Below are 144,179 nucleotides of genomic sequence, written 5' to 3'. Positions count from 1 at the left end.
ATACTGTATATACTTGGCCTAGCCTAGATCAACACCTATATTACCTGTGAGTAAGCAGGGTTTGTGGTATACCTAGTGTGGCTCGATCAGCTTACAGCTTGCCTATGGTTGTAAGGAGTTGTGAACTCAGATATTAAATTACCTGTAAGTACCGTTAATAAAATATTGCTGCCTGAGTATCAATGTTCTTAAGAATAAGTATTGTGCTATCCACGTTAATATAGAGAGTGGGATATCTCACACATAACTGATTTTTACCTGTTAATACCGTAAATATCTGACACACTCCTAATTTTTACCTGTTAATACCGTAAAGATAAGTACTGGTTTTTCTAAAGGGCCCTTTGATACAGCCACCACGGCGAAACGCGTCAGTGGCGTCCCCCTGTTCTCCCCTAATTGTTGTTTTTAAATCAATTTGTTGATCCTCCATTCTTTCTCAAATGACAATATAAAATGGTATTAAAATAGTTTTGGCCGCAATAGCGGTATCTAGTCTAAGCTGATCGAGCTACACTAGGTATAACAAAAAAACCTTGTTTACTCATAGGTAATATAGGTATTGATCCAGGCCAGGCCTAGTATACATAGTACTCAAGTTATTTATAAAATATAGCTGGTAACAGAGTCAGATTTACCTTAAATTTACAATATTCTAACGATATCTATTAGGTAACGGACTTTTTACCAAATACTTTAGAAAAACCAGTACTTATCTTTACGGTATTAACAGGTAAAAATTAGGAGTGTGTCAGATATTTAGGGTATTAACAGGTAAAAATCAGTTATGTGTGAGATATCCCACTCTCTATATTAACGTGGATAGCACAATACTTATTCTTAAGAACATTGATACTCAGGCAGCAATATTTTATTAACGGTACTTACAGGTAATTTAATATCTGAGTTCACAACTCCTTACAACCATAGGCAAGCTGTAAGCTGATCGAGCCACACTAGGTATACCACAAACCCTGCTTACTCACAGGTAATATAGGTGTTGATCTAGGCTAGGCCAAGTATATACAGTATCCTAGTTATTCATAAAACCGAGTGGGTAATAGAGTCAGACTTACCTTAATTCACAATATTTTAATGACACTTATAAGGTAACAGACTTTCTACCAAATACTTTAGATAAATCTAGTACCCATCTTCACGGTATTAACAGGTAAAAATTAGGAGTGTGTCAGAAATTAACGGTATTAATAGATATAAATCAGTAATGTGTGAGGTATCCCACTCTCTATATTAGTGTGGGCAGCACAATACTTATCCTTATGAACATAGATATTTAGGAGTAACATTTCATTAAACGGTATTAACAGGTAATTTATTATCCAAGTTCACAACTCCTTACAACCATAGGTAAAGATATTTCAGTGCAAACCACCTAGATGTTTATTAATAACCACCAACAGCCTATCTGACATTCTACTTGTGATAGCGTAATTCACTGCAATTTATTAGTGGCCTCCAAACCTACCAAGAATCAGGAGTATTGTCACCTTATATGAGTAACATGCCAAGAGATAATCTTGTCATTTGATTTACAAGAGACTCACATATACCTAACAAGGTGTTTGTCTCTATTAACCAGCAGTGACAGTATCTGGTTAAAAAGTGGTGGATCCAAATTTACACTTTTAATGATGTTTGTCAATCCCCTGTTTTTAACTTGATCTAGTAAAAGTTATATTTTAATTTCCTAATTTTTTGCATTAATAATAACGTTCATAGAGTGCTATATTTGTACCCTTTTGTCAGTCCCTCACTGATTTTTTGTATAGGTCATCCAAGATGGTGTCTCTTGAGTTCCTTTGGCTTTACTGTTTAGCTGTCTTGTCCGCTGCTTTCAGCCGGCACCACATAGCCTCAGTACTTTTGGATTGGCTGTCCTGCTTCTGTCCGCTTGGATGAGGACTTCTGCCTGCTTGGATGAAGACTTTGCTGCCTGGATAAGGAAGGATGTCCGGTCTTCAAAAACTGTAAGTGGATCGTCGGGGGTTAGTGTTAAGATTTTAAGGGTTTATTGAGTGGGTTTTATTTTTAGCTTAGGGGTTTGGGCAATGTAAAAGAGCTAAATGCCCTTTTAAGGGCAATGCCCATCCTAATGCCCTTTTCAGGGCAATGGGGAGCTTAGGTTTATTTAGATAGGATTTTATTTAAGGGGTTTGGTTGTGTGGGTGGTGGGTTTAACTGTTGGGGGGTGTTTGTATTTTTTTTTACAGGTAAAAGAGCTGATTTCTTTGGGGCAATGCCCCGCAAAAGGCCCTTTTAAGGGCTATTGGCAGCTTAGTTTAGGCTAGGGTTTTTTTTTTATTTTGGGGGGGCTTTTTTATTTTGATAGGGCTATTAGATTAGGTGTAATTAGTTTATATATCTGATAATTTATTTTTTATTTTGTGTAATTTAGTGTTTTTTTAAATGTATTTAATTGTATTTTATTAATGTAATTTATTTACTAACTAGTCTATCTAGTTAAAATAAATACAAACTTAGCTGTGAAAAATATTAGTTATATTGTAGCTAGCTTAGGGTTTATTTTACAGGTAAGTATTTAGTTTTAAATAGGAATTATTTAGTTAATGATAGGAATTTTTTATTAGATTTATTTTAATTAAATTAAAGTAGGGGGTGTTAGGGTTAGACGTAGGGTTAGGTTTAGGGGTTTATAACTTTAGTATAGTGGCGGCGACATTGGGGGCGGCAGATTAGGGGTTAATAACAGTAATGTAGGTTGCGGCGATGTTAGGGACAGCAGATTAGGGGTTAATAATATTTAACTAGTGTTTGCGATGCGGGAGTACGGCGGTTTAGGGGTTAATATGTTTATTATAGTGGCAGCGATGTCCGGAGCGGCAGATTAGGGGTTAATAATTTAATTTTAGTGTTTGCGATGCGGGAGGGCCTCAGTTTAGGGGTTAATAGGTAGTTTATGGGTGTTAGTGTACTTTTTAGCACTTTAGTTATGAGTTTTATGTTACGGCGTTGTAGCATAAAACCCATAACTACTGACTTTCAGTTTACGGTATGGCTCTTGACGGTATAGGCTGTACCGCTTACTTTTTGGCCGGACTGGCAAACTCGTAATACCGGCGCTGCGGAAGTCCCATTGAAAAAGGACTTTTTGAAAGCTGCGGTATTTACGTTGCGTTCCGGCCAAAATAAAAATGTGGTGCAGCTAAACCTGTAAGACTCGTAATACCAGCGGTAGTGAAAAAGAGCCTTAACGCTGCTTTTTCACTCATACCGCAAAACTCGTAATCTAGCCAAATATTATGTTGCAATAACCTACTAAAGTAATGTAGGGAAAATTTGTAGCTAGTAGCATTTTATGTTTATATTTTCTTATTTCAAACTGAGACAGTTTACATATGTTGCATGATACCATGTTTATTTACCTTTAAAGAGACAGTAAACCTTCAGAATAAAATTGCATCTTTCAAAAAAACTGATCTAAACTTTATATTTTATAATTGCATGTTATGATTATATTTTTAATTGCATGTTCAAAAAACACTTACAAATTTTCTTCAATTGCACTCCCTCCATTTTGCTAAATATGCAAAGCCATTCACAGCTGTCTCTACATAAAGCCCTTGGAGCGCGCACCTCCATTTTTGATTCTCTTCTATGACTAAGCTTTCAGTAGGAGTATTTTTTAGCTCTATTTTTATACTTCAGAATGGTAGTCATGTGATAAAGAATGGTAGCGCGTGAGACTTCAGTTTAGCGCAGTAGCGTTACGTACATCCTGCAGACCTGTATAACTTAAGTAAATTAAATCCCCGTAGGCATATGAGCATATAATGCAGATTTATACTCTTACACAACGCTTTACATTTATGCTCTCCATTTACTGCAATATGAAATGAAAAGTTCTACACAAACTTTCAGCAATGCCATATACTATGACATGTCTGATAACTACTATAGTATGCAATATGAGCTGACTGGAGTGCTGCAATGTCAGTTTACTAATGGGCGATGCAGGCGCTAACTGTATTACACAAGCCTCCTAACAAATAGACATGTGTGTACGTTTGAACCCTATTGAGCATAAGAACGGGATCGCGCTTTACCGATATAAATTTTCATAGAGCTAATTAATTAAAAACACTCATTCGTCAATACCTTTAAGGAATTTCTGTTACTGTGTGCAGAGGCTGTCTGCTTCTGAGAGAGGGCGACATATTTGCGGTTTGTAAAAAAAGGGGAAAAAAATATAAGAATATTTGAAAATATGTATTACTCTAAAGTTGTTAATTATACATTTAGTAAACTGAAGATGTAATATAATTACTCAAAGTTTTCAGACCCTTTAAGGATGGCACAACACATGTGGTAATACGTATTGATCGAAATAGCGATAACAAAAGAACGAATAGTATTAAGCAAGGGAATATTTTTTTATTTTATTTTTTTCAAATGTTTTTATTAGAGGTTTTGCAAATATATAACATAACAATCGGGGACTCGCAGGACCCCTTTTTCAGTAATTATTGGGTCATAAAACCCATCACAGAAAGTTCCGCATATGTGTAGAACAAAAAAAAAAAATAAGAATACAGCAGGGCACTTTAGCCAGTATGTTTTGAGTGTAGAAAAACAAAGGTAAGGGGAGGAGGGTTCATTTGTGGGGAGGTGGGGGGGAAATATACTATCGTCAGTGTTTCTAGGCACTTGTTCACTAGGCTTATTAACTAGAGTAGTCAGGTTATTAGCTGTCAGGTTAGGCGTCAGTCGTCAGAGCCTGTGGGTGCCACAAAGTATCATGGTCATTCTTCCAGTCGGCCCAAGCCATCTCAAACAGGTCAGACTTATTAAGGTCAAAGTATATTGGCTTTTCCATGGTGTATAGATAGGCCATTGTATGGATAATATCCTGCCAGCTAGGGGGGACATCCCTTTTCCAAGCCTTAGCTATGTTGGTCTTGATTGAGGCCAGGAGATAGACACAGAAAAGACTCTGGTGTCTAGGTAAATTGTGTAAATCTAAGTGAAGGAGGGCAAGCGCCGGATCAGCAGAAACTCTAATGCCATAATTTAGAAGGATACGTATCCCTCTTTCCCATAGTGGTTTAATGACGGGGCATTCCCACCAGATGTGTAGCAAGCTACCGCGCAAACCGCAGCCTCTCCAGCACAGAGGAGACGATCCAGGAAACATCCTAGACAGTCGTGTTGGGACAAAGTACCAGTGAGAGAGCACCTTGTAATACGTTTCAAATATTGTTACACAATGAAGAGTCTTCTTGGTTAATTGGATGGCTCGTTGCCACGTTTCAATGGTGGTGTCAGTGCCCAGGAGAGTATCCCATCTCAAGAGATGAGGAGCCACAGTCGGTGGTGAGGTGCCGTCCAAGAGGACATAGTGCCTTGACAAGGGTCGGATAAGCTTGCGCCCGCCTTGCCAGACAGACTCCCATGGAGTAAGGGGGCGGGAAGCAGATGGAAGAAAGTTCCAGCTTCTTAGGAAACTCTGAATCCTGCAAAGTTCAAAACTGAGGAACGTTTATCTGCTGGTTTAGTTGTGATAATGTTATGAACTCGTCTGGTTTTGTGGTGGACCAGAAATCTGAAACTTTAATAACCCCTAAACGAGCCCATGTGTTCGGGTGGGTATCAGGTAAGTTCGTGAGTAGGCTGGCTACCGAAGTTATGGGAGAGGGATGAGGAGCAATGAGCTGACGGTGTCGAAGCCTATCCCAGACTGAGAGACACTCCAGAATAACCAGATTATTTATGCTCAACATTCTACGACTATGGTGTGGGATCCAAATAACATCCCGGAGGAGAACGTTGGGCGGCAATGATGCCTGCTCGAGTTCTCTCCACCTGTCCTGGTCCTGGAGTACTCCCCATTGGGAGATATGTGTCAGCATGGCTCCCTCATAATATTTCACCACCGACGGAGATGCAAGTCCACCTAAGGGAACGGGGAGTTGCAGGGTCTTGTGAGCGATTCGTTTTCAGACCCTTTAAGGATGGCACTACACATGTGGTAATACGTATTGATCGAAATAGCGATAACAAAAGAACGAATAGTATTAAGCAAGGGAATATTTTTAGTTAGTAAATATAAATAAATTGTAGTGAAACATAGCTGAAGGCAACCGTATAGTTAAAGATCTATTTTAATATAAACAATATGCTAATTAAACAGCATACTGATCCACTGGGACATCTCCCACAATTAAATATATTTAAAGATAAAAGTTCATGTTCATGAATTAAAGTCACAATAAAAACAATGTCCAAGTTCCAAAGAGATGGATGTACAAGAGTGTATATGCTACACTGTGCAAATATGATCCTTCAAATCTTAAGGTGAATGTGGTGGTAAGTATACAGTTAATTTACCTTAGAACCACAGTCCCGATTGTACTTAGGGATGGCGGTTAGTTATCTTAGTGAACCGTTCCCACTTGTATGTTAAATCCCCTCAGTGGGTATAACCGCGTCTTGGCGGGTAGCATACACTCACCACTGTCTCATTCGTGTCCTTGTAACCCTATTTAGCATTTACTTTGGCTGGGTTGCAATTGGTCTGGTGGTTTACACAACTCAGATTAAGCTGGCCGGAGCGTTGTGCACGTGACTCGTGCAGACGTCACGTAAGGTCACAGTTCAATCTTCTGATACAAAGTATTAAACTGTATACAATGTTATTGGCAACACTGAAATTGTTGATAGATTTATGCAACTTCTGTACACTTGCAGACTTGTAGGTCTCCCAAACTATTATAATGAATACAATTGTTTGCGTCTACTTCTTTAAAGTGCGTAGACGTAACCAATTCATCCCCAGAGGTTTCAATTTCCAAGTCAAGAAATGTTATATCCACTTCAAAAAACTATGTTCTAAAGATACAGGATACTATTAGGTGTCAGGATTAGGGCGTCATTTATGCCATCAAACGTTCCTGTAATAAATTATACATAGGTGAGATTACAAGAATCAGGGAACACCTCTCATGTATATAATCTAGATACACATCAATATAAACACTTGCGAGAAAAGCACAATAATAATCTCAAAGAGTTTAGATATTGGGGGATAATGAAAATTAAACCTATTTGGAGAGGTGGGAATATGGATCTTAAATTACTGCATCTAGAGGCAGAGATAATTTATAACATGGACACACTGTTTCCATCAGGACTTAAAGGGCCACTAAACCCAAAATCTTTCTTTCATGATTCAGATAGAGAATAGAAATTTAAACAACACTACAATTTACTTCCATTCTTTATTTTGCTCCATTTTTTAGATATCCTTAGTTGAAGAAAAAGCAATGCACATGGTGAGCCAATCACACGAGACTTCTATGTGCCGCAACCAATCAGCAGCTACTGAGCATATCTAGATATGCTTTTCAGCAAATAATATCAAGAGAATAAAACAAATTAGATAATATAAATAAATTAGAAAGATGTTTAAAATTGTATTCTCTTTCTAAATCATAAAAGAAAAAATGTGGGTGTCATGTCCCTTTAATTCTGAAATAGCTATTTCCCCATTTATATAACATAAACTAGAAGCTTCTTCCACCAAATTGATAATAGGCTACTGTTACTATCTTAATTATTATATTATTCTTATTGTTTTCTAGTTTAAGTAACCATAATTAGAAATTATAACTAGACTCTGTATTTCTATCTATATCTTAGGTTAGCTCACTTTTATAACCTGATTTTTTTCCCCCAACAGCTTATACCTTCAATACCAGGTCTATGTTTTAATCAGTCCTTGGAGAATAACTCTTTATTCAACATGACTGATTAAACATTATCAAAGTCATTTAGCCTTAGTTATACTCCCTTATGGTTGATCAATATATGCCCCTTAATGTAGTTGATTATTTGACCAGCTATAGATATGGTATATCTGTCTAAATAAGGTTTTAATGATAATATTAACTTATCAATATGTATGGAAGTATTGTTGTTTGAATGTATTTCAGTGTCGTGCTTATATCCACTTAATCTACAGGAAAAAAAAAACAACTTAATGCTCTTGTACCTTCCACACTTAACAAGCACTTTTTATAAAATACCATCTTAAATGTATAAAACTTCCAATTGGAGATTGAGCTAACAAATCAAATGACGAGGCCTATTTAAAAGCAGCAAAGTGACCAGTCACTATAAGTCTTGATAAAGCCCAAGGAAGGGCGAAATGCGTAGACCAGGACTATTGTCACTTATGCTGCATATGCCAATCTGCCTTCTACTTTAACCTACCCTAAAGAAGTTCAACCCATGAATAGAGGGCGGTATCGCTTTTCACAAAAGCCAATTGAGGATTGGCGCTGAGAAGTTTGGGAGACCTACGAGTCTGCAAGTGTACAGAAGTTGCATAAAACTACCAGCAATTTCAGTTTTGCCAATAACATTGTATATAGTTTAATACTTTTTATCAGAAGGTTGAACTATGACCTTACGTGACGTATGCACGAGTCACTTGCACAACGCTCCAGTCAGCTTAATCAGAGTTGTGTAAACCGCAAGACCAACTGCAACCCGGCCAAAGTAACTGCTAAATAAGGTTACTCGGACACGAAGGAGACAGCGGTAAGTGTATACTACTCCCCAAGACACGGTTATATCCGCCGAGGGGATTTAACATACAAATGGAAACAGACCACTAAGGTTACTAACCACCATCCCTAAGTACAAGTGGGACTGTGGATCTAAGGTAAATTAACCATATACTAACCACCACATTCACCTAATGATTTGAAGGATCATATTTGCACAGTGTAACATATACACTCTTGTACATCCATCTCTTTGGAACTTCGACATTGTTTTTATTGTAACTTTTAATTCATGCACATGAACTTTTACCTTTAAATATATTTCATTTTGAGAGACGTCCCAGTGAATCAGTATGCTTGAAGTATGTTTGCTGTTTAATTAGCATATCTTTTTTATTAAAATAGATCTATAACTATACTGTTGCCTTCAGCTTTGTTTAGCTACAAATTATTATTTACTAACTAAAAATATTCTCTTGTTTGTTAGGGCAGTTTCTATTTTGTTTATGATATTCACTTAGTTGATCAAGAGGGGTCACTGAGAAGCAGCAGGATTTGATCTCTTTGGGCGCTCTTATTTATTTCTATGTGATACGTGTTGAAACATGATTGGAAGAAACTGTCTTTAAATTTGGAATTTAAAACCTAGTTTTATCTATGGCTAAGCGCCCGGTTGTGGCGCAAAACGCGTAAGCTATGCTCCCTCTATGGTGCTTATTTTAACTATTTTTAATAAAGTGGATTGATTTTTAACCTTGTTGTCCCGTTGCGGCTTGTTCCTTTGGCTTTACTGTTTAGTTGTCTTATACAAATATGAACACAATGTGGGTCCAAGCACCAAAAGACTATGTAAATCACTTTTTGTATCATATGTCAGTCTGTGATCCAGGATATTTCCTATGGCTTAGTATAGCTCTAATGTGACGATATTGTGTTGCTGTATTCAAAAACAACACTTGGTGATAATGTCAATCTGCTGTGGTGAAACAAAAAACATTCGTGTGTTTAGTCGTGCAGATTCTTACCCGCTCCTTGCGGAAATGGTGAGTACCTCTCACTGCTGCTTGTGCCGTGTCTTGCGTCTCGTCTATGTGTGCCGTTCCACAGGAGTTGCCCCAAATCCGTCAGGCATCAGCTGCAAAGGGGCTTGCGCTCCCTCCTCGGTCACACCTGTGACGGTCAAATGCCGCTTCGGCTCTTAGACTTTGTTCTTTGAATGGTTGTTTAGACCACAGCATACAAAGGAAATCCTTTCTTTCTTTGTCACAGGGTTTGTCGATAATATCTTTGTTTTCTTTGTTTTCTTTACTTTCTTTGGTGCCTGTGCTCACTCCAAATCCCTTCGTAGTACTTTGTCAGATATCTCGATCTTGCGATCAAAGAAGAGAGGAGCACCAGGCGAAATAGGTATAAATAAAACTTAGCTTTTATTTAGCTTACAGCTCATCTTTAAAACTCATAATTAACAACATTAACAGATAGCGTAGCACCCTCTATTGCTTACGCGTTTCGGCGATAGCCGTAGTCATACCTATTTCGCCTGGTGCTCCTCTCTTCTTTGATCGCAAGATCGAGATATCTGACAAAGTGTTTAGTTGTCTTGTCCGCTGCTTTCAGCCATACCACATAGCCTCAGTACTTTTGGATTTGCTGTCCTGCTTCTGCCCGCTTGGATGAGGACTTCTGCCCACTTGGATGAGGACTTTGCTGCCTGGATAAGGAAGGATGTCCGGTCTTCAAAAACTGTAAGTGGATCGTCGGGGGTTAGTGTTAGTTTTTTTTTTAAGGGTTTATTGGGTGGGTTTTATTTTAGCTTAGGGGTTTGGGCACTGTAAAAGAGCTAAATGCCCTTTTAAGGGCAATGCCCATCCAAATGCCCTTTTCAGGGCAATGGGGAGCTTAGGTTTATTTAGATAGGATTTTATTTGGGGGGTTGGTTGTGTGGATGGTGGGTTTTACTGTTGGGGGGGGGTGTTGGTATTTTTTTTTTTTAAAGGTAAAAGAGCTGATTTCATTGGGGCAATGCCCCGCAAAAGGGCCATTGGCAGTTTAGTGTAGGCAAGGGTATTTTTATTTTGGGGGGAGGCTTTTTTATTTTGATAGGGCTATTAAATTAGGAGTAATTAGTTTTATTTTTGATAATTTCTTTTTTAATTTTGTGTAATTTAGTGTTTATTTTTTTTGTAATTTAGAAAAATGTATTTTGTTAATTTAATTTTATTTTATTGTGTTAGGTTGTTAGTGTAACTCAGGTTAGGTTTTATTTTACAGGTAAATTAGTATTTATTTTAACTAGGTAGCTAGTAAATAGTTAATAACTATTTACTAACTATTCTACCTAGTTACAATAAATACAAACCTAGCTGTGAAATAAAAATAAAACCTAAGATAGCTACAATGTAACTATTAGTTATATTGTAGCTAGCTTAGGGTTTATTTTACAGGTAAGTATGTATTTAGTTTTAAATAGGAATTAGTTCGTTATTAATAGTAAGTTTTATTTAGAATTATTTTAATTATATTTAAGTTAGGGGGTGTTAGGGTTACATTAGGGTTAGACTTAGGGTTACGTTAGGGGTTAATATATTTCTTTAGTGTTAGTGATGTGGGAGGCCAGAGGTTTATGGGTTAATAACTTTAGTATAGTGGCTGCGGCGACATTGGGGGTGGCAGATAGGGTTAATAAATTTATGTTGGTGGCGGCGATGATGTTGGGGGCGGCAGATTAGGGGTTAATAAGTGTAGGTAGGTGGCGGCGACATTTGGGGCTGCAGATTAGGGGTTAATAAGTGTAATGTAGGTGTCGGCAATGTCGAGGGCGGCAGATTAGGGGTGTTTAGACTCTGGGTTTATGTTAGGGTGTTAGGTTTAAACATACATTTTCTTTCCCCATAGACATCATCAATGGGGCTGCGTTATGGAGCTTTACGCTCCGCGATTGCAGGTGTTAGGTTTTTATAGCCGGCTCTCCCTATCAATGTCTATGGGGAAATCGCGCACGAGCACGTCAAAACACAGCTTGTATTTTGGTGCGGTATGGAGCTCAACGAAACCAATTCGCCCGCACAAGCCAGGTTTTTGCAAACCTGTAATAGCAGCGCTATTAAAGGTGAGTGGTGAAAATAACTTGCAAGTTATTAGCGAGCCAGACATAATGCAAAACTCGCAATCTGGCTGTGTGCTAAACACAAAGGTTATCATTTTATAAAGGTTGTCATTTTTTTTTTTATATTCTTTTTTTATTAACCAACAGAGGGTGACATTATGAGGTAATACAAATTCAGTTCATGGCAATATTTAAGGAGATGAAAAACAAAAAACACTTGTCCTCATCTTGAAGTTCAAATAATTTCAGCAGAAGAAAACAGAAGCAAGCTATGTAAAATAATATTTAACCCACAGTTTCTCCTACCTGTAAAAAAGCAAGTATTATCTTCTTTCAAGTCTAAAACTGAAAACAAAATCTTATTCCCTTAAGTCGCCCTGCGTTGGGATTTTCTATTTTTGATCGAAAAAAAAGTAAAAATAAAAATAAAATAATCAACCAAAATCTTAAAAAAGAAGAAGAAAAAAAAAAAAAAAAAAAAGGGATAAAATCCCCTTCCCTGCTGCTCCCTCTACCAAATACCTAACAGGATCATTTCTGAATTTTGGAAAGGAAAGATTATATAATCTCTATCATTTTCGGGTAGTGATTTAATATATATTGCCCATTTATTAAAGAATTTCCTAATGTCCTCTTCGTTGTTAATGTCTGTGTCTTTTTGTTCTAATAAGCATTGTTTCTTGAGGCAGTTTTGAATTTCCTGCACACTTGGTACCGAGCGCATTTTCCATTTTTTGCATATTAAATATCTAGTGGCTAAAATAGAGATAGATAACAATTTATCATTAGGATGATGTTTAATTAAATTGTCAATACATAGTATGATCTGAAATAAAGTAAAAGATATAGGTGGAATCTTCAATACCTTATTCAGCCAATATTCAAGTTTGTGCCAGGTATTTCTCACTTTTGGGCAAGACCAGAACATATGCACTATATTAGCAGCTGGGAGAGAACATTTCGGGCATTTGTTAAAACCCAGGTTGTGCACCTTAAAGCCCATCTCCGGAGTGAAGTATGCCCTGTGGAGCAGTTTAATATGTGCTTCGCGCCATGTGGCAGACAAGGTTATTTTAGCCACTTTTCCTATAGAATGTTGCAGGATTTTTGAGTCGACCCTATTCTGTGGTAGAAATAGAGTCCATGTTTCAGCAATCCTTGACAGGTTACAGTTGCCCCTACTGCCAACCAATAATTGATAGGCCACAGAGATAGACATGTAATCAGCCTTCATAAGTGTAAGCCAGTTTTCCACCTTGCCTAGTTTCCAACCCCAGCCCTCTTCTCTGACTATTTCAGCCAGGAAATGCCTTACCTGTAAGTAGACAAAAGTCTTTGTTAGGCAGAGTAAATTCTTTTTCTTTCATGTAATTAGCAAGAGTCCATGAGCTAGTGACGTATGGGATATACATTCCTACCAGGAGGGGCAAAGTTTCCCAAACCTTAAAATGCCTATAAATACACCCCTCACCACACCCACAATTCAGTTTTACAAACTTTGCCTCCGATGGAGGTGGTGAAGTAAGTTTGTGCTAGATTCTACGTTGATATGCGCTCCGCAGCAAGTTGGAGCCCGGTTTTCCTCTCAGCGTGCAGTGAATGTCAGAGGGATGTGAGGAGAGTATTGCCTATTTGAATGCAGTGATCTCCTTCTAAGGGGTCTATTTCATAGGTTCTCTGTTATCGGTCGTAGAGATTCATCTCTTACCTCCCTTTTCAGATCGACGATATACTCTTATATATACCATTACCTCTACTGATTCTCGTTTCAGTACTGGTTTGGCTATCTGCTATATGTAGATGAGTGTCCTGGGGTAAGTAAGTCTTATTTTCTGTGACACTCCTAGCTATGGTTGGGCACTTTGTTTATAAAGTTCTAAATATATGTATTCAAACATTTATTTGCCTTGACTCAGAATGTTCAACTTTCCTTATTTTTCAGACAGTCAGTTTCATATTTGGGATAATGCATTTTAATTTAACATTTTTTACCTTAAAATTTGACTTTTTCCCTGTAGGCTGTTAGGCTCGCGGGGGCTGAAAATGCTTCATTTTATTGCGTCATTCTTGGCGCTGACTTTTTTGGCGCAAAAATTCTATTTCCGTTTCCGGCGTCATACGTGTCGCCGGAAGTTGCGTCATTCTTTGACGTTATTTTGCGCCAAAAATGTCGGCGTTCCGGATGTGGCGTCATTTTTGGCGCCAAAAAGCATTTAGGAGCCAAATAATGTGGGCGTCTTATTTGGCGCGAAAAAATATGGGCGTCACTTTTGTCTCCACATTATTTAAGTCTCATTTTTTATTGCTTCTGGTTGCTAGAAGCTTGTTCTTTGGCATTTTTTTCCCATTCCTGAAACTGTCATTTAAGGAATTTGATCAATTTTGCTTTATATGTTGTTTTTTTCTTTTACATATTGCAAGATGTTCCACGTTGCAACTGAGTCAGAAGATACTTCAGGAAAATCACTGCACAGTGCTGGAGCTACCAAGCTAAGTGTATCTGCTATAAACTTTTGGTATCTGTTTCTCCAGCTGTTATTTGTATTGCATGTCATGTCAAACTTATTAATGCAGATAAAATTTCCTTTAGTACTGTTACATTACCTGTTGCTGTTCCGTCAACATCTAATTTTCAGAGTGTTCCTGATAACATAAGAGATTTTATTTTTTAATCCATTAAGAAGGCTATGTCTGTTATTTCTCCTTCTAGTATACATAAAAGTCTTTTAAAACTTCTCTTTTTTTCAGATGAATTTTTAAATGAACATCATCATTCTGATACTGATAATGGTTCTTCTGGTTCAGAGGTTTCTGTCTCAGAGGTTGATGCTGATAAATCTTTGTATTTGTTCAAGATGGAATTTATTCGTTCTTTACTTAAAGAAGTGTTATTTGCATTAGAAATAGAGGATTCTGGTCCTCTTGATACTAAATGTAAACGTTTAAATAAGGTTTTTAAATCTCCTGTAGTTATTCCAGAAGTGTTTTATCTCCCTGATGCTATTTCTGAAGTAATTTCCAGGGAATGGAATAATTTGGGTAATTTATTTACTCCTTCTAGACGTTTAAGCAATTATATCCTGTGCCATCTGACAGATTAGAGTTTTTTGGGACAAAAATCCCTAAGGTTATGGGGCTGTCTCTACTCCTGCTAATGTACTACTATTCCTACGGCAGATAGTACTTCATTTAAGGATCCTTTAGATAGGAAAATTGAATCCTTTCTAAGAAAAGCTTACTTATGTTCAGGTAATCTTCTTAGACCTGCTATATTTTTAGCGGATGTTGCTGCAGCTTCAACTTTTTGGTTAGAAGCCTTAGCGCAACAAGTAACAGATCATAATTTTATAGCATTATTATTATTCTATAACATGCTAATAATTTTGTTGGTGATACCATCTTTTGATATCATTAGAGTTGATGTCAGGTATATGTCTCTAGCTATTTTAGCTAGAATAGCTTTATGGATTAAACTTGGAATGCTGACATGTCTTCTAAGTCAACTTTGCTTTCCCTTTCTTTCCAGGGTAAATAATCATTTTCGTTCCTTTCCTCACAAGGAACAAAAGCCTGATCCTTCATCCTCAGGAGCGGTATCAGTTTGGAAACTATTTCCAGTTTGGAATATATCCAAGCCTTATAGAAACCTATAGCCAGCTCCTAAGTACCTATGAAGGTGCGGCCCTTATTCCAGCTCAGCTGGTATGGGGCAGATTACGTTTTCTTCAAAGAAATTTGGATCAATTCCGTTCTTAATCTCTGGTTTCAGAAACATTGTTTCAGAAAGGTACAGAATTGGCTTCGAGTTAAGGCCTCCTGCTAAGAGATTCTTTTCTTTCCCGTGTCCCAGTTAACACAGCAAAGGCTCAGCATTTCTGAAATGTGTTTCAGATCTAGAGTTGGCTGGAGTATTTATGCCAGTTCCAGTTCTGGAACAGGGGCTGGGGTTTTATTTTATCTCTTCATTGTACCAAAGAAGGTCAATTCCTTCAGACCATTTCCGGATCTATCATTATTGAATCGTTATGTTAGGATACCAACATTCAAGATGGTTACTGTAGGACTATCCTGCCTTTTGTTTAGCAAGGGCATTATATGTCTACAATAGATTTACAGGATGTGTATCTACATATTCCGATTCATCCAGATCACTTTTAGTGTCTGAGATTCTCTTTTTAGACAAGCATTACCAGTTTTTGTGGCTCTACCGTTTGGCCTAGCCTCAGTTCCAAGAATTTTTTTCAAAGGTTCTCGGTGCCCTTCTTTCTGTAATCAGAGAATAGGGTTTTGGTATTTCCTTATTTGGACTGTATCTTGGTACTTGCTCAGTCTTCTCATTTTCGAAGAATCTCATACAAATCGACTTGTGTTGTTTCTTCAAGTTCATGGTTGGAGGATCAATTTACCAATCAGTTCATTGATTCCTCAGACAAGGGTAACCTTTTTAGGTTTCTAGATAAATTCAGTGTCTATGACTCTGTCCTTGTCAGACAAGAGAAGTTTAACATTGATATCAGCTTGTCAAAACCTTCAGTCACAATCATTCCCTTTGGTAGCCTTATGCATGGAAATGTTGGGTCTTAGGACTGCCGCATCAGATGCGATCTCCTTTGCTCGTTTTCACATGCGACCTCTTCAGCTCTGTATGCTGAACCTATGGTGCAGGGATTGCGCAAAGATATCTCAATTAATATCTTTAAACCGATTTTACAACACTCTCTGACATGGTGGACAGATCACCATCGTTTAGTTCAGGGGGCTTCTTTGTTCTCCGACCTGGACTATAATCTCAACAGATGCAAGTCTTACAGGTTGGGGAGCTGTGTGGGGGTATCTGACGGCACAAGGGGTTTGGGAATCTCAGGAGGTGAGATTTCCGATCAATATTTTGGAACTCCGTGCAATTTTCAGAGCTCTTCAGTCTTGGCCTCTTCTGAAGAGAGAGTTGTTCATTTGTTTTCAGATAGACAATGTCACAACTGTGGCATACATCAATCATCAAGGAGGGACTCACAGTCCTCTGGCTATGGAAGAAGTATCTCGAATTTTGGTTTGGGCGGAATCCAGCTCCTGTCTAATCTCTGCGGTTCATATCCCAGGTATGGACAATTGGAAAGCGGATTATCTCAGTCGCCAAACGTTGCATCCGGGCGAATGGTCTCTTCACCCAGAGGTATTTCTTCAGATTGTTCAAATGTGGGAACTTCCAGAAATAGATCTGATGGCTTCTCATCTAAACAAGAAACTTCCCAGGTATCTGTCCAGATCCCGGGATCCTCAGGCGGAGGCAGTGGATGCATTATCACTTCTTTGGAAGTATCATCCTGCCTATATCTTTCCGCCTCTAGTTCTTCTTCCAAGAGTAATCTCCAAGATTCTGAAGGAATGCTCGTTTGTTCTGCTGGTAGCTCCGGCATGGCCTCACAGGTTTTGGTATGCGGATCTTGTCCGGATGGCCTCTTGCCAACCGTGGACTCTTCCGTTAAGACCAGACCTTCTGTCTCAAGGTCCTTTTTTCCATCAGGATCTGAAATCCTTAAATTTAAAGGTATGGAGATTGAACGCTTGATTCTTAGTCAAAGAGGTTTCTCTGACTCTGTGATTAATACTATGTTACAGGCTCGTAAATCTGTATCCAGAGAGATATATTATAGAGTCTGGAAGACTTATATTTCTTGGTGTCTTTCTCATCATTTTTCTTGGCATTCTTTTAGAATACCGAGAATATTACAGTTTCTTCAGGATGGTTTAGATAAGGGTTTGTCCGCAAGTTCCTTGAAAGGTCAAATCTCTGCTCTTTCTGTTCTTTTTTACAGAAAGATTGCTATTCTTCCTGATATTCATTGTTTTGTACAAGCTTTGGTTCGTATAAAGCCTGTCATTAAGTCAATTTCTCCTCCTTGGAGTTTGAATTTGTTTCTGGGGGCTCTTCAAGCTCCTCCATTTGAACCTATGCATTCATTGGATAATAAATTACTTTCTTGGAAAGTTTTGTTCCTTTTGGCCATCTCTTCTGCCAGAAGAGTTTCTGAATTATCTGCTCTTTCTTGTGAGTCTCCTTTTCTGATTTTTCATCAGGATAAGGCGGTGTTGCGAACTTCTTTTGAATTTTTACCTAAGTTGTGAATTCCAACAACATTAGTAGAGACATTGTGGTTCCTTCATTATGTCTTAATCCTAAGAATTCTAAGGAGAAATCGTTGCATTCTTTGGATGTTATTAGAGCTTTGAAGTATTATGTTGAAGCTACTAAGTCTTTCCGAAAGACTTCTAGTTTATTTGTTATCTTTTCCGGTTTTAGAAAGGCCAGAAAACTTCTGCCATTTCTTTGGCATCTTGGTTGAAATCTTTAATTCATCTTGCCTATGTTGAGTCGGGTAAGACTCCGCCTCATAGGATTACAGCTCATTCTACTAGGTCAGTTTCTACTTCCTGGGCGTTTAGGAATGAAGCTTCGGTTGATCAGATTTGCAAAGCGGCAACTTGGTCCTCTTTGCATACTTTTACCAAATTCTACCATTTTGTTGTATTTTCTTCTTCTGAAGCAGTTTTTGGTAGAAAAGTACTTCAGGCAGCGGTTTCAGTTTGAATCTTCTGCTTATGTTTTTCATTAAACTTTATTTTGGGTGTGGATTATTTTCAGCAGGAATTGGCTGTCTTTATTTTATCCCTCCCTCTCTAGTGACTCTTGTGTGGAAAGATCCACATCTTGGGTAGTCATTATCCCATACGTCACTAGCTCATGGACTCTTGCTAATTACATGAAAGAAAACATAATTTATGTAAGAACTTACCTGATAAATTCATTTCTTTCATATTAGCAAGAGTCCATGAGGCCCGCCCTTTTTTTGTGGTGGTTATGATTTTTTTGTATAAAGCACAATTATTCCAATTCCTTATTTTATATGCTTTCGCGCTTTTTTCTTATCACCCCACTTCTTGGCTATTCGTTAAACTGAATTGTGGGTGTGGTGAGGGGTGTATTTATAGGCATTTTAAGGTTTGGGAAACTTTGCCCCTCCTGGTAGGAATGTATATCCCATACGTCACTAGCTCATGGACTCTTGCTAATATGAAAGAAATGAATTTATCAGGTAAGTTCTTACATAAATTATGTTTTTCAGTGCTTCAAATGTTTTAATAATTTTCCTATCAGCATCTATCAGGAAGATCATTCTATTTAGCCCTTTCGTATGCCATCTATTAAAAACCTCAGAATGTAATCCAGGTTGGAATTTTGGATTCCCTATCAGGGGAAGGTAGTGCGAAGCCTTAAAGTTAATTGAAAGAATTTTTTGCAATTTTCCACCATGCCCTGATAGGATTATAGATAACTTTTAATTTTTTAATTTCTAGGGGCAGCTCCTTAGGGGGTGAATGTATAAGGGATAAAGGATGGTATGGATCACATATATTAGCTTCCAGTTGGTTATTTAGAATGTAATCTTTAGACAGAATCCAACCTGCCACTATTCGTGCTAAAAAACTAAGATTGTATGCTCTAATGTCTGGGAGTGCTAAGCCCCCATAATCACGTGGAAGGGTAAGTTTATTAAGAGATATTCGTGCTCTTTTCCCTTGCCAGAGAAATTGTCTGATTAGGTCATTGATCATGCGTATATCTCTTTCAAAAAGGATTACTGGAATATTCTGCAGTATATATAGTAATTTCGGGAGGAGGATCATTTTGACCAATGCTATCCTTCCTGAGATTGAAAGTGGCAGACTTTGCCAAGTTCTAAGTTTTTCCTTAAATTGGTTAATAATTGGGGGAATGTTAAGCTCATATACCAAATCTGAGTTCGCAGGAATAATTATTCCTAGGTATTTAAATGATTCTATTACTCTTTTAAATGGATTCTCCAAACATGAATCCTTACTCCTGCGGATCCAGAGGATTTCTGATTTAGATGCATTTATTTTATACCCTGAGAAGGTACCGAATTAGTCAATTATCTGCATCAGTTTTGGAATATTAACCTTGGTATTTGATAAATACAACAAGACATCATCTGCATACAAACCTATTTTCATCTCATGATTTAGGATCTTTATTCCCTCTAAACTTTGCCTTATCATAATGGCCAAGGGTTCAATGGCAATGTTAAACAAAAGCGGGGAGAGAGGGCAGCCCTGGCGCGTTCCTCTTTCAAGAGTTATTGATGGAGATATCATACCGTTAGTTATCAAGCTTGTAGCTGATCTTTTGTAAAGACTCTCTACGAATTGGGGGAATTTGCCCTTAATTCCAAATTTCAACAAAGATGTGTTAAGATGTTTAAATGTAACAGAGTCAAATGCTTTTTCTGCGTCAATGGACAGAATAGCGGTATCTGATGCCCCAGGGTCTTCCTCTCTCCCCGCCAAGATCTTTTCGTAGTATTCCAAAGTAACCAATACCTCCCTAATTTTGGCCGAGGAGTTTCGTCCATTCATAAAGCCGGCTTGATCCGGATGAATCACTTTGGGCAGAATTAACTGTAGTCTAGATGCTAAGATAGACATTAAGATCTTGTAGTCTGAATTAAGTAGGGCTATTGGTCTATATGATTCTTTAAGCCTAGAATCTTTTCCTGCTTTAAGGATTAAGGTTGTGTGGGAGAAGGAAAATGAGGCTGAGACTGGTTTGCCTTTAATATAATATTCGTTATATAAGTTTGTTAAATATGGGGCACTTTCTTCAACTAGTATTTTGTAGAATTCGCTAGGTAGTCCATCCGGACCAGCCGCCTTATTAATCAGTGATTTAGAGATTGCCAACTTTACTTCTTGGACCGATATAGGAGCATTAAGGCCGATGATGCATTCATCAGTTAATGATGGGCTAACAATCTTATTCCAAAACTCTGCAGATTTATCTTGGTCATAACCCTTATCAGAATATACATTTTGATAATATTTCACTAATATAGTTGCAATCCTATCAGGATCTAAAATTCGCTTTCCCTTATCTAAGAGTTCTTCAATATACGGATATTTTTTTTCATTATTAACCAATCTAGACAACATCTTTCCAGATTTGTTCCCAAATCTGTAGAATTTAGCCTGAGTTTTTAGTTCTTTCTGCACTTGTTGAGTTAAGATAAATGTGTCCCTAGTTTCTTTGGCTCGCACATACTTAGCCCAGTTTGAGGCATTTTTATGCAGTAAGAATTTATTATATGAGTTAGATAGTGCCTTATTTATTTCTTTTTCTCTTGTCTTTAATTTTTTAGTTAGAGCGATATTATAGGTTAATATTTCTCCTCTGAGAACCGCCTTGGCGGTATCCCAGAGTAGTTCTGGGCGTTCAATATATTCATGGTTGAACTGTATAAATTCCTCAAATTTTGACCTGAGATGAGTTTTAAATTTCATATCCGTTACTAAGTAATGTGGAAAAAAAAATCGCAAAGATTTAATTTGCGGCTGTTTCATCTGAATATGCAAAGAAATGGGGGCATGATCTGATATTGTCATGGGAAGGATTCTTGCTTGCACGGTAGGCCCTATACGCTCATCTATAAGGAATAAGTCTATTTGTGAGAGGGTTTTATGTGCTTTTGAAAGACAAGTAAATTCCTGTACATCAGGGTTTTGAATACGCCATATATCCCGTAGTGCTAAATTTTGTTTTATTTTCTTGATCATTTTAAATTCTAAATTATCCTTTTTCTGTTTTTTCTGTTTCGTGGTTTCTCGAAGCCTGTCTAATGGACATTGCGGCGCCATATTAAAATCCCCACCAATAATGAGGTGTCCCTGACTATACAGTAATAATTTAGATTGTATTTTATTCCAAAATTCTATGTCAAGAGTATTAGGGCCATATATATTACATAGTGTAAAGGTATCATGGGCGAGTTTTATTTTTAACAGAACGAATCTTCCCTCCGGATCGGGCTCGCAGTGCACAACCTCGATTTGGGCTTTTTTCCCTATTAAGATAGCTACTCCCCTTTTTTACCAATACTTGGTGAAAAGAACACTTCTTTAACCCATGAGGTTTTGAGTTTAGAGGATTCCTCTAAGTTAAGGTGTGTTTCTTGGATTAACCCTATGTCCGTCTGGGACTTCATTAATTGTGTCAGTATAGCTTTTCGCTTAATAGGGGGAGAAATCCCTCCCACGTTCCATGATACAATCCTAAATTTTTCTATTTTCTTGTAGTTTTAAACCTACTCTGCGGTGAAGCAGCAAGGAGGGAGAAGAAGAGAAAGAGGAAAGAAAAAAAAAAAAAAAGGGGGAAGAAGAGAAAAAAAAAAAAGGAAGGGGGGACCACAGTGAGACCCCCAAAAGGGGGAGGGGGGGGAGCTCAGGCAATTTCCCTAAGTGCCCCATCTATCTCTAAATAAATGAATTGTACCCATGATTAGGCCTACTCTGCCAGAGCTAACCCCTTTGGTACTGATAAGTCCAAAGTTGTAAAAAATGTCTCTGCTGCGGCAGCCTCCGCAAAAAAATATGTAACATCCTTCACTGTTACTTTAAGTTTAGCAGGAAAAATGATGGTGGCATCCAGGCCATGTTTAATAAATTTAGTGCACATTGGTGCCAGATCTTTCCTTTTTAAGGCTGTCTCAGCCGAGAAATCCTGAAAAATTAAAATTTTAGCACCATCAATAATAAGTGGCTGAGTTTTACGGAATTGTTGTAAAAATTTAAGTTTGTCTTGATAGTTAAGTAGTTTGGCAATTATAGGTCTAGGTCTGATAGAATTATTATTAGATGTACGGGTTGGACCAAGCCTGTGTGCCCTCTCTACCAGGACTTGACGGTGTGTCGCCGGAAATTTGAGAGCTTTAGTGAGAGTGTCCGAGATAAAGAGGACCAAGTCCCCATACTGGCTTTCTTCTGGGAGACCTATTATTCTAATGTTGTTCCTTCTACTACGATTTTCTAGGTCTTCCAGCCTAGATAAGGTTTTTTGAATACTTGTACTCATGTTTTCGAATTTAGAGCCATATGAGGTAGTGAGGTCCTCCAAATCAGACACTCTCTGCTCAGCCTCCTGTAACCTTACTGAAAATTGTCTAATTTCTTGTGTTAAAGCCGTTATATCTTGTTTAATTTCTGCTTTTAAAGCATCAAACTTGGGGGAGAGGGCCTCTGAGATACTGACAACCAAAGTCTGAATGTTCAATGCTTCAGGTGTAGCTATGTTTATCATGGTAGATTGGGCATCGACAACTGGATCTTGCGTGCCCTTAGGCTTTCTGTCCCTATGTCTTACTGCCATAGTTGGGGAAGGTGTTTTGGCCGAGATGCCAAGAAACGTATCCATGTACCAGGTGTGGTAGAGTGGTGAGAAAAGATAAAGGTTGTCATTTTAAACAACTTTCCAATTTACTTTTAACATCAAATTTGCTTTGTTCTCTTGGTATTCTTAGTTGAAAGCTAAATCTAGGAGGTTCATTTGCTAATTTCTTAGACCTTAAAGACTGCCTCTAATCTGAAAGCATTTTGACAGTTTTTCACCACTAGATGGCGTTAGTTCATGTGTTTCATATAGATAACATTGAGATCACGCACGTAAAGCTCCTAGGAGTGAGCAATGATTGGCTAAAATGCAAGTCTGTAAAAAAAAACTGAAATTAGGGGGCAGTTTGCAGAGGCATAGATACAAGGTAATTACAGTGGTAAAACGTGTATTATTATAATTGTGTTGGTTATGCAAAACTGGGGAATGGGTAATAAAGGGACTATCTACATTTTTAAACAACAAACATTCTGGTGTTAACTATCCCTTGAAATAAACACATATAATAAGCTATTTTTCAGAAAACATTTATTAAAATATTGTACTAAAAACATATGTATTATCACTGTCATTTCAAGTTACTAAATACAAAAAAGGTAGAGCTATCCAATTTAGCCTTTACAGACATTATACAACTGAATCTGGCAATAAATATGATGATCTTCTACTGATTAATAAACACTGTTTAAATGTATAAGTGCAGGGATAAAAAGTGACACATAACTTTTGTGAAGTCTGAATTATACAGTATATATAAAAATCTGAACAATTCATTTTATTTATTACACTATCTTGATGAGTATAAAAATATATTATAAACAATTAATTATCTTTACCAATCTGTCTGTTATTTATCTTACATAATAACATCTTAATATCACAAAGTAAAATACTACATACATACTGAAGTTGTTAGGAATTAACAACAATTTTTTGTCAAAAAAAAAATAAAAAAAAAAATAGATTACATAAAGCAAGGAAGCGGTCTGAGATAGGAGTATTTTACTTACTGTGAGGTATTGTGCCAAATGATTACATTATTCTCCTCAAAGTCATTTTCTTAAAGGGACACTGAACCCAAAATTGTTCTTTCGTGATTCAGATAGAGCATGAAATTTTAAGCAACTTTCTAATTAACTCCTATTATCAAACTGTCTTCATTCTCTTGGTATTTGAAATGCAAGAATGTAAGTCTAGATGCCGGCCCATTTTTGGTGAACAACCTAGGTTGTCCTTGCTGATTTGTGGATAAATTCATCCACCAATAAAAAAGTGCTGTCCATAGTCTGAACCAAAAAAACAAAGCTTAGATGCATTCTTTTTCAAATAAAGATAGTGAGAGAACAAAGAAAAACTGACAATTGGAGTAAATTAGAAAGTTGCTTAAAATTGCATGCTCTATCTGAATAACGAAAGAAAAAAATTGGGTTCAGTGTCCCTTTAAGGTTGTGCTAATTACTATGGTGTCTATAGGAACCTCAAATGTGCATTCTAATCTTATATATTTTAGAAAGGAGTTGTTAAGGGGTTATTTGTATCTATGTATTACCATTCATACGGGTAGATTACGAGTCTTGCGTTATGAGCTGTGCGGTGCTACCGTGCAGTTTGTTCTCACCGCTCACTTACCTACAGTGCTAGTATTACAGGTTTTTATAAACCCGGCGTTAAAAGGCAAGAAGTGAGCGTAGAGCAAAATTGTGCTCCATACTGCACACCAATACCAGCGCTGCTTAAGTCAGCGGTGAGCTGCTTGTACGTGCTCGTGCACGATTTCCCCATAGATGTCAATGGGGAGATCCAGCTGAGAAAAAGTCTAACACCTGCCAAAAAGCAGCGTAAAACTACAAAATACAAATTTACCTGTAAAATAAAACCTAACCTAAGTTACACTAACACCTAACCTTACACTACAATTAAATAAATTCCCTACATTAAATACAATTAAATAAAATTAGCTAAATTACAAAAAAAAACCACTAAATTGCAGAATATAAACTAATTACAGATCTTTAAACTAATTACACCTAATCTAATAGCCCTATCAAAATAAAAAAAGCCCCCCCAAAATAATAAAAACCCTAGCTTAAACTAAACTACCAATAGCCCTTAAAAGGTCCATTTGCTGGGCATTGCACCAAAGAAATCAGCTCTTTTACCTGTAAATAAAAAATACAAACACCCCCAACAGTAAAACCCACCACCCACACAACCAACCCCCCAAATAAAAGCCTAACTAAAAAAAACTAAACTCCCCATTGCCCTGACATGGGCATTTGTATGGGCATTGCCCTTAAAAGGGCATTTAGCTCTATTGCTGCCCTAACCTAAAAAATAAACCCACCCAATACACCCTTAAAAATCCTAACACTAACCCCCGAAGATTCACTTACCGGGAGAAGTCTTCATCCAAGCAGAAAGATGTCCTCAACGAAGCCGGCAGAAGTGGTCCTCCAGATGGGCAGAAGTGGTCCTCCAGACGGGCAGAAGTCTTCATCCAGACAGCATCTTCTATCTTCATCCTTCTGACGCGGAGCGGCTCCATCTTCAAGACATCCGGCACAGAGCATCCTCTTCAATCAACGTCTTCTTTAGAATGAATATCTCTTTAAGTGACGTCATCCAAGATGCCGTCCCTTAGATTCCGATTGGCTGATAGAATTCTATCAGCCAATCGGAATTAAGGTAGAAAAAATCCTATTGGCTGATGCAAACAGCCAATAGGTTTAAGCTGGCATTCTATTGGCTGTTCCAATCAGCCAATAGAATGCAAGCTCAATCCTATTGGCTGATTGGATCAGCCAATAGGATTGAAGTTCAATCCTATTGGCTGATTGCATCAGCCAATAGGATTTTTTCTACCTTAATTCCAATTGAATTCTATCAGCCAATCGGAATCTAAGGGACGTCATCTTGGATGACGTCACTTAAAGAGATATTCATTCCGAAGAAGACATCGATTGAAAAGGATGCTCCGCGCCAGATGTCTTGAAGATGGAGTCGCTCCGCGTCGGAAGGATGAAGATAGAAGATGCCGTCTGGATGAAGACTTCTGCCCGGCTGGAGGACCACTTCTGCCGGCTTCGTTGAGGACATCTTGCCACTTGGATGAAGACTTCTCCTGGTAAGTGAATCTTCGAGGGTTAGAGTTAGGATTTTTTAAGGGTGTATTGGATGGGGTTTTTTTTAGGTTAGGGCTTTGGGCAGCAATAGAGCTAAATGCCCTTTTAAGGGCAATGCCCATCCAAATGCCCTTTTCAGGGCAATGGGGAGCTTAGGTTTTTTTAGTTAGGCTTTTATTTGGGGGGTTGGTTGTGTGGGTGGTGGGTTTTACTGTTGGGGGATGTTTGTATTTTTTTTTACAGATAAAAGAGCTGATTTCTTTGGGGCAATGCCCCACAAAAGGCCCTTTTAAGGGCTATTGGTAGTTTAGGCTAGGGTTTTTTTTTTTATTTTGGGGGGGCTTTTTTATTTTGATAGGGCTATTAGATTAGGTGTAATTAGTTTAAAGATCTGTAATTTGTTTTTTATTTTCTGTAATTTAGTGTTTGTTTTTTGTGATTTAGCTAATTTAATTTATTTTATTGTATTTAATGTAGGGAATTGATTTAATTGTAGTGTAGTGTTAGGTGTTATTGTAACTTAGGTTAGGTTTTATTTTACAGGTAAATGTGTATTTATTTTAGCTAGGTAATTATTAAATATTTAATAACTATTTAATAACCATTCTACCTAGTTAAAATAAATACAAACTTGCCTGTAGAATAAAAATAAACCCTAAGCTAGCTACATTGTAACTATTAGTTATATTGTAGCTAGTTTAGGGTTTATTTTATAGGTAAGTATTTAGTTTTAAATAGGAATAATTTAGGGAATGATATTAATTTTATTTAGATTTATTTAAATTATATTTAAGTTAGGGGGTGTTAGGTTTAGGGTTAGACTTAGGTTTAAAGGGTTAATAAATTTAGAATAGTGGCAGCGACGTTGGGGACGGCAGATTAGGAGTTAATAAATGTAGGTAGGTGACGGCGATGTTGGGGCAGCAGATTCGGGGTTAATAAGTAGAATGTAGGTGGCGGCGATGTTAGGGGTGGCAGATTAGGGGTTAATAATATTTAACTAGTGTTTGCGAGGCGGGAGTGCGGCGGTTTAGGGGTTAATATGTTTATTATAGTGGTGGCGATGTCCGGAGCGGCAGATTAGGGGTTAAAAATTTTATTATAGTGTTTGCGATGCGGGAGGGGCTCGGGTTAGGGGTTAATAGGTAGTTTATGGGTGTTAGTGTACTTTTTAGCACTTTAGTTATGAGTTTTATGCTACGGCGTTGTAACATAAAACTTATAACTACTGACTTTAAAATGCGTTACGAATGTTGTCGGTAGAGGCTGTACCGCTCACTTTTTGGCCTCCCAGGACAAACTCGTAATACCAGCGCTATGGAAGTCCCATAGAAAAAAGGCTTTACGAACTTTACGTAAGTTGGTTTGCGGTAAGGCCAACAAAGTGTGCGGTACACCTATACCTGCAAGACTCGTAATAGCAGCGTTAGGACCTGTTAACGCTGCATTTTTACCTTAACGCAAAACTCATAATCTAGCCAATAGTTTTTACTCAATGTCACAAATGCCCAACAATAACACAAAATCAGTATCATGCTTATATATTTATGTACAATCAATTATGGTATCTTTGATATCCTAATACAAATTCTAACAGAATATTAATGTTTATGCTTATCCGAAACAATGTGGATAGCTAGTGGAGAAAGCAAATCTATTCTAATGACTAATGGTTCTGTAAAAAAACTATTCCTGTCAATCATGAATCACAAAAAAACAATGTAAGCATGAAACTAGGTTATAAATAATGTGTTATTGCCATGGTGAGAAAGCACTATGAGCGAGCCTGGTTTTCACAGCAGTAATATTTAAAATCAGTATAAAGGCTATCTAGAGTACATTGTTTAATGCCTCTGTAATATTTTTCTATAATTTTTCTCCCCAAAAGGACTATAAGCAATTCATTTCCACACAGGACTCAGATCTAATCAAATAGTGACAGATACATATTAGCTTATAATATGGCACAACTTAAATCTCAATTTATCAACCTTGGAAAGATGGAAGGTTGTATTGGGCCTGTTATAATTAGAAGCTACAGTCTGAACAAGCAATGCACCTGGCCAATAAGTAACTGTGCCAGCTGGCCAACATAGGCCTCAATTATGATCAGCTTTTCAGCTCTTTTTATTGCTGAAAGGGCAATTTTTTGATTCAACATGATCACAATAGTGTGTTTTTGTCTATTTTCTGCACTCACAAACATGTTTTCGGATCCTCGCTAAAAGTTCTATTTCTCCTATGGAGTAAAAAATTAGACAGCGATCATAATCCATTTTTGAGTGACTTTTCAACAACTCTTGATAAGTCCTTGAAAAGTAATTTTTGTCATTGTTGCAACTATTTTACAGCTTTTTGGAAATAGTCTATTATCTTAAACATATTCAAAATGCTCTGTGTTTGGACGTTGCGTGCATGGAGGCGCGTCCCCTATAAAACCTACTTTACAGTTTAAGTAATGTTAAAATTCATTAAATTATAAATTATACGATATTGTAAGTCCTTTCAATATTAAACCATGGTTGCCATCTTGTTTTCAAATCACGTTAAAGTGGAAATGGTTCTTTAACAAAAAAATACTTGTCTAAGTATAAAAGCAACAATATAGAGATAGAAAAATGGTACACATCCTGCCCATCTTTACAAAATAAAATATGATTTAGCATTGGTGTGGAAGGAAACAGTTTACAATAGTTTCCTATAAAACTCATGATTGTACAATCCCCTATCACTATTGCCAGTACTGTTAGTGACAATCATGATAATGCAAGTGTGATTTACAATAAAAGATTAAAATAAAAACACAATATTTCTAGATGTTGGGTCCTGATGAGACTATTGAAGTATGTTCATCATACCAAGATACATATGGCATTCAGATGCTAAATAAGTGTTGAGGAAAGATTCAGATTACCATTTAAATGAGTATTTCCCGTGCACAGTGAACAAAGGCGTTAAATGAACATACCCTTACTGTAACCTTAAGGGGTGTGAATGGTCTATTGTATCAGTAAGATTTGGGTGACCTCCCAGTTTCTATTTTGAGAACAGGTGCACATACAGGCCTTTTCAGGAACTTTTCTATTGAAAAGGAATTCATGGCTGATGGCTTTTAACAGAAAAGTCAGAAAAACAAAAGCCATTTTCAGGAGCAAAACGCCAATAGATTGACCCCATAATTAAATATATCTATATAAATATAAAAGTTTCCCAAATGCTATTCATTCAAAAATCAGATGTTTTCATACTAAAGTTCCCTTTCTGCAGTTAATTTCTTATTTTATCAAATATTTTGCTTCACTACATATCTTTATGAAACCAAAAATTGGGTATTAAACATAGGGGTCAATTTATCAAAGAACTGAGCAGGCTTTGCACCCCTACGACTGCAGGTTCTCACAAGAGAACCTGCAGTCCGTATTTAACAAGCAGCGGTCATCAGACCGCTTAGGTGCCAAATCTGTAATCTCCTCTGTCTCATCCACCCGTGGAGATTGACAGTTACTGCCAGCGCGTGATTGGCTGTGTGCGGGCAGGGGCGGCGTTGCAAAAGAGCGCAAAGTTCTTGTGCAATGCTGAATTCCGGTAGCGGAATTCAGCCCGCAAGAGGCGAGCTGCGGCAGACAGGGGTGCGCATATATGAACCCTGTCCGCCACAACTTGATAAATCGACCCCATAGTACACAGAATTATATTAGAAGAGTAAATGACTGTGCCTTATTTTTCTAAGAGGAATGTAAATTGATTTAGTAGGATTACAGTGCAATCTGTAATAGTGTTGGGCACAAAAATTGTGCTCCTAGTAGAACTGCAGAACATTATACTGCATATTCCAACATTTCTGATTAGCTTTTTTTTCATTTTAATTTCCTATGTTTTCTTTCTATTTCACACAAATATATTTACACATTTACACTATAAGTGCAGGTAAGCACCCAGAGCTGGGAGTTTTGCCGGTGGATGTAGTCTCACTCCGGTTTGAGAGTGCAGTCCACTTCTGGGTTTCTAAGTGATATTATTTTCATTCAAATTGAATTTAAATTCAAGAGTTACATTTGATATTCTAACATAACATTTCATATTTCAAATATACATATATATTATTTAGTTCATAGTCCATTTACAGTAGATATAAGCTACTCATTTATACCCAAAACAGCAGGCTATCTTAAGCATATCTGTATTCCCTTAATTTGAGATTGCTACAAATAGCTACAAACTTTGCAAGATTTAATTTCCTAAAGTGCATAGCAGATGTGAATTTGTGTCTCATGATTCCTCTTCAGTCCTTTCATCATCGTTAACAAGGAGAACATGGTCTCTTTCTTGATAACCAATGCATAGCACAAGCCTAAAAAGAAATAAAAAGCATGAGTAAGAGAAAGGGGACATTCCAGCCTTGCATCAAATATATATAATTATAAGGACGATTAAGTCATTATCTGCATATGCACAATAATAATTAAACTGAGATGTCAAAATGAAACTTTCATGATGTCAAAAGACAAGGAACTTTTATGAGACTTAGCAATTTACTTCTGCTATCAAAAAGCATACCTAGGTAGGCTCAGGAGCTGTAATGCACTACTAGTAGCTCGCATTGCCTCTTGTCAATAGCTCACTACATGTGTTCAGCTAGGCTCCAGTAGTGCATTTGCTGTTCTAAAAATGACTTTAAAGCCCAGTAAAGTCAAAAGTAAACATTTATGATTTAGATAGAACAACCTTCCAATTTACTTCTATTATCAAATACTTTGTTCTGTTGGTATCCTTTGTTAAGTAAACTCAAGAGCAACAATGTACTAATGGGAGCTAGCTGCTGATATGCGCCTCTTGTCATTGGTTGACCCTATGTGTTATCTAGGGTAAAATCTGCTCTAATGAACTAGAACCCATACTTTTTCCTTTACATCCCTCTTTAAATGCACATACAATATTTATCTTGTTTTATGATATTTTGCTGTTCAGTTGTTAAAGAGACATAAAAGCTTAAATGAAAATATTCTAGTGTGTTACAGCATTTTATTATTGCACTATTGCTTGCTTATAACTATCCGCTAGATTTAGAGTTCTGCGTTAGCCGTCAAAACCAGTTAGGGGCTCCTAACGCTGGTTTTGGCCGCCCGCTGGTATTTAGAGTCAGTCAGGAAAGGGTCTAACGCTCACTTTGCAGCCACAACTTTTCCATACAGCAGATCCCCTTACGCCAATTGCGTATCCTATCTTTTCAATGGGATCTTTCTAACGCCGGTATTTAGAGTCTTGGCTGAAGTGAGCGTTAGAAATCTAAGGACAAGACTCTAGCCGCAGCAAAAAGCCAGGAGTTAAGAGCTTTCTGGGCTAACGCCGGTTCATAAAGCTCTTAACTACTGTGCTCTAAAGTACACTAACACCCATAAACTACCTATGTACCCCTAAACCGAGGCCCCCCCACATCGCCGCCACTCTATTAAATTTTTTTAACCCCTAATCTGTCGACCGCACACCGCCGCAACCAACGTTATCCCTATGTACCCCTAATCTGCTGCCCCTAACACCGCCGACCCCTATATTATATTTATTAACCCCTAATCTGCCGCCCCCAACGTCGCCGCCACCTACCTACACTTATTAACCCCTAATCTGCCGACCGGACCTCACCGCTACTCTATTAAATTTATTAACCCCTAAAGCTAAGTATAACTCTAACACGAACACCCCCCTAAGTTAAATATAATTTTTATCTAACGAAATAAATTAACTCTTATTAAATAAATTATTCCTATTTAAAGCTAAATACTTACCTGTAAAATAAACCCTAATATAGCTACAATATAAATTATAATTATATTGTACCTATTTTAGGATTAATATTTATTTTAAACAGGTACAATAGCTATTAAATAGTTAATAACTATTTAATAGCTACCTAGTTAAAATAATTACAAAATTACCTGTAAAATAAATCCTAACCTAAGTTACAATTAAACCTAACACTACACTATCAATAAATTAATTAAATAAAATACCTACAATTATCTACAATTAAACCTAACACTACACTATCAATAAATAAATTAAATACAGATACCTACAATTAAATACAATTAAATAAACTAACTAAAGTACAAAAAATAAAAAAAGAACTAAGTTACAAAAAATAAAAAAATAATTTACAAACATTAAAAAAATATTACAACAATTTTAAGCTAATTACACCTACTCTAAGCGCCCTAATAAAATAACAAAGCCCCCCAAAATAAAAAAATGCCCTACCCTATTCTAAAATACAAATAGAAAATCTCTTTTACCTTACCAGCCCTTAAAAGGGCCTTTTGCGGGACATGCCCCAAAGAATTCTGCTCTTTTGCCTGTAAAAAAAAACATACAATACCCCCCCAACATTACAACCCACCACCCACATACCACTAATCTAACCCAAACCCCCCTTAAATAAACCTAACACTAAGCCCCTGAAGATCTCCCTACCTTATCTTCACCACGCCGGGTATCACCGATCCGCCCAGAGGAGGCTCCGAAGTCTTCATCCAAGCCCAAGCGGGGGCTGAAGAGATCCATCATCGGGCTGAAGAGATCCATCATCGGGCTGAAGAGATCCATCATCGGGCTGAAGAGATCCATCATCGGGCTGAAGAGATCCGTCATCGGGCTGAAGAGGTCCGTCATCGGGCTGAAGAGGTCCGTCATCGGGCTGAAGAGGTCCGTCATCGGGCTGAAGAGGTCCGTCATCGGGCTGAAGAGGTCCGTCATCGGGCTGAAGAGATCCATCATCGGGCTGAAGAGATCCATCATCGGGCTGAAGAGATCCATCATCCGGCTGAAGAGGTCCATCATCGGGCTGAAGTCTTCTATCAAGCGGCATCTTCAATCTTCTTTCTTCCGGAAAATTCTATTGGAACAGCCAATAGAATGCGAGCTCAATCTGATTGGCTGATTCCATCAGCCAATCAAAATTTTCCTACCTTAATTCCGATTGGCTGATAGAATCCTATCAGCCAATCGGAATTCGAGGGACGCCATATTGGATGACGTCATTTAAAGGAACCGTCATTCGTCGGGAAGTCGTCGGCCAGGATGGATGTTCCGCGTCGGCGGGATGAAGATGGATCCGGAAGAAAGAAGATTGAAGATGCTGCTTGATAGAAGACTTCAGCCGGATGATGGACCTCTTCAGCCCGATGATGGACCTCTTCAGCCCGATGATGGACCTCTTCAGCCCGATGATGCACCTCTTCAGCCCCCGCTTGGGCTTGGATGAAGACTTCGGAGCCTCCTCTGGACGCAAAAGGCCCTTTTAAGGGCTGGTAAGATAAAAGCTTTTCTATTTGTATTTTAGAATAGGGTAGGGCATTTTTTTATTTTGGGGGGCTTTGTTATTTTATTAGGGGGCTTAGAGTAGGTGTAATTAGCTTAAAATTGTTGTAATATTTTTCTAATGTTTGTAAATTATTTTTTTATTTTTTGTAACAGTTCTTTTTTTATTTTTTGTACTTTAGTTAGTTTATTTAATTGTATTTAATTGTAGGTATTTGTATTTAATTTATTTATTGATAGTGTAGTGTTAGGTTTAATTGTAACTTAGGTTAGGATTTATTTTACAGGTAATTTTGTAATTATTTTAACTAGGTAGCTATTAAATAGTTATTAACTATTTAATAGCTATTGCACCTGGTTAAAATAAATACAAAGTTACCTGTAAAATAAATATAAATCCTAAAATAGCTACAATATAATTATTATTTATAGCTATATTATGGTTTATTTTACAGGTAAGTATTTAGCTTTAAATAGGAATAATTTATTTAATAAGAGTTAATTTATTTCGTTAGATAAAAATTATATTTAACTTAGGGGGGTGTTAGTGTTAGACTTAGCTTTAGGGGTTAATAAATTTAATAGAGTAGTGGTGAGGTCCGGTCGGCAGATTAGGGGTTAATACTTGAAGTTAGGTGTCGGTGATGTTAGGGAGGGCAGATTATGGGTTAATACTATTTATTATAGGGTTATTGAGGCGGATTAGGGGTTAATAACTTTATTATAGTAGCAATGAGGTCCGGTCGGCAGATTAGGGTTTAATAAGTGTAGGTAGGTGGCGGCGACGTTGGGGGCGGCAGATTAGGGGTTAATAAATATAATGTAGGGGTCGGCGGTGTTAGGGGCAGCAGATTAGGGGTACATAGGGATAACGTAGGTGGCGGCGGTGTATGGAGCGGCAGATTAGGGGTTAAAAAAAAAATATGCAGGGGTCAGCGATAGCGGGGGTGGCAGATTAGGGGTTAATAAGTGTAAGGTTAGGGGTGTTTAGACTCAGGGTACATATTAGGGTGTTAGGTGCAGACTTAGGAAGTGTTTTCCCATAGGAAACAATGGGGCTGCGTTAGGAGCTGAACGCTGCTTTTTTGCAGGTGTTAGGTTTTTTTTCAGCTCAAACTGCCCCATTGTTTCCTATGGGGGAATCGTGCACGAGCACGTTTTTGAAGCTGGCCGCGTCCGTAAGCACCAGTTGCAGTGGTGGTAAATTATGCTCTACGCTCCCTTTTTGGAGCCTAACGCAGCCCTTCTGTGAACTCTAAATACCAGCGGTATTTAAAAGGTGCGGGGGGAAAAAAGCATGCGTAGCTAACGCACCCCTTTGGCCGCAGAACTCTAAATCTAGCGGTATGTGTTTAACCCTTACAAAGTAGTAAAACACATAGTTAAACTCAGCTCTTGCGCAACAATGCATTAATGGGACCTAGCTGGTGAGCCAATGACAAGAGGCATTTGTGTGTAGCCACCAATCACCAGATGGCTCCCAGCAGTGCATTGCTACTTCTGAGCCTTAGATTGCTATTCAACAAAGAATACCAAGAGAACAAAATACATTTGTTCTTTAGATCAACTTGCCTGTTAAGAGAGATACAAATGTTTAAGGCTTTTGCAATGTACCAGCTGTTGCATCCAATGATGAGAGATGTACAGAACCAATGAGTGTTTAGTGATTTAGAGGGAAGAGGTGGAATGTGCATAGAAAGCAAACTCTAGTGAGTACTTGTGTTATTCTGCTAAACACTGGCTAATAAAAGCTCTCATGATGAAAACGTGTAATTACATCTTATGCGATTTCCATTGGTCATAATAATATGGGAATATTATAGTTAACTGCTTTAAAAATGTTGTTTAACCCATGTGTCTCTGTAACTAATTACAATTAATATCACTATTTTAGCTGCTAAAATGGATTGGATAGAAACATCATTTCAATGGTATTACAGTAGTAGATTGTTTCTATTATATCTTACTATTAATAAAATGCTCTGTTTTATTAAATCATCTACAAAGGGGTTAAACAAATTAAGCATCGCCGTATGTAGTTATGCGCCAATCACCCACCCATCTGCTTAGGATAGATAAGATATATAAGTTAAGCAGATGGGTGTGTGATTGATCTAAGATAAGGGTCAGTGTCTGGCACACTACTTTAACCACATGTTTAACCCATTGCAGGAGATGACTGCATAAGAACAAACAGGAGTTTGTTTAATATTAAAATGCTGTAACAAACTAAACAGTATACTGTAAAATGTTCCTCATTAATGATTCATTTAACCGACTGGTGTATATTAAATTGTGTACATATAGCTCATTCACCTATATGTTGTCCTTTAAACTAGCTGTTTTTGCCTGTTGAAACTGACATCTATCACACACTCCCAGTGGGAGTGGGAGAGATACAGTAGGTACTAAAATGTAAATTTTCCAAGTATTTGGCTTTGTGTATACAGACGGATATAAGGAAGCTTTTGTGTGTATAGAAAGTGATACGAAAAAGAGAGAGCAAACCCTGTCTATTTTAAATACAAAAACAAACATAAAGGATTGATGTCCCCTTACAGTTTGTGCTCTGTAGCTGGTATGTGGAAACACATTGAGGGTAAAACAATTTTATAGTACACTATGGGGCTGATTTATCAATGTCTGGCAGACATGATACGCTGTAGCGTATCATGTCCGCCAGACATCGCTAAATGCTGACAGCATACGCTAGCAGGGGGTGTCAATCAACCCAATCGTATACAATTGGGCGGATTGATGACCGCAGTCTCAGAGGCGGCGGACAAGTTAAGGAGCAGCGGTCTTATCACAGCTGCTTCTTAACTCCTGTTTCCGGCGTGCCTAAAGGCTCGCTCGTAAACAGGGGTATTTGGCCCCATTTGGACCATGATACATCGACCCCTATCCCTTTAATTACAGCATGAGAGGGGCACTGTGAAGGCTAGAGTCACTATGTGAAACATACTGAGAACGTTAAAGAATTCTCCGAGAAATTTGTTATAAAGAGAAAAAGAGGCCGAATTATCAAGCCGTCAACTATGCTGCATTCGCCGGCACCAATACGCTCGCTTAACATCGCCTAACATTATGGCCGCGGACCTGAATACGATCTCTATATTTATAAAAAAAAGCAGGCAAAAAGCTGCGCACCAAGTACGGGGCGATGAGCAGCGGACTGTTAACTAACAGTCATCGATCTCGCTGCTATTCGGCTTTCCCCAACTTTATTTATACGCTGTTACTAAACACCGCCACTATACTAAAATGTTTAACCCCTATCCCTCAGCTCCCGGAGCCCACCACAACACTAATAAAGTTATTAACCCCTATCCATCCGCTCCTGGAGTCCACCACATCTCTAATAAAGTTATTAACCCCTATCCCTCCGCTCCCGGACCCCACCGAAACTAAATAAATGTATTAACCCCTAAACCCCTGGCCTCCCACATCACTACCACTTACTAAACCTATTAACCCCTAAACCGCCAGCCCCCCACATCGCCATAAACTAAATTAAGCTATTAACCCCTAAAACTAACAACCCGCTAACTTTACATTAAATATTAACTCATCCCTATCTTATAATATATTAAAACTTACCTTTAGAATTAAAATAAATTATATTAAACTATTAATTAACCTACCCTAACTATTATACTACAATTACATTAAACTATATTAAACTATTAATTAACCTACCCTAACTATTAAACTAAAATTACATTAAACTATATTAAACTATTAATTAACCTACCCTAACTATTATACTAAAATTACATTAAACTATATATTAATTAACCTACCCTAACTATTATACTAAAACTACATTAAGTTAACAATTAAATTAACTATATTTCATATTTAAAAATCTAACCCTATTAAAGTTATTTAAATCTACTATTAAAAATTACTAAGTAAAATAACAACTAAGTTACACAAAATAAAAAAGAAATTATCAAATATTTAAACGAATTACACCTAATCTAATAGCCCTATCAAAATAAAAAAGCCGCCCCCAAAATAAAAAAACCCTAGCCTACAATAAACTACCAATAGCCCTTAAAAGGGCCTTTTGCGGGGCATTGTCCCAAAGAAATCAGCTCTTTTACCTGTTAAAAAAAATACAAATACTCCCCAACAGTAAAACCCACCATCCACACAACCAACACCCCCAAATAAAAACCTATAAAAAAAAACTACGCCCCCCATTGCCCTGAAAAGGGCATTTGTATGGGCATTTCCCTTAAAAGGGCATTCAGCTCTTTTACTGCCCAAAGTCCCTAACCTAAAATTAAAACCCACCCAATAAACCCTTAAAAAAACCTAACACTAACCACCGACGATCCACTTTCAGTTTTCGAAGACCGGACATCCATCCTCATCCAAGCGGCAGAAGTCTTCATCGAGACGACATCTTCTATCTTCATCCATCCGGCGTGGAGTGGCTCCATCTTCAAGACATCCGGAGCGGAGCATCCTCTTGTTACGACATCTCTTGAAGAATGAAGTTTCCTTTAAATGACGTCATCCAAGATGGCGTCCCTTGAATTCCGATTGGCTGATAAAATTCTATCAGCCAATCGGAATTAATTGGGAAAAAATACTATTGGCTGTTGCAATCAGCCAATAGGATTGAGCTTTCATCCTATTGGCTGATCCAATCAGCCAATAGGATTGAGCTTGCATTCTAATGGCTGATTGGAATAGCAAATAGAAGGCAAGCTCAATCCTATTGGCTGATTGGATCAGCCAATAGAATGCAAGCTCAATCCTATTGGCTGATTGGATTAGCAAATAGAATGCAAGCTCAATCCTATTGGCTGATTGGATTAGCAAATAGAATGCAAGCTCAATCCTATTGGCTGATTGGATTAGCAAATAGAATGCAAGCTCAATCCTATTGGCTGATTGCAACAGCCAATAGGATTTTTTCCCCTTTAATTCCGATTGGCTGATAGAATTCTATCAGCCAATTGGAATTCAAGGGACGCCATCTTGGATGACGTTATTTAAAGGAAACTTCATTCTTCAAGAGACGTCGTAAGAAGAGGATGCTCCGTGCCAGATGTCTTGAAGATGGAGCCGCTCTGCGCCGGATGGATGAAGATAGAAGATGCCGTCTGGATGAAGACTTCTGCCCGCTTGGATGAAGACTTCTGCCGGCTTTGCTGAGGACTTCTGCCGCTTGGATGAGGATGGATGTCCGGTCTTCGAAAACTGTAAGTGGATCGTCGGTGGTTAGTGTTAGGTTTTTTTGAAGGGTTTATTGGGTGGGTTTTAATTTTAGGTTAGGGACTTTGGGAAGTAAAAGAGCTGAATGCCCTTTTAAGCGCAATGCCCATACAAATGCCCTTTTCAGGGCAATGGGGAGCGTAGGTTTTTTAAATAGGTTTTTATTTGGGGGTGTTGGTTGTGTGGGTTTTACTGTTGGGGGGTATTTGTATTTTTTTTTTTAACAGGTAAAAGAGCTGATTTCTTTGGGGCAATGCCCGACAAAAGGCCCTTTTAAGGGCCATTGGTAGTTTATTGTAGGCTAGGGTTTTTTTTTTATTTTAGGGGGGGGGGCTTTTTTATTTTGATAGGGCTATTAGATTAGGTGTAATTAGTTTAAATATTTGATAATTTCTTTTTTTATTTTGTGCAACTTAGTGTATTTTTAGTTTAATGTAATTTTAGTATAATAGTTAGGGTAGGTTAATTAATAATTTAATATAGTTTAATGGAATTATAGGATAATAGTTAGGGTAGGTTAGTAGTTTAATATAGTTTATTTTCATTCTAAAGCTAAGTTTTAATTTATTATAAGATAGGGATGAGTTAATATGTAATGTAAAGTTAGCGGCTTGTTAGGTTTAGGGGTTAATAGCTTAATTTAGTTTATGGTGATTTGGGGGCTGGCGGTTTAGGGGTTAATAATTTTATTACAGTTGCGGTGGGCTCCGGGAGTGGCGGGATAGGGGTTATTATATTTATTTAGTTACGGCGGGGTCCAGGAGTGGCGGGATAGGGGTTAATATATTTATTTAGTTGCAGCGAGGTCTGGGTGCGGCGGAATAGGGGTTAATACTTTTAGTTAGTTGCGTGGGGCTCCGGGAGCGGGGGAATAGGGGTTAATAACATTATGTAGGTGGCGGTGATGTCGGGGGCGGCAGATTAGGGGTGTTTAGACTCGGGGGTTATGTTAGGTGTAAACATAATTTGTTTTCTAACATAGAAATCAATGGGATATCGGGCAGCATCGAACATAAGCTTTCGCTGCTTTCAGACTCCCATTGATTTCTATGGCATCCGCTGAAAACCAGGTACGCTGGGCCGGAATAGTGGTGAGTGTACCGGTTAGAAGTTTGATAAATGGCAAAAGTTGTCAGATAGTGCCGAATTTGTATTCGGAACATCTGTAATGACGTAAGCATCGATCGTATGTTACGTCACAAATTTCAACTTTTGCCGGTCTGTAGGCTTTGATAAATGGGTCAAATCAAGCTTGCCACAATTACGCTGCGGAATTCCAGTGTATTTGCGGTTGACGGCTTGATAAATATCCCTCAAAGGCTTTAGTGAATGCTATTACTGGGCTTGTCAACTCTTAGTGAATGCAACACACCAAGAAGCACTGTTAAATATTTGATTAAACATAATACCCCAACCTTATGTCTCTGCACCCTAAACCTATAGACTGTGAACTCTCCGGAGCAGGGCCCTCTTCCTCCTGTGCTAGATTTGTTTAGTTTTGTTATGTTTTGTATTGTATCACAAATCTTTGTCATTGTATAATAATTATTATAGTCATTGATAATATTATTACAATAGTCATTGATAATAATAATTGTATACCCCTATCATTGTACCCAGCGCTACAGAATTTGGCGGCGCTATACAAATAAATGATAATAATAATAATGACATCATGTACTTACCACACAACACCGAACGGCAGTAGGGAGAGTCCGGCTGACAACAGGAAAGAAAAGCCAGTAAACCATAAAACAGTGGCTGCATAGATGCCATTATAAACGGCAATTGTGATGTTTCCTGTTAAAGCTTCCAAACAGGCAATGCATGCAAACAGTGCTCCTGTTAAACAGAGACATAAGAAAGCTTCATTTAAACACAAGTTTGAGAGTTTATATGTAATGATCAAAGTGTTCATTTGCAGCAGCAGAAATGTGTTTAAAGAAATAGTTTAGTACATAATGGTTTTATCCACAAAGGGTTATAGACTCCAATTTACCAAACGTATCCATTGGTGCTTTTTTCCACCCTTAAAGGGACAGTAAACACATCTTGCTTTTGTTTAAAAATAGTTTTCCTGACACTCAAATGATCTGTAACCTAGGTTTTTAAATTGCTGCAAATTTTCATAAACTAGCTATTTGATTTGAGGCATTTGCAGGTTACAGAATTTACTTTTTGGCCTTTTTTAGGAACTGTGGGACAAGTACAAGTTTTTACACAAAAGCAAGAGGCGTATAAAGTATTTATTTAATTTTTACTTCAGATGTGTAAGTCTGCACATGCATGTGTGTATCTAATGTAATTGGGGATATTGTCCACATTCCCTGTGAAACCCCATCACATATAACATCTGCAATATCTTCAGCACAAGATCTGCTAAGCTTATAAACCACTAGCTTGTCAAAACACCTTATCACAAAAATCCCTTAACTAATTAATCCGTACAGCTACTAATTTGAACAACTGGGGCGCGATTACATATACGGCGCAGGCTTCAGCGCAAGCGCTGCAACCCGCGCCGTCGATAATTTCTCCCCGCACATCGGGGTATTACATAAACCCTGCTGGCAGTTCATAAAGTGCCGTAAGTCGGATAAACTAGCGATGTCCAGAAATGAGCGTAAATACAAATTTCTGGAGCCGCCAGTGACTTACGGCACTTTAGAAACTGCCGGCGCCTAAGAAAAGTAAAGAAAATATCAAATCTCCCGTAATAGTCTAACACACCTCCCAAAAATAAGCCCGACACGTAAAAACCCCTATATCCACAATCCCCCCCTCTCACTACTAATAATAAATGTATTAACCCCTAGACCGACAACCCATCACAACGCAATAAGCCTAATTAAACTACTAACCCCTATATCCGCCATCAAACCCACATAGCAAGTAATAACTAAATTATTAACCCCTAAATCCGCCAACCCCAACATCGCAAACTACCTATTAAAGCTATTAACCCTTAATCCGCCATTAACCCACAATGCAAACTATCTATTAAAACTATTAAACCCTAATCCGCCAATAACCCACAAAGCAATAAACCTAACCCCTAACCTAACCCCCCTAACCTAACACCCCCTAAATGAACCCAAATTACCTAATTTACAAAATACTAAAGTTACAATTAAATTAAAAAAACCTAACACTACTTTAAAAATACAAATAAACTAAGTATAAATGAAAGGGACAGTCTAATCAAAATTCTGGATTAGACTGTACCTTTAAGCTACAATTACAGAAAATAAAAAAATCTAAGATTACATAAAATAAAAAATAAAATGACCAAATTTTTAAAAATTATACCTAATCCCTATGAAAATAAAGAATCCCCTCCAAGTTCAGCTCTTTTACAACAAAATACACAAAGCCCCACCCTAACAGTAAAACCCCCCACCCATCAAACCCCCCAAATAAAATAACCTAACACTAAAAACCCTAAACCACTCATTGCCCTGAAAAGGGCATTTGTTAGGCATTGCTCTTAAAAGGGCATTTAGCTCTTTTACTGCCCACACTATCTAAATAAAATTAAAAAAAAAACAAAAAAAAAAATTAAAAAAACCCCTAAGTCTAAGCCCCAGGTTGCTACTCACCGTTCCTGAAGTCCGATGGAGAAGGTCCTGTTCCAGGCGGTGAAGTCTTCTTCCAAACGGCGACCTCTTCTTTCTTCTTCCTGGAACATCCTTCGCAGAGCGGAAGACTGAAGAGCGCAGAGCTGAAGACCGCGGAGCTGAAGACCAGCGACCCTGGAACTGAAGACCGGTGATCGCGGAGCCATGGAGCATTCTCTTTGTACGATCTTCGCCGCACACTGGATAGAGAATTCAAGGGACGCGATTAAAAATGGTGTCTCTTGAATTCCTATTGGCTGATTTGATTCTTCAAATTCAAATCAGCCAATAGGATGAAAGCTACTCAAATCTTATTGGCTGTTCAAATCAGCCAATAGGATGAGAGCTACTGACATTTTATTGGCTGATTTGAATAGCCAATAGAATTTCAGTAGCTCTCATCCTATTGGCTGATTGGAACAGCCAATAGGATTTGAGTAGCTTTCGTCCTATTGGCTGATTTAAATTTGAAGAATCAAATCAGCCAATAGGAATTCAAGGGACACCATTTTTAATTGCGTCCCTTGAATTCTCTATCCAGTGTGCGGCGACGATCGCACGAAGAGGATCCTACGCGTTCCATGGCTCCGTGGTCGCCGGTCTTCAGTTCCAGGGTCACCGGTCTTCAGCTCCGCGCTCTTCAGTCTTAGGCTCCGCAAAGGATGTTCCAGGAAGAAGAAAGAAGAGGTCGCCGCATGGAAGAAGACTTCACCGCCTGGAACAGGACCTTCTCCACCGGACTTCAGAAATGGTGAGTAGCAACCTGGGGCTTAGACTTAGGGTTTTTTAAGGTTTTTTTTGGGGGGGGGGTTTATTTTATTTAGATAGGGTGGGCAGTAAAAGAGCTAAATGCCCTTTTAAGGCAATGCCCAACAAATGCCCTTTTCAGGGCAATGGGTAGTTTAGGGTTTTTAGTGTTAGGTTATTTTATTTGGGGGGTTTTACTGTTAGGGGGGCTTTGTGTATTTTGTTGTAAAAGAACTGATTATCTTGGGGCAATTCCCTGAAAAAGCCCTTTTAAGGGCTACTGGTAGTTTATTAGAGTAGGGGGTGTTTTTATTTTGGGGGGCTTTTTTAGTTTCATAGGGATTAGGTATAATTTTTTAAAATTTGGTAATTTTCTTTTTTATTTTATGTAATCTTAGATTTTTTATTTTCTGTAATTGTAGCTTAAAGGGACAGTCTACTCCAGAATGTTGATTAGACTGTCCCTTTAATTTATACTTAGTTTATTTGTATTTTTAAAGAAGTGTTAGTTTTTTTAAATTTAATAGTAACTTTAGTTTCTTTCATGTAATTAACAAGAGTCCATGAGCTAGTGACGTATGGGATATACATTCCTACCAGGAGGGGCAAAGTTTCCCAAACCTTAAAATGCCTATAAATACACCCCTCACCACACCCACAAATCAGTTTTACAAACTTTGCCTCCAAGGGAGGTGGTGAAGTAAGTTTGTGCTAGATTCTACGTTGATATGCGCTCCGCAGCAAGTTGGAGCCCGGTTTTCCTCTCAGCGTGCAGTGAATGTCAGAGGGATGTGAGGAGAGTATTGCCTATTGAATGCAGTGATCTCCTTCTACGGGGTCTATTTCATAAGGTTCTCTGTTATCGGTCGTAGAGATTCATCTCTTACCTCCCTTTTCAGATCGACGATATACTCTTATATTTACCATTTCCTCTACTGATTCTCGTTTCAGTACTGGTTTGGCTTTCTACAAACATGTAGATGAGTGTCCTGGGGTAAGTAAGTCTTATTTTCTGTGACACTCTAAGCTATGGTTGGGCACTTTATTTATAAAGTTCTAAATATATGTATTCAAACATTTATTTGCCTTGACTCAGAATGTTCAACTTTCCTTATTTCCAGACAGTCAGTTTCATATTTGGGATTATGCTTTAATTATCTTATTTTTCTTACCTCAAAAATTTGACTTTTTTCCCTGTGGGCTGTTAGGCTCGTGGGGGCTGAAAATGCTTCATTTTATTGCGTCATTCTTGGCGCGGACTTTTTTGGCGCAAAAATTCATTTCCGTTTCCGGCGTCATACGTGTCGCCGGAAGTTGCGTCATTTTTTTGACGTTATTTTGCGCCAAAAATGTCGGCGTTCCGGATGTGGCATCATTTTTGGCGCCAAAAGCATTTAGGCGCCAAATAATGTGGGCGTCTTATTTGGCGCCAAAAAATATGGGCGTCTCTTTTGTCTCCACATTATTTCAGTCTCATTTTTCATTTGCTTCTGGTTGCTAGAAGCTTGATGTTTGGCATTTTTTTCCCATTCCTGAAACTGTCTTATAAGGAATTTGATCTATTTTGCTTTATATGTTGTTTTTTCTCTTACATATTGCAAGATGTCTCACGTTGCATCTGAGCCAGAAGATACTACAGGAAAACCTCTGCCTGCTGGATCTACCAAAGCTAAGTGTATCTGCTGTAAACTTTTGGTAGCTATTCCTCCAGCTGTTGTTTGTATTAAATGTCATGACAAACTTGTTAATGCAGATAATATTTCCTTTAGTGATGTACCATTGCCTGTTGCAGTTCCCTCAACATCTAAGGTGCAGAATGTTCCTGATAACATAAGAGATTTTGTTTCTGAATCCATAAAGAAGGCTTTGTCTGTTATTTCTCCTTCTAGTAAACGTAAAAAGTCTTTTAAATCTTCTCTCTCTACAGATGAATTTTTAAATGAACACCATCATTCTGATTCTTTGGACTCTTCTGGTTCAGAGGATTCTGTCTCAGAGATTGATGCTGATAAATCTTCATATTTATTTAAGATGGAATTTATTCGCTCTTTACTTAAAGAAGTACTAATTGCTTTAGAAATAGAGGATTCTAGTCCTCTTGATACTAATTCTATACGTTTGGATAAGGTTTTTTTAAGCTCCTGCGGTTATTCCAGAAGTCTTTCCTGTTCCTAATGCTATTTCTGCAGTAATTGCTAAGGAATGGGATAGATTGGGTAATTCATTTACTCCTTCTAAACGTTTTAAGCAATTATATCCTGTTCCGCCTGACAGATTAGAATTTTGGGACAAAATCCCTAAAGTTGATGGGGCTATTTCTACCCTTGCTAAACGTACTACCATTCCTACATCAGATGGTACCTCGTTTAAGGATCCTTTAGATAGAAAAATTGAATCTTTTCTAAGAAAAGCTTATCTATGTTCAGGTAATCTTCTTAGACCTGCTATATCATTGGCTGATGTTGCTGCAGCTTCAACTTTTTGGTTGGAAACTCTAGCGCAACAAGTAACAAATCGTGATTCTCATGATATTATTATTCTTCTTCAGCATGCTAATAATTTCATCTGTGATGCCATTTTTGATATTATTAGAGTTGATGTTAGATTTATGTCTCTGGCTATCTTAGCCAGAAGAGCTTTATGGCTTAAGACTTGGAATGCTGATATGGCTTCTAAATCAACTCTACTTTCCATTTCTTTCCAGGGAAACAAATTATTTGGTTCTCAGTTGGATTCTATTATTTCAACTGTTACTGGTGGGAAAGGAACTTTTTTACCACAGGATAAAAAGTCTAAAGGTAAAAACAGGGCTAACAATCGTTTTCGTTCCTTTCGTTTCAACAAAGAACAAAAGCCTGATCCTTCGTCCTCAGGAGCAGTTTCAGTTTGGAAACCATCTCCAGTCTGGAATAAATCCAAGCCTGCTAGAAAGGCAAAGCCTGCTTCTAAGTTCACATGAAGGTACGGCCCTCATTCCAGTTCAGCTGGTAGGGGGCAGGTTACGTTTTTTCAAAGAAATTTGGATCAGTTCTGTTCACAATCTTTGGATTCAGAACATTGTTTCAGAAGGGTACAGAATTGGTTTCAAGATGAGACCTCCTGCAAAGAGATTTTTTCTTTCCCATGTCCCAGTAAATCCAGTGAAAGCTCAAGCATTTCTGAATTGTGTTTCAGATCTAGAGTTGGCTGGAGTAATTATGCCAGTTCCAGTTCCGGAACAGGGGATGGGGTTTTATTCAAATCTCTTCATTGTACCAAAGAAGGAGAATTCCTTCAGACCAGTTCTGGATCTAAAATTATTGAATCGTTATGTAAGGATACCAACGTTCAAGATGGTAACTGTAAGGACTATATTGCCTTTTGTTCAGCAAGGGAATTATATGTCCACAATAGATTTACAGGATGCATATCTGCATATTCCGATTCATCCAGATCATTATCAGTTCCTGAGATTCTCTTTTCTAGACAAGCATTACCAATTTGTGGCTCTACCGTTTGGCCTTGCTACAGCTCCAAGAATTTTCACAAAGATTCTCGGTGCCCTTCTGTCTGTAATCAGAGAACAGGGTATTGTGGTATTTCCTTATTTGGACGATATCTTGGTACTTGCTCCGTCTTTACATTTAGCACAGTCTCATACGAATCGACTTGTGTTGTTTCTTCAAGATCATGGTTGGAGGATCAATTTACCAAAAAGTTCTTTGATTCCTCAAACAAGGGTAACCTTTCTGGGTTTCCAGATAGATTCAGTGTCCATGACTTTGTCTTTAACAGACAAGAGACGTCTAAAATTGATTACAGCCTGTCGAAACCTTCAGTCTCAATCATTCCCTTCGGTAGCCTTATGCATGGAAATTCTAGGTCTTATGACTGCTGCATCGGACGCGATCCCCTTTGCTCGTTTTCACATGCGACCTCTTCAGCTCTGTATGCTGAACCAATGGTGCAGGGATTACACGAAGATATATCAATTAATATCTTTAAAACCGATTGTTCGGCACTCTCTAACGTGGTGGACAGATCACCATCGTTTAATTCAGGGGGCTTCTTTTGTTCTTCCGACCTGGACTGTAATTTCAACAGATGCAAGTCTCACAGGTTGGGGAGCTGTGTGGGGATCTCTGACGGCACAAGGAGTTTGGGAATCTCAGGAGGTGAGATTACCGATCAATATCTTGGAACTCCGTGCAGTTTTCAGAGCTCTTCAGTTTTGGCCTCTTCTGAAGAGAGAATCGTTCATTTGTTTTCAGACAGACAATGTCACAACTGTGGCATACATCAATCATCAAGGAGGGACTCACAGTCCTCTGGCTATGAAAGAAGTATCTCGAATTTTGGTTTGGGCGGAATCCAGCTCCTGTCTAATCTCTGCGGTTCATATCCCAGGTGTAGACAATTGGGAAGCGGATTATCTCAGTCGCCAAACGTTGCATCCGGGCGAATGGTCTCTTCACCCAGAGGTATTTCTTCAGATTGTTCAAATGTGGGGGCCCCCAGAGATAGATCTGATGGCCTCTCATCTAAACAAGAAACTTCCCAGGTATCTGTCCAGATCCCGGGATCCTCAGGCGGAGGCAGTGGATGCATTATCACTTCCTTGGAAGTATCATCCTGCCTATATCTTTCCGCCTCTAGTTCTTCTTCCAAGAGTAATCTCCAAGATTCTGAGGGAATGCTCGTTTGTTCTGCTAATAGCTCCGGCATGGCCTCACAGGTTTTGGTATGCGGATCTTGTCCGGATGGCATCTTGCCAACCATGGACTCTTCCGTTAAGACCAGACCTTCTGTCTCAAGGTCCTTTTTTCCATCCGGATCTGAAATCCTTAAATTTAAAGGTATGGAGATTGAACGCTTGATTCTTGGTCATAGAGGTTTCTCTGACTCCGTGATTAATACTATGTTACAGGCTCGTAAATCTGTATCTCGAGAGATATATTATAGAGTCTGGAAGACTTATATTTCTTGGTGTCTTTCTCATCATTTTTCTTGGCATTCTTTTAGAATACCGAGAATTTTACAGTTTCTTCAGGATGGTTTAGATAAGGGTTTGTCCGCGAGTTCTTTGAAAGGACAAATCTCCGCTCTTTCTGTTCTTTTTCACAGAAAGATTGCTATTCTTCCTGATATTCATTGTTTTGTACAAGCTTTGGTTCGTATAAAACCTGTCATTAAGTCAATTTCTCCTCCATGGAGTTTGAATTTGGTTTTGGGAGCTCTTCAAGCTCCTCCGTTTGAACCTATGCATTCATTGGACATTAAATTACTTTCTTGGAAAGTTTTGTTCCTTTTGGCCATCTCTTCTGCTAGAAGAGTTTCTGAATTATCTGCTCTTTCGTGTGAGTCTCCTTTTCTGATTTTTCATCAGGATAAGGCGGTGTTGCGAACTTCTTTTGAATTTTTACCTAAAGTTGTGAATTCCAACAACATTAGTAGAGAAATTGTGGTTCCTTCATTATGTCCTAATCCTAAGAATTCTAAGGAGAAATCATTGCATTCTTTGGATGTTGTTAGAGCTTTGAAATATTATGTTGAAGCTACGAAATCTTTCCGTAAGACTTCTAGTCTATTTGTTATCTTTTCCGGTTCTAGGAAAGGCCAGAAAGCTTCTGCCATTTCTTTGGCATCTTGGTTGAAATCTTTAATTCATCTTGCCTATGTTGAGTCGGGTAAAATTCCGCCTCAAAGAATTACAGCTCATTCTACTAGGTCAGTTTCTACTTCCTGGGCGTTTAGGAATGAAGCTTCGGTTGACCAGATCTGCAAAGCAGCAACTTGGTCCTCTTTGCATACTTTTACTAAATTCTACCATTTTGATGTATTTTCTTCTTCTGAAGCAGTTTTTGGTAGAAAAGTTCTTCAGGCAGCGGTTTCAGTTTGAATCTTCTGCTTATGTTTTTTGTTAAACTTTATTTTGGGTGTGGATTATTTTCAGCAGGAATTGGCTGTCTTTATTTTATCCCTCCCTCTCTAGTGACTCTTGTGTGGAAAGATCCACATCTTGGGTAGTCATTATCCCATACGTCACTAGCTCATGGACTCTTGTTAATTACATGAAAGAAAACATAATTTATGTAAGAACTTACCTGATAAATTCATTTCTTTCATATTAACAAGAGTCCATGAGGCCCACCCTTTTTTGTGGTGGTTATGATTTTTTTGTATAAAGCACAATTATTCCAATTCCTTATTTTATATGCTTCGCACTTTTTTTCTTATCACCCCACTTCTTGGCTATTCGTTAAACTGATTTGTGGGTGTGGTGAGGGGTGTATTTATAGGCATTTTAAGGTTTGGGAAACTTTGCCCCTCCTGGTAGGAATGTATATCCCATACGTCACTAGCTCATGGACTCTTGTTAATATGAAAGAAATGAATTTATCAGGTAAGTTCTTACATAAATTATGTTATTTTGTAAATTAGGTAATTTGGGTTCATTTAGGGGGTGTTAGGTTAGGGGGGTTAGCTTAGGGGTTAGGTTTCTTGCGTTGTGGGTTAATGGCGGATTAGGGGTTAATAGTTTTAATAGGTAGTTTGCGTTGTGGGTTAATGGTTTTAATAGGTAGTTTGCGATGTTGGGGTTGGCAGATTAGGGGTTAATAGTTTTAATAGGTAGTTTGCGTTGTGGATTAATGGTGGATTAGGGGTTATTAGTTTTAATAAGTAGTTTGCGATGTTGGGGTTGGCGGATTTAGGGGTTAATAATTTAGTTATTACTTGCGGTGTGGGTTTGATGGTGGATATAGGGGGTTAATACACTTTATTAGTTATTGGATTGCGGTTGACAGGTAGATGAACATTGCGCATGCATTAGGTGTTAGTTTATTTTTGCAGGCATTTTCGGGAGTTACAGTGCTCTCATACTCAGTGCAAGGCTTGCTACGGCTGCCTTTTATGGCGAGGTAAAAATGGAGTAAGATTTCTCCATTTTCGCCACGTAAGTCCTTGCGCTGAATATTGGATACCGATTTGCGATGCTGTCCCATGTTTGCCTATGGGAGTAAAAATTGCGGGCGACGGGTGAAATATACGTGCCGCATTTATATGCGGCGCTGTATATAGGATGCCAAACCCGCGTAAAAAATGACGTCGCCGGCTTTTGCGGGCGACGCCGCCTATGTAATGGGGCCCTTGATCAGTAGAGGGGAGTGCCTGTGCTTAAAGCTGGCATTCAGTCATAAAATGGTTAGTTGTCACAAAGGAGGATTACTTAATCTATTATGAACACAAAATGAGGATTAACCCCTTAACCCATTGTGACGCATATATACGTTGTGTGGTACTTTGCTTAGTGTACCGCACGTTGTATATGTGTATATATATATATATATATATATATATATATATATATATATATATATATATATATATATATATACGTCAGAGCTGCAGGAAGCTCCAGCAGTCTTGGTTGTTAAGTTACAGCCAACAGCTGAAGTTCCTGAGCTCCAGGCATCTGCCTGCATATGGAGCCGAAAAATGATCGGTTAAAGTAAAAGTCAATCCTAGCGTTGTACAAACACTAGGATTGACTATTGAAACAAATAAAGGGGACTTTCATTCATGAAGTATAAGATACTTCATGTAGAAAGCTCCTTTATTTGTTTCAACCGTTCGCCGTTCTTAGCTGCTACGGCAGCCCACGGCTAAAAAATGTAATTGCTAAGAGGTGACGTTTTCACCTCTTAGCCAATAGCCGTGCAGTAAATCCGGCTTGGTGCCTATGGGAGCCGGATTTACCGCATGGCTATTGGCTAAGAGGTGACCACATCACCTCTTAGAAAAAAATGTTTTAGCCGTGGGCTGCTGTAGCAGCTAAGAACGGCGATCAATTGAAACAAATAAAGGAGCTTTGTACATGATGTATCTTATACCTCATGAATGAAAGTCCCCTTTATTTGTTTCAATAGTCAATCCTAGCGTTTGTACAATGCTAGGATTGACTTTCACTGTGTAGAGGGGTACTTTGCAACGTAGGGTTAATAGTGTAGTGAGGTACTTTTCAGTGGTCTATGTGGCGGTTTAGAGCTTTAGGGTGCTTATGGAGATGCAGGTAAGCTGGCGAGTATGGGTAGTTTGTCACACATTTCTCAGATCACTGCTTTTTATATGAGAAATATCCTTAACTTATATCAAAGGTTTGAAAGTGTTGCACTACTTTGGCAGTGACTGTTATCATAAATATTTCGGTTAATAATTTACTGAGCAGAAGTAATGTGAATCTAGAAATTTTGGCAACATCGCATTATAAAAATATGTGATAAAAAGGCACAAAGTACAAACTGACAATACACATAACCTGTCTTGGACAACATTGAATTAAAGTTAACTTATGCCACAATTTCCATGTCTCTGTATTACCACATATAAAGCTACATATGTCTATGCATGAGTTTTATTAAACAACCAAATCATGATTTACTGAAAACCATAGCAGGTTTGTTACTCTTAAAGGGACACTGAACCCAAATTGTTTCTTTTGTGATTCAGATAGCGCATGAACTTTCTAATTTACTACTTTTATCAAATTTTCTTCATTCTCTTGGTATCTTTATTTGAAATGCAAATGTTTAGATGCCGGCCCATTTTTGGTAAACAAACTGGGTTTATCCTTGCTGATTGGTGAATAAATGCATCCATCAATAAAAAAAGTGCTGTCCAGAGTCTGAACCAAAAAAAAACCTTAGATGCTTTTGTTTTCAAATAAAGATAGCAAGAGAACGAAGAAAAATTGATAATAGGAGTAAATTTGAAAGTTGCTTAAAATTGCATGCTTTATCTGAATCACGAAAGAAAAAAAAAAAATGGGTTCAGTGTCCCATTAAGTATATGGAAATTTGTTATCCTTCCCATAAAAAAACTGCATTTCACAATCTAAAAAAATTGCTAGAAATAAAAGTGAACTTCAAGTCATGAGTTTTAAAAAAGTATTCTCAAAGTAGCTTTATTTTGCTCGCCCACGGCAACCCATGGCAAAGATAATATCTTTCCTAAGACATGGAGAGTCCACAACGTCCTTCCAATTACTAGTGGGATATTCACTCCTGGCCAGCAGGAGGAGGCAAAGAGCACCACATCAAAGCTGTTAAGTGTCACTTCCCTTACCCATAACCCCAGTCATTCTCTTTGCCTCAATGGATAAGGTGAAGTTTGGTGTTTGAATATATTTTTCCTTTTTTGGGTACTTTTTCCTGCAAGCAAGGATTTGGGTTTAGCTGTGTCCACATCAATCTCTTGAGTAAGAGTAGTGGTGACTTTTAAGCAGTTAGGAAGTGGTGAGGTGGTTTCCTAACATATTTGCTGCCCTAGTCACAGAAAGCCAGAGTTGGTTTCTCTGTTCTTTCTTTTTCCACAGGTCTCTGTAAGGAGTATGTGTCCTTTCACGACTGGTGAGCTGTCTTCCTGCCGGACAGCTAGCTTGCAGGTAAGTGCTTTTGTCTTCTAGGTGTTGGGAGACTTGCACATCAGGAGTTAACTCTGCAGAATATTGGGACAGAAAGATAATCCTTATGTTTAGGATTACTGAGGCAGTTAGCAGGCAATTATGTATGTGAAGGGAAACATGGGTTAATTCTTCTCTTTATTGGAGAAATTTTTATGTTGATCTTAGGTAAAATAAGCTTTGTGTGTGCAAGTTTATATTGGGGCATGTTGTGTAAGGCTATGAAGTGGGGACAAACATTTAATTTTTTTACGTCTGTTTTTATTTTTCAATGGCGGTTCCTTTAAGACAGTGAGAGTTGTAAACGGCCTTTCCTTTTTCGGCAGGGAACCCTCGCTTTTAGAATGTAATAGAACGCTAGAATGTAAAGACAAATTATTGCCCTCTGAGCCTATTGTCTCCCAGGATAATGCTGTTTAGGTTATGCTGCAGCTTTCTCCTCAAGCGTCCCAAGCCTCATTGGCATCACATACAGTGCCCTGTGGTTCCTCAGCCTCCTCGTGGCATATATTTGCCTGTAGATTTTGCTGCACAGATATCTTTTGCGGTATCTGCGGCATTCTCTGCTTTTCCCATGTTTAAACAAGTTTCCTATTTACTTCTATTATTTAATTTGCTTCCTTCTCTTTTTATCCTTTGCTGAAAGGTTTATCTAGCAAGCAGACGAGCAGCAGAGAACCTAGGTTCTAGCTGTTTCTTGGTGGCTGCATATATATATCGAATGCGATTGGCTCACCCATGAGTTCAGTTAGAAACCATTAGTGCATTGCTGCTTCTTCAACAAATGATACCAAGATAATGAAACAAATTAGATAATAGAAGTAAATTAGAAAGTTGTTTAAAATTGTATTCTCCATCTGAATCATGAAAGAAAAAAATTGGGTTTCATGTACTTTTAAGCTTGAACACCTCTGTGTACTGTTAAAGGAGGTTCTGGCTACTTTGGACGACTCCAATTCTTCTGTCGCTGTCAACCCTAAGAAATCTAGTAAACTTAACAAATACTATGATGTTCCTTCCCCTGTGGAAGTGTTTTCTGTTCCAGACCGTGTGTCGGGGATCATTGCACAGGAGTGGGATAAGCCATGTATATCTTTCTCCTTGTCTCCCGTTTTTAAAAAGATGTTTCCTGTTGCTGACTCCATTCGAGACTCATGGCGCACAGTGCTTAAGGTAGAAGGGGCTATTTCTACTTTGGCTAAGAGAACCACGATTCCTATTGAGGATAGCTGTTCCTTTAAGGATCCCATGGACAAAAAGCTGGAGGCTTATTTAAAGAAAATGTATGTTCATCAGGGTCTACAATGGCAACCTGCAGTCTGTATTGCCACAGTGGCAATTGCGGCATCTTATTGTTGCAATGCTTTGTCAGAGTTAGTTTTAGAGGAAACTCCATTGGAGGAGATCCAAGTTAGGATCAAGGCCCTCAAACTACCCAATTTCTTTATTTCTGATGCGAACATGCAAGTCATTAGATTGGGAGCCAAGATGTCTGGCTTCACTGTTCTAGCCCGCAGGGCTTTGTTGCTGATGTCACCTCCAAGTCCAAGCTTCTGTCGCTACCTTACAAGGGTAAGACCCTGTTTGGTCCTAGTCTAGCAGAGATAATTTCTCACATTACGGGTAGAAAAGGGTCCTTTCTACCACAAGACAAGAAGAATAGACCTTGGATACGGAATGTCCCAGACCCTTGGTCTGTGGACATATTATCCCAGGGCTACAAAATAGTCTTCAAGACTTGTCCTACCAGGGGCAGATTCCACCTCTCAAGATTATCTGCAGACCAGGTAAAAAGAGAGGCATTCTTGAACTGCGTTCCTTGTTCCAGTTCCACTAAGGGAACATGGCCTAGGATTTTATTCAAATCTTTGTGGTTCTCAAAAAAGAGGAAACTTTTCGTCTCATTTTAGACCTGAAGTGTCTCAACAAATTTCTCAGGGTACTATCCTTCAAAATGGAAACCATCCATTCCATTCTTCCTTTGGTCCAAGAGGGTCAGTTCATGAAGACCATAGATCTAAAGGACACGTATCTGCATGTTCCCATCCAAAGGGATCATGACAAGTTCCTGAGATTCGCTTTCCTGGACAAGCACTTTCAGTTTGTAGCTCTTCCGTTTGGCCATGCCACAGCTCCCAGAATTTTTTCAAAAGTTCTGGGGGCTCTTTTGTCAGTTGTAAGGTCTCAGGGAATTGCGGTGGCGTCTTATCTGGATCTTGGTTCAGGTGCCATCTTTTCAACTAGCAAAATCTCATATAGAGATCTGGTTGTCTTTTCTTCGTTCCCACGGATGGAAAAGAGTTCCCTTGTGCCAGCTACAAGGGAGGTTTTCTTAGGGACCATCATAGATTCTATAAAGATTTTTCTGACGGAGGTTAGAAAAGCAAAATGTATCTCTTCTTGCCTCTCTCTACAATCTACTGTCCGGCCGTCATTAGTTGCTCAATGCATGGAGGTAATTGGTCTGATGGTCACCTCCATGGACATCATTCCCTTTGCTCGATTCCATTTGAGAGCTCTGCAGCAATGCATGCTCAGAAAATGGAACGGAGACCATTCGGATCTGTCCCAGAGGATAGATCTGGACCAGTTGACAATCGACTCTCTTTCGTGGTGTATTGTCAGGGTTTTTTCCCTGCCTTGTTTGCCATGTGCTGCTGGCAGCCATTTTACTCACCTCTCTTGCTGACTTTGGTGCATAGTGTGATGCTGCTCATTTCCTGCACTTCCTTTTATGGCTAGACTGGTGTACATCATCCGTGTGAGACAGGATGCAGTCTCAGTATTGTGATGTCATCACTTATTATTTAAAGGGCCTCTGTTCAGTATGCTTTGCCCTTGCGTTGTATCAGACCTGTTTGTGAGAGCTTCTGTGTATTACCTGCCTGTCTGATGTCCCTCCTGGTTCCTGATCCCTGGCTTGTTCCTGACTCTGCTGTTCTCCTTGTTCCTGATTCTGGCTCGTCTGACTACTCGCTTTGACTCCTGACTCAGCTTGTCTGACTACCAGCTCTGGTTTTGATTCCTGGCTTGTTATTTGACTTATGGACTTTTTATTATTTTCTGCTATTAATAAAGATGTGATTATTTTTGCACTTCTCATCTCAGTCTGATTACTGGCATCCTGAAATTACGCAAGGGCCATGATTCCTGATGGTGCTATTAATCCACCTTTACCTGCCATAATTTCCAGGATGGATGAACAGGATCTCCGCTTGGATCAATTTGCACTAGCCTCGCAAACCCTGCTGACTCGCACTGCACAATTGGACCAAAGTTTCCCGCAAGTTATGGCTGCTCCTGTTTCCGCTGCTGCACCGAGTCCTACCAGGAGCATGTCCGGTTCTGCACCTCTACCTCAGCGATATGGAGGCGATCCTAATCAGTGCAGAGGGTTTTTGAACCAGGTGGGCATTTAGTTTGAGATGTTACCTTTGGCGTTTCCCTCTGACAGAGCTAAGGTGGGATTTCTCATCGCGTTACTCTCTGACACAGCTCTTGCCTGGGCTAATCCCTTGTGGGAGACTAATAAACCTGTGATTTCAAATTACCCTGAATTTGTGGCCTCCTTTCGAAGGGTATTTGATGTTCCGGCTCGCTCCTCCTCTGCTGCTAAACGACTCTTGTCCATTTAGCAAGGTACAAGATCTGTTGCTCAGTATGCCAATGAGTTCCGTACGCTTGCCGCAGAGGTAGGTTGGAACAATGAAGCCCTTGTTGCTTCCTTCTTTCATGGGCTCTCTGATTCGATTAAAGACGAAGTTGCTGCCAGAGATTTACCAGAAGATCTCGAGGCATTGGTGTCTTTTTTGATCCTAATTGACATCAGATTGAGAGACCCTCTTTCAAGGAGCGCTTACGGAAGCCTCCTGTTCCATTGTCTCCTACGTGTTCGTTCCCACCCATGCCTCCCTCTCCTCCCATGCCTCCTGGTCCAGAGTCACCAGGTATTGCTGAGCCAATGCAGTTGGGATTCACGCGTCTCTCTGTGGCGGAGAGGGCCTTTAGGAGGAGGGAGAGGCTCTGCCTCTATTGTGGGTTACAGGGCCACCTTTTGAAGTCTTGTCCTACACGGCCGGGAAACGCTCACACCTAAGGTCCTGTTGGGGGCAGACCTTGGGTGGTTTATCCTCGTCCCCGGAACTGCTAAAGGAGAAACCTTTGGTCACGGTTATCCTTTCCTGGGTAGACTCCTCCATAGTCACCCAGGCTCTTGTTGACTCCAGTGCTGCGGGCTATTTCACTGACAGTGCTTTTGTATCAAAGCACTTCATTCCTGTTTTGCCTCGGTCCGTTCCGTTTGCTATTGAAGCCATTGATGGCAGGCCCCTTCAGCCCGCACTCGTTACTCACAAAACTGCTCCGTTATCCATGGCTGTTGGGGCTCTCCATTTTGAAACCCTCCAGTTCCAGGTGATAAATTCTCTGCATTTTCCGGTTATCCTGGGTTTTCCTTGGCTCCAAAAGCACAATCCCAGTCTCGACTGGCGCAAGTCCGAAATTTTGTCGTAGTCTCCACAATGTATTTCCACTTGTCTTCGGTAACCAGTTAAAGTCTTGTGCACGTCTTCGGTATCTCAATTTGGCTTGCAAAACCTTTCTCCCAAAAATGGCCTCTGAAGAAGCAAAAGTATAAAATTTGTAAAATTTGGCAAAAGTGTGCAGTGAAGACCAAGTCGCTGCCTTACATATCTGGTCAACAGAAGCCTCGTTCTTGAAGGCCCATGTGGAAGCCACAGCCCTAGTGGAGTGAGCTGTGATTCTTTCAGGAGGCTGCCGTCCGGCAGTCTCATAAGCCAATCGGATGATGCTTTTAAGCCAAAAGGAAAGAGAGGTAGAAGTCGCTTTTTGACCTCTCCTTTTACCAGAATAGACAACAAACAAAGAAGATGTTTGTCTGAAATCTTTTGTAGCCTCTAAATAGAATTTTAGAGCACGGACTACGTCCAAATTGTGTAACAAACGTTCCTTCTTTGAAACTGGATTCGGACATAAAGAAGGTACAACTATCTCCTGGTTAATATTCTTGTTAGAAACAACCTTTGGAAGAAAACCAGGCTTAGTACGCAAAACCACCTTATCTGCATGGAACACCAGATAGGGCGGAGAACACTGCAGAGCAGATAACTCTGAAACTCTTCTAGCAGAAGAAATAGCAACCAAAAACAAAACTTTCCAAGATAGTAACTTAATATCTATGGAATGTAAAGGTTCAAACGGAACCCCTTGAAGAACTGAAAGAACTAGATTTAAACTCCAGGGAGGAGTCAAAGGTCTGTAAACAGGCTTGATCCTAACCAGAGCCTGAACAAATGCTTGAACATCTGGCACAGCTGCCAGTCTTTTGTGTAGTAATACAGATAAAGCAGAGATCTGTCCCTTTAGAGAACTTGCAGATAATCCTTTCTCCAAACCTTCTTGTAGAAAGGAGAGAATCTTAGGAATTTTTATCTTATTCCATGGGAATCCTTTGGATTCACACCAACAGATATATCTTTTTCATATTTTATGGTAAATCTTTCTAGTTACCGGTTTTCTGGCCTGAACCAGAGTATCTATCACAGAATCTGAAAACCCATGCTTTGATAGAATCAAGCGTTCAATCTCCAAGCCGTCAGCTGGAGGGAGACCAGATTTGGATGTTCGAATGGACCCTGAACAAGAAGGTCCTGTCTCAAAGGCAGCTTCCATGGTGGAACCGATGACATATTCACCAGGTCTGCATACCAAGTCCTGCGTGGCCACGCAGGAGCTATCAAGATCACCGAGGCCCTCTCCTGTTTGATCCTGGCTACCAGCCTGGGAATGAGAGGAAACGGTGGGAACACATAAGCTAGGTTGAAGGTCCAAGGTGCTACTAGTGCATCTACTAGAGTCGCCTTGGGATCCCTGGATCTGGACCCGTAGCAAGGAACCTTGAAGTTCTGACGAGACGCCATCAGATCCATGTCTGGAATGCCCCATAATTGAGTTAGTTGGGCAAAGATCTCCGGGTGGAGTTCCCACTCCCCCGGATGGAATGTCTGACGACTCAGATAATCCGCTTCCCAGTTTTCCACACCTGGGATGTGGATCGCAGACAGGTGGCAGGAGTGATCCTCCGCCCATTGAATTATTTTGGTCACTTCTTTCATCGCCAGGGAACTCCTTGTTCCCCCCTGATGATTGATATACGCAACAGTCGTCATGTTGTCTGAGAGCATTGAAGATCGCTCTTAGTTAAAGAATGTTTATCGGGAGAAGAGACTCTTCCCGAGACCATAGTCCCTGAGCTTTCAGGGATTCCCAGACCGCGCCCCAGCCCACTAGACTGGCGTCGGTCGTGACAATGACCCACTCTGGTCTGCGGAAGCTCATTCCCTGGGATAGATGGTCCAGGGTCAGCCACCAACGGAGTGAATCTCTGGTCTTCTGATCTACTTGAATCATTGGAGGCAAGTCTGTATAGTCCCCATTCCACTGTTTGAGCATGCACAGTTGTAATGGTCTTAGATGAATTCGTGCAAAAGGAACTATGTCCATTGCTGCAACCATCAACCCTACTACTTCCATGCACTGCGCTATGGAAGGACGTGGAACAGAATGAAGAACTTGACAAGCGCTTAGAAGTTTTGACTTTCTGACCTCTGTCAGAAAAATCCTCATTTCTAAGGAATCTATTATTGTTCCCAAGAAGGGAACTCTTGTTGACGGAAACAGAGAACTTTTTTCTATGTTCACCTTCCATCCGTGTGATCTGAGAAAGGCCAGAACTATGTCTGTATGAGCCTTTGCTTTTGACAGGGACGATGCTTGTATTAGAATGTCGTCCAAGTAAGGTACTACTGCAATGCCCCTCGGTCTTAGAACCGCTAGAAGGGACCCTAGTACCTTTGTGAAAATCCTTGGAGCAGTGGCTAACCCGAATGGGAGGGCCACAAACTGGTAATGTTTGTCCAGAAAGGCAAACCTTAGGAACTGATGATGTTCTTTGTGGATAGGAATATGTAGGTACGCATCCTTTAGATCCACGGTAGTCATAAATTGACCTTCCTGGATAGTGGGTAGAATCGTTCGAATGGTTTCCATCTTGAACGATGGTACCCTAAGAAATTTGTTTAGGATCTTCAAGTCCAAAATTGGCCTGAAAGTTCCCTCTTTTTTGGGAACTACGAACAGATTTGAATAAAATCCCATTCCTTGTTCCTTTAGTGGAACTGGGTGTATCACTCCCATCTTTAACAGGTCTTCTACACAATGTAAGAATGCCTGTCTCTTTATTTGGTTTAAGGATAAGTGAGACATGTGGAACCTTCCCCTTGGGGGTAGTTCCCTGAATTCCAGAAGATAACCCTGAGAAACTATTTCTAGTGCCCAGGGATCCTGAACATCTCTTGCCCACGCCTGAGCAAAGAGAGAGGGTCTGCCCCCTACTAGATCTGGTCCCGGATCGGGGGCTACTCCTTCATGCTGTTTTGTTAGCAGCAGCAGGCTTCTTGGCCTGCTTACCCTTGTTCCAGCCTTGCATCGGTTTCCAGGCTGGTTTGGGTTGTGAGGCATTACCCTCTTGCTTAGAGGATGCAGAAGTAGAGGCCGGTCCGTTCCTGAAATTGCGAAAGGAACGAAAATTAGACTTATTCTTGGCCTTGAAAGGCCTATCTTGTGGAAGGGCGTGGCCCTTTCCCCCAGTGATGTCTGAGATAATCTCTTTCAATTCTGGTCCAAATAGAGTTTTACCTTTGAAAGGGATGTTAAGCAATTTTGTCTTGGATGACACATCCGCTGACCAAGACTTTAGCCAAAGCGCTCTGCGCGCCACGATTGCAAACCCTGAATTTTTCGCCGCTAATCTAGCTAATGGCAAAGCGGCATCTAAAATAAAAGAGTTAGCCAACTTAAGTGCGTGAACTCTGTCCATAACCTCCTCATATGGAGTCTCTCTACTGAGCGACTTTTCTAGTTCCTCGAACCAGAACCACGCTGCTGTAGTGACAGGAACAATGCACGAAATGGGTTGTAGAAGGTAACCTTGCTGTACAAAAATCTTTTTAAGCAAACCCTCCAATTTTTTATCCATAGGATCTTTGAAAGCACAACTATCCTCGATAGGAATAGTAGTGCGCTTGTTTAGAGTAGAAACTGCCCCCTCGACCTTAGGGACTGTCTGCCATAAGTCCTTTCTGGGGTCGACCATAGGAAATAATTTCTTAAATATAGGAGGGGGAACAAAAGGTATGCCGGGCTTTTCCCACTCCTTATTCACTATGTCCGCCACCCGCTTGGGTATAGGAAAAGCGTCGGGGTGCACCGGAACCTCTAGGAACTTGTCCATCTTGCATAATTTCTCTGGAATGACCAAGTTGTCACAATCATCCAGAGTAGATAACACCTCCTTAAGCAGTGCGCGGAGATGTTCTAATTTAAATTTAAATGTCACAACATCAGGTTCAGCTTGTTGAGAAATTTTTTCTGAATCTGAAATTTCCCCATCTGACAAAACCTCCCTCATGGCCACTTCAGATTGGTGTGAGGGTATGACAGAACAATTATCATCAGCGCCCTCCTGCTCTTCAGTGTTTAAAACAGAGCAATCGCGCTTTCTCTGACACGTAGGCATTGTGGATAAAATATTTGCTATGGAGTTATCCATTACAGCCGTCAATTGTTGCATGGTAATAAGCATTGGCGCGCTAGATGTACTAGGGGCCTCCTGCGTGGGCAAAACTGGTGTAGACACAGTAGGAGATGATGTAGTATCATGTTTACTCCCCTCATCTGAGGAATCATCTTGGGCAATTTCATTATCTGTGGCAGTACTGTCCTTACTTTGTTTGGACGCTATTGCACAATTATCACACAAATTTAAATGGGGAGACACATTGGCTTTCATACATATAGAACATAGCTTATCCGAAGGCACAGACATGTTAAACAGGCTTAAACTTGTCAATAAAGCACAAAAAACGTTTTAAAACAAAACCGTTACTGTCTCTTTAAATTTTAAACAGAAAAACACTTTATTACTGCATATGTGAAAAAGTATGAAGGAATTGTTCAAAAATTACCAAAATTTCACCACAGTGTCTTAAAGCATTAAGAGTATTGCACACCAATTTTCAGAGCTTTAACCCTTAAAATAACGGAACCGGAGCCGTTTACAAATTTAACCCCTATACAGTCCCAGCTATAGCCTTTGCTGTGACCTAACCAAGCCCAGAGGGGAATACGATACCAAGTGACGCCTTCTAGAAACTTTTCCAGCTACTTTCAGATCCTCACACATGCATCTGCATGTCTTGCTCTCAAAAAACAACTGCGCAGTAATGGTGCGAAAATGAGGCTCAGCCTACAACTGGGAAGGCCCTCCCTGACTGGAAAAGGTGTCTAACATAGTGCCTGCTGTTAAAAAACGTTCCCCAAGTTTATAAATGAGAATTATCAGCATAAACATGTATAAAATGCCCAAATAAAGCAATCGATTTAGCCCATAAAAGTGTCTACCAGTTTTATAGCCCATATTAAGCCCTTTATTCTGTTTGCTTGACTAAGAAAATGGCTTACCGGTCCCCATGAGGGGAAATGACAGCCTTCCAGCATTACATGGTCTTGTTAGAAATATGGCTAGTCATACCTTAAGCAGAAAAGTCTGCTAACTGTTTCCCCCAACTGAAGTTACTTCATCTCAACAGTCCTATGTGGAAACAGCAATCGATTTTAGTTACTGTCTTCTAAAATCATCTTCCTCTCACAAACAGAAATCTTCATCCTTTTCTGTTTCAGAGTAAATAGTACATACCAGCACTATTTTAAAATAACAAACACTTGATAGAAGAATAAAAAACTACATTTAAACACCAAAAAACTCTTAACCATCTCCGTGGAGATGTTGCCTGTGCAACGGCAAAGAGAATGACTGGGGTGGGCGGAGCCTAGGAGGGACTATATGGCCAGCTTTGCTGGGACTCTTTGCCATTTCCTGTTGGGGAAGAGATATTCCCACAAGTAAGGATGACGCCGTGGACCGGACACACCAATGTTGGAGAAACAAAACATTTTTTCCTTATAACCAGTTTCCCAGATATATATAATATATTTGTATATAATATTTGTATATAATGTCCTGATTCTAGGAATACCCAATATGTCAGAGTGTCCAAGTAATTTATAACAAATATAAGCTAAATACTACAAAGTTTGTATTGGTTTAAATGCTAAAATTGTTTTGCTTAGATTGTAAGCTAAATAAAGTGGTCCCCAAGGTCAAAACTGTTGCACAAAAGTAAATATTTGTCAAATTTAGACCCCAGGTTATTTAGCTATAAGTATTATAAAATTAAAATTAAATTATAAAAAAATAAAATTATGAAAATGAACGCTTGTTTAACATACGAGAGATACAAAGGATTAAGACAATCTATTGATAACAAACAATGGCTTGTCATTTTTTACATGTGATAAATGTAACTGGCTGTATATATGTACAGTTGCAAGAAAAAATTGTGAACCCTTTGGAATTATCTGGATTCTGTATTGATTTCTCATAAAACTGCATCTCCTAGATGAATTAAATTTAGGTCCGACCACCGGAGTTACGGGCGGGAGCCGTGGACTCTCCTACCCACAATGGAAATAAAATTATCAGGTAAGCATAATTTATGTTTTCCATCTAAAGGGGAGGAGAGTCCACAGCTTCAATTATTACTTTTGGGAAAAAAATACCAAAGCTTTAGAGGACACTGAATGAAAACGGGAGGGTAAAAATGCGGACCCTAATCTGAGGGCACCACAGCCTGCAGAACCTTTCTCCCAAAAACAGTTTCCGCAGAAGTAAATACGTCAAATTTGTAAAACTTTGTAAAAGTGTGTAAGGAGGACCAGGTAGCCGCCTTACAAATCTGCTCCATAGAGGCCTCATTCTTGAAGGCCCAAGACGAAGCTACAGCTCTAGTTGAATGAGCCATAATCCTCTAAGGAGGCTTATGTCCCGCTGTCTCATAGGCCAAGCGAATCAAACTCCTCAACCAAAAAGACAAAGAAGTAGAAGTGGCCCTTTGCCCCTTGCGTTTCCCGTAATATACCACAAAAAGAGATGTAGACAGTCTAAAATCCTTTGTAGCCTGAAGATAGAACTTCAAGGCACGAACCACATCAAGATTATGAAGTAACCTCTCCTTAGAAGAAGAAGGGTTAGGACACAAAGAAGGAACAATTATTTCCTGATTGACGTTACGGTTAGACACCACCTTGGGAAGAAATCCCAAACCAGTGCGAAGAATCCTGGATACCTTCACCTGGTGCCAAGGATATCCATGCTTCTCACACCAGGACAAGTAAGTCCTCCACACCTTATGGTAGATGTGACAAGTGACTGGCTTCCTTGCCTCAACTAGAGTGTCAATCACACTTTCAGAAAAACCTCTATTGGCTAAGACTAAGCATTCAATTTCCACGCAGTCAGCCTCAGAGAAACGAAATTTTGATGTTGAAAGGGACCCTGTTCCAGCAGATCCCTGCGACAGGTTAACCTTTATGGCGGAGAGGATGACATCCCCACCAGGTCCGCAAACCACATCCTCCGCGGCCATGATGGAGCAATCAGGATGGCCGGAGCTTGCTCCTGTTTGATGCGTGCCACTACATGAGGTAGAAGTGGTAACAGTGGAAAAATGTAAGCTAGGCTGAATCCCCAAGGCACCACTAAGGCATCTATCAGCTCTGCCTGGGGATCCCTCGACCCGTATCGGGGTAGCTTGCAATTGAGTCTGGACGCCATGAGATCTATCTCCGTCGTTCCCCATCTGAGACAAATCTCTGCAAACACTTCGGGGTGAAGAGACCATTCCCCCCGGATGGAAGGATTGCCTGCTGAGAAAGTCCGCTTCCAAGTTGTCCACACCTGGGATGTGGACAACTGAAAGCGAGCAGCTGTGGGACTCCGCCCACTACAAAATCCGAGACACCTCCCTCATTGCTAGGGAGCTCCTTGTTCCTCCCAGATGGTTGATGTAAGCCACCGAGGTAATGTTGTCGGTCTGGAATCTGATGAAGCTTAACGACCCCAGAGGAGGCCACGCCCTCAGAGCATTGTAGATTGCTTGAAGTTCCAGAATATTTATCGGAAGGAGACACTCCTCCCGGGTCCATTTTCCTTGTGCCATCCTAGCACCCCAAACAGCTCTCCATGCTGCGAGACTCGTGTCCGTGGTAACTATCTCCCTGTCAGGGTTTTTTCCCTGCTTTGTTTGCCATGTGCTGCTGGCAGCCATTTTACTCACCTCTCTTGCTGACTCTGGTGCATAGTGTGTGATGCTGCTCATTTCCTGCATGCCCATTTATGGCCAGACTGGTGTACATCATCCGTGTGAGACAGGTTGCAGTCTCAGAATTGTGATGTCATCACTTATTATTTAAAGGGCCTCTGTTCAGTATGCTTTGCTCTTGCATTGTCTCAGACCTGTTTGTGAGTTCCAGTTCCTGTGTATTACCTGGCTGTCTGACGTCCCTCCTGGTTTCTGATCCGTGGCTTGTTCCTGACTCTGCTGTTCTCCTTGTTCCTGATTCCGGCTTGTCTGATTACCAGCTCTGGTTTTGACTCCTGGCTTGTTATTTGACTTGTGGACTTTTTATTATTTTTTGTTATTAATAAAGGTGTGATTATTTTTGCACTTCTCATCTCAGTCTGATTCCTGGCACCCTGACATTACGCAAGGGCCATGAATCCTGATGGTGCTAATAATCCATCTTTACCTACTATCATTTCCAGGATGGATGAACAGGATCACCGCTTGGATCAATTTGCACTAGCCCTGCAAACACTGCTGACTCGCACTGCACATTTGGACCAAAGTGTCCTGCAAGTTATGGCTGCTCCTGTTTCCGCTGCTGCACCTAGTCCTACCAGGGACATGTCCGGTTCTGCACCTCTACCTCAGCGATATGGAGGCGATCCTATTCAGTGCAGAGGGTTTTTGAACCAGATGGGCATTTACTTTGAGATGTTACCTCAGGCGTTTCCCTCTGACAGAGCTAAGGTGGGATTTCTCATCTTATTACTCTCTGACACAGCTCTTGCCTGGGCTAATCCCTTGTGGGAGACTAATAAACCTGTGATTTCAAATTACCCTGAATTTGTGGCCTCCTTTCAAAGGGTATTTGATGTTCCGGCTCGCTCCTCCTCTGCTACTAAACGACTCATGTCCATTCAGCACGGTACAAGATCTGTTGCTCAGTATGCCATTGAGTTCCATATGCTTGCAGCAGAGGTAGGTTGGAACAATGAAGCCCTTGTTGCTTCCTTCATTCATGGACTCTCTGATGCGATTAAAGATGAAGTTGCTGCCAGAGATTTACCAGAGGATCTCGAGGCATTGGTGTCTTTTTTGATCCTAATTGACATCAGACTCAGAGAGAGGCCCTCTTTCAAGGAGCGCTTGCGGAAGCCTCCTGTTCCGTTGTCTCCTACGTGTTTGTTCCCACCCATGCCTCCCTCTCCTCCCATGCCTCCTGGTCCTGAGTCACCAGGTACTGCTGAGCCGATGCAGTTGGGATTCACGCGTCTCTCCACGGCGGAGAGGGCCTTTAGGAGGAGGGAGGGGCTCTGCCTCTATTGTGCGTTACAGGGCCACCTTTTGAAGTCTTGTCCTACATGGCTGGGAAACGCTCACACCTAAGGTCCTGTCGGGGGCAGACCTTGGGTGGTTTATCCTCGTCCCCGGAACTGCTAAAGGAGAAAACTTTGGTCACGGTTGTCCTTTCCTGGGTGGACTCCGGTGCTGCGAGCTATTTCATTGACAGTGCTTTTGTATCAAAGCACTCCATTCCTGTTTTGCCACAGTCCGTTCTTCTTGCTATTGAGGCCATTGATGGCAGGTCCCTTCAGCCCGCACTCATTACTCACGAAACCGCTCAGTTATCCATGGCTGTTGGGGCTCTCCATTTTGAAACCCTCCAGTTCCAGGTGATAAATTCTCTGCATTTTCCAGTTGTTCTGGGTTATCCCTGGCTCCAAAAGCACAATCCCAGTCTAGACTGGTGCAGGTCCAAAATTTTGCCGTGGTCTCCGCAATGTATTTCCACTTGTCTTCGGAAACCAGTTAAAGTCGTGTGCACTTCTTCGGTATCTCAATTGCCAGAGGAGTACCGAGAGTTCCTAGACGTTTTTGACAAGGTGCGTGCCTGTACGTTGCCTCCTCACCGATCTTACGACTGTGCCATAGACCTGCAACCCGGAGCCATTCCTCCTTGGAGCCGGGTTTACCCTCTGTCTGTTGCAGAAAATTGTGCTATGGAGGAGTATGTTGCTGATGCTCTGTCGCGGGGGATCATCCGCAAATCCTGCTCTCCTGCAGGGGCTGGCTTCTTCTTTGTGAAGAAAAAGGGTTGCGAGTTAAGACCATGCATCGATTGTCTTAATAGTCTTACCATTAAGAATGCTTACCCTATTCCGCTCATTACGGAACTCTTTGAATGCCTCAAGGGAGCTACGGTCTTTTCTAAACTTGATTTGAGAGGAGCGTACAATCTCGTTAGGATCAAGGAGGGTCACGAATGGAAAACAGAATTTAACACCAGGAGCGGGCATTATGAGTATCTTGTAATGCCCTTTTGCCTATGTAATGCTCCTGCTGTTTTCCAAGTATTTATTAATGATGTCCTACGAGATATGTTGCAACAGTGTGTTGTGGTGTATTTAGACCACATCCTCATACACTCACCCACACTTGAGGCTCATCGTTCTGATGTTACACGGGTTCTTCAGAGATTATGTGAGAACGGCCTGTTTTGTAAACTCGAGAAATGTGAGTTCCATCAGACTCAAGTAACCTTCCTAGGTTATGTTATCTCCATTGCAGGGTTCTCCATGGATCTTGAAAAGTTGTCTGCAGTTCTACAGTGGCCTCGCCCAGTTGGTCTTTGGTCTATTCAACGTTTTTTGGGTTCGCAAATAACTATAGAAAGTTTGATAAAAACTTTTCCTCCTTGGTCAAACCTATCACAGACATGACCCGTAAAGAGAATGAGCCACTCCATTGGTCACCTACTGCCATTAAGGCCTTTGATAGTCTTAAGACTGCCTTTGCTGCCGCTCCAGTTCTGTCTCATCCTAACCCTGTCCTGCCTTTCGTTCTTGAGGTCGATGCATCTGAGACTGGAGTAGGTGCCCTCTTGTCTCAACATCCTACGCCTGACGGTTCCTTGCATCCGTGCAGTTTCTTCTCTAAGAAATTGTCTCCAGCGGAGTGCAATTATAAAATTGGCAACAGGGAATTACTGGCTATAATTTTGTCACTAAAGGAATGGAGGCATCTTCTTGAGGGTACTAGCGTCTAGTGCTTATTCTTAATGACCACAAGAATTTAACTTATCTATCTGAAGCAAAACGTGTGTCGCCCCGACAGGTCAGATGGGCGCTATTTTTGTCTCGGTTTAATTATGTGGTCTCCTACCTGCCTGGTAGTAAGAATGTTAGGGCTGACGCCCTCTCTCGACAATTTTGCCTCCGTCCAAGGAGGAGTCTGTACCTTCTCCAGTTATACCTCCTGACTATATTTTGGCTACCATACATACTAATTTGACTTCTCCCTTGGGAGAGAAGGCCCTGGCAGCACAAACCAATGCACTTCCTGAGAAATCTAGTGGTAATTGTTTTGTTCCTGAGAATCTTCAAACTAAATTTTTGCACACTTACCACTATCCTAAAGCCGCAGGTCACCCAGGCAAGAACCAAATGATTTGGTCTGTCACTCAACAATTCTGGTAGCCAGGTCTTCGTTCTGATGTTGCTGTGTATGTTGCCTCCTGCTCAGTTTGTGCACAGAATAAGACTCCTCAATGTCTTCCTGTGGGTCTTCTTCAACCTATTGCTAATGGTGAGCATCCTTGGACACATCTTTCTATGAACTTCATTGTCGAGCTCCCTGTTTCCAATGGCAATACTGTTATCCTTATGATGGTTGACGGCCGTTTTTCTAAAATGTCACATTGCATTCCCTTGAAGAAGCTGCCTACCGCTCAGAAGCTTGCTTCAATTTTTGCCTGGGAGGTCTTCTGTTTACATGAGTTACCCAAGGAGATAGTGTCGGACCGGGGTAGCCAGTTTGTCTCCAGATTTTGGCATTCCTTTTGTGCTCAAATGGGGATCCAGCTTTCCTTCTCCTCAGCATATCACCCTCAATACAATGGGGATGCGGAACGTTCTAATCAAGCTCTGGAACAGTTCCTCCATTGCTATGTCTCAGATCACCACAATAATTGGTCTGAACTGTTACCTTGGGCAGAGTTTGCTCGTAATAGTGCTATTAATGCTTCCTCCAAATTATCCCCGTTCATGGCGAATTATGGGTTTCAACCATCCTTGTTGCCCGATTCATTCATGTCTCAGGGTATTCCGACTTTGCAGGAGCATCTCCGTTCCACGTGGGTGCAGATTCATCGTTCTATACAGCGCCAAAAGTTCCAGGCTGATCGTATGCCTGCGCCTTCCTACCAGGTTGGTGAGAGGGTTTGGCTGTCCTCCCGCAACTTGAACCTTCATGTGCCTTCCAATAAACTGGCTCCCCGTTATGTTGGTCCTTTTTGAATACTCCGACAGGTCAATTCTGTGGCCTACGTTCTTGACCTTCCTCCTGCAATGTGCATCTCCAATGTTTTTCATGTCTCCCTCTTGAAACCATTGGTTAGTAATGGGTTTACCACTGTGTTGCCTCGTCCCCATCCTATCTTTGTTGACAACCATGAAGAATATGAGGTCAGCAGCATTATTGACTCTCGTATGTCCAGGGGCCGCGTACAGTATTTGGTTCACTGGAGAGGCTATGGTCCGGAGGAGCGTTCATGGGTTCCCTCCTGTGATGTTCATGCTCCTGCCCTCATCAGTGCCTTCCATGCCCGTTTCCCCAATAAGCCTTTTGTCCTCCCATGGGGGAGGGGTCGTTGAGGGGAGGGTACTGTCAGGGTGTTTTCCCTGCTTTGTTTGCCATGTTCTGCTGGCAGCCATTTTACTCACTTCTCTTGCTGACTCTGGTGCATACTGTGTGATGCTGTTTATTTCCTGCACACCCTTTTATGGCCAGACTGGTGTACATCATCCATGTGAGACAGGTTGCAGTCTCAGAATTGTGATGTCATCACTTATTATTTAAAGGGCCTCTGTTCAGTATGCTTTGCCCTTGCATTGTCTCAGACCTGTTTGTGAGTTCCAGTTCCTGTGTATTACCTGGCTGTCTGACATCCCTCCTGGTTCCTGATCCCTGGCTTGTTCCTGACTCTGCTGTTCTCCTTGTTCCTAATTCCAGCTCATCTGACTACTCGCTTTGGCTCCTGACTCGGCTCTTATGACTATTCGCTTTGGCTCCTGACTCAGCTCGTCTGACTTTCAGCTCTGGTTTTGACTCCTGGCTTGTTATTTGACTTGTGGACATTTTATACATTTTTGTTATTAATAAAGTTGTGATTATTTTTGCATTTCCTGTCTGTCTGATTCCTGGCACCCTGACACTCCCAGGACGGTCTCAAGAAGGATGTCCCTATGGACAGATGCTCCAGACGTATCCACCAAGAGAGGGAGTCCCTGGTCCGAGCATCTATGGATACCCGCTGTGATAGATCTGAATGATCGCCGTTCCACTGTCTCAACATGCACAATTGAAGAGGTCTGAGATGGAAACTGGCGAAAGGGATGACGTCTATGCTGGAGACCATGAGCCTGATCATCTCCATACACTTAGCCACCAAAGGGCTCGAGAAGGACTGAAGGGCAAGACAGGTGGACGCAAACTTTCTGCGTCGTTGGTCTGTGAGATATATTTTCATGGACATAGAGTCTATTATCGTGCCCAGGAACTCCACCCTGTTGCTGAGAATCAGGAAACTCTTTCCTGAGTTGATCTTCCAACCGTGAGATTGGAGCAAGAAAAGAAGAGCCCTCGAATCATCCTCTGCGAGGCTGAACGACAGCCCCTGGACTAGGATGTCGTCCAAATAAGGCGCCACAGCAATGCCCCTGGATCTGGCCACTGCAAGAAGCACCCCCAGAACCTTTGTGAAGACTCTCGGACTGTCGTTAGACCAAAAGGGAAGGCCACAAACTGGAAGTGTTGGTCCAGAAACACAAATCTTAGGAACTTGTAGTGGTCCCTGTGAATTGGAACAAGAAGGTAAGCATCCTTCAAGTCTATTGTTGTCATGAACTGTCCCTCTTGAACTAGAGGTAGAAAAGATCTGATTGTTTACATTTTGAACGATGGAACAGCCAGAAACTTGTTTTAACACTTTAGGTCCAGATTCGGGCGGAATGTGCCCTCCTTCTTTGGAACCACAAAAAGGTTTGAATAGTACCCTAGACCCCTTTCTGCTCGGGTACTGGTATGATAACACCTAGAGAGGAGAGATCTCTCACACATTCTAGAAAAGCCTCTCTCTTTTCCGGTCTTGAAGACAGGTTTGACAGTAGGAATCTGGCCCCAGGCGGATTGAACCTGAAGCCTATCCTGTAACCCTGGGCGACAACCTCCAGAACCCAAGGGTCCTAAACATCCTGCAACCAGGCTTCGGAGTTGAGAGACAATCTGCCCCCTACTTGGTCCGGAGACCGGTCAGGGGGCCACCCCTTCATGCCGATTTTGTCTCAGCAGGCTTCTTGTTCTGCTTGGACTTGTTCCAAGGCTGAGCAGGCTTCCAAGTTCCCTTGGACTGATCCACTTTCGTGGCAGGCTGCTGGCGTTTGGCCTTGTCCGCACGATAGGAAAGCTCACTTGCCTCCTGTAACCGTGGATATGATCAAATCCAAACCTGGATCGAACAGAATCTTTCCTTGAAAGGGTAGGGACAACAGCCTCGACTTCGAGGTCATGTCCGCAGACCAAGACTTTAGCCACAGAGCAAAATCCTGAAACCTTTGCGTTCAGGCGAATAATTTTTATATTGGTGTCACAAATGAAAGAATTGGTGACCCTTAAGGCCTTAATCTTATCCTGTATCTCGTCGATGGAAGACTCTTTTTCGACCATATCACCCAGGGATTCACACCAATATGTTGCAGCTCCGCGAACCACGGCTACAGCCGCTGCTGGTTTAAAAACAAACCCTGTGTGCTGAAACATTTTCGCTAACATGTTTTCTAACTTTCCTCGAGGGGAATAGTTGTCTGCTTTGTGAGCGTGGAAATAGCACCATCCACCTTAGGGACAGTCCCCCACAGCTTGAGCTGAGATTCCATGACGGGGAACAGTTTCTTAAAGAAAGAAGAAGTGGAAAAGGAAGAACCTAATCGCTCCCATTTATTCTTAATAATATTAGCCATCTTAACAGGAACCGGGAAGGTCTGGGGCACCACCCTGTCCTTGTATACCTTATCAAGCATAGGAATCAAAGGTTCCTCCGAAAGCTTTGGTTCTGGAACCTCCAGAGTAACAAGCACCTGCTTCAGAAAAAAGCGCAAATTCTTCATCCTAAACCTAAAGTCAGGCTCCTCCGCAGCCGGAGGATGAGATGACACGGACTCCGACCCAGAGGGAGCCTCCTCCGAAGAGTTGGAGTGGGACTCATCATCGTATAATGCCTCTGGCAATTCCATAGGAGTAGACGACCCCTGGGTCTGGCCACCCTGATATGCCCTACGCTTGCGCTTAGCAGAACGTGGTAAGGCATGGATAACTTTCGATACCGCCGTTTGCAGTTGATTCGCAAAATCTGACAGCCAACTAATCTCTCCCGTAGGAGTAATGGTTGAACCCTGGGGCGCTGCATGTACACTCGGAGATGAAAGCAGGGAACGCACCTCACGGAATGGGGAACCCTCAGAGGTAGACGGCTCAGTAGTACTAGACATCCCTTTATTTTTAGATGTCGCAACCTTATAGAGGCATGTGGAACAAAGTTGAGCAGGCTGATCTACAAGAACCTACTCACAATAAACACAGGCATGAGACTTTGAAAACGCGTCATAGTCCTCCATAGCTTGCTCTTTTATTATGGACTAGACAACTTAATAAACAGGCACCTTTATACTCCAATGGCTGGGGCACTCACCACCTCCTATGACCCGGACTACAGAAACGGATTCATCTCCTGCACCGCTGATCAACAGAGGAAGTGGAGACTGCCACACCCGTTCACATGGGATGTCTCGCAGGTACGCCCCTGCACTAAGGAGAAACGCGCCGAAACCTGCCGCATAAATACTCCCAGAAGTCAACCTGAAAGTTCCACTATGGCCAGAGCCTCATTTCGCACTTAACACAGCAATAACGCAATAAACAATATCATGTATAACCCCCCCCCGTTCAATAATCCCCTTACCAGGAATATTAACCCTTGATTCTCTAAGATAAAAGGCGCCACACTGTGGCCCTGTCTTCTGTGTTATCATTATCTATAAAAAATAAAACGATCTTACCAGAATCTATGCCGTGGAACAGGAACACGGCCCTTCAAGTGTGACAGGTAGAAGCATTGCTTTTGACATAAACTTGAGTGTAGAAAGCAGGCAGCGAAACTCGTCAACGCTGATTGCTTGTGGAGCTGTTAATATGAGTTGGGATGGTTTAGCAGAAAGACTCTCCCTGCATCTCTGGACTCTGACTTTTACCCAGGCTCTTACTGAGAGGCTGACAAGATTACTTAAAACTCCAGTCCCATTCCGAAAAGTACTACCCTCCATAAGAAACTACTCAGAATCTTCGGCACTTCTCTGTCATCCTCCTGTGAAGAAAGTCAAAGAATAACTGGGGGATGAGGGGAGTGGGGGAGGTATTTAAGCCTTTGGCTGGGGTGTCTTTGCCTCCACCTGGTGGCCAGGTTCTTTATTCCCAAAAGTAATGAATCAAGCCGTGGATTCTCCTCCCCTTTAGATGGAAAGTACAAATATGTGGGTTGACAGTTTCAGAACTGTTAAAGGGATAGTCTAGTCAAAATTAAACTTTCACGATTCAGATAGAGCATGCAGTTTTAAACAACTTTCTGGTTTACTCATATTATCAATTTTTCTTCGTTCTCTTGGTATCTTTATTTGAAAAAGCAAGAATGTAAGCTTAATAACTGCCCATTTCTGGTCCAGCACCTGGGTAGTACTTGCTGATTGGTGGCTAAATTTAGACTACATACATTCTTTCTTTTTCAAATAAAGATACCAAGAGAATGGGAAAAAAATGATAATAGGAGTAAATTAGACCGCTGCTTCATAACTGCTGTTTCCGGCGAGCCTAAAAGGCTTGCGCGGAAACAGGGGCATCAAGCTCCATTCGAAGCTTGATAATTCGGCCCCATTGTTCCTTTGTGATGTGTTCCTGTATTTCAGTGACAACCCAAATCTGACACATAATCAGCTCTATAATCCTATCACTATGATAAAGTGCACATCTATAAACCCTACTTAAAGTTAATAATTATATATTTTTTTTTTTATTTTGTAAATAATATAAGGGAGGTGTGATCACCCACTTTATACATTTTTATTTTATTTTTTACTAAAACCATCATTAATTTTCAATGGATGAGAAGAAAATGTTATAAATATGTGTCCCAGTTAACACTTCACCTTTTTGCAAACTACAATGGAATGCAGTTCAGTGTAAACAGAAACCTTTTAAAGTACTTGACTCACCTTGTTCAGTTTCCAAAACCACTTTAGACATCATTGAGCGTAGCACAGGCAGAGGCATAGCAGCAAAAAGAAAGGGAACTCTCACTGGAAACAAAACGAGATGTAAGTCAAGAAGCAGTTAATAATCCTACAACAAAACACGTATTGTGTCCTCTGATGAAAATACAGTTTCAATAACCCTGTGTAAATTTTAAGCACACTTAAAACTAAAAAAAAACCTAAAAGAATGTACTGAATTAAAGGGATACGAAACCCCACATTTTTATTTTATGATTCAGATAGAGCGTTTTAATTTTAAACTATTTTCAAATTTACTTTGATTATATCAATTGCTTCATTTTCTTGTTATCCTTTGTTGAAGAAGCAGGGATGCACTGTTGGGAGCTAGCTGAATGCATTCGATGAACCAATAACATGAGTGAATAAGTGCAGCCACCAATCAGCAGCTCCTGTGCCTAAGTAGGTATCCCTTTCAATGGACACCAGTAGAACAAAACAAATTAGATAATACAAGTAAAATGGAAAGTTGTTTAAAATCACACGCTGTCTGAAGCATGAAAGAAAACATTTGTGTTTTATGTCCCTTTAAATTACTATATTCAGCAACAGTATGTTGATCTGAGTCACACTGTTTATTATATTACCAATAAATAACATGTTTTGATGTGTCTTATTACTTTGTAATTACTATGTTTATTACTAGATATGTAAAGCTTTATATAAAGTCTATCCTAATTTTATAGTATAAATTTTAAAGGAACATTTAAGCCAAAAAAAAGTATCTCATGATTCAGACAGAAAATTAAATTTTAAACAACATGCGAATTTACTTTTATTATCTAATTTGCTTCATTCTTTAGATATCCTTTAATAAAGAAATAGCAATGCACATGGGTGAGCCAATCACACGATGCATCTATGTGCAGCCACCAATCAGAAGCTACTGAGCCTATCTAGATATGCTTTTCAGGAAAGAATATCAAGAGAATGGAGCAATTTAGATAATATAAGTACATTAGAAAGGTGTTTAAAATTGTATTCTCTATCTGAATCATGAAAGAAAAAATTTGGGTTTAATGTCCCTTTAAGGAAAATATTATCATTTTCGGAATTCAAAGAAGCGTGTATTTTGAGATATTTGTCTTCTACTTCTATTGATTTCTATATTGTACTAAGAACATTAATAAAATATTAGCATATTGGAATTAAAGATAGCTGTAACATTAATGTGCACTAACAAAAACACTTGTTTTAAAGGAAAAAGCAGAAGAATGACACTGTTTAATTTGAAAAGGTATTGAATAAAAACACACACAAAAAAAGAGATTGTTCTCATTTTAAACCAGATCATTATTCCATGCACATAATAAGAAGAAGAACCAACATGACTGGTTGTGTTGAGCAGTGATCAACATTGCACAAGTATCTGCTTATTTATTGATAAATACAAGCATTGAATACTGTAGAACTGCATAATCAACAGGTGGATACTAAAAAGACAATGCAATAGCACTTAGACTGAATTTTAATAAAGCAATATATTTTTTTCTGAAAAATTAAAAATGTACTTATTTACGTACTAATTTTGTATGTTCTGTATTTTTTGAGTTTCATGTCCCTTTAAGTTAACAAAACAACTAACCCCTTGAATTTGACACGATTGGCAGGTGGATTATATTTGGTTTCAATGAAGGTTGTGGAACCCATGGCCCACAGCCCATGACATGGAGAAATGACACGTTGCATTGGCTCTCATCCTTTTCTTCTTCTCCTATGTAGTGCTGTAAGCATAAGTAGAAGCAAGAGAGCAAATGGAGTCAAGGAAGCTACAGGAGACCTGAATATGATATAAGATCTGATGTTGATAGAACCCCTTGACTGACAAAGGATTGTAACAAATTGTTTAGAAATTCATTGCAGCCTTCTCCGGCCACCAGTGGGTTAAAATATTTGCTGGGGCATGCATCTGTCTAAAGATTGATGTGGACATGTGACTATTTTTAAAACAATTGCACCTGCTCTGAGGCAGATATGTCCTTAAAGGAGGTGACATGCATCTCGTATGGTCTGGTGTAGCATTGTTGCCAAAAGTACCTGGTCTAAAGTCTGATGTTGACATGTAGAGGGCACTAAAGAGTCCTGGTATGGACATGCAGCTAACATTAAGGGGTGCACCAGGGCATGCACTGGGTCCCAGTCTTGGCATGTAGAAGGCTGCTGAGGAATGCACCTAGTCAGAAGTCTGTAGTGGGCATGGAGCTTGCATTACAATAGTTCCTGCTATTTTCAAATGACTGAGTACACACAGATCTATTAGTGGGAGTGTGAATAAGAGTTTATTGTTGTAACCAATGCTCCTGATAGCAGACTTGTTGTACCCAAACAAACGGAGAGCTTCATGCTCTGTTCTGCTATTATAGTTACACATCTCAAGCTGTGAACCAGTCACAGACAACAACACACACTGCTACATATCTGTATAAACTGTATCTTTCACAGCCAGACTATACTACTAATTTGGAAGTTGAGACACTACTTCCTCATATTATAAGAGGAAGTTGGTTGTCTGTTCACAAACTACAAGTTTGACAGATCACAGTCTCTCTGGCAATACATGATCATAGCAACAGTCTTCTCTTACTGCTACATGCTGAACACTGTGTGAGAGGATAACAAGGGCTTGTTATTAAAGGGACATTCCGGTCAAAACTGATATGCACATAGATGAATTACATCTTTGAATAGAAACATATTTGCAATAAACAAGTACAGTATTGGCAAAAATGCTTCTAGTAAAAGTTATCACTGTTTTAGTGTTAGCATTTTTTTCAGCACGTGCATGTGAAGCATAGCTAGATATTCTCAGTGTTCCAGCATTTTAAATACTGCAGCTGTTGAGAGCACCAGTGGGGCTTGTATCATGTCAGTAATTAACAAACGGAGTCATGACCAGTTTGTACAAGCACCAAAGGATCTCTGAGCAAGTGCTGTGATTAAAATGCTGGTGCATGGTGCATACATAAAAGGACACCGATTCCAAATTTTATCTTTCATGATTCAGATAGAGCATGTCATTTTAAGCAACTTTCTAATTTACTCCTATTATCAAATTTTCTTCATTCTCTTGCTATCTTTATTTGACAAGCAAGAATGTAAGTTTAGAAGCCGGCCCATTTTTTGTTCACAACCTGGGTTGTCCTTGCTGATTGGTGGATAAATGCTGTCCAGGGTCTGAACCAAAAATTGGCTGGCTCCTTAGCTTAGATGCCTTCTTTTTCAAATAAAGATAGCAAGAGAAATAAGAAAATTGATAATATGAGTAAATTAGAAAGTTGCTTAAAATTACATGCTCTATCTGAATCATGAAAGAAAAATGTTGGGTTTAGTATCCCTTTAAATGCACTTTTGAAACAGCTATAGCTTTTATTAGAAGCATTTTTGCTAATACCAGTATGTTACAAAAATGCTTCTATTCAGAACTGAAATGCATCCATGTGGATTCCATTTTGGCTAGAATGCCCCTTTAAGTAGCTGAGAAAGTAGACAGAATAGCATTGTATATGTGGGTTTTATAGACTTTTATTTAGAAATGTTTCACTAAAATAGCAGTGATTATTGCTGTACTCCTAATTAAATAAATTATAAAAAAAACTCCCAGAAATCTATAGGGTGTTTCCCCTAACTTTCCTCTTCCTGTTTCTATTTATTTGGAATTAGTGCAGATCAGAGACTTTGGATCTTCAAAGATGAGTCATGCAGACCTACTTGTATGCATGTGCAACGCTGAAGAACAAGGAGCACTGTGATTATGCTATAGACCCTTATTTAAACTCAAGTAAACCTGCTGTTCGAATAAAAACTCGCCTCAAAATCAGGAGGTGGTATTCAAAATGAAGTAGTCGGGCTGATATATACGCAGCTAATCAGCTAATGCGTGAAATGTTGCAGGAAAATATACCCTGCTGCAATATTTCACGCTTCAGGCAACTATACTGGCTTGGAATGCTGTTAAAAAATTTAGAATACAAAAACATTTGTGTTCTCGCTGCCACCTACGTGCTGGTAAGCACCATGGCACATAGGGGAGGAAACAGAGCCAGAAAGAAGTGAAGAAAAAAGTAGTTGTATATCCACAATACATCATTTTTGTTTGGCCGTATTTTTTCCTGCATTTTGTTTTTGAGTATGCCTCAAAATATGAAGTGGAACCTGCATTAAATGATGTGGCACATCTTTTTGCATAAAGGCCATAGTTAGAGCCTATACGGGTCGTACAGCACCTGTCTGGCTATACAGTCCATCTTCTTTACATTCAAAAAATTGTATCAAACTATAACTTCCCAACACATAGAACAAGATCCACTGTCAAGGTCACTAGTATTACAAACACACCTCTATTAATTTTTTTAAAATAATCTCACTACCAAAACAAAAATAGCAGTTAAAGAAAAATTAAATGAAAATGAGCTATCCTTGTTCACTTTGAAATAGTGAGACTCTACACTTCTATATGAATTTCACATGCTTGAATGAGGCCTTAGGGCCATATGGTCTAAAGTTCTTTGCTCAGGCGAGATGATCCAAAAGGTCTCATCAGTAAAGCGAGGTCCCTCAAATAATTTTATAAATACAAATTTTACCTTGAGTAATGGTTATCTCACTATGGGCTAGATTACGAGTGGCATGCTAACTGTTGCGAGCGGGGTTTATCACGGCTCTTTGTGCGAGTTGGCAGTAAACGTTGAAAGTAAATGTGTTTGCTTGAGCACAATTTAATTTATTACACATTGGGTTAGCGTGACTTCAGAGCTCTGGTTAATTGTTAACGCGAGTCAAAAAAGTTGCACATTAAAATTTGTGCTCCATTAATAATCTAGCCCTATGTAAGGTTATGTATGTGAAATATTTTTTTAGAAGAGCTAAAAATCCCAAAGATTTCTCTCCATGGACCCTAAGTGGCAAATCTGAACCGATTTCTATTAGTTTATTGTCTATTTACTTTATTTGATTTCTTTACATTTATTGACACTTGTTTAAATCGTATGATTTCATTTACACATTTATTATACATTTTCTGTTAAACAGATGCCCTAAGAGCAATGCATTCTGTGTTGTCTGTTTTAATGCACCTTAGCTGGATTTTAATCAATATTAAATATTGGTTTTGTGTCTGTACCGGTATTGCAGCTTTGGGACTTTCTTGTGCATGTGGGGTCCGATTTTTGGGATTGTGAGGAATCTGAGTTGGAAACAGCAACAGATAAAGTGTGATATCATCAAGGCAAATAGAAGCCACTGGAAATATTTTTATACTAAGCACCTGATTCATTGGGTGTGTGCACTGTTTAAGTCACTATAAGTGTAGTGTCACTTTACACCACAGGACATTTCAGAGTATATTAGATCAAGGGGACACAGCATTGCTAGATAGATAAAAATAAAAAACACCAGACTAGTGTAATTTCATATACACTTTAATAATGTTACCACCTAAATACCTTATCACATGAGAGCTGTGAGAATTTGCCAAACAAATTCAAGGAATACTGTTGTTCAGTTCATTCACTGGCACTAAAGCAAGTCCTATATTATATGGAGTAGCAATAATTGTCTCGATTTCTAGAACAGTATTGCTAAATGCACTGCAGTAGCTCCTTGTACTAATCAGCATAAGCTGCGTTGGAACCCTTGCGGGGCAGGTTCGCACTCTGACTTGGCGTAGAGAAATCACCCTGAACACACTCGCACCACTACTGAATCTCACGTTTAAATAAAATTACTAAAATACTTTTTGTAATCTACTTTCATTATTTATTGTATCCACTTTTTATCTGTTACTCAAATATACAATCCACAAAAAATGTGCAAAAAGTGCTTTTTAAATGAGTCGATACCATTTTCATTGTTTCAATGAAATGATTGAATTCTCTGTTGGTTCAACAAAGGTTTATGTGCTGAATGTAAAGTAAGGATGGGTACACGTCAAAGCTCCCCAGCAGGATGTCACAGAGGCTGGTGGGGGAACTTCATTCTGTTGTGGTGTTGTAAATGCATGTGGGGGGATAATGCAGTGAGAACATTCGGTCCAAGCACAGGTACCAATTGGGTGTCCTGTAAGAACACAGGACTCGTCTTTGCTCTTCCCATACGCTAAGTGCAGCAGTACCGGCTTTTGTCACTTCCTGCTGTGGAACGGTGGCTCTTACATGCCCTATGCCTCGACATACTGCCATATAAAAGTTAACATTTATTCAGATGTTAAAACATTTAAAACTGCTCTGTTTGAATATATAGAACAACAAACCTTGCAGCTACCTCTTGTATTTTTTGTATCTGATGAAAGATAAGAAGCTATGTTTCAAAATTCGAGCTTACTTATTCTAACGTTTTTGGATATTTTTCACCAGTGCTGGTCACTGCATCTCTGACCATGTCAAAAGTAGATAAAAAGAGCCTTATCACATATGAAAATCACCCAGTGTAAATTTGGGTACAGTACAGAGAAAAGTAGAAAATATTTCAGAGACAGTGTCCACCACTAATAAAGCGTAACAAAAGTACCTCTCAGCTTATACACAGCAAACACTTGCATGCTAATTCCATAATAGGGAAGTTCTACATAGCTCCATTTTCAGCAAAGCATTTTGGTACTATTTTTGAATGTTGCCTATACAAACCCATTTATTTTTTTAGTTAATTTGTCTTCAACAATTACTGAGGAAAAATATAATGAACACAGAACTTCAGATGCTACACATACAAAACATACAAATAATAGTTTCAAACATAAGTGATCTTGCTTTGAAAATATAAAGGTTTGATTAAGTTACATAATTAATATATATATTAAAAATAAACTGTGACATTATGGGCTCGATTTATCAAGCCCTTCTCCTCTCTTCGACTGCACCCTCGTCTTCACCTCCTAGGTGGAAAATTGTAATCTCCCCTGTCTCGTCTGATTGACAGCTCCTGCCGTGCGTGAATGGCTGTGCGCAGGCAGGGGGCGGGGTTGCACGCAAGCGCAAAATAGCGTTTGTGTGCAATATTAAATTCGGGCAGCGGATTGCTGCCCGCCAGAGGAGAACTCGGGCAGACAGAGGCGAATATGTATGCCCCTGATTGCTAAATTAAGCCCTATATATAACAACTGTTTGCAAGTCAAATGTGTGCATAGAAGGATAACTTATTTAATCCAAGCCACAAAACTGAACTATGATATCTGATAAAAAGCAAAGGTTATAAAGATGTGAAATAAGATTACAAACAAAGTTATCCAGCTGTTTGCCCTTTTGCATCTATCTAGAAGAGAAAAATAAACAAATATTAATTTGCAAGTTGCAGCAGGTTAATGTTTTCAGCCTCTATTTTTTGTTTTGGAAACACTTCTGCTATATTTTTAATTCATACTACATCTCTGATTATTTAAAAAAAATACCGGTGACAACCAAAGGAAATACTTAAATGATGTAATGGCAACATTATATAATATAAATTAGTAGGTGAGAACCATTTAAGGTTAAAGGGACAAGAAAGTGATGAGTTAAAGGGACAGTAAAGTCAAATTTAAACTTTTATGATTCATATAGAGCATGTCATTTTAAACAACTTTCTAGTTTACTCCTATTATCTAATTTGTTTTGTTCTATAATATTCTTTGTTGAAAAGAATACCTAGGTAGGCTCAGGAGCTTCTTATTGGTGGCTGCACATATATGCCTCATGTTATTGGCTTACCCATGTGCATTGCTGTTTTTTCAGCAAAGGATACCAAGAGAATGAGGCAAATTAGATAATAGAAGTAAATTGGAAAGTTGTTTAAAATTCTAGTCTTTATCTGAATCATGAAATAAAAAATGTGGGTTTTATGTCCCTTTAACTAAATAGATCATTTCAATATCACTTTGTAGTAATAATTTGAACATTAATACAGGTTGTTTCTTAGAAAAACAAATAATAATAAAAGGGTCTTACAGCCAATCAGAGTCTTTATGAGCTGAGAGGTGCTGTTTTGATAGAAGCACTGCTGCGCATCTCAGTTACAGTGTGATACAAGCACGTTATTGTCCTTCAGCAAAAAGCTGCCTAGGAGATAGTATCATAAGCAAGTTATACCACCCTAGTGCTTATTCCGCACGACAGCTTTTTCTGCAAGTGATATTGGTACCTTCTGCAGCAGGTTTTTCCAATATTTATTCTCAGGGGCAGGAGACCAGCATGTGACATCAGGTGAGTAAATGTGCACTTGTGAGGTTTCTGAGGAGTCTAGTGTAAAGGTGACATTAAAGTTTAAATTCATTGAGCAACGCTTCACCTATATTTTTCCACAGTTTTGTTTGTGTGAGATGCCCAACAGACGAAACAAGAACTGCTAGCAAAAAAAAAAACAGAAAACACGCTTTATGTAAATGTTTGTGGCTGTAAAATATTTTCATGTATGTTATGGTTATGTAATCTTGCTGTATAAAATAAAAGGTGCCCCTGTGATCTACAGATGTGGTCAAGATTTTTCACCTCCACTTAGGCCCAGTATGCAGTCATAAACACTCTACTGCCCACTGTTGTGTCTTAAAGGGACACTAAAGTCAAAGTAAACGTTCATGATTCAGAAAGAGCATGCAGTTTTAAGACACTTTCTAATGTACTTTCATTATCAAATTTTGCAGAGTCCTTTTATCTATAAACTTTCTGAGGCGCCAGCTCCTACTTAGCTTATGCACAAGCTCACAGGGTATACATAAACTAGCCTGTGATTGGCTGATGGCTGTCACATGATACAGAATAAGAGTTATTGCATTGTCTTTTTATTATGCACTTGTTAATAATGCAAGTCTACTGTATTTAGTGGTCCTTTAAAGGGAGAGTCTAGTCAAAATTAAACTTTCATTATTCAGATAGGGCATGCCATTTTAAAACACGTTCCAATTTACTTATCATAAAATTTGCTTTGTTCTCTTGGTATTCTTGGTTGAAAACTAAACCTAGGTAGGTTCATATGCTTATTTCTAAGTCCTTGAAGGCCTCCTCTTATCTCAGTGTATTTTGACAGTTTTTCACAGCTAGATGGCGCTAGTTCATGTGTGCCATTCAGATAACATTGTGCTCACCCATGGAGTTATTTATGAGTCAGCATTGATTGGCTAAAATACAAGTCTGTCAAAAAAAAGTGAAATAAGGGGGCAGTCTGCAGAAACTTAAATACAAGGTAAACACAGAGGTAAAAAGTGTATTAATATAACCGTGTTGGTTATGCAAAACTGGGGAATTGGTAATAAAGGGATTATCTATCTTTTTGAACAATAAAAATTCTGGAGTAGACTGTCCCTTTGACAAATCTAAGCTCATATTCTTCTCTCATTTGTATATATTTTTTTTTCTCTCTCTCTCTTTCAAGAAATATTAAACAGTGCTCCTTTAGTAAAAAAAATCACATATGTTAAATCAAAGTAAACATACAACTTACTTGTTTTCTTGCAAAATAAGCTCTTACAAAATCTCAATGTAGCCATTGCCTTCTGGGAAATAAGAGAGCTTACATGTTGGCAATTTAGGTTGCATTCTACCTGTTCTGAGCATGGGCAAATTTGACTCCCTGTTTCTCTAGTATTTATTTAATAGTAAACCAGTTCATGTTATTCTAGAAGTTGACATAAAGCTAGATAAGCCTTCCTGTAGAGCCCCAAGCCCCTTTGAAAGGCTGTGGCAGGAAGTAATGGACACTGTACAAATTACGTTTAAAAAAAGAAATGAAAGGCAAAATGCATTGTAAATGATAATACATACTGCAATGATTTCTATCAAAGGAACATGAACCACAATTTGTTTATTTCATGATTTAGATAGAGCATGTGAATTTAAACAACTTTCCAATTTACTTGTATCATCTCATTTGCTGATTGGTGGCTGCACATTTATGTATCATGTTATTGGTTCACCCAATGCATTAACTAGTTCCCAGTAGTGCTTGGTTGCTTCTCCAGCAAAGGATACCAACAGAATGACTCAAATTAGATAATAGAAGTAAATTGGAAAGTTGTTTAAAATTGTATGCTCTATCTGAATCATAATTTTTTGGGGGTTTCATGTTCCTTTAAGTATAAGTCACTGCTTTTTTTTATTACAACAATGAAACAGACTGTTTCAAATCCCTTTAACTGTTTGTGTGGACTGTTTTATAGAGAGGGCTTTTTAAGTTTTAATTTGATTGTCCTGTAATGTTTCGAAGGTACTTTTATGATGCTGGTATCCATCACAGAGCAACTTGTTCTATGCAGTAAGAATAATAAGAAGATGCTGCTCTACTGAGTATCATAAAAAGTGATTGCAACTCACATACTGTATGTGATGAGGTATGGGTACAAATTTTTAGGAATTCCAAAAATCCTCAAGTTGCAATGTTACAGTTATTCTTTCCAGTGGTGGCTTGAGTGTACCCTGTAGAGTCCTGGACTGCAACGTTTTAAACAGATTTTCTAGAAAGTGATTGCTTGATCAGTGCAGTAACCGATTTATATCTGTCCTTAATTGATCTCAGCAAGGAGACCGGACAAACATACCCAAGAGACCTCTCAAGGAGTTGTGTCCCTAGATTGCAATACTTTTAAAACATGCATTTTATATCTATTGCAATGCAGTAACAAATTGTTGACATATTGGGCTCCATCTATTAATGTTTGGACGGAAAGGGTTTCCTATATGGGAACCTTTTCGCCTGTGATCATGGCTAGCGGCAGCACCTCATTAGCTGCATTTATCATTGCACAAGCAATTGCTTATGCAATGGTGCCCCCTGCTCTAATGCAAGAGCAGGGACAATCAAACAACCCGGTCAGATTAGTCTGCAGTGATTTTAATCTGGAATCTCAGAGCTGGCAAAGTAGTTAGGAAACAGCAGTCTTAAAGGGTCATGAAACCAACACATTTTCTTCCATGATTCAGATAAAGAATACAATTTTAAACAACATTCCAATTTACTTCTATTATGTAATTTGCTTCATTCTTTAGGTATCCTTTGTTGAAGAAATAGCAATGCACATGGGTGAGCCAATAACACAGGCATCTATGTGTAGCCACCAAGCAGCAGCAACTTAATTAGATATGATTTTCAATAAAGGACATCAAGAGAACAAAGCAATCTAGATAGCAGAAGCAAATGGAAGTTGTTTAAAATTGCACGCTCTTTCTAAATCATGAAAGAAAACATTTGGGCTTGTGTCCCTTTAAGACCACTGCATTCACAGCTTGATAAATTGTTCTCATGCTTTGCATGTATAAAAAAAAATAAGTTAATGCCCCTTTAACTTTTTTATCAACAGACCTATACATAGCAATAATGTGTATTGTTTATACAATAAACCAATAGCTAATTATATTACGTAGTGTATTACCCTGTAAAAACAAATGACTCACAATATAATAGAGTACAATAACTTACCTAACATCATGATAAGGGTTGTTTTTGCAAAAGCAGCCATAATTAATCCTCCGATACATGACAAAATTCCAATAAAAACAATGTATGAATCGTTAAGGCACCGAGAAAAAAAGTAAATCCCTAGAAAACTGCTTAAAAAGCAAAAAGTGGAGAATGCTGATCCCCATCCAATAAGAACTGAATCCCAACACAGAGGGGAATCCAGTTCATAAAGGGTAAAAAGAGTAATTGCTCCAAAGTTTGTAAACAAGTACGACATAAAGGCAAAAAGCAAAAGGTTCAGAACCAGCTTGTTTTTGGAAGATGAATGTTTAAATAGTAAATACACTCCAGAAAATAGTTCCTTAAATCCTTCTTTACTAAACACATGTTGCTGAAATTCTGACCTTTTTATAGTTTCTTCCAGGAAAAAAACAATATAGAGACAGTTGATTAAATGAAGTAAAGCTGGAATAGCAAGTGACCAGGTAAATCCTAAGCTTTTAATAAAATAGCCAGATGCTATACCAGCGACGCCACTTGACAATCCAAGAACCATATCAACAAAAGCTATACGGATATTTTTCTTTTGCGCATCTTTAGCTATGTCTGCTACGTATGAGAAGCAACCTCCAAGAAATGTTGCAAAGCTACCAAGAAGTCCACTAACTATAGACGAAAAGTATAAAGTTTCCAGTGGCAAAGAAAAAAAGGAAACGGTAAAATAAACAGAACTCGATAGTAAACCGCCAACACAGGGCAAAAATAATGATGCTTTGCGTCCATGTCGATCCCCGTAAGATACAAGAATTAAAGCCATTATGAGACTTGGAATAAGTGAACTTAAATCCAGTGTTGTAGAAAATATTGATGCTCTCTTCTGGACATCCTGAAAACAAACATAAGCATTATAAATAAGAATAATTCAAACAAAAAACTTAAAGGGACAGAAAACCCCAAAAATGTATATCAAGATTCAGATAGCCCATACAATTTTAAACAACTTCCAGTTTACTTCTATTATCAGTTTTGCTTCATTCTCTTAATATCCTTTATTGAATGGGCAGTAATGCACTACTGGGAGCTAGCTGAACACATCAGTAAGCCAATGACAAGAGGCATATATGTGCAGCCACCATTCAACAGCTTGTTCCCACTTTTTGAGCCTACCTAGGTATGCTTTCCAACAAAGGATTCCAAGCGAGCAAAGCACATTGGATATTAGAAGTAACGTGGAACGTTGTATGCTCTGTCTTAATTGTAAAAGCAGTTTTTTGGGTTTCATGTGCCTTTAAAAACAAATACAAAATAAACACAGTTTTAAAAGAGGCAGTAAAGTCAAAATTAACTTTCAAGACTCAAATAGAATGTTCAGTTTAAAAATAACTTTACAATTTACTTCCATGATCAATTCTGCTTAGTTCTCTTGTCCTTGTTAGCTCAGGAGCGTGCCTGTCTCTTAAGACATCTGGCAATGTTTAGAGCAATGTTTTATAGCTGCAAACACTGGTGCCATAGAATGTGATTTTAAAAAACTTTCCTATTTACTTCTGTTATCTTGATATAATTTCTTGAGTAGGATACCTAGGTAAGCACAAGAGCTTCTGATTGGTGGCTGCACATGTATGCCTCATCTTATTGGCTCAACCAATGTGTTAACACATAAGGCCTGATTATCTAAACTTCTCCGGTTCTGATGTGAGACAATGAAGTAAAATCATAAGCCACAGCACCATCTGTGGTGGGAGTACTGCACTGCACACAATATTAAAGGGACAGTCTAGGCCAAAATAAACTTTCATGATTCATATAGGGCATGTCATTTTAAACAATTTTCCAATTTACTTTTATCACCAATTTTGCTTTGTTCTCTTGGTATTCTTAGTTGAAAGCTTAACCTAGGAGGTTCATATGCTAATTTCTTAGACCTTGAAGGCCACCTCTTTTCAGAATGCATTTTAACAGTTTTTCACCACTAGAGGGTGTTAGTTCACGTGTTTCATATAGATAACACTGTGCTCGTGCACGTGAAGTTATCTGGGAGCAGGCACTGATTGGCTAAACTGCAAGTCTGTCAAAAGAACTGAAATAAAGGGGCAGTTTGCAGAGGCTTAGATACAAGATAATCACAGAGGTTAAAAGTATATTATTATAACTGTGTTGGTTATGCAAAACTGGAGAATGGGTAATAAAGGGATAATCTATCTTTTAAAACAATACAAATTCTGGTGTAGACTGTCCCTTTAACTAAATACAGACTAAATAGAACAAGGGACACACTTAAAAGGCAGGGACAGGAAGCCAAAAAACGGGACTGTCACAGGAAAAGCGGGACAGTTGGCAACTGTGCACATATTCATTGATTGCCCATTCTAGTGCATCATTTACAACATGATGATGCCCATTCCTTTACAGAGACTAAAACTTTAAAAAAATTTCAATATTGAAAAAACGTATGTAATTTAAAAAAATCTGCATAATATTCTCAAACTAATCTGTGCTTTTAATACATCATTCTGAGTACCAATTATGTAGTGTTTAAAGGGACAATCAACCCAAAAATTATTATAACTTATTCAGATAATGTATTTAATGATTTGTACAGAAAACTGTTTAGACTCATGCAATACACTGCACAAGAGTTCAGTTAATGAGCCCGTATATATAATTATATTCCAAACAAGAAGCCCAAGATAAAATTAGTATAAACAGTATTCCAAGCCAGAGAAGGCAATGTCAGAGGTGCAGTGCTCTGTGTCAGGAGAGTGAGTCCCAGATACAGCGTGTGCTGCCTGCTGGAGTCCAGACTATAAGTACTGTAAGTAGCATGGAACAAAGTGTATTGGGACAGGACTTCAGCAGCACAGGTAAAGGGACAATACATTATTTTAGCACCGCTATCAAACAGATTCAGTACAGATCAGTGATTGGCTAACATATGATTTTATTGTGAGTTAGGATCCATGGAACCTTACTGCAGGAGTCAGTACACCTATCCGCCCACTACACATTTCCACCCACAGTAACTGGAGCACACATTCTATATGCAGCACTGGGGATTTATTAGTTTGTGAACCGCTCTGCTACTGAGCGTTTTTTTTTAGTTCCATACTTAAAAAGTCCCCCTTGAGGAAACCGGTGCATTGCGCATGCGTTAAACACGGGAACCCGCAGGTTAGACTCAATTCATTCAGTGGATGCTGGAGTGACGTTAGGAAAGGAGGGGTCAGGCTAGTAAGTCTTTTTACTTGCAAAATATATTTACATCAAAATAGGGCTAACGTTTGCTGTACAAATCGTAAAATACATTATCTGAATAAGTTATAATAATTTTTGGGTCAACTGTCCCTTTAATGTAGCTTTAAGATAGAACAGAGATGCTTAAATATACATGAAAAAGTTGTAAAGCTTTATAAGGGTGCTTTCTATCATATTTTTTTAAGTATTTTTTTGGTGCATTAAAATTATGCTATTGAGTTTTGATTTTTTTTTTTTACACAAGGGACATTGTTTTTGTTTTCTTTTTACATTTTTATGTAACATTAAAGTAAATGTAATTTATATTTTTTGGTTATGAAATGCGAGAAGAAATCATTTTGAATCTGTTTACCGTAGTTGCACATCTTGTTATGCGTCTGTGAGCTGGAGCAGTAACACCCTCTGATTTTTTTTAACCCTGCCCCACGCCCTCACAGGCAATAGTACCTGGCATGTAATTAATGCTTTGAACAATAGCATTGGCAGCCCAACAAGCAGGGTAGCTTAAAGGTACATGTAATACAATGAGATGGTAATATAAAGTGTTTCATTATACATAGTGAAAAAAACTTTAGCTATTTATTCATTTATATGATACCTTTCTTTTATATAAAAATTATGCTTTTCCTGTGCTCCCTAGAGAGGTCATAAAGGAAATTCTCTAATCTTGGTCTTCTTAAAATGCTGCTAAATACTCGACAGTGATTGCTTAGAGCAGTGAAGAAACTTACAGGTAGCCTTTGCTGGCCACACGATTGTGTTTCCAGTAATTTTGCAAATCATTACTAATGACGGTTTTACATCATTATTATTTTGTATGTAGGTCTTATGTAGTTCACTATTTAATTGCTGATGTAAACCATGCATAATTATTTTATTATCCCTTTAAATGAATCATACCTTGCTGTCTGATTCATTTTAATTTCTAACTAATTCATTTTTCACAGCAGCGGTCTAAAAACTGTCTGTCTTTCTAAGGTACTTAGTCATATAAATATATTTTAGCCCTAAACAATGATTTGGCCCTTTACAACCTCCTTGATTGGTTATAAATATTCATGTTTACGCCAGAAAAGTCCTTAAAGGGACATGAAACCTAAAAGTTTTCTTTCATTATTCAGATAGAGAATACAATTTTAAAAGTTTACAATTTACTTCTATTATCAAATTTACTTAGTTCTCATGTTATTCTTTGTTGAAGAGATACCTAGGTAGGTAGCGTGCATATGCATGAAGTACTTCATGACAGAAAATAGTGCTGCCAAAGGATAACAAGAAAACAAAGTTTATTTGATAATAGAATTAAATTGGAAAGTTGTGCAAAATGGTATGTTCTAAATGAATCATGAAAGAAACATTTTGGGTTTTATGTCCCTTTAAGTATGCTCTGTGGATTGCATGATAAGTGTCTGTGAGTGTGCCCCTTGGACACACATGTAGTGATGTAAGAAGAATAGGAAAAAAAGAATTTGAAATGTTCTCCGCATAACAAACTGATTTTGCTGTACAGCCACAATATACTTGTGCCTTAAACAAAAGTGCAGGAGTGGCACAGAATTATGTACATAAAGGCCTGATACACTAAATAGTGAATCACAAGCTTATAGCCTCTCTTACAGAGTTCATTTCCATTTAAAATGTCTAAAGATTTCATATGATCACATTATGCAGAGTTAATTACCTGTGAAACATGAACTATTATAAAACTATTTATTGTGTCATGCTCAGTCAATAATTATGATCAATATAAAAAATGCTTTGCACAATAATGGAACTATACAGGAATGTTTGGCATACATAACTACATACTATGGGGCCCATTTATCAAAGGGCTTGCGGACCTGATCCGACACTGCGGATCAGGTCCGCAAGACCTCGCTAAATGCGGAGAGCAATACGCTCTCCACATTTAACATTGCACCAGCAGCTCACAAGAGCTGCTGGTGCAACGCCGCCCCCTGCTGACTCGCGGCCAATCGGCCGCCAGCAGGGAGCTGTCAATCAACCCGATCGTATTCGATCGGGTTGATTTCCGGCGGTTCCTGTCCGCCTGTTCAGAGCAGGCGGACAGGGTTATGAAGCAGCGGTCTTTAGACCGCTGCTTCATAACTTGTGTTTCTGGCGAGTCTGAAGACTCGCCAGAAACACGGCCCTTCAAGCTCCATACGGAGCTTGATAAATGGGCCTGCAAATATATATATATACTATGGTATTCCAATACATTTTGGTGTTTTTCTTTTGTTTAAACAACACTATATATCAAGTGTAGATTATGAATAAGCATTGTTCCAAGAGACTCCAATAAGGCAAATAGTTTAGAAAGGGACCTGGGCTACCACACATTGCTTGTAAGGCTAACATTCTCCTGACTGGCTAAACAGCATTAATCTTTTACTTATATATTGAGAGAGGAACACACAATCTATGTAATGTGTCTCTCAGCATAGATTTTCTGTTATAATATAAGTTCTATAACTCAAATTCCTATACATGCTAGCGTAAAATATTCATGTAATGATTTTTTTTGCCTAAAACACATTATAAAATCCACAATTTCATGAAAATGAAATGGCTATAAATGCATGTACAAGAAGTGGGCTGATTGTAAAGTTAAAAGCAAAAACAAGAGGGCGACCCCTAGTGCAGATCAATGATGAACCAGTGGTGGAAATCTGTTAGTGCTGACGAATGGATACTCACAGAAAAAATTGCACCCTGTAGTGCAAATGTAGCATACTAGGAATATTATAGTGTCCTAGTGCACAAATCCACCCCAAAAGGAACTGTCGTGATGGCCAATGAACTTCAAATGTATGAGATGGACGTCAGGATGGTAAAAAAGATAAAGAGAACTCCAGTATCGATATAAAAATATTTAATAAAAAGATAAAAAATGAACATACACAGATCAACAATGACATCTGTTGTGAATTTGCTACGCGTTTCTAAGCGTTAACCACGCTTTTTCCTCAGGCAAATGATACTGAATGTGCTGGAGTCTCTTACATATATACCCCTGTGTAGGCTTGATGAAATCAGCTGTAGCTTATTAGAACAGGTGCTGCATAAATTAGCTCCCTTGATAGTCTAACCGGATGTTTAAAGAAAATAACAATGTTACAATCCAATGTGTATAGCCAAATATCTAATACAATAATACTCAATAGTCCTTCTAAACATATATAAACTAAAATAAAAGACACATATAAATACCTCGAGCTTTAGGCTCTATCAGTTGTCCAGAATGTTTAAAAACCGTATTGGGAATAATCGTCATAGTATGTATACATGTATATGTAAAGTTTATTTCTGCCGATGCGCTATTTATATATCTATTTATGTTCCTTGATGGTATTTGTGGAAATGGCCCTACAGGTAGATAATGAACTGTGAAGATACGATCCTATATTTCTAAACATGAAGGGGTGTGTATCATTGAACGAATTAGAATGTTATGTGACTAGCCAGTCCGATTGCTTCGTCAGAACAGGGTGTGTTGCGCTAAACTAATAGCCGTGTTGTATTCAAAATATCTCCATACTGTGTTGTGTTGCTTCACCTGATTGGGGCTAAGGTTGTGTATCTAATGACGTAAAGATGCGTGCATATGCACCAATGTAAACAGAAACATTAACCTCTGTTGTTAGGTGTTTGTGGTTGTGGGTGTGTATCTAATGACGTGGGGATGCGTACAAGAACACCCATGGATACAAAATCTGTTACCTATGTTGCTATGTATAAATATAGCGTGTTAACCGTAATAAATAACTGATACCTTAGTGTGCAAAAAAGAAGAGCTGAGTTGGCTTTGACTATAATATTAACTACATTCCTGACAAGTGTGTATGTGACGTGAATATAAGGACCACAATGCGAATATATGAAAATAATATAAGTGTGTATGAATCTGTGTCTTAGTGATAAATGATGCGATTTATTGCATCGTTATATCTAAACTAAAGTTTTGTGATAGATAGAGGTCTACCTAAATCTTATGTGAACAAAAATAATATAATAAAAATGGAATGTTAAGTGGGTATAAAGTCTAATATAAAATAATAGTGAGCATAAATGAGTATGACAAAAATGAAAGAGAAATATTATTAGATATAAAATCTAATATAAAATAATAGTGTAGGATACATTCAAAACTGTGAATAAATGATGGATTTAATGTGAAGATATATAATTATAAAATAAGCTCGATGTTGTAATATGGGTAAAAAAATAATATTATATATATTGGGGATGTATTAAAAAGCAGCGGAATCTATTACTTCGTTAAGACCCTCTGGATGTAAAGTTTTAAATTGATAAATCCAAAAGGTTTCCCTCTGGCGTAATTTGATCATTCTGTTTTGGGAACTTATAGCAGGAATCATTTCCAATGGGGTAATGTTCATGACGCACTTGTTTGTGCCATGTATGGAAGAATGGTGCCTAGAGGTACTATATTTATCAGATCCTTTCAGGATACATCTCAAATGTTCTGACCATCTTTGTCTAATTTTTCTACAGGTGCGACCTATGTATTGTAGGCCACACAAGCACGTTATACAATATACTACAAAATTTGAATTGCATGTTATTCTTTGCGTGATTGCAAATGATTCTCCAGTGCTGTTAGATATAATGTTTTTGCAACTATTCGTTATGTATTTGCACATGTTGCATCTATTTTTATTACATCTATAAGTTCCTATGTTTGATATTGTGGAGCTATGAGTACTATTGTTAAGAGCTTTAAACTTACGTTTGCACATCACTACCTTACTAGGTGCCAGTTTTTCTTTAATAGTAGGGGCTCTTTTAAATGTGCATCTGGGTTTGTCTTGTAATATTATTTTGAAGATGGGGTCTCGTTTGAGTAATGGCCAATGTTTAAACAGAATCTTTTTAATCTCCTTATAGTTGTTATTATATCTAGTGATGAATGAAGATTCATAATGTGAATCTTCATTTTTGGGTTTTTCTAATCTTTTTGGTTTTAACAATTCTCCTCTATTTAGAGAGCGTGCTTTTTGGAAGCCTAATTCTATTAATTCTTCTGGATAGTGTTTCTCCTTGAATTTATTTTTAAGGAGTATGCTCTGTGTGTCGTAAGTGTTAATGTCTGTACAGTTACGCCGGATCCTCCTAAACTGGCTATATGGAATATTTGTCTTCCAACTAGTATGGTGGTTACTAAAGTAATCCAAAAAATTATTGCTATCTACCTGCTTGAAAAAGGTACATGACTGAATGCTATTATCCTCTCCCCACATTAGGGTGACATCCAAAAAATCAATTTGATCTATTTGGATGTTCCAAGTAAATTGGATTCCCATATTATTATCATTTAGATAATTCTGAAAGGAGGCAAGTGTGGAAGATGATCCCCTCCAAACAAACAATAGATCGTCTATATAACTGCCATAGAAGACCAGATTTTGCTCCCATTCTGCATTATAGATGTATTTGGATTCAAAAGTACCCATAAATAAATTTGCAAAACTGGGAGCAAATCTGGTCCCCATGGCCGTTCCCTTAGTCTGAAGAAAAAAACCGTCTAAAAATTTAAAATAATTATGAGTTAATATGAAATGTATAAGTTTAAGCAAGTAATTCTTTTGGATATCAGACATATATGGATCTTCACTAAGATAACTGTCTACAGAGTCTAAGCCTATATCATGTTTGATATTAGAATACAGGGAACTAACATCACAAGATACCCAAATAAGATGTTTTTCTTTTTTAATTTCAGATAAATTTTGCAGTAAATCGCTATATTTATACATAGCAACATAGGTAACAGATTTTGTATCCATGGGTGTTCTTGTACGCATCCCCACGTCATTAGATACACACCCACAACCACAAACACCTAACAACAGAGGTTAATGTTTCTGTTTACATTGGTGCATATGCACGCATCTTTACGTCATTAGATACACAACCTTAGCCCCAATCAGGTGAAGCAACACAACACAGTATGGAGATATTTTGAATACAACACGGCTATTAGTTTAGCGCAACACACCCTGTTCTGACGAAGCAATCGGACTGGCTAGTCACATAACATTCTAATTCGTTCAATGATACACACCCCTTCATGTTTAGAAATATAGGATCGTATCTTCACAGTTCATTATCTACCTGTAGGGCCATTTCCACAAATACCATCAAGGAACATAAATAGATATATAAATAGCGCATCGGCAGAAATAAACTTTACATATACATGTATACATACTATGACGATTATTCCCAATACGGTTTTTAAACATTCTGGACAACTGATAGAGCCTAAAGCTCGAGGTATTTATATGTGTCTTTTATTTTAGTTTATATATGTTTAGAAGGACTATTGAGTATTATTGTATTAGATATTTGGCTATACACATTGGATTGTAACATTGTTATTTTCTTTAAACATCCGGTTAGACTATCAAGGGAGCTAATTTATGCAGCACCTGTTCTAATAAGCTACAGCTGATTTCATCAAGCCTACACAGGGGTATATATGTAAGAGACTCCAGCACATTCAGTATCATTTGCCTGAGGAAAAAGCGTGGTTAACGCTTAGAAACGCGTAGCAAATTCACAACAGATGTCATTGTTGATCTGTGTATGTTCATTTTTTATCTTTTTATTAAATATTTTTATATCGATACTGGAGTTCTCTTTATCTTTTTTACCATCCTGACGTCCATCTCATACATTTGAAGTTCATTGGCCATCACGACAGTTCCTTTTGGGGTGGATTTGTGCACTAGGACACTATAATATTCCTAGTATGCTACATTTGCACTACAGGGTGCAATTTTTTCTGTGAGTATCCATTCGTCAGCACTAACAGATTTCCACCACTGGTTCATCATTGATCTGCACTAGGGGTCGCCCTCTTGTTTTTGCTTTTGATTTCCAGAATACAGATATCCCTTCTGCGTTTGGGAGGAGCAGCCCTCTAAGCATAGTGCACAGTCAGCTGGGACACTGTGAAGTTCCCAGACCGCTCATCTAGGCATTACCTTTGCCTCTCCACATTGTGAGTATGCTTACTTTTGCATTATCTCCTATATATAAAAATTGGCTACACTAGGAGGCGCCCTTCTCTTTCCTTTCTGTTTTCCTACAGTGATTCATTCCTTTTGAAATCATTATCTGGAAGGAGCGGCCTCCAATCAAGTTGCGCAGGACCAGCAATTAGTCTGGTTATACCTTGGACTTATTTGTCTATTTTGGAACCATTGCCATCTGGACTTTATTATTTGGAATTGGGTTTGAATATTTTTATCTGAATATTTTTATCATTTTTTCGATTTATATTGCTTATTATTTGTAGTATTTTATATTTGTTTTCTTTTTATTCATTTTTTGTTTACATTGATTTTCATTCTCCTCATTGTATCATTAGATAAGTGAGTTATTGTTATCATAATCTGAGTTATCGTTACCACAATCTTTTTTAGATACTGTTATCACTTAATTAATTAGATACAGTATATTACACTAATTAGGTCCAGTTTATTATATACATCTACATTGTGGTCATATAGTGAAACATGTTGTCTATTACTGAAAGGGCCAACAAGAGGTCTGTACATCAGCCCAATTTTGATCCCTCTAGTACAGATCCCACTGCAGTACTCTCTATTAAACAACTTTTTTCACAACTAGAAGAATATCTCAAAATAGAACACAGACATTGGTGGGACCTTGACTCACTAAAACAATATAGAGACAAAAAACAGATCCCACGAGGGCTCAGAATCCTTAAAAATTGTTCATTCAAGGAAGATGAAACACTTTTGGCCAAATGGTTGGCAGCTTTAGACAGCTGTTCATTCAACCTTATAGATATTTTAATTAACCATAGGGAGAAATTAGTTAACGACATAGCAGAAAAAATAGAAAATACACAAAAGCTATTAGAACAATACAAAGATCATTCAGAATACCAATCTCTCAATGAGAGAACCATTAAATCTACAGATGATTACCAAGATGAAATTATCTTAAGAAAGAATAAGAAAAAGGAGAGAGATGAAAGTGACTATCTCAAAGGTATAGTTTATACATACAACAGAACAGATAGTAATGAGCCTAAAGAATCCACTTGGACTAAAGTTACCTACAACAAAAGAAATCAAAATCAGTACACATATCAATCCAATAGACACCAACCACAACAATCAAGCCATAGACCACACTATACACATTCTTCATCCAACACATATGGAGCTAACAGATCTCACTCTACCCACCAGTCAGCCAACACATATGGAGGAAATAGAAATTTTGAAAGAAATCATATTCCCATTCAGAATAGATTCTCCCCTTTGATTGAACAAGAATATAGACATCAATTACACCCCCAAGATCAATACAGGCCACATGGAACTACTAATCACAAAGATCAACACACCTCTCAATTTCATCATAAAGATCAATCACAAAGACACACTCCTAAACCTTCTTCTAATTCACATTACTATTATCAGAATACACAACACTTCCAGAAACCAAATAGAGAGGAGCTACCGGGACCTTCCGGTATCCAGATTGACCAATCTAATCAGAATAGAGAGACTACATCTTTTCAAGATTCACCCATTCCACACAATTCGGCTGCTTTTTTAGAAGAACGCATACCACTAGCTCCCCTTTGGAGACGAGAAGGCCAGAATACCCCTTACCAACAACCGGGAAGAAACAAAAGAACACACACAAACGGGGACATAGGGGAAGGGGAGTTGCCACCAAGGAAAAGAAGTTACAACAACTAAGTAAAGGCATATTCAATCTATCAGATAGACCACTATCGAACGATGAAATTAGAATTCTAGGAAAAGGCCTCAGTTTTTGCCCTTCAAACTCACATAAAATGTTTGAACTATTTGTAGACTTAAACAAATACACTAGAAAATTAGCTCTACAGCGCTATTTTGCTAATAAACAGCTTAAAAATCAAAAAACTGTAGGCTTGCCAGTCCTCACAGACAATATGACAGCAGAAAGGAACATGCAAGTCCTTTATATAGATCCAGAAGACCTCTCAGAACAATTGTTCGAAGGAGTGATTCACCCAAACCTTTCCCTTCCCTCTACCTTCTACCCCCATGGAGAGAATCTTGCATATTTAGATATTTTCCAAAACTTGGTATTGGAAGATTTTGGGAAGCTTCCCCCCTATAATAATAAAGGATATAATAATATATGGCCCAATGAACAAAGGGCTTTACGCAATCTTTCAAATGATAATTCTATCATAATCCGCCAAGCTGATAAAGGCGGCGGTCTAGTAATACAAAATTATGAAGATTATATACGTGAGGCTAGAAAGATTCTGTTAGACAAAGATTATTATAAACAACTCTCAATAGATCCCACAGATACATATACCAAAGAACTTAAAAAATTAATTACTTATGGCCATGAACATGGCATTCTAACACAAAAAGAGAGAAAATTCCTCATACCCATTAATCCCAACATTCCATATTACTACCACTTACCAAAGATTCATAAACAAATCCATAATCCTCCCGGTCGACCAATCATTGCGGGTATGAATAGTCTTACTGATAACCTCTCATTATATATTGATTATTATCTCCAAAGATATGTTATTCAACTTAGATCTTATATAAAAGACACTACCGATTTACTGCAAAAATTATCTGAAATTAAAAAAGAAAAACATCTTATTTGGGTATCTTGTGATGTTAGTTCCCTGTATTCTAATATCAAACATGATATAGGCTTAGACTCTGTAGACAGTTATCTTAGTGAAGATCCATATATGTCTGATATCCAAAAGAATTACTTGCTTAAACTTATACATTTCATATTAACTCATAATTATTTTAAATTTTTAGACGGTTTTTTTCTTCAGACTAAGGGAACGGCCATGGGGACCAGATTTGCTCCCAGTTTTGCAAATTTATTTATGGGTACTTTTGAATCCAAATACATCTATAATGCAGAATGGGAGCAAAATCTGGTCTTCTATGGCCGTTATATAGACGATCTATTGTTTGGAGGGGATCATCTTCCACACTTGCCTCCTTTCAGAATTATCTAAATGATAATAATATGGGAATCCAATTTACTTGGAACATCCAAATAGATCAAATTGATTTTTTGGATGTCACCCTAATGTGGGGAGAGGATAATAGCATTCAGTCATGTACCTTTTTCAAGCAGGTAGATAGCAATAATTTTTTGGATTACTTTAGTAACCACCATACTAGTTGGAAGACAAATATTCCATATAGCCAGTTTAGGAGGATCCGGCGTAACTGTACAGACATTAACACTTACGACACACAGAGCATACTCCTTAAAAATAAATTCAAGGAGAAACACTATCCAGAAGAATTAATAGAATTAGGCTTCCAAAAAGCACGCTCTCTAAATAGAGGAGAATTGTTAAAACCAAAAAGATTAGAAAAACCCAAAAATGAAGATTCACATTATGAATCTTCATTCATCACTAGATATAATAACAACTATAAGGAGATTAAAAAGATTCTGTTTAAACATTGGCCATTACTCAAACGAGACCCCATCTTCAAAATAATATTACAAGACAAACCCAGATGCACATTTAAAAGAGCCCCTACTATTAAAGAAAAACTGGCACCTAGTAAGGTAGTGATGTGCAAACGTAAGTTTAAAGCTCTTAACAATAGTACTCATAGCTCCACAATATCAAACATAGGAACTTATAGATGTAATAAAAATAGATGCAACATGTGCAAATACATAACGAATAGTTGCAAAAACATTATATCTAACAGCACTGGAGAATCATTTGCAATCACGCAAAGAATAACATGCAATTCAAATTTTGTAGTATATTGTATAACGTGCTTGTGTGGCCTACAATACATAGGTCGCACCTGTAGAAAAATTAGACAAAGATGGTCAGAACATTTGAGATGTATCCTGAAAGGATCTGATAAATATAGTACCTCTAGGCACCATTCTTCCATACATGGCACAAACAAGTGCGTCATGAACATTACCCCATTGGAAATGATTCCTGCTATAAGTTCCCAAAACAGAATGATCAAATTACGCCAGAGGGAAACCTTTTGGATTTATCAATTTAAAACTTTACATCCAGAGGGTCTTAACGAAGTAATAGATTCCGCTGCTTTTTAATACATCCCCAATATATATAATATTATTTTTTTACCCATATTACAACATCGAGCTTATTTTATAATTATATATCTTCACATTAAATCCATCATTTATTCACAGTTTTGAATGTATCCTACACTATTATTTTATATTAGATTTTATATCTAATAATATTTCTCTTTCATTTTTGTCATACTCATTTATGCTCACTATTATTTTATATTAGACTTTATACCCACTTAACATTCCATTTTTATTATATTATTTTTGTTCACATAAGATTTAGGTAGACCTCTATCTATCACAAAACTTTAGTTTAGATATAACGATGCAATAAATCGCATCATTTATCACTAAGACACAGATTCATGCACACTTATATTATTTTCATATATTCGCATTGTGGTCCTTATATTCACGTCACATACACACTTGTCAGGAATGTAGTTAATATTATAGTCAAAGCCAACTCAGCTCTTCTTTTTTGCACACTAAGGTATCAGTTATTTATTACGGTTAACACGCTATATTTATACATAGCAACATAGGTAACAGATTTTGTATCCATGGGTGTTCTTGTACGCATCCCCACGTCATTAGATACACACCCACAACCACAAACACCTAACAACAGAGGTTAATGTTTCTGTTTACATTGGTGCATATGCACGCATCTTTACGTCATTAGATACACAACCTTAGCCCCAATCAGGTGAAGCAACACAACACAGTATGGAGATATTTTGAATACAACACGGCTATTAGTTTAGCGCAACACACCCTGTTCTGACGAAGCAATCGGACTGGCTAGTCACATAACATTCTAATTCGTTCAATGATACACACCCCTTCATGTTTAGAAATATAGGATTGTATCTTCACAGTTCATTATCTACCTGTAGGGCCATTTCCACAAATACCATCAAGGAACATAAATAGATATATAAATAGCGCATCGGCAGAAATAAACTTTACATATACATGTATACATACTATGACGATTATTCCCAATACGGTTTTTAAACATTCTGGACAACTGATAGAGCCTAAAGCTCGAGGTATTTATATGTGTCTTTTATTTTAGTTTATATATGTTTAGAAGGACTATTGAGTATTATTGTATTAGATATTTGGCTATACACATTGGATTGTAACATTGTTATTTTCTTTAAACATCCGGTTAGACTATCAAGGGAGCTAATTTATGCAGCACCTGTTCTAATAAGCTACAGCTGATTTCATCAAGCCTACACAGGGGTATATATGTAAGAGACTCCAGCACATTCAGTATCATTTGCCTGAGGAAAAAGCGTGGTTAACGCTTAGAAACGCGTAGCAAATTCACAACAGATGTCATTGTTGATCTGTGTATGTTCATTTTTTATCTTTTTATTAAATATTTTTATATCGATACTGGAGTTCTCTTTATCTTTTTTACCATCCTGACGTCCATCTCATACATTTGAAGTTCATTGGCCATCACGACAGTTCCTTTTGGGGTGGATTTGTGCACTAGGACACTATAATATTCCTAGTATGCTACATTTGCACTACAGGGTGCAATTTTTTCTGTGAGTATCCATTCGTCAGCACTAACAGATTTCCACCACTGGTTCATCATTGATCTGCACTAGGGGTCGCCCTCTTGTTTTTGCTTTTGATTTCCAGAATACAGATATCCCTTCTGCGTTTGGGAGGAGCAGCCCTCTAAGCATAGTGCACAGTCAGCTGGGACACTGTGAAGTTCCCAGACCGCTCATCTAGGCATTACCTTTGCCTCTCCACATTGTGAGTATGCTTACTTTTGCATTATCTCCTATATATAAAAATTGGCTACACTAGGAGGCGCCCTTCTCTTTCCTTTCTGTTATTGTAAAGTTGTAATGCATTGCTGTTTCTTTGCTCAACAAAGGATACCAAGTGAATGAAACAAATTTGATGACCGCATGCTCTATCTGAATCTTGAAGTTTAAATTTGACTTTTATGTCCCTTTAAAAGCAAAAGCACTTACATGCCAGTGTGTACTTTGGCACACCTTTTGCGTGGCTACCTTTTGGCACAATCCACTGCCTACAAAAACATTCTCTTCTTAATACTCCTGCATCAGCTTAAGGTCTGCTCTCCAAGCCAATTGGGACTGGATATTTTAAGGGAGCTTTTTTGTGGGCAAGTATAGCTTGTGTCTTCAGTGTCGTTGGCATGTTTAAACTAAAATTTCTTAAATGAGGGCACCAGATCAGGCCTTAATATATAGGTACCAAATCTATAAAGCTCACAGCTCAGGCAAAATTATCTTAAAACATTCACCGGTATGAGCTCCTTCACAAGGAAAATTCTATACTATATAGCAAGGTCCTTCACAAGGCAAAATCTATACTATATAGCAAGGTCCTTCACAAGGAAAATTCTATACTATATAGCAAATAAGGGGCATAACTTATATTTCTGTATGCGGAATAGAACTCAATAAAAAGCATTAAAAAACATATTGAAAGTACAATGTAAAATGATATTAATAGTGTGCATTAACATTCATATCAATAATATGCATCAAAATGCAAATTTAAATTATAACATAAAATTATTATTTAAACTTTAAAGGGGTCGACAAATCTGTTTAAAATTTAGTAAACATTAAGAATATGTAGGAGCCAGGCACACTTTTAGGAGCCAACCAGTGGTATTTGTATATACAGTAGATATATGGAGAATAACCCCAAAAGTTAGAAGCCAGGGGTAAAATTCTAGGAGCCAGTGGCTCCCAGGCTCCTGGGTATGTCGAGCCCTAATTTAAAGTACACGGGGGGAAATAAAATGTAATGCACAATGTAGTTTCAAAATCTAAAGATAAAACTGTAACAAAAAGAACAAAATATAAAGTGAATGTTTATTCTACAGTAAAAAAGTGAATGGACTGAATGGGTTATTACTTGGGTGTGTCTGTAGTTTTCTTGCAGATCACACATATTCTCTAAGCATATTAGCACCTGTAGATCTCATTGTTTTATCTGCCAAAATGGCCGTTACTGCATTAATATAAAAATATATGTATGTGTAAATAAAAGTGAATGTGAAAACAATGTAATTTGATTTGTATGTGCTTAAAAAAAATGTTATATGGGTTGGGTGCTCACTGTCATACTTGCTCTCCCATATGAGATTTTACATTCCAGAAATTTTCACTACTTTCTATATGAGGCAGCTTGCCACTCGCTGGGACTTCTAGGTTCAGCATTCTTTTTTAGAGCATTAAAGAGATATGAAACCAGGAAGCCCCAAATTTTTCTTTCATGATTCAGATAGAGCACACAATTTTAAAACACTTTCCAATTTGCGTCTATTATCAAATTTGATTTGTTCTCGGAGGGTCTGCCCATGCAAGGGTCAGTGTGATATAAATGGTTACATTTTAAATAACTGGACCAATAGTGAGATTTGTTTTCTAAAACAGTTCTTAGTGAGTGGAGCTGCAGTGTAAACTGCCTGTGCATCTATATTTTAGACAAAAAAAAAACAACATTTATTTTTTCATGCAAAATCATGTTTTGTATGTTTTGTTACATAATAGATGCAACCATGTGATGTTTGGTGACATATAAAATACAACAAGAGACAAAAATAAACAACAAATGAACAAAGTCATATATTTACCTTCTGGTGGATAAAGTTGGGGCTACTTTGATTTGTTTCACAATTTGATACACTATCATTACTTATAAAACTGGAGTTGTATTCTTGTTGCCACAGTCTGCTATATATATACTGCTGCATCACTGGCAAGCTTAAAAAGATTGAAAAACAGTAGATAGCAACTACCGGTTCCACCAATAAAAACTTCTTCATTTTTCTGTTTTTCTTAATCAGTGATTTCTTCCAGATAAAGAAAGGTCACATAGCTTCTGGGTTCATTCTAAAAGGAAAGAGGAGATATATGTTTTCAATAAATATAGAAATTACAATATATTAAAATATAAATAGTTAAATAATAATTCACTGATGTTATCAGGATTGTTTTGAGGTTTATGGGCAGAAGATAACACAGACTACAGTAAGAATAGGGACTACAAAGTCTTGCTCTCCAACTGCTCTTTGAGATAAACACATTTGTAAAATAGCCATTTCTGCACACAGAATTTTTTTCTAATGCAACTGTATATTACAGGCCATTAATGGCAGTTCAGGGAACTGGTGACCTTCAGACTTATGGGGTCTGATCCGATATGCAGCGTCACCCGCAGAAGCCGGGGACGCCAGATTTTGCGCGGGTTTGGTATCACATATACGGCGTAACATAGAAGTTACGCTCGTATATTTCTGCCTTCGCCTGTAGTTTTTCTACCCATAGACTGACATACAAAACCCGAGCAGTTTGGTATCCAATATACAGTGTAAGGACTTACGTGGCGAAAATGGAGAAATCTTACTCCATTTTCACCTCACCACAAAATGCAGGCGTAGCAAGCCTTACGCTGAGTATTGGAGCCCCGTAACTCCCTAAAATGCCTGCAAAATAAAACCTAACACCTAACGCATGCGCAATGTCTATCTACTTGTCAACCGCAATCCCCCACTGCAATCCCTAATAAAGTGTTTAACCCCTAAACCGCCGCTCCCGGACCCCGCCGCCACCTACATTGAATGTATTACCCCCTAATCTGACCCCCCTACACCTCCGCCACCTATATTAACTATATTAACCCCTAATCTGACCCCCCTACACCGCCGCCACCTATATTAACTATATTAACCCCTAATCTGACCCCCCTACACTGCCGCCGCCTATATTAACTATATTAACCCCTAATCTGACCACCCTACACCGCCGCCACCTATATTAACAATATTAACCCCTAATCTGACCCCCTACACTGCTGCCACCTATATTAACTATATTAACCCCTAAACCTAAGTCTAACCCTTACACCCCCTAACTTAATTATTATTGAAATAAATCTAAATAATATTAATATTATTAACTAAAATATTCCTATTTAAAACTAAATACTTACCTATAAAATAAACCCTAAGATAGCTACAATATAATTAATAATTACATTGTAGCTATTTTAGGGTTTATATTTATTTTACATGTAACTTTGTATTTATTTTAACTAGGTATAATAGCTATTAAATAGTTAATAACTATTTAATAGCTACCTAGTTAAAATAATTACAAAATTACCTGTAAAATAAATCCTAACCTAAGTTACAAATACACCTAACACTACACTATCAATAAATTAATTAAATAAACTACAATTATCTAAACTAAAATACAATTAAATAAACTAAACTATATTACAAAAAAAAAAACCCACTAAATTACAAAAAATAAAAAAATATTACAAGAATTTTAATCTAATTACACCTAATCTAAGTCCCCTAATAAAATAAAAAAGCCCCCAAAATAATAAAATTTCCCTACCCTAAACTAAATTACAAATAGCCCTTAAAAGGGTCTTTTGCGGGGCATTGCCCCAAAGTAATCAGCTCTATTACCAGCCCTTAAAAGGGCCTTTTGCGGGGCATTGCCCCAAAGTAATCAGCTCTTTTACCTGTAAAAAAAAGAACAACCCCCCCATTACACCCCACCACCCACACACCTTAGGAGGTGTTTAGGGGTTAATATAGTTAATATAGGTGGCGGCGGTGTAGGGGGGTCAGATTAGGGGGTAATACATTTAATATAGGTGGCGGCGGTGTAGGGGGTCAGATTAGGGGGTAATACATTTAAAATAGGTGGCGGCGGTGTAGGGGGTCAGAATAGGGGGTAATACATTTAATATAGGTGGCGGCGGGGTCCGGGAGCGGCGATTTAGGGGTTAATACTAGGATAGGTTTATTGCGGTGTGGGCTATGGCGGTTTAGGGGTTAATAATTAGGCTTATTGCATTGTGGGGGGTTGTCGGTATAGGAGTTAATACATTTATTGTTAGGAGTGAGAGGGGGGATTGCGGATAGAGGGATATACGTGTTGGGCTATTTTTGGGAGGCGTGTTAGACAGTTACGGGAGATTTAATATTTTAGGTAGTTTTTTTAGGCGGCGGCAGTTTCTAAAGTGCCGTAAGTCACTGGCGACTCCAGAAATTTGTAGTTACGCTCATTTCTGGACATCGCTAGTTTTTCAGACTTAAAGGGACAGTAAAGTCAAAACTAAACTTTCATGATTCAGATAGGGTATGCAATTTTAAACAACTTTCCAATTTACTTTTATCATTACATTTGCTTTGTTCCCTTGGTGGTATTTTTCAAAAGCTATACCTAGGAAGGCTCAAACTGATTTCTAAACAGTTGAAAACCGCCTCCTAGCTCAGAGCATTTTGAAAGTTTTTCACAGTTAGACTGTGCTAGTTCACATGTGTCATATAGATAACATTGTGCTCACTCCCGTGAAGTTATTTAGGAGTCTTCACTGATTGACTACACTGCATGTCTGTCAAAGGCACTTAGATAAGGAGGTTGTCTGCAAAGGCTTAGAAACAAGGTAATCACAGAGGTAAAAATCATATTAATATAACTGTGTTGGTTATGCAAAAACAGGGAATGGGTAATAAAGGGATTATCTATCTTTTTAAATAAGAAAAATTTTGGTGTAGACTGTCCCTTTAAGGCACTTTAGCAACTGCTGGCACCGTATATGTGATAGCCCGATGTGCGAGGTGAAACTACGGGCGGTGTGGGTTCCCTCGCTTGCGCCGAAAACTACGCCGTATATCGGATCGCGCCCATGGTTTGATATGTCAGCAGAACCCCTGACATTAAATACCCCACATGCAGTAAGTTACCTGTTAATTATATATTAGCAATCACAAGTATAATTTCAACTATAACAAAGTATATTATTATTATTATTACCATTATTTTGTGGATTAACATTAGTAACAACAAAGCCAACACATTTAGTATACAGTGTTGTACCTGTAGAATTTATATTTCCTGGCTTATTCACACAAATAGCAATATATAACTGACAGTAATACTTTAATACTGGATTTAAAACACATCTAAACACAGTACAAGATAACTAAGGATTTATTTTTATTAATAATAATAATAATAAACAGTAATGATAAATATGATTAAAAAGTGAGACAATAAAGTCAGTGCATTTAAAACACCTTACAACTATTCCACTGCTTACACAAGCATCACGTGATATTTTGTTGTACTTCAGTACTGAGAAAGACCTAGATACCTGAAAGCGTACATTTCACACACAGCAAAAAAAAAAAAAATAGTGACCCATAGCTTGTGATACAAAATATTTGAGCCTATACTTGCAGTGAACACAACTCATTCTGTAATATCATATTGAACTTGAATCAGGGAATTCCTATGTAGCCTAATATAAACTGCATCCTTACAGTGTTAGGAGGAACAGTGTTCTGTACTGTTGATAAGGCTAATACTATTATATACTAATATATCTAATCACTGTGTAGTGCAAGTACAAAACAATGAGAGTTCTAACCACTTACTGTATTTGACAGACCAGATATCCAGCGGGCATAGCGCTTAGACAGCTCTCGAAACCAACAGCCCGGAAAACAACCTCATAGCAATGTACTGTCTGGTAGTGACATAGCACAACTGCTCATAACGTTTTTTCACACCCACATCATTTTCATTGGAGCCTATAACATTTATGAAGCTCTGATTGGTCATTGCAAGTGCCACTCAAAGTACTTTAGCCTATAAACTGGGTTGTGTCTGTCCCAGTGTCACCTCTGTGTACTGTAAGTAAATTACGAACTGTCCTAAATATTATAACGAGCGTGTGACAGGCTCAGCTATAGTGATAATAAACAAGCGCGTAGAACATTTTGTTTCTTCAAATATTCTGTAACTGCCGATCGATTAAATTAATTGCACGTAATCTTCCTAGAAATCGAAGGGTTCCACTAAGCTTTGATACTATATGTTACATAACATGTGAGGTAAATGTCTGTAAAACCTGATGTGTCCCTTCTGGATCTCTTGAACTATATATTTGTAATTATTTATCTTTTGCTTGTAAATTTTAGATAAAACTCCAAATGCGATAAAGCGTTCATTCTAACTACCTTATTTATAATCCTTACCTCGATTTTGAAGGACAGTTGTGTAACTATATCAGCTGCTGCTTGCGCCAGATAGCATTAGTTAAAGGGGCCTGCAAGTTAAAGTGCCATAAAACATGTTGAGATAAATTGTGCATATCCTAAAAGGGCTATTTAAAGGGACAGTCTACCCCAGAATTGTTATTGTTTATGAATATAGATAATCCCTTTATTACCCGTTCCCCAGTTTTGCATAACAAACACAGTTATATCAATATATGTTTTATCTCTGTGATTACCCTGTATCTAAGCCTCTGCAGACTGCCCCCTTATCTCAGTGCTTTTGTCAGACATGCAGTTTAGCCAATTAGTGCAGACTCCTAAATAACTCCACGGCAGTGAGCGCAATGTTATCTAATATGACACACATGAACTAGCACTGTCTAACTGTGATAAACTTTCAAAATGCTCTGAGCTAAGAGGCGGTTTTCAACGGTTTAGAAATCAGTTTGAGTCTACCTGGGTTTAGCTTTTCAAAAATACCACCAAGGGAACAAAGCAAATTTAATGAAAAAAGTAAATTGGAAAGTTTAAAATTGCATGCCCTATCTGAATCATGAAAGTTTAATTTTGATTAGACTGTCCCTTTAAGTAAAAATAGTTTGCATTAAAAAAATTGTTTAAAAATTGCTGGCAAGTATTTTAAAAATTTTTTTTCAAAAACAAGCAAAATTACTAACATAGCCATGGTGTCTGGAGTAGTCTGATCCACCCCCCTTATCAGTGTTTAGCATCAGAAACACAGGCATTGTATTTCAACTGAGTTCACAACAGCTTATTTGCGTCTAGGCATGCTCCAGCAGATACTGAGTGTTCACTTCTGCATTCTACCAAACAATGGTAGATATTGATACAGCCATAGAAGGAATTGTGTGGGGGGAGTTAGAGCTGTACAATTCGGAAACTTAAAAGAAAGGGTTAATGGGAAGGCAGTGCCGTATACATTTGCAGGTAAAGTAATTAAAGTACATATTATATTTTGGCTCTATCCCAACTTGTTTTATGTCCCTTTAAATTTAAAGTTTCAGGATTCAGCTAGAACATGTAGTTTGTTTCATACAGGAGGTGATAGTCCACAATCCATTACTCCTGTAAATTTCTCTTCCTGGCCACTAGCAAAGATTCCCAAACTACAAGAGCTGAGGCCCATTTTCCCTCAGAGTGCTGCTGATTGACGGAGGGATGTATTGGGATTTTTGGGTAGTGGCACAATTAAACCTTATGGGGGTTAGTCACAAGCCTGCCACAGGTGTTGTGGGTACCTGTCTTACACCTCCTCCTGTTGGGTCGTTCCTATACTCCTACTACTTTTCCTCTGCTGTTATGTTTCAACACTGGCGTGGCTTTTTACTGGATTCCACTTTATCTTCCAGTAGTTGGTGCCTATGGGTAAGTTACATTTTTTATTTATAATTCTGGCACTTCTCTAAGCCTATTGGGCTATTTAGTTTATACACTATTATACTCTTTAGACTAGGGACAGTATTTATAGTTTGGCTCCTTAAAGGTTATAGTGCTCTATTCCCCTTTATTTTTTGTGTTAGCGTGTATCACCTTATTGAGTTTGTGTGGTACGTCGGGTTTGAGCATGTCGGTTTGTTGGATTTGAGTACCTTGGCTTATCGGGCTAGCGCACACCAGGCTACTCGGGTTAGCACACGTCAGCTGATCTGTATAGCGCACGCCGGGTTTTTCCCGCACGCAGGTATTTTGGAGTGCTTCTAGTCTTTTTTTATTATGTCATTTACGCGTGTATTTCTTTGCCGTTTTGAATGCGCTATTAGTTTTTTTTAGTGTGGTCTGTTTTCCTGTGTTTTATTCATCTTCTTTGATGTCAGGTTAGTGCTCTGCGGCCTGACTGTTTGGTTATGCATTTTGCTTGGAGGGGGTAAGTATTTCCCTTGCTTCAAGAGCTCTTTTTAGGGGAAATATAGCTTTATGGTTGTGTTTTCTACTTTGTTGTAGTTTTCATTAATCATGGAGCCTTCTGTGTCTGGCTCTGTTACTTATTTAGACGTGATCTACTCTGAACACTTTCCTACCAATGTGAAATATGTATATTGTAAACTTGCTGATATGTCGCTTCCAGGTCAGCTGTGCAATTATTGCTTAACGTGAATGTCAAGTTTCATGAATCAGTGCCCAGTTTTCATGATCAGAAACAGACCCCTGATCCTCAGATAATAACTCCGAGGATGAATCAGCTGAACCAGGATCCTGAACATTATCTAATACAGACTTAAAGAGACAGTCAAGTCCAAGTTTACTTTTATCACCAATTTTGCTTTTTTTTCTCTTGGTATTCTTAAATGAAAGCTAAACCTAGGAGGTTCATATGCTAATTTCTTAGACCTTGAAGACTGCCTCTAATATAAATACATTTTGACCACTAGAGGGCGTTAGTTAAAAGGACACTGAACCCAATTTTTTTCTTTCGTGATTCGGATAGAGCATGAAATTTTAAGCAACTTTCTCATTTATTCCTATAATCAAATTTTCTTCATTCTCTTGGTATCTTTATTTGAAATGCAAAAATGTAAGTTTAGATGCCGGCCCATTTTTGGTGAACAACCTGGGTTGTTCTTGCTGATTGGCGGATAAATTCATCCACCAATAAAAAAGTGCTGTCCAGAGGTCTGAACCAAAAAAAAGCTTAGATGCCTTCCTTTTCAAATAAAGATAGCAAGACAACGGAAAAAAAATTGTTAATAGGAGTAAATTAGAAAGTTGCTTAAAATTGCATGCTCTATCTGAATCACGAAAGAAAAAAAATGGGTTCAGTGTCCCTTTAATGTGTTTCATAAAGGGATTTTCTTTCTTTTTACACAACAAAAATTCTGGTGTTGACTGTCCCTTTAAAGGTGGTAGAAGGTAAATCATAAACTGATCTTTTACGCTTACTTGAATGGGGCATAGCCTCCAACATTTCAGATACAGTGGAGTGTACAAAATCCTTGAATCCTGGAGAGAAATCTGTAGAACTCCCCTGTTTAGAGCAAACAGTAGGAGGGCAAATACCTTTAGAAGCAAGAGCAACATTAGTCTGATTAGAATGCAGCCATAGACATTTAAAGTGAATGTCAAGTTTGATGAATCAGTGCCCGGTTTTTAAAAATCCTATTAAAAACAGGGGCACTTTCATTCATCAAACTTTACATTTCACTCATTTTGTTAAAATACTTACCTTTTAATCCTGAAAGCCGCTCCAGCAATTCCCCCTCCTGTTGCTCGTCACTTCATACGTCAGCAATGACAAATACAACATCCTCCAATCACGGCTCCCCCCCCAGGGGAATCATTGCCTGAGGCAACGCCGTGATTGGAGGAAGCTGGATTCGTCATTTTTGACATATGAAGAGGCTTGCAACGGGTGGGGGAAGCACTGGAGCGGCTTTCAGGATTAAAAGGTAAGTATTTTAACAAAATGAGTGAAATGTAAAGTTTGATGAATGAAAGTGCCCCTGTTTTTAATAGGGTTTTTAAAAACCGGGCACTGATTCATCAAACTTGACATTCACTTTAAATGTCTATGCATTCTAATCAGACTAATGTTGCTCTTGCTTCTAAAGGTATTTGCCCTCCTACTGTTTGCTCTAAACAGGGGAGTTCTACAGATTTCTCTCTAGGATTCAAGGATTTTGTACACTCCACTGTATCTGAAATGTTGGAGGCTATGCCCCATTCAAGTAAGCGTAAAAGGTCAGTTTATGATTTACCTTCTACCAGCTTTAAAGGGACAGTCAATACCAGAATTTTTGTTGTGTAAAAAGAAAGAAAATCCCTTTATGAAACACATTAAAGGGACACTGAACCCAATTTGCTTCTTTTGTGATTCAGATAGAGCATGCAATTTTAAAGGGACATAATACTCATATGCTAAATCACTTGAAACTGATGCAGTATAACTGTAAAAAGCTGACAGGAAAATATCACCTGAGCATCTCTATGTAAAAAAGGAAGATATTTTACCTCACAATCTCCTCAGCTCAGCAGAGTAAGTTCTGTGTAAAAAGTTATACTCAGCTGTTCCCAGCTGCAGGTAAAAAAAAAAAAAAAAAAAAATGAAGAAATTAACTGCAGCCAATCAGCATCAGCAGTGCTGAGTTCATGAACTCTTTTACTGTGATCTCATGAGATTTGACTTAGCTCTCATAAGATTTCATAGTAAGCTTCCTTTACCTGATTGGTGAAATAATATGAGAGTGCACAAGGCTCATCCCCTAAGCTGTTCTAGGACAGACATACTAATATGCTGCTTAGAAATCCTTTACAATGGGAGGTGGCTACTGAGGAACTTTTAAGGTAAAATATCTTTCTTTTTTACATAGAGATGTTCAGGTGATATTTTCTAGTCAGCTTTTTACAGCTATGCTGCATCACTTTCAAATGTTTAAACATTTGGGTATTATGGCCCTTTAAGCAACTTTCTAATTTACTCCTATTATCAATTTTTTTTTCCGTTGTCTTGCTATCTTTATTTGAAAAAGAAGGCATCTAAGCTTTTTTTGGTTCAGGCCTCTGGACAGCACTTTTTTATTGGTGGATGAATTTATCCGCCAATCAGCAAGAACAACCCAGGTTGTTCACCAAAAATGGGCCGGCATCTAAACTTACATTTTTGCATTTCAAATAAAGATACCAAGAGAATGAAGAAAATTTGATTATAGGAATAAATGAGAAAGTTGCTTAAAATGTCATGCTCTATCCGAATCACAAAAGAAAAAAATTGGGTTCAGTGTCCTTTTAACTAACGCCCTCTAGTGGTCAAAATGTATTTAGATTAGAGGCAGTCTTCAAGGTCTAAGAAATTAGCATATGAACCTCCTAGGTTTAGCTTTCATTTAAAGGGACAGTCTAGGACAAAATAAACTTTCATGATTCAGATAGAGCATGCAATTTTAAACAATTTTCCAATTTACTTTTATCACCAATTTTGTTTTGTTCTCTTGGTATTCTTAGTTGAAAGCTTAACCTAGGAGGTTCATATGCTAATTTCTTAGACCTTGAAGCCCACCTCTTTCAGATTGCATTTTAACAGTTTTTCACCACTAGAGGGTGTTAGTTCACATATTTCATATAGATAACACTGTGCTCGTGCACGAGAAGTTATCTGGGAGCAGGCACTGATTGGCTAGACTGCAAGTCTGTCAAAAGAACTGAAAAAAGGGGCAGTTTGCAGAGGCTTAGATACAAGATAATCACAGAGGTTAAAAGTATATTATTATAACTGTGTTGGTTATGCAAAACTGGGAAATGGGTAATAAAGGGATTATCTATCTTTTAAAACAATAAAAATTCTGGTGTAGACTGTCCCTTTAAGAATGCCAAGAGATATTAAGTTATATAACATGGCCATTTTGGCACGGAATGGGGTGGATTGGCTTTTGTCAGCTGAGGTGCTAACCAATTTAAGCTTGGAAGAGAGCTTAATATATCCATTTTCATGTAAAGCAATTTTACATTGTACTTTTATAGAACTCCCAGACAACATTAAAAGGTTTATTAGTATGTACAACGTGGTTAAAGCATGGCAAATGTCATGTAAATATCTGAAAATTAATTTCTATATCTCCCAATACCTTCCGATTAGAGGGAATCCTGAGTTTATAACAGGATGCGAGTATAAGGTATTTAAAGAATGGGCGGATAAAGGATTTGATAAGTTAATACAAATTTTTGACCACAGGTTTAATTTAAGGACTTTTGAGAGTCTTGCCAGAGAATTTGATCTCCCCAAGAAAAGTTTTTTCGCATATCTACAAGCACGTCACTTTGCTAATAAGAAGGACAAGTTAGGGAACTGGCCAGCATGTTTTGAACAAATTGGAGATTATATTAACATGTATAACCAAGGAAAACACTCAATATCATTGTTATACAAAATTTTACTGGCAAAGCAAGGACAATTAAACAGCGAACAATATATAGGTTATTGGGCAAAATATTTTCCAGAACTTAACTGGGATCGCATTAAGAAGGGCATTAAATGGCTGATCGAAGCCCCCCTCCGTTCCTCCTGGCATGAATCGTTTTTAAAACTACTTAACAATGCCTATATTTCACCAAAAAGACTGGCAGTATGGTCTGTGGAAAACACGGGAATATGTTATAAATGTTCAATGCCCAGGGCGGATCTGATGCACTGCCTCTGGTTGTGCCCAAAATATAACAGCTCAGAACTACGATCTGATCAATACTATTATACTCATAGGTCGTAATCTAATCCTAAGGAATTGGAAACAGACAAGATCACTACCTTTCAAGATATTCCTAGAAGCAGTGAGACAACAGATTATATTTGAACAATATAATACCTCAAGCTTACACAATAAATTAACTCAACGTTTCTTTAATAAATGGGGAAAAATTATACAGACATACCCGCTTCCTGTACAATTTATACTTACTAAGGCATTCCATAAAACAAACTATTTTGAAGGTTTGATATTAAGAGAAGTATTTCCAGTATCCTGGCTTTGAAAAAAGATCGGATCTTAAAATACCCTTTTTTTAGGGTGGTGGAGGAGGAGGAGGTTGGAGGAGGTTGAATTGAATTTCCCCCCCCTTTTTTTTTTTTTCTCTCTTTATTCCTTTCTTTCTCTTTTCTGTCCCCCTTTTTTTCTGTTCTTTCTTTGATCAGGCCAATGAGAAGAATATGCAGCAAGTATAGCTACGCGCAACACAGTAACGGGGTTTTTTTTTTCTCTTTGTTTGTTTCTCTTGGGCACCTTTGGGGCCGTTCACAATTTCTATGTAGTATGTGATGCCCACAAGGTAATGGACATGGATTTAGAGTTATTGTGTAGACATAAATGTTACATATTTGCTTTTTTCTGTATATACATGATTGGGAAAACTTTCTACCCTGCGTGGTGCACAATGTGAGCAAATGAAGTCTGTTATAGTTCTCTTGACGCTGATGGAAAAATAAATAAACATGTTAAAAATAAAAAAAGAATGCCAAGAGAAAAAAGCAAAATTGGTGATAAAAGTAAACTTGGACTTGACTGTCTCTTTAAGTCTGTATTAGATAATGTTCAGGATCCTGGTTCAGCTGATTCGTCCTCGGAGTTATTAACTGAGGATCAGGAGTCTGTTTCTGATCATGATTCTGATTTATCCTCTTCTGTGTTAAATGTTGGTTAGCTCCATGGTCTTTTCATCTAACTTATACATTTCCTCCTCTGGTTTTTCTGCCAAGGGTGATTGCCAGGATCACACAAGAGAGGTCATCAGTAATACTGATTGCTCTGGCCTGGCCTCATAGGACTTGGTTTGCAGATCTGGTTCAGATGTCCAGTTGTCCACCATGACCTCTTCCTCTGTGTCAAGATCTTCTGGTCCTTTTTTTATCAGGATCTCAAATCACTAAACGTGAAGGCATAGAGATTGAACTGTTAGTTCTTAGACAGAGTTTTTTTTTTTGAGTGTGTAGTTGAGTCTGATTCGGACTCATAAACCTGTGACTTGGAAGATCTATCATAAAGTTTGGAATGGTTTTATTTCTTAGTGTTTGGATCATGGTTTTTCCTGTCATTCTTTTAGAATTCCTAGGATTCCACCAGTTCTCTTAGAGGTCTGATCTCATCTCTTTCAGTTCTGTTTCATAAGAAGATTGCTAATCTTCCTGATATTCATTGTTTTGTTCAGCCTTTGGTCAGGATTAAGCCAGTTGTGAAGCCAATTTTTCCTGCCTGGAATTTTTTTTAAAATTATTTATTTATATCCAAACAAGTATACATTTAAACAGGTTGCAAATTATGATGCCACGCATGGCCAGATTTTTTTTTAATTTTTTTTTACAATAAAAATAACCAAAATCAAACACTTTTATATAACCACTATTCATCAGTTGGTTATTCTATTATTATGACAATTGCGTTCTAGCAAGAATTCAATATTTGTCACTTAAGAAATAATAGTATACTCTTTGGAATTTTTATATTTTAAACTCAACCTTTTTGAATGACAAATAACAAAAGCAAACTAACCTTTCTACTCCCTCCTTTAAGGGATAAATCATCCTATGGTGCTAATTTTTAATAAGGATTTGCACTTCCCTTTTACGTAACAACCAGAGGAACCCAAGCAAACAAACCAAAACGAACAAAAAAAAAAGGGGGGGGGGGGGACAAACTTCCTCTCTCTCTCCCCCTCCTCAAACAAGGGGAAAGGGAGGATTAGGGTTAGAGACATCATTGCCAAGTTTTTACCAAATATTTAATAAAACAATCTCTGAGTCTCTAAATGGGAAAATCAGATAGTCCCTCTCCTGTTGTGGTAGGGTTTTTATAAATGGTGCCCATTTTTTAAAGAACAAGACTATATCTTCTTCTGAGTTCATATCCGTATCTAGCTGTTCTAGGATGCAGTATTTTTTTTTAAGTAATTCTTAATCTCACTTAAGTTTGGGGGTCTTTTATTTTTCCAACTCTTAAAGATTAAATTCTTAGTGGCTACTATTATTGGGTTAATAATTCTATTGTTAGTAAGCATTGGATCTAAGTTCTTTAAAAAAACTACATCTTCTAGAGAGATGCTCTTCTCTTTAATTTTAAGAATTCTTAGGACCCAGTAATCAAGTCCATGCCATAGCTGGCGTATTTTCGGGCAAGACCATATCATGTAAATTAGGTTAGCTGCCTCTAGGGCACATTTTGGACACCTAGAAAATGTAGGATTATGCCAGTTATAGCCCTTTTCAGGGGTATAATAGGTACGGTATAGTACTTTCAGATGGGTCTCTCTCCAGTCAGCAGAAAATGTAGTCTTTGTTATTTTATTCATGGTCCATCTTATAGAGTCCAACGAAATATTACTTCCTAAAATTAAGTTCCCCCAGATCGTGGCCATGTTCATTAAATTCATTTCACCCCCAAGTGATACCAGAAGATTGTACCAAGTGGAGATTGAAACCAAACCATTGTTGGCCAGCACCATCCAACTATCAAGCTTCCCCCATGACCATTTCCAAGAAAAAACATTAATCTTACTAAACACATAATGCCTTGCTTGTAGGTAGGCATAGAAATCACGATGCTCAAGGCTGAATTCCTGTTTCAGCATATCAAACGTTTTAATATAGTGCGAGTCCTGTTCTACAAATTGGTGCAGAAAAATCAAACCTTTCCTCTGCCAAGAAGAAAATAAGGGATTCTGTATACCATTTTGAAACTCAGGGTTTCCTACGAATATCTGATGCTTAGGGATATCTAGGTTAATACCAAGTAATTTTCCAATTTTCCTCCATGCTTGTAAAACTGTATAAATGGTTTTAATTTGTTTAACCTGGGCACCTAGGCTACTTATAGGACAGTGAATAAGTGTGGGCAGAAGGGGGTATAGTATGTTTGACTCTAATCTGTTATTTGTAAACTAGTCTGCTTCTAATATCCAATCAATAACTATTCTGCCCAGAAAAACTAGGTTATATTTACTGATATCTGGGAGAGCGAACCCTCCATGTTTTCTCAAAAGATACAGCTTATTGATCGAAATTCTTGGCCTCTTATTCTGCCAAATAAAAAATCTAAGTGCTATGTTCAGGCCTTTTATATCCTTGGTCTTAATTAACACAGGGACATTTTGGAGAATATACAATATTTTAGGAAGGAGAATCATCTTAAATAGAGCAATTCGACCAGAGATTGAAATAGGAAGCTTTTGCCAATTCCTCATATGCTCTTTTACCTGTTTGAGAACTGGAGGGATGTTTAGATTATACCAATTCTGTGTTTGTGCTGAAATATTAATACCAAGATATTTAAAGGAATTAGTAACTATTTTAAAAGGCAGATTAAGAGTTGGATTATTTTGTTCTTTAAGCCACAGTAGTTCAGATTTTGTAGTGTTTATTTTGTAACCTGAAAAGGTGCCAAAGTCCTGGATCAATTTTAACAGTCTAGGGATGTTTACGGAAGAATTAGAAATATAAACCAAGACATCGTCTGCATAGAGTGCTATTTTTAATTCTGTATTCCTTATCCTAATACCCTCAATCACCTTCCGAATCTTCATCGCTAATGGTTCTATTGCAATGTCGAATAAAAGCGGGGAAAGGGGGCAACCCTGTCGTGTACCTCGTTCTAGTCTAATATTAGGAGTTTCTAAACCATTAATAAGTAATTTTGTAGAGGAGTTGTAGTACAGATTCTCAATTAATTTTATAAAATTTTCTTTAAACCCGAAACGAGAAAGGGTGTTCAGTAAGTGATCATAATGTACCGAATCAAAAGCCTTCTCTGCGTCTATCACGATAACTGCCGCATCTGAATATAATAAATTCTTTCCTTCTTCTGTATTTCTAACATAATCTATGGTCAGGAAAAGCTCTCTGATTTTAGCTGCCGAATTTCGCTTGTTTAAAAAGCCTGCTTGATCTGGGTGTATGATATCTTTTAATTCCTTCTGTAGTCTCTCGGCCAAAATAGATGTAAGTATTTTATAGTCTATATTGAGAAGTGCTATTGGTCTGTATGACTCTTTTTTAATGGATCTTTTCCTTGCTTAGGAATTAATGTTGTGAGAGAAGCTGCGAAGGATCTGGGGATTGGGTTATTATCAATGTAGAAGAAATTAAAGAGACTAACCAGATGTGGTGCAATCAGAGGGGAAAGAATTTTATAAAATTCACCTGGTAAGGAGTCCGGACCTGGTGCTTTATCTAGCTTTAATGCCTGAATACTACGGGTGACCTCTAAATCTGTAATAGGGGCATTGATTTGGACTACCGCTTGATCGTTCAGTATTGGTATTGTTATATCTTTCCAGAATTCCTCCCTTTTTATCCTATGTGATGCCTTAAATGCATAGAGATTTAAATAATAATTATGAAAAAGATCTGCAATTTCCTCCGTTGTTTTACATTCTTTATCTTTATCTTTATTTAAATCAATCATTAAGGTTTTTTCCGATTTTTAACTAAATTGGCTAGTAGTTTCCCCGCCTTATTCCCATATCTAAAAATTTTTGACTGGAGCTTTAAATTGATATGCGAAGTTTTGTTTAACATAAAGGTATCTCTTAATTTCTTGGCTCTTGTATATCTAAGCCTATTCTCCTCAGAGTTATGGAGGAGATATCGATTATAAGAGTTAGCTACAGCTTCCGTTACTTCTTTTTCTCTATTGTTATTCTTTCTTTTATAGTTTACTACATAGGCTAAGATCTCCCCCCTAAGCACGGCTTTAGCTGCCTCCCAGAAAATTGGTGGATTATCCATTGACTCTTGATTGAAGTGCCTATACTCCTCAAATTTCTTATTAAGCCAATTCTTAAATTTAGGATTTTTAAATAAGAATTTTGGGAAAAAGAAGCGTGTAGGTCCAACCTGTATTTTGTGAATTGGTATTTCTAAGATTATCGGGGCATGATCTGATATGCATATTGATGTTATTTTTGTTGCTACTCCTAATCTCCAGGTAGTTTCATTAATCAAAAAAATGTCTATTCTAGACATGGACTTAAAAGTCCTAGAATGGCACGGGAAGTCTCGTGTCTCAGGATGCTGAAGCCTCCATACATCCTTGACCGCTAAATTTTTAAAAATAGTTTTAAACATTTTGGATTCTAAAACATCCTTTCTAGTTTTAGTTTGTTTTGCTACAGTTCTTAATCTATCCAAGGGATGTTGAGGAGACATATTAAAATCGCCGGCAAGTATGAGACAGCCTTCCATAAATTGAAGTATCTTTGACTGGAGAGAAACCTAGAAATTGGCATTAAAATTATTTGGCCCATATACATTACAGAGTGTATAAGTAGAATTTACTATCTTTACTTTTAGCATTATAAACCTGCTTTCAGGGTCTAAGAGTTCCGCTATTATTTCATATTTTAGATCTTTTCCAAATAAAATTGCAAGCCCTCTTTTCCTATTTAAACTTGGGGTTGCTCGAACCTCCCTAACCCAGGATGATCTTAGCTTGGCAACTTCAATCATATTCAAATGAGTTTCCTGTAAAAATGCAATGTTGGTTTTTAACTTTTGGAGATGAAGGATTATTGTTTTATTGGAGAGGTAATACCCCCTATGTTCCATGATGTTAAAGTGATATTATCTCTTTTAACCATAACTCAGGTGTATTATCTGAAATCGGATTAGTGATTTTCTCTTTCCCCTCCTCCACCCTCCCCCCCTCCTTTAAAGGGGGAGAGAGAGAAGAAGAGAAAAAATAAATAAATAGGGGAGGAGTTTTTCTGAAAAAAAACTACAATTTTACCCAGTATGCTGTATATAGGCACAATTTAAAAAAAAAAAAAAAAAAGAATAGCAGGGAAGAAACTACTTTGACAATATCTTATCGCCCAGTACTTTCTCAGCCTCCTTTGCTGACTCAAAGATATGAGTTTGTCCCTCTATTTCTACTCTTAGTTTAGCGGGATATACAATTGTGGCCCTAAATCCTGCCTTGATCAATCTCCCACAGATTGGAGATAGCTCTCGTCTTTTTAATGAGGTTTCTGAGGAGAAATCCTGAAACAATAAAATTCTAGCTTTGTTGAAACAATAAAATTCTAGCTTTGTTGAAAATAGCTAGTTGATTTTTACGAAAATATTGAAGAAACATTTCTTTATCTTTGAAATTCAAAAATTTGTCTAAAACTTGTCTAGGTTTAACTGGACCTTTTGGGTTATTAAACAGTTTCCCCAATCTATGAACTCTTTCGATAATAATTGGCGCCAGAGGGGGGGGGGGGTATTTTCAATAATTGTTCAAGTGAGTGGGTAATAAATTTTGTCAGATCCTCCTGCGTTATACTCTCTGGAAACCCTATGATCCTCATATTATTTCTCCTGGATCTATTCTCGAGTTCCTCGATTCTATTCTGTAATTTAATAATAGTGCTCTGATTATCTTCAACTTTAGCTTCTTGAGAGTTTGTTATATCCTCTAAATCAGAGATTCTCTGTTCAACTTCCTGTAATCTATTTGCAGATTGTTTGACTTCTTTTGATAAAAAAGATATATCTTGTTTAATTTCGGTTTTAAGTGTATCAAATTTAGGATTCAGGGCCTCAATTATACTATCAACTAATAGTTGGTTTTCCTGCATGTTGTGTTTACTAATAAAACCTCCTTCGGAGTGAATTTCGGCTAGGGTTTCAGTGGAATTCTTAGCTCTTCTCTCTCTCTGTTTATTCGCCATGACTGGTGAGGTGTTTTTAGTGCGTGAAGATGGACTAAGAAATTTGTCCATGAGCAAGGAACCAGTGTACGTGTATGTTTGTGAAGTAATATATTCAATTAATTTTAAGTGAAGAAAAAAAAAAAAAGATATAAAGAGTGATAAGTGAAGGTGAGAAAAAAAGGAAAACCAAAAGTGAAAAAAAAGGAGATTATTTTCTCTTGTACTTTGTGAAAAAAAAAGTGATTATAAGACCAGGGATAGCGCTTAAAGAGTCATGTCTGTTACCCCAGCAGGCAAAAAAAAGAAAAAAGGAGGTTTCTTAAAGAAAAACGTAAAAAAAAAGTGAAAAACCAGCTTATGGGCCAATATTTATTTTATAGTGCACTTTTAGTACCCCTATCACGCTCTGAGAAGGAAAAAAAAAAGGGGGGGGAAGGGAAAGGTCAGTTCTACTTTTCTAAGTTTATAATACCTCTCTTTGTTGGTGAGGCCTAACAGTCTATGCAGAGCTAAATTTCACATATAACAAGAAAAAAAATAATAATAAGGGCCCTCTCCAAAACAGACCCTTAAATGTTATAGATCTATCTAGGCTTTTAAAAACAATTTGGGTTGTTGGAGCCTATCCTTTACCAGTTCTGCTTTAACCCGGCATAAATGTATATATACATTTTATGTCAAGCTTTACCTCAATGTGTCTCGGTGTGATAAGCTTTTCACATCTAATAAATCCTCAAGATGTATTCACACACCTAATTTACCTTTAGTTATATTCCCACCTTGAGATTATACAGTTAATTATTTGTACACAGTTTAAGCTAATTTAGTAAATCAAAGCATTATTCTGTATACAATACAACAATAACATTCCTGTGTAACCTCGGGGGTACTGCATATACCTAAAATGAAAATCATTTATACACAGAATAAGTCCTATGTGAAAATGTCCCATTTGTGAAGTCACATGAAAAAATAAGGCATTTATCCAGTCTGCTTTCCCTTTTCTTTTTCTTTTTTTTTCCTTTTGGTAAGTTCCGCAGCCAGGACTAGATCTTTGCTGCTTTAGGAATTAAGGCTTGGCCCAGGGTAATTATACCTTAATTTAAAAAAAAAGGGGCCCTCTCAAAAGAATGCATATATGAATAGGTATTCAAGGTAACAAAACCCCAGTCTCTTTAGGTGCCCTTTTCTTTTTATTTTCCTATATGCTCCTTGCTTCCTCTTAAATGGGAGACAACCAGAAAAAAAGGGTAGAATTTCAAGTTTAAGACAGTCTAAAACAGATGTCCCTCTTTCCTCTTCTTCCCCTTCACCCTTCTTCCCCAAAACTTTAAGCAGGTCCCAGTTATTTATTTAACTTTTATGGGGTTGATAGGGCCTTTAAATTTCAGGGCATAGATGTACATCATGGTTTACTATGGTCTCTCTTAACCCTCGTAATACCACAGAAATATTACCTACAGATACCCCTGCCACACTTTCCAGCTTTCAGTCCAGAGACCGGTGTTGTTTGTTTTTTATTGGTAGGTTATCTACCTGTGGTCTTACCAGCTCTTCACACGATGGTAGCTTAACTGCCAGGTTCCAACCAGCAGCTCCACATGAGACTCCTCCGCACGCAACACCGGTGGGCGGGGGCCCGTTCTTTAGTAGCAAACCAGGCGATCCTTAGATGTTAGTCTTCCGCGCAATGAAATAGTGCTCGGTGGAAGCCTGGAATCCAGTGGATATTACCCTGCTCGGCTGTCTAGGTCACACAGGTCCGGCGCGAGGAACAGCATCCACCGCCAACGAGCTGGGCTAGTTCGCTCCAGGGACAGCTACACAGCGTGACTCAGCTGTCTGACTCCACCTCCGGAACTCCACCTCTAATATCGCTCGTCCTGTCTGGAATTTTAATATGGTTTTGAAAGTTTTTGCAGGCTCCTCAATTTGAACCCATACATAAGGTGGATATAAAGCTCTTATCTTGGAAGGTTTTGTTTATTTTGGCTATCTCTTCTGCTATAAGAGTTTCTGAATTGTCTGCCCTTTTTCGTGATCCTCCTTATCTTTTTTTTTTTTAATTATTTTTAATATTTTTATTGAGGAGAAGAAAGAGATAACAGTACAGAATAAACTTTTACATAAGCCCTCAGCCCGTGAGGGTAAATAACAGAAGTATACAGTACTGTTCATAATCCAAGCATTACCACGAGAATATGCAACATTCATGGAATCATACACTTCAATATTTAAATAAAACAAAAACTAAGAACCAGAAAAATAGCAGGTATTGAAGTCCTACCTATGTGACTTGTAAAAACAATAAAACTATCCTCAATATTTCAGATTAACATATAGGGCCATGTTTTAAGCCCTTGTGTCTATAATTGTCCATATGTATAATCACCAATAGGGGGAAGGGGTAATATTAGTTAGAGAAGCTTAATACCAAATTAGATATAAAAGAATCTGGTGACAGGGGAATATATAAAAGAACAACTGTCCCTGGTTCCTCACTTATAACAAGCAAGAGAAAAATCCTGCATGGTGCATACTGAATATAGACTTATGGCAGCGTATTAATCTAAAGTAGGAACCATACTGTTTTTACACACGTACTTTGCGTAATCTCAATATTTAGGATAAAATATCTAAACTGTTCATTGAATTTTTCACATGACGTAAGATCACTATCCACTCAGAATGAGCAATATGAATACTTGCTTCTTAATAATAATACATGTAATTTTAAGGTTAAAGGGAAAGAATCGTTGGAATCTGTGTTCCTTTTTTATTAAATAAACAAACATTTAGGGGGGGGGGGGGCGGAGACGGATTTAGCGGAGCTTATTAGTGGGAATACCATAATTAATTGTAGAATGCTTAGTAGACTATGACCGCCTGTAACTCTTTACTAAAATGTAAGGAAACTTCTACTCGTTTCTTCACCAGCATTTAAATTCTATATGGCCTGCTTATGTACTTAGAAAATAAAATGTAATACATAGAATACATAATATAAACAATGGAAACCTCGAGTCATATTCAGTTTTGAACATATCGCTCACAGCAGAAAACTAGTTAGGGGTAATAGTGAGACTAGTGGGGTGTGGGTTAAGTTAATAGGCAAATTATGCCAAGTACAACTACTAAAAAAAAAAAAAAAAAGGGGAACGGGCTACTGTGAAAGCACAGCTAGCCTATAAAATAGAGCATTATTATTATGTCAAGATGGTAGGAGAGTCAATTATCTAGGATAAAAGCACTTTCAGATATGGTTGGCTCATGCGACAACTACAAGTATAAGCCTTGACCTAGCTGAAAAGTCACACTGCCTCGGCCGCTGACAGTCTATTGGAGAGCAAATATGAATTATAAAAGTCAAGGTTTGACTAAATCAGCTTGTCTTTGACCCTAAAGAATCATTAAACTCCTTATCTTTTTTTCATCAGGATAAGGTAGTTCTGAGAACTAAGTTTGATTTCTTCCTAAAGTGCTGTGTACTAGGGAGATTGTTGTTCCTATTTTTGCTCTATTCCTAAGAATTCTATGGAGAGGCTTTTCCATTAAATGGAAGTTGTTAGAGCTTTGAAGTGCTATTTGCAGCCTACAGTGGATTTCAGACAAACTTCTAGTTTCTTCATTTCTCTGGTTCTAGAAGTGGAGAGAAAGTCACAGCTGTTCCTTTGGCATCTTTGCTTTAAGGAACCCTCTTATTGCAAATACATATTTTTCCTATAGATAAATGACTTATGTGAGATTTTTTTAGGGGGGGGGGGGGTCACTGTTTGTTTTAAAAATGCCTCTTTTTGTAGTTTTTATTTAAACACATAAGGTACTTAAATTGATTGCCACTATTTTGATTGCATAGTGTGCCCAGTCAGGCACACAATTTCATAAGCACTACCTTAAAGGGACATTTAACACCTGATTAAAATCCCTAAAACCTACTTTTTCTTATTAATAAAAATAAAATAATCACTGCTGACTATTTTATATGCTCCTCTTACGTCTGCATTGAAAGAGAAGATCATTGCTAAACAATCACTAAGCTTGTACAACTGTCAGCCCTTAGTGATTTATATAAACAGAAGAAGTCTTGAAAAGCAGAAATCTTCTGCACCGAGAGTATATGCAGCGTCACAGCCTCCCCCCTCCCTCTTTCCCCACGGAGGTTACAAATAAATTACACTGATAATAATGCCTGCAGCAAACGGCTTTTCTTAAAACATAAAACTTGTGGGCAGTTTGAAGTTTTAACTGTGGGGGGAGTTAGAAACACAAATACATAGTACTTAATAAGCATTTTATTTAAGTTAAGATGCATATGATGTGTATTATACATACATGGCTAAATCTAATACATTTATACTCTAATACATATGTTTCTTCAGTCACAGCAGCTCACACAGATGTGATCCTCTAAGTACACTGCATGTAATATAGCTGTGTGTGTCACTTGACTTCATCATGAGCATGTGACTTCTGTGCCCCTGACTGCAGCGTGCGTTACAATATGGCAGCTTACATAGGAGAATCAAACAGTGGATCAGTGCTGTACTTTAAAACAATATCCTTCAACAGTTTGGGGTAAGAGGAGCATATAAAATAGTTAGCAGTGATTATTTTATTTTTATTAATAAGAAAAAATAGGTTTTAGGGATTATTAGACGACAGGTGTTTAGTGTCCCTTTAATTCTTCGTATTGAGACACGTGTTATTCAGGTTGACCAGTACGTTGTGCTGTTCTGTTTATTTCACAGCTCCATTTTTATTTTTCATATTGCATAACTTCATCAAAAACATGTGCCTTTTACCACCGCATTATTTATTACCCCCTGCATCACCTCACTACTGACATCTCCTGTCTTCTGCCATCTACATTTACCCTATGTACACACCTCACTACTCTGCTTCCTGTTATGCTGTGCACCAAACAGGCTCAGGAGCAGTAATGCACTACTAGGAGCTTGCTGCTGATTGGTGCATGCACATACATTATATGCCTCTTGTCATTGGATCAGCTATGTTCACCTAGCTCCCAGCAGTGTATTGCGGCTCTTTCAACGTAGAACACCAAGAGAATGTATCAAATTAGAAAATAGAAGTAAGTTGGAAAGTGGTTTAAAATTGTATACTCTATCTGAATCACGAAAGGAAAAAAATTCTGTTTCATGTCCCTTTAAGCAATTAGCAGAGTTTTAACATTAAAGGGACAAACACCTTGCAACTACAAGCCATTGTTATAGAATAATGTATCAGCTCAATTTTAACGTTTTTAAAACAAATTAACATCATTTTTACTGCAATTATGTTATAGCCAAACTCCACCTCCATTTGCCTTATTTGGAGTAGCCAATAGACTTTAGTCCTCAGATAATAAGGCTACCACTGTAATAAAGTGTATTTAGACTTCAGAGGTCAACATGGTGCTTTTTGAAGTTCTGAGAATTGGTTTTCAGAGCTAAATTAAATGGAAATGGGAGAAAATAAATGAAGCAAATATAATGCAAAGTTGTTTCATAATGCATAACAAAACATTTTATATACAAATCTCAATGTGTGTACTGTAGGTGTTGGGCACTTGTAAGTTATATATCAACTAACCAAGAGCCCCTTGGTCAACCTCAGGATAAGATCCACAGGCAGAATATAAGGAAGAAGTAATACCTTAAGAAATACCTTGAATGATGGGCCACTGTGCCAAGAAGGAGAATGTGTTGGCTTTAGACATGTGCGTTTTGATTCGGAACGAATCGAAATTCAGACTAATTTGTTAAATTCGGATCGATTCGAATTTCCGAATTACGGTAGTACAGAATGTACCGAATAAATCCGAATTAGTTTGGATTTATTTGTTACATTCGGATGGCCATGGATTACACTAGTATTGTACAGTATATTAGGTTATATCACTCTGCTATGGGTTACACCTAATATACAGTACATAATACTAGTCTAATACACAGCACATCCCACCTAACACATACCGAAATTCCGAATATCCTAATCGAACCGAACCAAATCCAGCCAAATTTATTTGAATCCAAATGAATCCAAAACAAATTCATTCAAATTTTTCCGAATTCGAATCGATCCGAACCGAAATTCGAAAACATCCAAATCGATCCGAACCGAAACAAATTTTTCGGCCATGCACAAGTCTAGTTGGCTTAAGCCAGGTCAGAAGGGATACACTGTAGGTAAGTCTGAAGTATTGATAAAGCAGAAGGGCAAACTTAGTTTAGGGTCAGAGATCAGTCTGAAATCAGGAACTAAACTAGGTAAGGAAAGTGATCAAGAACAGACAATAAGTAATAGTTAAAGGGATATGAAACCCAATGGTTTTCTTTCATGATTCAGATAGATCATGCAATTTTTTTAATTGTTTTATTTATAATCCAAGTCACTGTCCAAAAACAATATCAACCATTTTGAAAACATGGCATAATCAAAAGATACAATAAATTTGACAACATAGTACTATGTTCATTTATACATGTAGTTAAATTTAGGCTAATCATCACATTAATGAACACAAACATTTTATTTTCCTACAATGCTTGGAGTTTTTGATTTTCAGTATAACCCCCCCCCCCCTTGTTCCCCCCCCCCATGCGAAGAGAAAACATAACAAAAAAAAAAACAAAAAAACAAAAAAAAAAAAAACCAAAAAAAAAAAAAAAAACCAAACAAAAACAAAAAAAAAAATTACCATCACTTTCTTCCTCCTGAAGCTTTACCAGTTCCCTAATAGAACAATTTCTGTATTTCTAAAGGGGAAGATTATATAATCTATTTCTGCAGCCGGAAAGATTTTTAAGAAGGCAGCCCATTTATCAAAGAACCTTTTAATGTCTTGTTCATTATTTATATCCGCGTTTCTCTGGTCTAAAATGCATTGTTTTTTCATGCAGTTTTTAATTTCAGTAATGCTTGGCATTGCATGACTTTTCCACTTCTTACAGATTAAATACCTGGTAGCAAGAATAGCGGAGATTATTATTTTTTCATCAGTTTGCTTACCAGGCTCTTCCTTAAGGCAGAGTATTATCTGATATATTGTCAAAGAGACATAGCCTATCTTAAGCACCTTTTTTAGCCAGTATTCGAGCCTAGCCCAGAGATTTTTAATCTTTGGACAATACCAAAACATATGTATTAAATCAGCTGCCTGATACGAACATTTAGGACATTTATTAAACCCTACATTCACACATTTGAAACCTCTCTCGGGGGTAAAATATGCCCCATGAAGGAGCTTAACATGTGCCTCCCTCCAAGTTGCAGAGAGCGTTACTTGTGCAATTTTTTTAATTGACAATTGAATAGTTTTAGACTCAATATTACTCTGAGGGATTGCTGTATTCCAGTAGAGGGCAATCTTTGCCAGTACCGGTTCTCCTTTATTTGTACCCAGAAGATGATAACATGGTGCAATTGACATATGACCATTTCTTGTTAGAGCAAGCCAATCATCGAGTTTACCTAGTCCCCATTCCCAACCAGCTTTCTTAACTAGGTCCTGTGCAAAATGCCTTAATTGCAAATACGCAAAGAAGTCTTTATTGGGCAAATCAAAATCTCTTTTTAATTCCTGGAATGTTTTGATATATTTTCTCTCTTTATCAATTATTTGGTATACCTTGGTTAACCCCCGATTATGCCATTTCCTGAAGACTTCGGAATGCAATCCTGATTGAAAAATAGGGTTACCTATTATAGGCAAAAGACAGGTAGCACTATTATTAATTGAAAGAAAGGTTACTATCTTGTGCCAAGCTTTAAGTGGGTTAAGAATTGTTTTAAATCGTTTAATTTCTGAGGGGATTTCTTTAGGTACTAAGTGTATTAATGCAGATAGAGAATATGGGTAGCAGACACTGGTCTCGAGATAATTATTCAAGACATAGTTATTAGATGAGATCCAGTCTGTTACGACACGAGCCAGAAAGGAGAGGTTATATAGCCTTATGTCTGGTAAGGCAAGACCACCATCCTTTCTTGGTATTGAAAGTTTCATAAGAGATATCTTTGACCTCTTATTCTGCCATAAGAACTGTATAAGTGAAGTATTGATTGAACGTATATCCTTACCTAATAGAATTATTGGTGTATTTTGAAGTATATATAAAAGTTTTGGAAGAAGAGCCATTTTAAAAAGGGCAATCCTTCCAGAAAGTGATATTGGGAGATTTTGCCATAACAAAAGCTTTTCTTTGATCATTTTTACTACTGGGGGTATATTCAATGTATAGAGATCTACGGACCTTGTCGGAATATGAATCCCTAGATATTTAAAAGAATCTTTTACTTGGCGAAAAGGAGTTTTTAATATTGAAGTTTTATTTTTCCTGAGCCACACTATCTCTGATTTTGTCATATTTACTTTGTATCCAGAGAATGTACCAAATTGTTCCAAGATCTGAAAAAGTTTTGGTAAGTTCAGTTTGGTGTTAGCCAAATAAAGCAGCAGATCATCAGCATACAGACCGATTTTTATTTCACAGTTACGAATTTTTATACCATCCAAATGATGGCGTATTTTAATTGCCAGAGGTTCAATGGAAATATTAAATAAGAGCGGGGAAAGAGGACAGCCCTGCCTTGTTCCTCTACCTAACAAGATAGAGGGGGAAATGTTGTTATTCACTATCAATCTTGTAGATGGGTGTTTATATAGATTTTCGATAAATTCAAGAAAATTACCTCTGATGCCAAATTGTCTTAACGATGTTTTGATATGTTCGTAAAATATTGAATCAAAGGCTTTTTCAGCATCTAAGGAAATAATAGCAAGGTCAGGTATGTCCTCCCCCCCGCTAGTTAAATTTGATAGTACCTCAAAATATTCTGTCACCAATAGGGCTTCCCTAATTTTTGAGGCTGAGTTGCGGTTATTTAGAAAACCTGCTTGATCAGTATGTATAATTTCTGAGAGGGGTCTTTGAAGTCTAGATGCTAGAATTGCAGTAAGAATTTTGTAATCTGAATTTAACAGTGCAATTGGTCTGTAGGATTCCTTGTATTCAGGGTTTTTTCCGCCTTTTAATATCAAAGTTGTGTAAGAATTGGTAAATGAAGAGGGGATCATTTTACCACTAATAAAGAAGCTGTTAAAGAGCGTGCAAAGATGTGGGGTGGCTTCACCAATCAGGATCTTATAGAATTCACTAGGCAAGCCATCTGGACCTGCTGCTTTATTTGAGGCAAGCTTGGATATTACTTTCTCTATTTCTTCTATGGAAATAGGGACATTGAGGCTATCAGCCATTTCTGATGTGACAGTAGGATACGTGATATCTCTCCAAAAGTCATCAGATGTATGCGTATCACTTGTTTTAAATGAATATAATTCCTGGTAATATTCATTAAATGCAGCTAGTATGTCTTCGGCTTTAGAAAGCTGAAGACCTTTATTATACAATTTGTCTATGATTGGTTGTTTTTTCTCATTTTTTATTAATTTGGCCAGCATCTTACCTGATTTATTACCATATTTATATAGCTTAGCCTGCATTTTTAATTCCTTTTGAGTTTCTTGCAGTAAAACAAAAGTATCCCTTTCATTTTTTGCTTTAACGTATTTTGCCCAATTTAAGGGGGTTTTGTCAAGCAGATAATGATTATAAGTGTTAGTTAAACATTGGCATGATTCTCTTTCTCTAGGTCGAATTTTCTTATGCAGGGCTGAGCTATATGAAATTATTTCGCCTCTCATTACTGCTTTTGCAGTGTCCCAAAATACTTCAGGGCGGTTTAAATAGTCTTTATTAAAATGTACAAATTCCTTATATCTATTTATAAGCCAGTTCTTGAATTTTACCTCAGTCGTCAGATAGTAGGGAAAAAAGAAACGTGTTGCAGCAGAATACAAATGTGAAAGCTGAAACTCAAGTACAATCGGTGCATGATCTGAAAGAAATATTGGTCCTATATCTGTTTTTACCCCTCTCATCACCATACGTTCATCAATTAGAAAAATGTCGATTCTGGAGAGCGTCTTATGCGCCTTGGAAAGACAGGTAAAATTTTGAGTAGAAGGATTTTGCTGTCTCCAGATATCCCGCAGTGCTAAGTTCTGCATTATTTTTTTAAACATCTTACCCTCTAGATTATCTTTTTTTTGTTTTAACTGTTTGACATTATGTCTTAGCCTATCAATCGGGCATTGTGGTGCCATATTGTAATCTCCTCCCATAATTAAAGAGCCTTCCGTGAAGGATAATAATTTGGTCTGCAAAGTGTTCCAAAATTTTGGATCAAATACATTAGGGCCGTATGCATTACATAATGTATACATCTTCTGGGCAATCTTTATTTTCAGTAGTACATATCTCCCCCCGATGTCAGCCTCAAAATGTGTGACTTCGGTATCAATTTTCTTTCATATTAGAATTGCTACCCCCCTTTTCCTCTTAACACTAGGTGCAAAATAGATTTCTTTTACCCATGTTGATTTAAGTTTTAAAGATTCTTCAGCTGATAAATGGGTTTCTTGAATAAAACCTATGTCAGTCTGGATCTTTCGCAGGTGATTAAGGATTGCTTTTCTCTTTATAGGGGTAGATATACCACCTACATTCCAAGATACTATTTTACAATTTTTATTCAGCATATTCATTTATACATTAAGAAGGGAGAAAGAGAAGAGAGAAAGAGAAAAAAAAAAAAATAAATAAATAAAATAAATAAATAAATAAAAAAAAAAATAAAATAATAATAATAATAATAATAAAAAAAAATAAAATAATAATAATAATTTAAAATTAGACACCTAAATTTTCTCCGCACAGGTGGGGGTTGGGTCCTAGGACTCACGTCTAGAAGAGACACGGTCTTTCCCATAAGCAAAAACCTATAGCTTACACTCAGTCTAATAATCAGATATTCAATATTGCTGTTATTAAGCTTAGGAACCCAGTGTGTTATAGAAGCTCTCAGCCAGTTGAGCTTCTTCAAAGAAGTGTGTGACTTCCCCAACTTTAACCTTTAATTTGTAGGGGTACATTATGGTTGCCTGGTACCCTTTTTGTATCAGTTTGGAACAAATAGGAGCAAGCTCCCTTCTCCTTGCTGCAGTGTCAGCGGAGAAATCTTGAAACATAAGGATTGTAGCGTCTCCAGCCTTAACAGGCTGTTGTTTGCGATAATGCTGGAATAAGGTAAGTTTGTCTTGAAAATTTAATATTCTAGCGATAACAGGCCTAGGCCTAGTTCTATCTTTATTGCCTGAGCGAGGTAGACCAAGTCTGTGCGCTCTCTCCACTGGGATGGGATATAGGGTAGATGGCATCTTTAAAATTGTAGGCAAGGTTTCTGATATAAAATTAACAAGATTGTCATATTGTTGTTCTTCCGGAAGGCCTATAATTCTTATATTATTTCTTCTAGAACGATTTTCTAGATCTTCTAATCTGTTTTGAATTTTCTGTACGTTATTATTTATACCTTCTAGATTAGAACTATGCGTTATTGTTAGATCTTCCAGGTCCGAAACTCTTTGTTCGGCTTCCTGCAGCCTATTGGAGAATTGACGAACCTCTTGTGTCAGAGAAAGAAAATCTTGTTTGATTTCAGCTCTAAGAGCCTCAAATTTAGGAGAGAGCGCATCAGATATACTAGCGACTAAGCTGTGAATATTGGTTACTTCTTGTACAACTGGTACATTTAACATAGTTGGTTGCGCTTCTGTGGGAGGCTCCTGATTACCCTTCAATTTTCTGTCTCTCTGTCTTGCTGCCATGGCTGGAGAAATATTCCGGGGTGAGGTGTGAAGGAATTTATCCATGTGCCAGAAAAGAAAAGAGAATTAAAAAAAATTGAAGTGAGGCAATTTATCTAAGTGAAGATCAATACAGGGAGTGAACTTAATTTTAGAGTTAAGTTTGAGAAGGTGAAGCGTTCTCAAATAGACAAGTGAGGATAGGGATGTGCACTATTGTGACCAAGTGAGGGAAAAGAAAAGGGGAGAGAGAAAAAAAAAAAAAAAAAAAGGAAAGAAAGGAAAAATAATAAACTGTGAATTAAATCGTGTTATTTAGATCCAGCCAGGGATGCAGAGATCAGGGACGTTATTAATGTTAGGCAATTTTATGCCAATTTGTTAATTGTCTTACTGTTGCTAATCTTCAAAAGACACAATAAAGGAAATGGTATCTCTGAAAGCAGCAACAGCAATTTCTTAATTAGATTTATATCCAAGAAAATATTATTCCAGCAATTATATACAGTATATTTTATAGGTAAGCAAACATATTCACAGTGACCTAGTTATATCCTGGTTCAGTCAGTTTCATTTGTATTTTATTTTCAGAGAAGTTAAAATATCTCTTCTTTAAAGAAAATTTATAAGGTAGTTTTAACTAATGATCTTTATATTTCTATATAAACTTTCTCCCTGTCCAATAGTAAGGGATAGTATTTTATTTTCAGGGAACGTAGGAGATTTATTCTTAGGAAAGAGTTATTAGATAATATAACTGAGGATCTTTTATCTCTATATAGCCCTTCCCTCCAAGCAGTAATAATGGGTAATATATCCTGAAAAAGGTTATAGTAAATTTCTCTGGTATTGAATTATTAATTCCTTATTCACACTCAATAACCTTTGATTTTTTTTTTCCTCCCCTTCTCCCCTCCCCTCTCTCTCCCCTGAGAATGTTTCACTTTTTAGAGGAGAAAGTACAATGTCTTTTTACATACTATGCACATTTTACACATTCTTAAGCATTAACATTTTTGCCTAGATTTGCTCAATACATTGATGTGACAAAAATTGTAGCGACAAGTAATATAGTTAAATAAAATTAAATGCGCCAAACAAATCATATGCAGAAAAAAGAATCATATAAGGAGCCAATGAAAAAAAAAAAAAAAAAAAAAGTTCCTTTATATAGTTAATAAAGTTCAGCCAGTTCTTGTATGTATGCAGCTCGTCACCTTACCTGGGTCATTCTATGCATCAGCGTTCAACTAATAGCCAGGTAGGTGGGCGGAAAGAGCCTTCAATATGAGAAAATGCCAAAATTGCTGATACCTATTAGAGGGGTTAATTATACAGCCATCTTCCATAGCATTTTTACCAGGATCCATACAGTGTTCCCCAGGACATGCAGCTCTGGTTGGTATCCCCAAAAAAAAGGTGAAGAGAGAAAAACATGCTCCCAGATTGAGCACCTCCTAATTTAGCGCTTACCCACAGCGTCTTGAGGAACCAGAGCAGAGATATGCAGAGGCGCTGCACAGGGAGATCTCAGCGGCAACTGCCAGGCTAGCTACACACAGCCCCGACCTCCCACGCAGCACCGGTGGGGGAGGGGGGATTCTCCAGCAAGCTTTCAGTCCGGCACCGAGCAGAGCCGCTTCGAGTACTTATCGCTCCCTGCTTGAAGATGCGGCTCCGCCACCACACTTCAGCTCAGTCTCACGGATGATTTCTGTCTCCCTCGCAACTTCGGTGGGGGAGAGGAAGGTATGTGGGGGGGTCCACCGCGCTGCTGTGGGTACTCAGGGCAGGAGTCAGGAAAAAAACATCAGGTCCTTTGTTAGTGCAGCAGTGTTGATATATGTAAATAGCCTTATCCTCCCACGCAGCACCGGTGGGGGAGGAAAGGGTATGGAGAGAATCTGCTGTTATCCTGCAGGTAATTAGGGCCAGGTTCAAGGCAGTTTATCAGTATAGCAGAGAGAGTGTATAAAGATAGCCTCAACCTCCCACGCAGCACCGGTGGGGGAGGGAGGCACTCTGTTCCTCTTTGAAGTTATATCACAAGTTCTAATATATATAAAAAGAGGAAGCCCAAGGTATAGGCTTTTTGCAAGCTGACTAATAATGTCAGCACAGTGGGATGTCTGTCCACTGTCTGGTTCCAGGAGCGTTGATACAGGCTATCCAAGAAGCTACCCAGGTCCCTGGGTTTGGCACGAGAAACTCCACCAGCAGCTGCAGGACTGGAAGGTAATCACACACAGGTGTGTGCAGTTAGCTCCTCCTCCGGAAACCACTCCCAGATCATGCAATTTTAAGCAACTTTCTAATTTACTCCTATTATAATTTTTTCTCTTGGTATCTTTATTTTAAAAGCAGGAATGTAAGCTTAGGGGTCGTCCCATTTTTGGTTCAGAACCTGGGTAGTGTTTGCTGATTGATGGCTACAATTAACCACCAATCAGCAATTGCTAACCAGGTGCTGAACCAAAAATGGGCCAGCTACTAAGCTTACATTCCTGCTTTTCAAATAAAGATACCAAGAGAACGAATATAAATAGTTTTTTTTTTCTCTGACTCTCGCTGGGGTGCCCTAGTGGAATTATCATATAAAAGGGCAGTCCCTGCGAGTTGCTATATGCCTCCTATTGAAAGTAATGGAGCTCGCTGGAAAGGGACACTTTACTCAGTGGAGCTAAGTTAGCAGTGAACATGGGGCGCACATTAAAAATGAAATTCTGCAGCCAATATAAATCACATTACGCTGCTTTCTGCGTATAGCATCTTACAATTTGCTAATTTTTTATATGCATGTGATTTTTTCCTTACACGTCGCTCTTCGTCTGCTGCACCTCTCTGACAATCTCTTCACTGGCTTCCTCTAGCCTCCAGAATAAAACACAACATTTTGACATACAAAGCCCTCAATTACACTGCTCCCCCTTATATCTCAGACCTTGGGACCTATTTATCAAAGGGTCTTGAACAGTCTTGAAAAAGGCCTGTTATCAGGCCGAAACGTGTCGACATATAATTGGTGAGATAATTTCTGATACCCTAAATAAGGAGTTTACAAATTATCTACAGTATTGTTTTTTTCTCTTTTTTTTTGTTACAGGAACTTTTAGGTATATCACTACAAATAATAGGATCTTAAGGATAAAGTTATCACCTTTGAACTACCTCCACTTTTATTTCTTAAACACATTTTTTGATCACATTTTTAATCACTACACTTTGTTTTTGTTTTTTATTATTATTTTTTTACATATTTTTTACACTTTTTAATATCACATATTTTTGCATCAATAACTTTTTGGCATTTTTGAATTTTTGTATTTTTGCAATCTTTTTCAATGTTTGGATTAACTTTTGTCTATCACAATCATTGGAGATTTCATCATATTTTAAGGTTTTTCAACACTAAACAACTAAAGAGCATCTCTTTCACCTAGACTATTGACTTGGACATATTTCTAGGATATATATACCAGATTTATAATTTGGGTTTTGTATCCCTTTAATAATCTTGTCAGCCCTGAGACCTTTAGCGCATCGACCCCTGTGCTATTTTGGTATTCTTTGTTTATATGTATCTCTTATCCAAAAGAGCATCAAAAGTTTGCACACCTTGATCACAATATAGCATCATGATCACTGTATGAAAAACATAGGGCAAGATTAGAAGTCGTGGGGCAAATCAGTTGCGAAAACACTTTTTCGCATTTGGGGTTCCGCAGCTATTACAAGTTGCAAAATAACTTATTTTGCTCACGCGTTAAGCCACGTAATGCAAACAGACAAATTCTCAATAGAAGTCAATGAAGAAGACAAATATAAAAAAAAAACCAACACAAAAACCCTAATATGTTGTGCAAAGCCCTTGACGTATTCTCATTGAAAAGTGTACATGAAAATGCGAATATTTCATATTGCGAAAATGTTTTCGCAACGGAATAAGTTCTATTTATTTATTAATAAATATTTCTCTACATATGTGAGGATTTTTGGACTGATAAATCTATAGCGAGATATGTATATGAATATATATGTCTACATATCTTGAGATCTATATCTGAATATCTCTTTGAAAATCCCTCTGTGCATATGATTGTAATGTCAAATCTTGTCATTATCTCCTTAGTTAAACATATGTCTATACATATAAATCCATGTTTCTCTATGTATGTGTATGTATGTCAATGTAAAATCCCTGCGTCAGCTTTTTTTTTTTCTAACACCTGAGATCTCATATCTTTTAGCCCCTATAACTATTGTGTGCAATATTTTTTTTTAATCATTTTTATTAGACAGTGTTAAAGTGATTGTAAATCCTAGCATTTGTGAAATGCTAGGATTTACCATTAGGGTTGCCAGGTGTCCGGTATTAGACCGGACTGTCCGGTATTTTAGTTTATTGCCTGGTAAAATCAGTTGAGAAAAACCGGACAACATTTAAATGTCAGTCTTTTAAGCCCTTAACTTTAAAAATGGTTTTACTGCAGCCTGTGCCTGTGTTCCATGCACCCCTTCTTGCTGCAACGCTACAGTGTAACCCACTTACTGTCAGTCTGTCACTGACAAGTACCAGCCTTGGTCCCACTACTTAATTGGCTGAACTGCTTTGCCGTTTTAATTGGAGCGCAGCTAACTGATGATACGTCTTTGACATCAGCCTGAGAAGACCCACACGCCTCGCACTGCTCACATACTGCTGTGGAAATACTTGCAGGCTGCAGAATAATCTCACTGAGTTTAAACTTGCAGGCTGTCAGCGTGAGATTTTGAGAGCTGATGTAATCCTCGTAGGATATTCCTCTATCAGACTGAACTCGACCAGTAGTCTTGTTATCCCAGCATTGAGCCGGAATGATAGGGAACAACCCAGATGAGAGAAAGTTAGTAAGAAGAAGAAGGCGGCACTCACCACAGGCTGGACATTTCCCAGCGGCAATTGTAGAGCAGTCCAAGGACAAAGAAAAACAAAGCAAGCGGTGCTTACCCCCAGGCAGTATGATGGGCTGCTTTCTTCAGCGATCCTGTCCAGCGCGTCTTCAGCATGTGCACTGTTCACATTCCTACGGATGCCGATAGGAGCCAGATCCAGACGTCTCGGTCCAATGACGTCAGCAAACTTGAAACATACAGAGAGGAGACCAACCATCCGCCAATAAATCCAAAGGAGTAATAGGTAAGATGCAAAAAGCGGGTTTATTTCACAGGTACAAACAGTGCTTTAAAATCAAACAAAGGCATGCAGAAAAGAGCACCAAACGGACATACTCCGTAGGTTACAGTACAGTAACAACAAACATACGCATTTCGTGAGGGACTGCCTCACTTGTTCACTGCTTAAACTGTGTACTGGTCTGTAAACCTATATAGAGAGGTATCTATGTTAATTGAACAGGTGTGTTCCATTAAATACTTTAACTAATATGTAAACTTTTTAACCCCTCATATATACAGGCTGCAATAGACAGTGTTAGTACAGGATTAATATTATACAATTACATTGTGGAAGAGATATATAAATACAATTTATAGTTAGACTATTATATATGTGAACTCATTTTGTGCATATAAAATGAAATTTTTTTTTGCCACAAATGCAGTATATTGAAACAACAAAAAAATAAACAAAAAAATAAATGAAAAAATGAAAAAAGTCTCATTATTTAAAATGCCAGGATGAAGTGCATTATACAAACAGATTAACGTCTGACTCAATATTTAAACCAGAAGGTGTCCTAGTGTTCATGTTAAAAATCCACCTGACCTCCTTCTTACTTAGCTGATATTCCCTGTCCCCCCCTCTCTTAGAGAAGGGCACATGATCAATTGCCTGGAAAAATGCTAGGGAGGAATCCCCTTGATGGTCAAATTTAAAATGTGAGGCCACTGAGGTAAAGATATCTGGGTCATTTATGTCTCTGATATGCTCCAATACTCTGTCCCTCAACCTTCTTTTTGTTTTTCCTAGGTATTGGACCTGGCAACCTTTACATGTTATGAGATACACTATATGTGTTGAATTACAATTAAGATTGTATCTAATTGTATATTTTTTCCCTGTGCTATATGATTGAAAGGCATTCCCTTCCATGATATGATCACAGGTTATGCACCTAGTGCCTCTACATTTAAAACAGCCAGATCTAGTTGGTAGCCAAGTGCCTCTTTTAGTTTCTGGTAAAAAAGAAGGGGATACATAATTTTGAATACTTTTAGCCTTTCTGGACACAAATTTGACACCACTAGAGATCACTTTCTCCAGAACAGTGTCAGTTTGTAAAATTGGGAGACTTTCTTGTACAATGTCACAGATTTTTCTGTACTCCAAGCTATATGGAGTACTGAAGACCACCTTATTAGGCAAATTTAGAGTGCTGGAAGATAGTTTACTTCCCTTCTTGTATTGCAGAAGGGACTCACGTGGCATACTATGTACAACTAGTCTAGTTTTTGACAATAATTGGTTATTATATCCCCTATTTTGGAGTCTACTGCACAGATCCTCACTTTGCTTTTTATATAGGGTCTCACTAGAGCAAATTCTCTTTGCCCTAATGAATTGACCCTTAGGGATAGCTTTGAGTACATGTTGAGGATGACAAGATCTATAGTTAAGAATGGTATTACCACTTGTCGGTTTTCTATGTAAATCTGTCACAATCAACCCATTCTCAACTGATACTTCAATATCCAAAAACTCAATCCTTGTTGTATTCTGACATCCAACGAAGCTCAAATTGAGATCATTGCAATTTAAATACTCCATAAATTTAGATGCAGACTCCTCATCTCCATCCCACACCAATAGCAAGTCATCAATATAGCGTCCAAAATAAATTATATGTTCCTTAAAGGGGTTACTATCTGCATAGACGTGGAGCAGCTCCCACCATCCCATATAGAGATTGGCATAGGAGGGGGCGAAACAAAAAATAATTATGGGTTAATAAAAACTCCAAAGTCCAAATTATAAAATGTTTAAGATCCTCTGAGAAACCAGACATTCTGTCCAAAATATTAGAAACTGATGTAAGACCTGCCTGGTGTGGGATGGAGGTGTAAAGTGAAGCCACATCCACTGTAATAAATCTATAAGTAGATTTCCAATTGATAGTTTGTAGAGCACTGAGAACTTGTGTAGAGTCCCTAATATAACTTGTTAATTGGGCCACTAGGGGTTGTAGAAAGGTATCTATCAGTTCTGAAGTGGGCTCCAAAAGGGAGCCCACTCCAGAGATGATAGGCCTACCAGGTGGATGTGTCGCATTTTTATGCAGTTTAGGAAGAAAATAAAAAATGGGTACATTAGGATTTGTAATTAAAAACTGTTCAAGTTTTCTTTCAGCTATTACTCCTATGGACTGGCCCTGATGTAGAATTTTTTCAAGTTTCAATCTAAACTTTGCTGTTGGGTTAGAATCTAATTTATAGTATACCTCTGTATCCCTCAACTGATGCTTAGCCTCAAACAAATAATATTCCCTGTCCATGACGACCACATTGCCGCCTTTGTCTGATAATTTTATGACAATAGTGTCATTAGCTTGCAGAGATTTTAATGCTTTATATTGATTGCCATTCAAATTGTTTTTATTTTTACTCTTATTCTTAGGAGAGGAATTATTTTTTTTTGTGATCATTTTCTATCCTTTGTGCAAGGGACTTCAGTTTATTTTCAATTGTTCTCTGAAATACATCAATATTTTTGCCCCTTGCATGCACAGGACATCTGGTTTTTTGCAAGTGACCCTCGTTCTCACCTTCTTGTATAAGGCCGACTAGCTCATTAATAGTACAATGGTCATTAAAATCTAAAACAGTGTTAGATGTAGTTAATTCATTAATAGTTTCTTCCTGCCTGTCTACATCTCTCTCAAGTTCATTATCTACAAAAAAATGCTTCTTTAATACCAACTTTCTTACAAAGCTATTTATATCCAAAATAGTGTCAAAAAGATTGAAGTGTGTAGTGGGGAAAAAATTCGTTGGATGTCAGAATACAACAAGGATTGAGTTTTTGGATATTGAAGTATCAGTTGAGAATGGGTTGATTGTGACAGATTTACATAGAAAACCGACAAGTGGTAATACCATTCTTAACTATAGATCTTGTCATCCTCAACATGTACTCAAAGCTATCCCTAAGGGTCAATTCATTAGGGCAAAGAGAATTTGCTCTAGTGAGACCCTATATAAAAAGCAAAGTGAGGATCTGTGCAGTAGACTCCAAAATAGGGGATATAATAACCAATTATTGTCAAAAACTAGACTAGTTGTAGATAGTATGCCACGTGAGTCCCTTCTGCAATACAAGAAGGGAAGTAAACTATCTTCCAGCACTCTAAATTTGCCTAATAAGGTGGTCTTCAGTACTCCATATAGCTTGGAGTACAGAAAAATCTGTGACATTGTACAAGAAAGTCTCCCAATTTTACAAACTGACCCTGTTCTGGAGAAAGTGATCTCTAGTGGTGTCAAATTTGTGTCCAGAAAGGCTAAAAGTATTCAAAATTATGTATCCCCTTCTTTTTTACCAGAAACTAAAAGAGGCACTTGGCTACCAACTAGATCTGGCTGTTTTAAATGTAGAGGCACTAGGTGCATAACCTGTGATCATATCACGGAAGGGAACGCCTTTCAATCATATAGCACAGGGAAACAATATACAATTAGATACAATCTTAATTGTAATTCAACACATATAGTGTATCTCATGACATGTAAAGGTTGCCAGGTCCAATACCTAGGAAAAACAAAAAGAAGGTTGAGGGACAGAGTATTGGAGCATATCAGAGACATAAATGACCCAGATATCTTTACCTCAGTGGCCTCACATTTTAAATTTGACCATCAAGGGGATTCCTCCCTAGCATTTTTCCAGGCAATTGATCATGTGCCCTTCTCTAAGAGAGGGGGGGGACAGGGAATATCAGCTAAGTAAGAAGGAGGTCAGGTGGATTTTTAACATGAACACTAGGACACCTTCTGGTTTAAATATTGAGTCAGACGTTAATCTGTTTGTATAATGCACTTCATCCTGGCATTTTAAATAATGAGACTTTTTTCATTTTTTCATTTATTTTTTGTTTATTTTTTTGTTGTTTCAATATACTGCATTTGTGGCAAAAAAATTTCATTTTATATGCACAAAATGAGTTCACATATATAATAGTCTAACTATAAATTGTATTTATATATCTCTTCCACAATGTAATTGTATAATATTGCAATCCTGTACTAACACTGTCTATTGCAGCCTGTATATATGAGGGGTTAAAAAGTTTACATATTAGTTAAAGTATTTAATGGAACACACCTGTTCAATTAACATAGATACCTCTCTATATAGGTTTACAGACCAGTACACAGTTTAAGCAGTGAACAAGGGAGGCAGTCCCTCACGAAACGCATATGTTTGTTGTTACTGTACTGTAACCTACGGAGTATGTCCGTTTGGTGCTCTTTTCTGCATGCCTTTGTTTGATTTTAAAACACTGTTTGTACCTGTGAAATAAACCCGCTTTTTGCATCTTACCTATTACTCCTTTGGATTTATTGGCGGATGGTTAGCCGGTCTCCTCTCTGTACAGTCCAAGGACAAACCACTAGAATGGTCAGGCAGGCAGGATTTGGCAACAGTAAAGCAGTCCAAGGGCACACCACTAGAATGGTCAGGCAGGCAGGATTTGGCAACAGTAAAGCAGTCCAAGGGCACACTACTAGAATGGTCAGGCAGGTAGGATTTGGCAACAGTAAAGCAGTCCAAGGGCACACCACTAGAAAGGTCAGACAGGCAGGGCTCGGCAACAAATAGGCAATCCAGAACAACAGGGGTTAATAAGCAGAGTAGTCAGACAGGCAGGGTTCAGCATGCACATCACGGGCAGGAACCCAGGAACGATCTACCATAGAGTAACCCTTCCAGTGTATCAGAAACTGCAGTTGTCTGTGCCTGTATCTGGAGTCCAGGATCTTAGCTACCTCATATTCAGGGTCACCACAGACCAGGAGCGGAGGAGGAGGAGCTTGGAGCCAGGTGTATCTATTCTTGAAGTAAGGCTTGAGTAGTGAGATGTGGAAGACTGGGTGTATACGCAGGGTTTTGGGCAAGGCCACCTTGTAAGCAACAGGAGTCTTTTCAGGACCTTGTAAAGGCCGATGAACCTAGGTCCCAATTTGTGACAGGGTTGACGTAGACAAATGTATCAAGTAGAGATCCAAACGCGTTCACCCACTTGGATGGCACGTATAGAGGCTCTATGACGATCAGCAAACTTCTTATATCTAGAGACAGTTGAACGTAGCAGAGAGCGAATACATTGCCAATGAGTGGTGAGTCCAGTGACCTGTCGGTCTGCAGCAGGAACCCCAGTGGACTGAGCAGAAAGAGGGAAAACATGAGGTTGATACCCTGCTGTGGCTTGAAAAGGAGAACATTGAAGAGAAGAGTGCCAATGAGTGTTTCTTGCCAGCTCAGCTAGGGGTAACAACTCAGACCAGTTGGTATGGCGAGCGTTGACAAAGGCTCTAAAAAAAAAGACGATAGTTCTTGGGCAGAAGGCAATTTGGTTAGGGGTACGAAATGAGCCAATCTGGAAATGTGATCCACCACAACCCAGATAACTGTATGGTGGTCAGAAGGAGGAAGGTCCACAATGAAATCGATTGTTATGTGTGTCCATGGTTGTTTGGGAATGGACAATGGTTGGAGCAAGCCAGGAGGTAAGGATTGGGGAGTTTTGTTGGCAGCACAAATTGTGCAGGCTGTCACATAATCCTGAGTATCAGACTTCATAGTAGGCCACCATACATGTTGGGAAAGACGCTTGAAAGTCCTAGTTGACCCAGGATGTCCTGAGAGTTTGCTATCATGAGCCCAGGCTAGCACAGGAGTGCGTAGGTTCAGAGGTACAAATATCGGAGGACACGGGAGCTCCAGGAGGTTTATTAGACTGGGCTTCTTTGTAGCAGGGTGGTATTTAGTTGAGCAACCACACAGGAGGGGGGTATGATGTGTTCAGTAGAAGCTTCAGAGGAGTCACTTGAGTGAGGGAACTGACGGGAAAGTGCGTCCGCCTTCTTGTTCTTGGTCCCAGGAAGATAAGAGACCACAAAGTTAAAACGGGAAAAGAACAAGGCCCACCTGGCCTGTCGAGGATTGAGTCGATGAGCAGTCTCTAGGTAAATCAGATTCTTGTGGTCGGTGAGAATCTGAATGGGATTGGCGGTGCCCTCTAACCAATGGTGCTATTCAGTCAAAGCCATCTTAATGGCTAAGAGTTCACGATTACCCACATCGTAATTCCTCTCAGCAGTAGTAAAGCGTTTAGAGAAAAAGGCTACAGGGTGTGACTTGGAAGTCAAAGGATCCCTTTCGGTTAGAACTGCTCCAGCCCCTATCTCGGAGGCATCAACCTCTAAAGTGAACTGTAGGTCAGGATCAGGATGGTGGAGCATAGGAGCTGAACAGAAGGCCTTTTTCAGACAAG

At 38.3% G+C, this 144,179-nt stretch overlaps 1 protein-coding gene across 1 annotated transcript; it reads right to left on the bottom strand.

Annotated features, from left to right (window-relative positions):
* Positions 1-30,015: 30,015 nt before the first annotated feature.
* On the bottom strand, positions 30,016-107,319 carry SLC46A3 (solute carrier family 46 member 3). Its single transcript, XM_053708478.1, has 6 exons — positions 107,229-107,319; positions 103,401-103,659; positions 85,376-86,243; positions 73,943-74,026; positions 40,245-40,401; positions 30,016-30,364 (listed from the first exon to the last, which is right to left on the bottom strand). Exons 2-6 carry the CDS (start codon positions 103,590-103,592, stop codon positions 30,283-30,285), a joined length of 1,383 nt encoding a protein of 460 aa, XP_053564453.1. The 5' UTR covers positions 103,593-103,659; positions 107,229-107,319; the 3' UTR covers positions 30,016-30,282.
* Positions 107,320-144,179: the final 36,860 nt, after the last annotated feature.

This window comes from Bombina bombina, chromosome 3 (assembly GCF_027579735.1).
Source record: "Bombina bombina isolate aBomBom1 chromosome 3, aBomBom1.pri, whole genome shotgun sequence".
NCBI classification, from domain to species: domain Eukaryota; kingdom Metazoa; phylum Chordata; class Amphibia; order Anura; family Bombinatoridae; genus Bombina; species Bombina bombina.
The sequence above is the reverse complement of the archived record's forward strand: the minus strand, read 5'-3'. Positions and strand labels throughout refer to the sequence as shown.

Excerpts from the sequence above, each read along its gene's own strand:
- SLC46A3 (XM_053708478.1), bottom strand. The coding sequence starts at position 103,592 with ATGAAGAAGTTTTTATTGGTGGAACCGGTAGTTGCTATCTACTGTTTT. Across the intron at positions 86,244-103,400 it reads CCAACTTTATCCACCAGAAG|GATGTCCAGAAGAGAGCATC; the intron begins GTAAATATATGA and ends GTTTGTTTTCAG. Across the intron at positions 74,027-85,375 it reads AACCCTTATCATGATGTTAG|TGAGAGTTCCCTTTCTTTTT; the intron begins GTAAGTTATTGT and ends TTTTGTTTCCAG.